Source organism: Ranitomeya variabilis, chromosome 2 (genome assembly GCF_051348905.1).
Source record: "Ranitomeya variabilis isolate aRanVar5 chromosome 2, aRanVar5.hap1, whole genome shotgun sequence".
Taxonomy (NCBI): Eukaryota; Metazoa; Chordata; class Amphibia; order Anura; family Dendrobatidae; genus Ranitomeya; species Ranitomeya variabilis.
In genome coordinates, this window is record NC_135233.1 from 40,301,599 (window position 1) to 40,445,777 (window position 144,179).

At 44.9% G+C, this 144,179-nt stretch overlaps 3 protein-coding genes across 6 annotated transcripts; 1 reads left to right on the forward strand and 2 right to left on the reverse strand.

The window, feature by feature from the left end:
- Positions 1-3,281: 3,281 nt before the first annotated feature.
- On the reverse strand, positions 3,282-18,907 carry NENF (neudesin neurotrophic factor). Its single transcript, XM_077282302.1, has 4 exons — positions 18,714-18,907; positions 15,938-15,998; positions 15,491-15,594; positions 3,282-5,554 (listed from the first exon to the last, which is right to left on the reverse strand). The coding sequence occupies exons 1-4, from the start codon at positions 18,873-18,875 to the stop codon at positions 5,378-5,380; spliced, it is 504 nt and encodes a 167-aa protein (XP_077138417.1). The 5' UTR covers positions 18,876-18,907; the 3' UTR covers positions 3,282-5,377.
- Positions 18,908-22,308: 3,401 nt separating this feature from the next.
- On the forward strand, positions 22,309-46,979 carry PACC1 (proton activated chloride channel 1). Of its 4 annotated transcripts, none has more exons than XR_013221010.1 (8): positions 22,309-22,465; positions 29,635-29,737; positions 32,428-32,640; positions 35,833-35,987; positions 40,201-40,343; positions 44,674-44,818; positions 44,960-45,184; positions 46,349-46,979. XR_013221010.1 is itself a non-coding variant. In XM_077282303.1 (8 exons), exons 1-8 carry the CDS (start codon positions 22,430-22,432, stop codon positions 46,508-46,510), a joined length of 1,065 nt encoding a protein of 354 aa, XP_077138418.1. In that variant the 5' UTR covers positions 22,309-22,429; the 3' UTR covers positions 46,511-46,979. The 4 variants fall into 4 exon arrangements, 2 of the variants coding, with proteins under 2 accessions (XP_077138418.1, XP_077138419.1); XR_013221011.1 differs by having other exon boundaries at positions 32,431-32,640; XM_077282303.1 differs by having other exon boundaries at positions 45,077-45,184.
- Positions 46,980-55,838: 8,859 nt separating this feature from the next.
- PPP2R5A (protein phosphatase 2 regulatory subunit B'alpha) lies at positions 55,839-118,204 on the reverse strand. Its single transcript, XM_077282306.1, has 13 exons — positions 117,761-118,204; positions 81,478-81,674; positions 78,875-78,976; positions 71,190-71,282; positions 69,228-69,358; positions 64,582-64,641; positions 63,960-64,068; positions 62,887-62,940; positions 61,563-61,613; positions 61,133-61,252; positions 60,007-60,134; positions 59,299-59,400; positions 55,839-56,964 (listed from the first exon to the last, which is right to left on the reverse strand). Exons 1-13 carry the CDS (start codon positions 117,906-117,908, stop codon positions 56,838-56,840), a joined length of 1,422 nt encoding a protein of 473 aa, XP_077138421.1. The 5' UTR covers positions 117,909-118,204; the 3' UTR covers positions 55,839-56,837.
- Positions 118,205-144,179: the final 25,975 nt, after the last annotated feature.

Sequence of the window (144,179 nt, forward strand, 5' to 3'; positions counted from 1 at the left end):
TTAATGCTGTAAATTTTCAAAAAGCAGCATCTTTTCAGAGAACTCTAGAGTAATCTAAATAAGACTAGTATGTCATACACAAGTTTTGGATCAAAACTGTGATACAGTAAGGTGCACAAAAAATATTTGGAGATGTATGCATCTTACGGTCATTCATTATTGTGTATCTGTCATGCAGCTGTTGGTCCCATCCCCGATTTCTAGCTTCTGTCGAGTTTTTTTATGTTATGAAGTAGAGAAAAATAAATGAAAAGATCCCTTGCATCAAATTTTATGACACCAGAAAACTTCCATAGAGGGAATGTTAAATTCCACCCTATGTTTTGAGCCGCTCCTCTGTTATTCTGTCTGAGATTTTATTATTGAGTGACATCAGCATTACCGTTATCAAAAACATGTTCCTAATAAAATCTAAATGTCATTACTGTATTGGACAATATGTAAGGATCCAAACCGAAAATAAGGAGAATGGTACCACCAAATTGCCCAGTGTTCATGAATTTCTATGAGGAATATCAGAGGGAAGGTACAAGGCAGATTTCTAAGATACAAGCATTTGCTAAAGCAGACATGTAAGGAGAGATGACATGTATGGGTTAAAGAGAACATGCCTAAAAACCATACATATTTCTGGGTTCAAAACGCTTAGGGCTTTTTAGAAGGATGTCCTGCTTTTAAACTTTGGGGGGGGGGGGGGGGGTGTATGTTTTAATGGATCAGTAAAGCTCTTTTTTTTAACTTGAAAAAACAAAAAGGTTACTTACCAGTTGCCAGTTTCAGAATGGATGACAGCACAGCTGAGAGAGGGATCCACCCACCAAGGAAAGGAAACCTACTGAAATAAAAGGGTGGCACCTCTCCTCCCATAAGTTGGATTACAGAGCATGAGAGGACCTCCAAAAAAAATTATGTACATAACGGACACCAACATCAACTCACACAAATCTATAGTGAACACCATCATAATGAAAAAAAGGGGGGGGAAATATACGGGTGCCGTCATGGGTTCCGGAAAAACTGGTTACCAGTAAGTAACCTTGGTGTTTTCCCTTCACCCATGACAGCACACCTGAGAGATTTATGGGGAAACGAAACAACTTAGGGAGGGACCACCGCTTGCAGCATCCTTCTGCCTAAGGGTAAGTCAGCGGAGGAGGATAGATCCAGTCTGTAATGCTTAAAAAAAAAGTAGAGGGTGAGGATCAGGTAGGGGCCTTACAAATCTGATCAATAGATATCTCCACTTTCTCTGCCCAGGAGGTCGTCACGGCTCTGGTAGAGTGAACTTTGATGCCCTCAGGAACTGGAGTACTGCTAGCTGAGTAGGCTAAACTAATAGCATCCCTGATCCACCTTGCAATGGTAATTTTTGATACCTTATACCCCTTTCTGGTACTTTGAAAGGCTACAAACAAGGAGCTGCTTCTCCTCCTCCTCTGACTAGCTATAGACATGTATTCTATCAATGATCATCTAACATTGAGATTATGGCACTGTTCTTCTCCTGAATTTTTAGGATTATTACAGAAGGAGGGCAGGACAAGCTCTTGACTCCTATGAAATTATAAGGCTACCTTGGGAAGGTAGGCCGGGTCCAGTCTTAACACAATCATATCCTCATATATTTGCATATAAAGCAGGTTTATTGACAGGGACTGAATATCCCTCACTCTGTGGACTGAGGTTTGTGCTACCAAAATTACCGTTTGTAAGGCAAGATACTTAACCGATAGATCTTGTAACAGTTAGAATGGCTCTTTGGTTAACGCCTCTAGAACTAAAATTTAGATCCCATGGGCAACCCTTGGAATTGGGACTGGTCTGGGTCTATCTCAGGACTTTATAAATCTCGATATCCATTTATCAGCTGCGAGATTATGATTGTACAATGCACCCAAGGCTGAGACATGATATTGACCAAAGAAAGAAGAAAGGAAGCCTTTTAGAGCCCTTTCTACTGCCCACAATTCCTTCAGGTTTGACGATTAAACCCTCTCGTAGAGTGACCAAAAACCCCAAATTGTCTGATCTCTCAGATGTTCCCCCCCCAACCTGATCTGCTCACATCGAGATAATGTCGCTTCCTTGCTTCATCCATTGAACACCTGACGCTAGGTTTGTCCTGTCTGGCCACCACCAGAGGGCATTTCTGGTTTCCCAAGAAAGTCCAACCTTTCCTTCTAAATGCCCTCTTTGCGACCTCTGTGCGGACAATATTTCCCACTGAAGCTGGCTCATATGTAGCAGGGCCCACATCATAGCTGGGATGAAGGATGTTAGAGTTCCCAATAAGGACACTGCTTTCCGCAAGGTCAATTTCTAAACATCTATTGCTGCCGAGGTAAGGGCTACTACTATCTTGTCCTTTTTCTCCTTGGGTAAAAAGCATGTTTGAAGCTCGGAGTTTAGAATGAGGCTCTGGAATGACTGTATTCTTACTGGATTTAACTTTGACAGTTGTGTAGCATACACTATCAGGAAGTCATCTAAGTAAGGAATAATGATGGTGTTCTGGACTCGAAGGTCGGCAGTCATCTTGGCTATTACCTTGGTGAAGATTCTAGGAGCCACAGACAAAACAAACGGAAGAGCACTGAACTGATAATATAATATCTCTCCTTTCATGTACAAGGCGACCGTGCCTCTTTCCTGATCCGCCTCCTTCTGGTCTCCATTGCCAGCTGCCCCCTGAGTGAGCCTACCAGGTCGCGCCATTTTACCTGCATGCCCCGGTCAGCAATCCAATGTAGGGCACCGCCATGTTTCCTGGCATGACCCCTCTGATGCCACTTGGGCATGCCCATCCGCGTGCCTTGCGCCTGTGAGGTCAGTGGAGTGCACCGTCACTTCCTGTGCACCCCTGCCACGAGCATGATCACACAGACCTGTGTGGCACTCCCTCCCGCACATATGATGGAGCCCACCTTGAACCTTGTGTCCGTCCATATCTTGGGAGTTCAAAGCTTTTATTGCCCCATCAGATGAGCTGAACATTTCTTTTTTGTGAATAGCAGTAAACCTGCATCTTTTCCTTTTTATTGTTTTTAAAGAAACATTCAATGACAGTGACAATCATGGATTAAGAAGAAGAAAAAAAAAACAACAACATTGGTAGAAAATAAAAGATATTTATAAAGCAGTGTGTTTGGTCTGAGTATAAAATCAACCACTACAGTGCGCAAGCACAACACGGATTAATGGAGGTGTAATATACTTGTGTTCAGTGAGCGCCCCCTATGGTGGTTGCAGGCATCCAAAATTTAACTTTTTTTTTTTTTTTCAGAGAAGAAATAAATTTGATTAGTACAGAATATTGAACAACCAATATAGTCAAAGACCAATTTATTAACATGCCCAAGGTTAATCAATTCACTCAAATGCCTCCCACTGTTGGAAGAAAAAAATAAAAATACACAAAACCCAAATATTAGAAATAAATAGTTTCCAGTGCGGAAATGATTGCACTAATCTGTTAACCTGCTGCATGTTATAACAGACTATGACTCCGAAAATAATCCACTCTTACATAATGAGGTATATGAGTCTGTAGACGGCGTCTCTTCTACTGCCACACTGGGTGAAATAATGATGGATCATAGGTACAGGAATGCTGCACGTTTGTACCACCTGGATCTTATCAATGGGAAATTAAAGGGGCATTCTCAAGTTTGGACGTTATACCCTATCTGCGGGATAAGGGGATAACTTCTCGACTTCCTCCGGGACCCCCACAGATCCCGAGAGACAATATGAATGGAGCGGTAGCTGATATGCGCACTGCCGCCCCATTAATGAGACCGATCAGCTATCTCCGGCGGTCCTAATAAGAATGACCACTGCTGTATTTACAAGGCTTTAGAGCCCCGGTTCCTAGGATCAGTGGGGGTCCCAGTGGTCAGACCGCCAGCTATCAGGAAGTTATCCTCTGGAGGAGTGTTGCTGTTTTAGGAAGAAAGCAGAATTGCTTTTCTAATCCTAGAGCAACTCTTTAAGAGAAAGTTGGACTTTCAACAAACTTTTCATAAACCAATAGTGTAAGCGAATATAGGAAACTTTGTAATTTGTCCGATTATAGAAATCTGCTTCTTTCTCCACTTATGAGCCACTTCTTTTCCTTTCCTGCTTCCTGCACTTAGTCATTCTATGGAGACCAGAGGGGAAGACATATATTTGCACAGTACAGTTGGAGAAAAACAAAAAAGGAAAAATGTCAAACAAGATCAACCAAGGGAGTGGACGAGAGGAAGGATTATAGGTGCGACCACAAAACATGATGCAGACTGCTTTGAAAGAGAAAATCTTTTCCTCCTGATCCCAGGTGCAATCAACCGGATCGACATTTGGAACAAGAATTTTGCACACTTACATAAGTATTTGTTATTTTCTTCTCAAAAACCATCTGAGCCTCATTTAAAAAAAACATTCACAGCTCCCGTTGTGACCAGCACTATTCCACAGATTAATAGCGCTTTTTTAGAGTAAAGATCTCTCTCCTCTGAAGATTGAACCATTTTTTCCTCCAGAGTGTCCTCTTGTCTTTTGATGGGGTTTTACATTAAAATCATGTCCCCCCGTCACAGACTAAATAAATATTTAGAATTGAGAGTCCTCAGTGGTTGATACCTTTTAATGGCTAACTGAAAAGATGGTAACAAATTGCAAGCTTTCGAGACTACATACGTCTCTTCATCAGGCAAAGACTAAAACAAATTCTGAAGAATCACATATTTATGCACAACATAGTTCCTGAGACTAAATAAATGTAATTCTTGTAATCTCTCCTTATAAGTAAGATCCTGCATGCCTCTTATCAGTTTTGCGGTGCAAAAGTTACAAGCAAAAACAGAGGGGAATGTAAAAATGTCTCCAAAGCACAACTGTGTAATCCAAAGATTGTGACTTCAGCACTTTTCATGGGAGAGAGTAGAACATCCCTTTCCTGTAGACATTTAGCACTACTACACAGGGTGCTTTGTGTAAGTACCCTCCCCTATGGAAACACAGCCATTGCTTCCCATTCCTCGGGACCAGAAGAACTTAGAATAGTTCCTAAACGCAACAAATGTAAACTCTACAGTAAATCCCTCCCAAGATACAACTATCAGGCCAATAGAAAAAGTTTTAGAGCCAAAAAATGTTCCCATATTTAAAAGTTGTCCAGAACTAGAAAAAAAAAAAAAAAAAAGTGGTCAGCGCCATACCTGTCCAGAGGCTTCATCTGGTATTGCATTATTCAAGTGAATGGTGCCGAGCTGCAATACCACACACAACCACTTGACAGGAGAGGTGCCGTTTCAGGAACAGAAGTAGAACACTTTTTTTTTCTAATTTTGCAAACCTCTTTAGGGAAATCATTATACTATGTCAATGACAACCTTTAAAATTCATCTTTGATCTTAAAGTGTGGTTGATCCTCAGGTTTAAAGCTTGAGTTGGGGCTGCCATCTTTATTCAAGATCCTCTGAGCAGTATACCCGACAATCGGGTATTTTTTCTTATAAACGCTTTCAAAAATGTCATCAAGAGACTTCAACTGTTCCCCAGTGAGGCCGGTCTGAAGAAAACAAGAGAAAGTACAAGATTACATTACATTACTGATCCTGAGTTACATCCTGTATTATACCCCAGAGCTGCACTCACTATTCTGCTGGTGCAGTCACTGTGTACATACATTACATTACTGATCCTGAGTTACATCCTGTATTATACCCCAGAGCTGCACTCACTATTCTGCTGGTGCAGTCACTGTGTACATACATTACATTACTGATCCGGAGCTACATCCTGTATTATACCCCAGAGCTGCACTCACTATTCTGTTGGTGCAGTCACTGTGTACATACATTACATATCCTGAGTTATATCCGGTATTATACTCCAGGGCTGCACTCACTACTCTGCTGGTGCAGTCACTGTGTACATACATTACTGTTGTGAATTTGCTTTTTGCTCCCTCTAGTGGTTACTAGTTTTTTGACTCTGGTTTTTCTGTCATTCCTTTTATCCGCACCTGGGTCGTTAGTTAGGGGTGTTGCTATATAAGCTCCCTGGACCTTCAGTTCAATGCCTGGCAACGTAGTTATCAGAGCTAGTCTGCTGTGCTCTTGTCTACTGATCCTGGTTCCAGTTATATCAGCTAAGTCTGCCTTTTGCTTTTTGCTATTTGTTTTGGTTTTGTATTTTTGTCCAGCTTGTTCCAAATCTATATCCTGACCTTTGCTGGAAGCTCTAGGGGGCTGGTGTTCTCCCCCCGGACCGTTAGACGGTTCGGGGGTTCTTGAATTTCCAGTGTGGATTTTGATAGGGTTTTTGTTGACCATATAAGTTACCTTTCTTTATTCTGCTATCAGTAAGCGGGCCTCTCTGTGCTAAACCTGGTTCATTTCTGTGTTTGTCATTTCCTCTTACCTCACCGTCATTATTTGTGGGGGGCTTCTATCCAGCTTTGGGGTCCCCTTCTCTGGAGGCAAGAAAGGTCTTTGTTTTCCTCTACTAGGGGTAGTTAGATTCTCCGGCTGGCGCGTGTCATCTAGAATCAACGTAGGAATGATCCCCGGCTACTTCTAGTGTTGGCGTTAGGAGTAGATATATGGTCAACCCAGTTACCACTGCCCTATGAGCTGGATTTTTGTATTCTGCAGACTTCCACGTTCCTCTGAGACCCTCGCCATTGGGGTCATAACAGTTTGCCAGGCCAATATTAAATGTTTAATGCATTGCAGAAGAGGGATTATAAGAGAAGATTCTGAGTTTTTTTTTTTTTTTCTTCTTCCCCTTTATCTCAGAGTGGCTATGCTTGCTGCAGACATGAATGTCCAGACCTTGATTACAAGTGTGGACCAGCTGGCTACTCGTGTGCAGGGCATACAAGACTATGTTATCAGAAATCCTAGGTCAGAACCTAAAATACCGATTCCTGAACTGTTTTCCGGAGACAGGTTTAAGTTTAGGAATTTCGTGAATAATTGTAAATTGTTTTTGTCCCTGAGACCCTGTTCATCTGGAGATTCTGCTCAGCAAGTAAAAATTGTTATTTCGTTCTTACGGGGCGACCCTCAGGATTGGGCTTTTTCGCTGGCGCCAGGAGATCCGGCATTGGCTGATATTAATGCGTTTTTTCTGGCGCTCGGTTTACTTTATGAGGAACCCAATCTTGAGATTCAGGCAGAAAAGGCCTTGCTGGCTATGTCTCAGGGGCAGGACGAGGCTGAAGTGTATTGCCAAAAATTTCGGAAATGGTCCGTGCTGACACATTGGAACGAGTGTGCACTGGCCGCTAATTTTAGAAATGGCCTTTCTGAAGCCATTAAGAATGTTATGGTGGGTTTTCCCATTCCCACAGGTCTGAATGATACTATGGCACTGGCTATTCAAATTGACCGGCGGTTGCGGGAGCGCAAAACCGCAAATTCCCTCATGGTGTTGTCTGAACAGACACCTAATTCGGTGCAATGTGATAGAAAAACCGCAAATTCCCTCATGGTGTTGTCTGAACAGACACCTGATTTAATGCAATGTGATAGAATCCTGACTAGAAATGAGCGGAAAATTCATAGACGCCGGAATGGCTTGTGCTACTACTGTGGTGATTCTACACGTTATCTCAGCATGCTCTAAACGTATAGCTAAGGTTGTTAGTCCTGTCACCGTTGGTAATTTGCAACCTAAATTTATTCTGTCTGTAACTTTGATTTGCTCACTGTCATCTTATCCTGTCATGGCGTTTGTAGATTCAGGTGCTGCCCTGAGTCTCATGGATCTCTCATTTGCTAAGCACTGTGGATTTACTCTTGAACCATTAGAAAATCCTATACCTCTTAGGGGTATTGATGCTACACCATTGGCAGCAAATAAACCGCAGTATTGGACACAGGTTACCATGTGCATGACTCCTGAACACCGCGAGGTGATACGTTTCCTGGTTTTACATAAAATGCATGATTTGGTTGTTTTAGGGCTGCCATGGTTACAGACCCATAATCCATACCTCCCAACTTTTGAAGATGGGAAAGAGGGACAAAGTTTGCGGCGCGCGAAGCGCGCGCTGCGGCAAATTTTAGGCCACGCCTCTGACCACACCCATTCATAATTAGTCACACCCATATCCACGTCCCAAGCACACCCATTTAGCACTGCTGATCACACTGTTTCATATACAATAGTTATAAACAAAAAAATATGGCCACACAGTGCTCCATACTGTATAATGACCACACATGATGCCCCATACTGTATAATGGCCACACATGACGCTCCATACTGTATAATGAACACACATGACGCTCCATACTGTATAATGACCGCATGCATACTGTATAATGGCTGCACATGATGCTCCATACTGTATAATGACCGCACATGATGCTCCATACTGTATAATGACCGCACATGATGCTCCATACTGTATAATGGCCGCACATGATGCTCCATACTGTATAATGACCGCATGCATACTGTATAATGGCCGCACATGATGCTCCATACTGTATAATGAACGCACATGATGCTCCATACTGTATAATGACCGCACATGATGCTCCATACTGTATAATGACCGCACATGATGCCCCATATTGTATAATGACCGCACATGATGCTCCATACTGTATACTGGCTGCACATGATGCTCCATATTGTATAATGACCGCACATGATGCTCCATACTGTATACTGGCTGCATATGATGCTCCATACTGTATAATGAACACACATGATGCTTCATACTGTATAATGGCCACACATGATGCTCCATATTGTATAATGACCGCACATGATGCTCCATACTGTATAATGACCGCACATGATGCTCCATACTGTATACTGGGCGCACATGATGCTCCATACTGTATAATGACCGCACATGATGCTCCATACTGTATAATGACCGCACATGATGCTCCATACTGTATACTGGCTGCACATGATGCTCCATACTGTATAATGACTGCACATGATGCTCCATATTGTATAATGACCGCACATGATGCTCCATACTGTATACTGGCTGCACATGATGCTCCATACTGTATAATGAACACACATGATGCTCCATACTGTATAATGGCCACACATGATGCTCCATATTGTATAATGACCGCACATGATGCTCCATACTGTATACTGGCTGCACATGATGCTCCATACTGTATAATGACCGCACATGATGCTCCATACTGTATAATGACTGCACATGATGCTCCATACTGTATAATGGCCGCACATGATGCTCCATACTGTATAATGACCGCACATGATGCTCCATACTGTATAATGACCACACATGATGCTCCATATTGTATAATGACCGCACATGATGCTCCATACTGTATACTGGCTGCACATGATGCTCCTTACTGTATAATGACTGCACATGATGCTCCATATTGTATAATGACCACACATGATGCTCCATACTGTATACTGGCTGCACATGATGCTCCATATTGTATAATGACCGCACATGATGCTCCATACTGTATAATGACTGCACATGATGCTCCATACTGTATAATGACCCCACATGATGCTCCATACTGTATTATGGCCACAGTTCTCCATACTGTATAATGACATACAGGCACGCAGCTCACACACATGCAGCATCACACACACACAGTATCACACATACACACGCAGCATCACAAACGCAGCTCACAAACACATGCAGCTTTGACACAAATGCATCACACATGCAGCCATCACACACACACACAGCCATCACACACACACACCCAGCCATCACACACACACACCCAGCCATCACACACACCCAGCCATCACACACACCCAGCCATCACACACACCAGATACCTCATACACACATGACACACACACAAATGCAGCATCACACATCTCACACACACACACACACACACACACACACAATCTCCTCTGTGGTGCAGGGGCGGCTGATCTGTCCATGTGCAGCTCTTCAGTTTCTCCGGCTGCTCACAGCTCTGCACTGTCCCGGCACCTCCCCCGTCTCTCCTTCTCTGCCGGGATAGCAGCTAAGAGCAGGAGACGCCAGAGCTCTGTGCACACACCTCAGGTAGTGAGTCGCTGACCTCTCATCTTGATCGCTGCTGGCTCTCTTCCTCAGCGTGGCAGCGCCGCACACACAGGGGGCGGGGGCGGGGGCGGGGGAGGGATCGGTCGGGAGGAGACCCAGCATGTATAAGAAAAAAAAAACAGCCACAAACCTAATCGGGCTCTCTCTACGTCCCGGAAGTGGGCGGGGCTTCACCGGCGGCCGCAAATTCGGGATTTTAAATGCCCGAAGCGGGACAGCGGGACCCCGGTGCCAAAGCGGGACTGTCACGCTGAAATCGGGACGGTTGGGAGGTATGCATAATCCAGTCCTGGACTGGAAGGCTATGTCAGTCTCAAGTTGGGGCTGTCGTGGTATTCATGGGGATTCCCTGCCTGTGTCTATTGCTTCTTCTACGCCTTCGGAAGTTCCGGAGTATTTGTCTGATTATCAGGATGTCTTCAGTGAGTCTGAGTCCAGTGCACTGCCTCCTCATAGGGACTGTGACTGTGCTATAGATTTGATCCCAGGCAGTAAATTTCCTAAGGGAAGACTGTTTAATCTGTCGGTACCTGAACATACCGCTATGCGTTCATATATCAAGGAGTCTCTGGTGAAAGGACATATTCGTCCGTCTTCTTCCCCTCTTGGTGCGGGATTCTTTTTTGTGGCAAAAAAGGACGGATCTTTGAGACCTTGTATTGATTATCGGCTTTTAAATAAGATCACTGTCAAATTTCAGTATCCTTTACCGCTGTTGTCTGACTTGTTTGCCCGGATTAAGGGTGCCAAGTGGTTCACCAAGATAGACCTTCGTGGTGCGTACAACCTTGTGCGCATTAAGCAAGGTGATGAATGGAAAACCGCATTCAATACGCCCGAAGGTCATTTTGAGTACTTGGTGATGCCTTTTGGGCTCTCCAATGCGCCTTCAGTTTTTCAGTCCTTTATGCATGACATTTTCCGGAAGTATCTGGATAAATTTTTGATTGTTTATCTGGATGATATTTTGGTTTTTTCTGATAATTGGGATTCGCATGTGGAGCAGGTCAGGTTGGTCTTTAAAATTTTGCGTGAAAATTCTTTGTTTGTCAAGGGCTCAAAGTGTCTCTTTGGTGTACAGAAGGTTCCCTTTTTGGGATTCATTTTTTCCCCTTCTGCTGTGGAGATGGACCCAGTCAAGGTCCGAGCTATTCTTGATTGGACTCAGCCCTCGTCAGTTAAGAGTCTTCAGAAGTTCTTGGGCTTCGCTAACTTCTACCGTCGTTTTATCGCTAATTTTTCTAGCATTGTGAAACCTTTGACGGATATGACCAAGAAGGGCTCCGATGTAGGTAACTGGGCTCCTGCTGCCGTGGAGGCTTTCCAGGAGTTGAAACGCCGGTTTACTTCGGCGCCTGTTTTGTGCCAGCCTGACGTCTCACTTCCCTTTCAGGTTGAGGTGGATGCTTCGGAGATTGGGGCAGGGGCCGTTTTGTCGCAGAGAGGCCCTGGTTGCTCTGTTATGAAACCTTGTGCCTTTTTCTCTAGGAAGTTTTCGCCTGCCGAGCGAAATTATGATGTGGGCAATCGGGAGTTGTTGGCCATGAAATGGGCATTTGAGGAGTGGCGTCATTGGCTCGAGGGTGCTAAGCATCGTGTGGTGGTCTTGACTGATCACAAAAATCTGATGTATCTCGAGTCTGCTAAACGCCTTAATCCGAGACAGGCCCGCTGGTCATTGTTTTTCTCCCGCTTTGATTTTGTTGTCTCGTATTTACCAGGTTCAAAGAATGTGAAGGCCGATGCTCTTTCTAGGAGCTTTGTGCCTGATGCTCCTGGAGTCGCTGATCCTGTTGGTATTCTTAAAGATGGAGTTATCTTGTCAGCTATTTCTCCGGATCTGCGACGTGTGTTGCAGAGATTTCAGGCTGATAGGCCTGAGTCTTGTCCACCTGACAGACTGTTTGTCCCGGATAAGTGGACCAGCAGAGTCATTTCCGAGGTTCATTCCTCGGTGTTGGCAGGTCACCCGGGAATTTTTGGCACCAGAGATCTGGTGGCCAGGTCCTTTTGGTGGCCTTCCTTGTCAAGGGATGTGCGGTCATTTGTGCAGTCCTGTGGGACTTGTGCTCGAGCTAAGCCTTGCTGTTCTCGTGCCAGCGGTTTGCTCTTGCCCTTGCCTGTCCCGAAGAGACCTTGGACACATATCTCCATGGATTTCATTTCTGATCTTCCGCTATCTCAGGGCATGTCCGTTATCTGGGTGATATGTGATCGCTTCTCCAAGATGGTCCATTTGGTTCCTTTGCCTAAGCTGCCTTCCTCTTCCGATCTGGTTCCTGTGTTTTTCCAGAACGTGGTTCGTTTGCACGGCATCCCTGAGAATATTGTGTCAGACAGAGGATCCCAGTTCGTTTCCAGGTTCTGGCGATCCTTTTGTAGTAGGATGGGCATTGATTTGTCGTTTTCGTCTGCTTTCCATCCTCAGACTAATGGACAGACGGAGCGAACCAATCAGACTTTGGAGGCTTATTTGAGGTGTTTTGTCTCTGCTGATCAGGACGATTGGGTGACATTCTTGCCGTTGGCTGAGTTTGCCCTTAATAATCGGGCTAGTTCCGCCACCTTGGTTTCGCCTTTTTTCTGCAACTCTGGTTTCCATCCTCGCTTTTCTTCGGGTCATGTGGAGCCTTCTGACTGTCCTGGGGTGGATTCTGTGGTGGATAGGTTGCAGCAGATCTGGAATCATGTGGTGGACAACTTGAAGTTGTCACAGGAGAAGGCTCAGCGCTTTGCCAACCGCCGCCGCGGTGTGGGTCCCCGACTACGCGTTGGGGATTTGGTATGGCTTTCTTCCCGCTTTGTTCCTATGAAGGTCTCCTCTCCCAAATTTAAACCTCGTTTTATTGGGCCTTACAAGATATTGGAAATCCTTAATCCTGTATCTTTTCGTCTGGATCTTCCTGTGTCGTTTGCTATTCACAATGTATTTCATAGGTCCTTGTTGCGGCGGTACATTGTGCCTGTAGTTCCTTCTGCTGAGCCTCCTGCTCCGGTGTTGGTTGAGGGCGAGTTGGAGTACGTGGTGGAGAAGATCTTGGATTCTCGCCTCTCCAGGCGGAGGCTTCAGTACCTGGTCAAGTGGAAGGGCTATGGTCAGGAGGATAATTCCTGGGTGGTCGCCTCTGATGTTCATGCGGCCGATTTAGTTCGTGCCTTTCATGCCGCTCATCCTGATCGCCCTGGTGGTCGTGGTGAGGGTTCGGTGACCCCTCACTAAGGGGGGGGTACTGTTGTGAATTTGCTTTTTGCTCCCTCTAGTGGTTACTAGTTTTTTGACTCTGGTTTTTCTGTCATTCCTTTTATCCGCACCTGGGTCGTTAGTTAGGGGTGTTGCTATATAAGCTCCCTGGACCTTCAGTTCAATGCCTGGCAACGTAGTTATCAGAGCTAGTCTGCTGTGCTCTTGTCTACTGATCCTGGTTCCAGTTATATCAGCTAAGTCTGCCTTTTGCTTTTTGCTATTTGTTTTGGTTTTGTATTTTTGTCCAGCTTGTTCCAAATCTATATCCTGACCTTTGCTGGAAGCTCTAGGGGGCTGGTGTTCTCCCCCCGGACCGTTAGACGGTTCGGGGGTTCTTGAATTTCCAGTGTGGATTTTGATAGGGTTTTTGTTGACCATATAAGTTACCTTTCTTTATTCTGCTATCAGTAAGCGGGCCTCTCTGTGCTAAACCTGGTTCATTTCTGTGTTTGTCATTTCCTCTTACCTCACCGTCATTATTTGTGGGGGGCTTCTATCCAGCTTTGGGGTCCCCTTCTCTGGAGGCAAGAAAGGTCTTTGTTTTCCTCTACTAGGGGTAGTTAGATTCTCCGGCTGGCGCGTGTCATCTAGAATCAACGTAGGAATGATCCCCGGCTACTTCTAGTGTTGGCGTTAGGAGTAGATATATGGTCAACCCAGTTACCACTACCCTATGAGCTGGATTTTTGTATTCTGCAGACTTCCACGTTCCTCTGAGACCCTCGCCATTGGGGTCATAACACATTACATTACTGATCCAGAGTTACATGCTGTATAAGGGTATGTGTCCACGGTCAGTAAACGCTGCTTGTTTGACGCTGCGCAGAGCTGCAGGGTCAAACACGCAGCGTCCAGATGTTCCAGCATAGTGGAGGGGATTTTATGAAATCCCGTGTCCACTATGCGTGGAAACACGCATCCGACTTCCCTGCGACTCCGGACATGCTGCGCATCTTTTCAGATCGCAGCATGTCCGTGCTACCTGCGGCGACGCTGCGTCGCCGCAAGTAACATCACAGGGCGCTATGCGAGGGTGCGATGATCCCGGATGTGTACAGTTAACACATCCGGCATCATCGCGTCCCAGAAAGGGGGCGGGGCTTAGCGCCGCGCAGCTTCGCCGCTCCGGCGATACCGCCGGCCATCCTGACCGTGGACACGTACCCTTATACTGCAGAGCTGCACTCACTATTCTGCTGGTGCAGTCACTGTGTACATACATTACATTACATTACTGATCCTGAGTTACATCCAGTATTATACTCCAGAGCTGCACTCACTATTCTGCTGGTGCAGTCACTGTGTACATTACATTACTGATCCTGAGTTACATCCAGTATTATACTCCAGAGCTGCACTCACTGTTCTGCTGGTGCAGTCACTGTGTACATACATTACATTACTGATCCTGAGTTACATCCTGTATTATACCCCAGAGCTGCACTCACTATTCTGCTGGTGCAGTCACTGTGTACATACATTACATTACTGATCCTGAGTTACATCCTGTATTATACCCCAGAGCTGCACTCACTATTCTGCTGGTGCAGTCACTGTGTGCATACATTACATTACTGATCCTGAGTTACATCCTGTATTATACCCCAGAGCTGCACTCATAATTCTGCTGGTGCAGTCACTGTGTACATACATTACATTACTGATCCTGAGTTACCACCTGTATTATACCCCAGAGCTGCACTCACTATTCTGCTGGTGGAGTCACTGTCTACATGCATTACATTAATGATCCTGTACTGATCCTGAGTTACATGCTGTATTATACCCCAGAGCTGCACTCACTGTTCTGCTATTGTACAAATAATGTAATGCTATGTATATAGATACATAGCATTATTTGTACTTGTCTGGAGAGAAGGCCTCCAGAGGTGTCTGACAGCCCCAAACTCCACTCTCCCCATTGAAAATACATGAATGCTCCGCTGAGAGTTGGCATTAATCTCCTGATTTTATGTTATGCTTATCCCCAGTGGCGTAACTTGAAACTCATGGGCCCCGATGCGAAAGCTCCAACGAGACCCCAAATATTTTAAATCTTTAATAGTAATAGTCTTTTTCTATAGGCCAAAGGGACTTTTACGGCCCCCTAGGCTCCAGGGCCCGGGGGCGATTGCAACCCCTGCTTATCCCTCACATTACTTAGGTGATGACCTTACCGTGTCAGCAATAAGATCTTCTGGTTCCAGAGACATCTTGGCCACAGCCCGTGTAGAGTCTTTTCCTGCGAGTGCATTATAAGGGGCTCCCTTCCCGTAGAACTCTGTAAAACATATGTCACCATTAATCACCAAGATTGGACCACAATACACGGACTGAAGTTATCACACCCGGGTCAGGAGACCCTCCGGCCAGTCCGATCTCCATCCGGTTTATATGATCATATGACTCAGCCCTAAAAAGAGTTTTAAGAAATATAATTGCTTTCTTCCTTCAAGAAAGAGCGCCTCTCTCGTCCATGGTTGGTACTGCAACTCAACTCAATTCCCTTAAAAACAGCCCAATGGACAAGGTTAGGGTTTCTTTTGGAAGGAAGTCTGCATACGTTGCATTAATCCAAGGATGCAAAGAGAATAGAAAAAATTTCATAAAATAATAAACGTCACCTTTTCCAGCTGAAACATCAAAGACGGCTCCTTTTACTGCCATATATATGGGCTGATCCTCCTGTGGAGAAGATGATAAATATGTCAGAATGGTAACAAAGATCCAGACAATACAAGTGGATCTGACAATAAAATCAATTAAATATAGGGACAGTTCAAGGTGAGCGAGTATCACACAGGTTAACCTTTGCTTAAAGGGAATCTCATGTCCCCCAAAGATGGCTTCTGGTCATGCGCAATGCGCCCCTCTGAAGCCATGAGTGGCGCATGTGCGCACATTTACATGAGCGGCGATGAGGCCGGATCATGAAAATTATGTTATCACGTCCACAGAAGCAGTCTTGAGCCATGGCAACATGATGGATGAACGCTCTGTAGGAAGATCGATCTTGTACAAGCCTAGATAGGTCCACCAGGGTCTTCTCCGCCGTTATCTTGATAGTATCAAGTCATCGATTTGCTGGTCTTCCTCATCACCTTGTTCTTTCTATTCTTCCAACCATGATGTCCATCTTCAGTGATTGCTCTCTTCGTATGACGTGTCCACAATAGGCAAGTCGTAGCTTGGTGATCCTTGCTTCCAGTGATAAGTCTGGATTCATTTGTTTGTTCTTCTTGCCATCCATGGTATTGATAACATCCTTCTCCAGCACCACATTTCGATGGCGTCAATTCTTCTTCTGTCTTGTTCCTTTATCGTCCAGGTTTCGCATCTGTATGTTACCACAGAAAAGATCAAACTAGGTATTTTCTTCATCGCCAGGGAAATGTTCCTCCATTTGAAGACCTTGTCCAATGACTTCATTGTTGATTTGCCCATAACTATTCTCCTATTGTCTTCAGGTGTTGTCGCTGCATCTTGAGCGATCATTGATCCAAGTAGGTTGAAGTCCCTTACAACTTACAGTTCGTCATCACCGATCTCGAGTCTCGGTTGTACTTGGCAATAGTCAATATCTTTGTCTTCTTTGTGTTGAGTAGCAGTCTAATGTTCGACCTTTCCATCTTCACTCCGTAATAAGTCCTTCATTCCATCTACGCTTGTTATCAATGTTGTATCATCTGCATATTTAAGATTATTGATTGGTCCAGCAATTTTTATTCCTTCTTCATTTTCGGCAAATCTTGCCTTCCTGAATGTATGGAGCGTTTATTTGGACACCATATGTTGGTATTACTTTGATTAGGTGGCAATCGAACCAGAGGACTTTGGAATATGGATGCCAAATTTCCAATGCTTTCCTCAAAATACCATGGCTACAGAGAGAGACAACTACATTAATGCCATTATGGACGGACCTGGCTGTAGAGAGGAATGTAGCAGGAAGATAGGAGGCAGAGTGGGGTTGGAAGCTGATGCTACATGAGCTGTGGCAGCGATCTCCATGGGTGGGTGGAGGAAAGAAGATTCCCTTCCACAAGCTGCTGTCTGGTCCTGAAGGGTTTGCACCCAGGGATTGTCAGTCATCCCCTGGAGACAGAGCTGCAGAAAAGAATGCCATTCTTTACCGTGTCTGATTGTTTTCTGATAAGTTTTTAGGTTGTTGCAGATTTCAAGTCTAATAACTCCGACTGCCATTATTTCTCTCCAGACCCAACAGCCTCCAACTTGTCTGTCTTACAGTGTATCATGTCAGGAGAAGGTTACTATCCTTTATAACTAGGAAATATTTGTCAATATTAGTTTAGAATATAAATATATAAAAAAAATGATTAAAAAAAATGATAAAAAAAATAGCTTCAAGAAGGACTGAGACCAGGCTTGGAAGAGTAAATCGCCATCTAGGGTGGATTTACAGCTTCAGTAAGGGAGATGTCACTTATTATTTGGAAACTGCACCCTTCAGAACAATGGGAACTGCTTTGTAGCCTTTTTTTGACTCACATTCTGTTCCAAAATCTGCATTGAAAGTTTAAGCATACCGGAAATCAGATGAAATTCCAACAACTCTTATATACAGGTTGCTTAAAATATGTTCAGAAATTACCTTGTGGTGCTCATTATAAAGTTCTGCAGCATGTCTTTGCGCAGATTCATAGTGTATTACCTTTTTTTGCATTGAAAAAGAGTTAAATCTGAACCGAACATGTAACACTCATGGATTTTGCTGAAGATTGTGCTCCAGGTACGCTGCGGAGATCCATAACAAATACACGAAGTGTGAGCTTAGTCTTGATGCATGTGATGAAAAAAAAAAAAAATAGGGCAGATTCTGTCACTGATTTTGATGCAGAATCTGCAGCAAAATCCAAATGTATTTTTTGCAGATTTGCTGTGGATTTCACCCTAGCCGTAATCTGCAGGCTAAATCTATAGAAGAAAATTCTGTAGCATGAAAATTTCAAAAGGAACGTTTTTCACACCTTTTGTGAGATTTCGTAGCATCTCAACCACTTTGCTTCGACTGTAATTGGCTGTGCATTTTATGTTGGAAATGATTTGTAACATTTGTATGAGTTTTATATATTAGTTTAGGTTAGGTTCGCGCTAGCGTTCGACATTCTGTTGTTGCTTTATAAAAAGAGATCGGAACACCTGAAAAACACATCCGTCCTACGACAGATACAAATAATGTCAGACGGACTCTGTTCACTATGATGTTATCATTTGGGAGGACGTCTCCAAAGTCAATGTGAACCTAGCTGTACCGTCCAATAATCCAAAATATCTGATCATTCAGCTCCTGATGCCATAGTGCAGGAATGGAAACATATAGTAAACCATCGATGCATGTATGTAATGCACTTGTTAAACCGGCAAGAGGAGGATAGTTACCTGTTCCCCATTATACCTGGCCAAGTCCTCGTCCGTGAAGAGTCTGACCGGCTTACGTGGAGGACTCGTGCCGCGTCCATCAGGGTCCCCATTCGCACAGCAGAGAACGACAGCACCCAGGAACAGCACAGAGTGACACACAGCTCTGCTGCATGGCGACATATTGAGCACAACTTCCTAGAGAGGGCGGGGAGCAAGAACAAACTACAAAGCTCGGCCCACGGTTAACCCTTACCCTGCCAGAGCTGGAGTTCCACTTTTCTGAACCCTAATCACACATGCAGGTTTTGACGCAGCTTTCGCGAAAGCGTGTGTGCAAATGGAACAGGAAGCAACTTTATGTTAGTAGACAAATTCACTTCTGTTAGGGTATGTTCACATGTGGCATATTGGGGAGAAGAAAAATTGATCATGATTAAGGGAGCTTAGTCTCCAGAAACGCGTTGAGATTCTTACCCATCTGGTTTGTGCTGAAGTCTGTATCCTCCATGTTTAAAGTTTGTGAATAAAGAAAACTCTTTTTTACGGATTCGGTGAAGCTGGACATTCTCTTCTTTTTTAGAAGAAAAAATGCACGGTCTTCCAGTACCAGCAAAGTGAATGACATTTATGACATTTCTGAAATCTCATGCACACGCTGCTTATTTTTTTCCTGGCGGATTTGAACCATCAAAGTGTTTTTTTCAAATATTCTTATAGCGTTTTTTTTTTTTTTTTAACCCTTTCTAATGAATGGGGTAAAAACACAGATAAAAGCGCATGCAAAAACGCCCATGTGAACATACCATGTCGTTTCAGGGGAATTTGCAGAAGAATGTTTGTGTCTGCCTCTAGAAACTCCTTCCTTCTCCATCTACCCTTCTCCATAAGCCACATTCACATGTTCAGTATTTTACATCAGTATTTGTAAGCCAAAACCAGGAGTGGGTGAAAAATCCAGAAGTGGTGACGTGTTTCTATTATACTTCTCCTCTGATTGTTCCAAATGTAAAATACTGACTAAATACTGAACGTGTGAACGTGACCATAGAATTTGCAGTACTATCATCTCTAGGGCCTCATTCAGAAGTCCGTGATTTTTCACGAATGCAAAAAAACGGTCCGAGTGTCATCAGTGTTTTGGATCTGTGATTCAGCAGTGTTAGGTAAGTGATTTTATATATTGATAAATAATTTACAAATCTTCTGCTATACTTTGCAATGGTAATCACGGACAGCACATGAACTGTACACTGATGCCGTCCATATGTTGTTGGCCATGATTTTCAATGACCCATAGACTTATATTGGTATTTTTCATCTGTGATGAATAGACATGTCACTTTGATTTTTGCAGCGGACACACGGTCCAAAAAAAAATATGGACCATGCACGGCCCCATAGACTAGAATGGGTACTTGTTAAAACCGTGAAAATGTGATTCCAGCCTTCCAAGAACATTCCTGCGTAATTTTTGCACTGCACGAGATTCCTGAAAATCTCCCACACAGCACTGCTATGGTATTACGCCGTGGATATTCCACAGGCAAATCCACAGCAGAATACGTCCCATGGGAACTTTTCCTTAGACAAGGTTTACATCGAGTTTTGTAGTCAAAAACTAGTAGATTTGAAAAATTTCAGAAGAATTATTTTTTATTTTCATCGCAGCTTTTTGACTAGAGAGTGCCTAATTTGGACCGGAGTCCTTCATGATCCACTTCAAAGTACTGACACACACTTTTTTTCCACCAGGCGAGTTAAAAAAATTAAAATAAATTAAAAAAACACCCAAAACTCATCACATGAACAGCAAAGTAGATTTTCCAAAGATATTCATAGGAATAGTTTTCAAAACATTTTTATGTAGTTATTGGAGCAAAACCACTCCAAAAAATCCCCCCCAAAACCCTCTGGCTTTGATCTCACATACTTCATTTAGAAGTTTTTTTTGGAGCAGATCCCATTTAAAATGCCCCTAAAAACCATTTATATTCATTTCTATGGGAATTCCACTTTGCTGCTCATATTATATGTTTCTGAGTGTTTTTTTTTTTCCTGAAGAAGTTTTGAAAAACGCCCGGTGGAAAAAAGAAAGCGAATGTCACTTTTTTGAAGCAGATCCTAATGGAATCTGCTCTAAACTAGGCACTAAAGAAAAACTCTTCAGAACCGACTCAGGACCAGAAAAACGCCCCAAAAGCCTACATGCACCCAGCGTCTTTTTTGAGGTGGATTCTGTCTGAAATCTGACAGAAAAAGCACTGAAAAACCACTGTAAAAAATGGACCCAATTCTCAGCAATTTTAAAAAAGACGACATTGCTGTGCATGGGTTCAGTATCTTGTTACTTCTTGAAAAACGTGCGATTATTAAACACCTCAAAAAATCTCCATGTGAATATAACCTGAAAACTTTTTTCCCCACGGTGAGGTTTTAAAAATGTTTAAAAAAAAGCCTCTCAAAATCCTCGCCACATAAACAGCAAAGTGAATTTTCCTATTAAATAAAAAAAACTATTTGAAGAATATTTGAAGTTATTCATTACGGGTTTATTTGTTCTTTTAATGGGGATTTTCACACAGATTCGCTACAAAACTCTCCTCACAAAACCCTGTGTGAACATCGGCGCACAGTATTTTGACAACAAAAAAAACGCCAGTTAAAAAAAAAATGGTGTTTTCACAATATGGCTGTGTGCACACAATGCGGAATTTGTGCGGATCTGCAGCGGATTTTTCCGCGCAGAAACGCTGCAGTTCCGCACAGTGATTTACAGTACAATGTAAATCAATAGGGAAAAAAAAAAACTGTGCTAATGGTGCAGAAAAATCCGCTGCGGACTGAAAAGAAGTGTGTGTCACTTCTTTTGTGCGGAACTGCAGCGTTTCTGCACCCTTCCATTATAGAAATCCGCAGGGGTAAAAAACGCAGAAAATCCACACAAAATCCGCATTAATTCCGCATCAAAACCACACAAAATCCGCGGCAAATCCGCACCTGCGGTTTCTGCCAGGAGATGCAGATTTTGTGTGGAAAATTCTGCACCCCAATCAGCAACGTGTGCACATAGCCTATTGCAGCGCAAAAACAACCCGGTAACGTGTTTGGTGTATATTTACACCTTTACTATGCACAAAAAAATCCCCACGGGTGACTCTCCTCAGGGTCACACCGCTTTTCTAGTGGGTGGGCATAAAAAAACCCCAACAAAACATGGCCGCTTTATTACAACCAAGAGAGATACGTTGTCCATAGCAACCAATCACAACGCTGCTTTCTTTTCTTCCAGATGTGTGGAAAAATGTAAGCTGTGCAGTGATTGGTTGGTTTTGATAAAAGATCCCATTTGATTGGTCAGTCACTACCCGCTTTCGGAGGCTTAATTACATTTGCCGCCATGTTTGACAACTTGCAATAAAGTGTTCTCATTTTTGGCACAGTTCTCTGATGGCTACTACTAGAGTTCAACTGAGTGGGAATATCACAGACTACAATTCGAGAGGTCAAAATGTCACACGGCAATGGCGTATCTGCCGACAAACTACAGATCCCAGAATTCCGCGCTGCTTGTACGGAAGACTACGGACTACATTTCCCAGCAGCCACCTGGGCAAAGCGTACTGCGCATGCCTGCAGTCTGTCTAGGCGGGGGACAGAACACGGGACTGTAGTGACTGAGAGACGAGGCAGCGTCCTGTGCCCGCACCGTCACCCTGGATTCCCTGCCCAGTGCCATGCTCAGGAAGGAGATCTCCAGATCCTACCAGGAGGTAATCTACTGATCCCCTTATGTAACTTGTGTGATCTCATCAGCCACTTCACATCCCCCTGCACAGCTGTGAAACTACAACTCCCAGCATGTTTTGACACAATGGTTGTGAAACTACAACTCTCAGCATGCCCTTGCACTCAGCTGTTCTACATCTCCAATTTTAGCCGTCGGGACACAGGATGTATGCAAAGGGCTGTAAATTCAGGGCATGCTGGGAGTTGTAGTTCCACATCATCATGATGTCATATGTGTACGGTTTTCTCTCCAGTGCACACAATGGCCCAGATTCATTATTGCATTTGCTCTTTTTTTTATGGTTTCATATACCCCAATTTATTTATTTTTATCTCGTTTTTCATTTGCGCCATTTTTTTTATGCCCAATTTTTGTTTCCCGTTTTTGATTTGCCCATTTTTTAAGTCCGTTTTATATCTCCACTTGTTTGTTTTTTTGCTGTTGTTCAGCATCGTGTGCGGAGTTTGGGGGTTTCCAGACGTTTTCCGCTGATTCACCAATTTCAACTTTTTAAAAAGTCGCCAAATATTTGCATAAAGCAACTCCAGTCTGGTCCTAAAGTGACTTCATGTAATAATTTAGCGGAATATTCAACTTTTTTTGTGCCAGAAAGTCTGCAAATTTTTTTAAAAAGAAATGTATTTATTTATTTTTTATTATTATTTTGCTCAAAATTCATGAACGGCTCGGTAATAGCGAGTCCTCTGCAACATGTGACAAAAAGGAAAAATTACCCCAAATTTTGGTCATGTGACTTTCCCAGGTCAGGAGTGAGCTCTGTCTGTCACCCTTCACTAGTCCATGGGGTTAATACATTATTTATTGCTAAATCCCCAGGGTCATACAACTGGTGGGGCTTGTGTATTAACCCATTCCTTGCTGACGTCTGTTTCTAGGATAGTTGGGTAATAGCCAATATGGCAGGAATTACATCTCCCGCAGGGGTCGGCACCCAAATACGGACATTTCGGAAGAGGAAGACTCCAGGATTTCTGTAGATCAGTGTCACCGGGATGGAAGGAAGGATGTGGGAACAGGATATGTCCAATATGAGAAAATGCGGATTCAGCTGGTAAAGGGTTACTCCAGCCTTCAGAGATGGTTATTGCATAAACAAGGAGACAATCCGAATTTAAAACCCATGCGAAGTAAAAACCAATATTTTATTTAATAATTCACAAACATAAAAATACGGTGCAGATGGGGACAAAAACACAGGGGAAAAAAAGGATGCAAACCGCTAGGCACCAGCTTACAAATGAATTGTTGATACAATGGCAACAAAGATGTTTGTACACAATGAAAGTAAAAAAGTGGTAATAAATAGTAGCAAAAATATATATATATATATATATATATATATATATATATATATATATATATATATATATATATATATATATATATATATATATACATACATATACCAAAAAAGCTAATAATCAGTGCAGAATATGCAGGAAAATAATAAAAAATTACAGCAAAATCACAAAAATTATGTATACTCACATAAAAACACATGAAAAACAGGTAGGGAGGTGATGATTAGTCACAATGAATATAATGAATGGGTGTGTAATAAAGAGGTAAATATTCACCTCAATAAGGTGGCAGTGCATGTAGAACAATCATGTTAAATAATCACATAGTGTGTGCCCAATAACCAAACACTGAACTAATAAAACGTATCAAAATGATGCCATGAGGCTATGCCATGAAATACTTGTTATGTGGGGGATGGAAGGAAATGAGATGTCCCGAGGATGCCTCCACCCCGACGCACGTTTCGGCAGTTGCCTTCGTCAGGTAGATGGTTATTGTCAGATTGAGCTTGTAAAAAACGAGAACTTTTCCAATTTACTGCTTGTTAAAATTTGCAGCCATTTTTGAGATATTAACACATCTCTTTTGTTTGAAGCTCGTTACCTAGGGGACCGACCACCGCTGCTGTCTGGCTTGTAAGCACTGAGCTGAGACTGGCCGGGATTAGGAGGTAGCCACATATACCAGCCATTCTGGTCAGCTTCAAAACAATAGAAATAGAGTAGCGCTAAGAAGCACTGCTATCTAGCAGAGGTGTTCGGTCTCCAAGGCAACATACTGTAACCAAAAGTGTTAATATCTTAAGAACGGCTGCAAATTTTATCAAACCGTAAATTGCCAAAGTGCTTTTTTTTTTTTGTTTCTAGCGCTATCCAATATCCATCTGTGAAGATGAGAATAACTCTTTACAGGGTTTTTGTCAGGCTGTTCGTATGCTCGACCTCTGCTCCATTCCTGGGGTAGATGGGAGTTCCAACAATTGAGAAATGATCCCCGACTCTTTCTGGGGGTAGTGTTCTAACTTGGCATAGACCATATAAGTCTTCTAAACACTTTGGACGCCTGTCAAAAAAGTCTCCTTCAGTCTCTCCTGACCACATACAAGTGCGCGACCGGGGAATTAGCTGCTGCCACTGTTCTTTTGGTGCTGGATTATCATCCAGACTAAGGCTAGGCTCTCGCAACCGTATTTTCTCATTCGAGAAAATCCGTCTGATTATGCTAGTCACATAGTGATCAGGATGGGTTTCTCGGATGAGAAGACTGGGAAAAAGTTTCTATCTTCTTCATTGTGTCAGTCTGTCAAAATCTGACTGCACTTGGATGTCATCCGAGTGCAGTTAATTTTTATTTATTTTTTTTTCCAAGGACTCATTGACTTGCATGGCTGAGCGCAATCCGAATATTGGATGTAAATCATGCATGCAACGATTTTTTTTTTTCCCTTGGACAGACTCCGTCCAAGGAAAATATTTGACATGTGCACGGCCCCATAGAATAACATTGGTCTGAATGCAATCCATGTTTTGACGGATCGCTTTCTGACCGAAAATACGCTCTTCTGCACGAGCCCTAATAATGGGCATCTTGTGAGAGATTCTTGAATATTGTCTCAGATGCTTTAGATGTCTGTTTCTTCTAAAACAATAGCGCCTCAGTTCCCTGCTGGTGGTTAGAGGTATTGCAGCTCTCTTGAACAGAGCTATGCTGTTATTGCAGACTCCACTCATAGATAGGCGTAGTGTCTCAGCAAGACTGTTACTTCCCATATTACATACAGGAGATCAGTGGCGCCATTATCTCCACCGCTGATCACTTTCCACCGTCATCTGTGAGGCTCCAGTGCAGATCTCGCTGTACAGTGAAGTGATACATGATCTCGGGATATGGCAGCTTCTGACACTATGAAATTTCATCCGCCGCTGCAGCGCCCCTTTATGCCACTTACTTGTCCTGCAGAGAAACTTTCCATGATTCTTACAGAGCTGCGTTTGACCAATATTGTATGGAGAATCTACATTTTTTAAAATCTGGAGATTTAGTAACTGAGCAAATTGATGTCCTAGTTAGTCCGAGTCCAGAGTCTCCACCACCTGGAGGACATTGCAGAACAGTATATTAATAGTTAATTGTCACCCATCCATTTCACTGGACGTTGGGTCATTTCCTCTTTGGAAACTTTTGGTTTCCATTGGGCTCGTCAGCCGGCTTTAATGGAGTCCCAGATGGCTAATGTCGTTAGTTACCAAGTGATGTCCACCGTCGGCGAGTTATATATTCCTCAACATTAAAAGTGCAGCACAAAGAAGAAAAAATCTTGGAGTAATGAAAATCACAGGATGGAGACAAGTTACCGATGTGGAAAAATGGAAACCGTATTTCGGCACCTCTCGATGTCTGGAGTATGATCCTTGTGAAGAAATCCCGGCACTTCCAGTCTCGGCTGCCATCAATGAGGTTATTAATGGTCGTCTGTGCAAGGTTCTGCCATTGAATGCACTTGAGTAAATCATCAAAATCCTCTGCTGGCAGCTCCTGTGTAATCGCTGACCAATGAGGTCCCAGATGTGCTGGATGGGAGACATGTAGCATGTTTGGGCCGCTCACAGTAGCACGAGCAACATGGTGACTGGTGGTGTTGAGTTAAAAAACGGCTCCTGGGACCCTTTGGAGAAATGGCCGCACCACTGGTTCTGCCACCAAATTAATGTAACGCCAAGATGTTAGTGTACCTGGAATAAACAGTTGAGGGGTCCGTCTACCATACATTATTGATCCCCACACCATAACCCCGGAAGTAGGACTGGTGTGACGTTCCCTTGTGAAGCCAATGAGGTTTCCAGACCAATCTTGAGCTATCGCTGCATCCAAGTCAAAAGCGGAACTCATCACTGAAGAGGACCGACCTGCCATCTTGCTTTCTGCACCGTGATGGCCTTTGAGTGTCCAGGTATGAGATAATGAAGAGGCCTTCACGAGAGAACATCACATCGGTCCTACACCTGGGATTATGGTGTGAGGTGGCCTAATATATGCTGGCTGGACCCCTCTAGACTTCAGTCCAGGTGCACTAATAGCTCTGTGTCACATTGGTGGTGAAACTTGTGGTGCGGCCATTTCTCCAGAGCGTCTCAGGAGCTGGTTTTCAATAGTACAACACCAGGCGGCATGTTGCTCGTGCTAATGTGAGCAGCCTGTGTGGCCTAAATATGCTATCATATGCTGCAGCTTCTCCGGACTTGTACCCAACAAGCACATCTGGGACTTCATTAGTCGGTAATTGTAAATGAGCTGCCAGCAGAGGATCTTGATGATTTGCCTAAGTGCATTTAGCGGCAGAACCTTCCTCAGACGACCATTAATCACCTCACTGATAGCAACCGAGGATGGAAATGCCAGGATTTCTGCACGTGGCGCTTGTCCTCAAGACTGAATAAATCCCGATATTTCGAAAATTTTGTTTCCATTTTTTTCAGTATTTGCCGATCACTAACCTGTCTATGATCCGGTGAATTCCATCATTCCACAACTTTTCCTTCTTGGTGTTACATGTCCATAGTTGAGTGTAACATACTGGTATCCTGTTGTTAGGTCTGTGTCATCCTGAAGTCTTGTGGGGGGAGGAAGGAAACATTTCAGGAATTTTTGTTTTCTCTCCCTCCCTTTGTAAAACTTTCCTCTAGGTGGTTGATGTGCGGCAGATCTCGGTAGGAAGTGTCCAGTATTGTGTAACTCAGATGTCAGTGGTGCTGCTAAAAGCTGCGACATGTACAGTGGGGAAATAAGTATTTGATACGCTGCCGATTCTGCACGTTTTCCCACCTACAAAGAATCGAGAGGGCTGTGATTTTTATCATAGGTACACTTCACCTGTAAAAATAAAAATCAAGATAATTGCATTGTATGATTTTTACCAGGGCTATGGAATCAGTAAGCCAAACCTCCGACTCCTCAATTACTCCAACTCCACAGCACTGTTCACTGAGCATGTGCATAAAGTGCAGCACAGATTCATCACTACAACCCAACAGCACTGGTCACTACTGAGCATGTGCATAAAGTGCAGCACAGATTCATCGCTACAACCCAACAGCACTAGTCACTACTGAGCATGTGCATAAAGTGCAGCACAGATTCATCGCTACAACCCAACAGCACTGGTCACTACTGAGCATGTGCATAAAGTGCAGCACAGATTCATCGCTACAACCCAACAGCACTGGTCACTACTGAGCATGTGCATAAAGTGCAGCACAGATTCATCGCTACAACCAAACAGCACTGGTCACTACTGAGCATGTGCATAAAGTGCAGCACAGATTCATCGCTACAACCCAACAGCACTGGTCACTACTGAGCATGTGCATAAAGTGCAGCACAGATTCATCGCTACAACCCAACAGCACTGGTCACTACTGAGCATGTGCATAAAGTGCAGCACAGATTCATCGCTACAACCAAACAGCACTGGTCACTACTGAGCATGTGCATAAAGTGCAGCACAGATTCATCGCTACAACCCAACAGCACTGGTCACTACTGAGCATGTGCATAAAGTGCAGCACAGATTCATCGCTGCAACCCAACAGAACTTAATATTTGGTACAGAAACCTTTGTTTGCAGTTAGAGGTCAGACGTTTCCTGTAGTTCTTGACCAAGTTTGCACACACCGCAGCAGGGATTTTGATCCACTCCTCCATTCAGATCTTCTCCAGATCTTTCAGGTTTTGGGGCTGTCGCTGAGCAACATTGAGTTTCAGCTCCCAGATCAAGGAAGATTGACAGTCATCTTGTGTTTCTTCCAATTTCTAATAATTGCACCAACAGTTGTTGCCTTCTCACCAAGCTGCTTGCCTATTGTCTTGTAGCCCATCAAAGCCTTGTGCAGGTCTACAATTTGGTCCCTGGTGTCCTTAGCTCTTTGGTCTTGGCCCTGTTGGAGAGGTTGGAGTGTGATTGATTGTGTGGACAGGTGTCTTTTATACAGATAACGAGGTCAAACATCTGTAATTAATACAGGTAATGAGTGCAGAGTAGGAGGACGTCTTAAAAACTAACGAGTGCAGAGTAGGAGGGCTTCTTAAAGAAAAACTAACAGGTCTTTGAGAGCTAGAATTCTTGCTGGTTGGTCGGTGATCAAATACTTATTTCATGCAATAAAATGCAATTTAATTATTGAAAACTCATACAATGTGATTTCTGGATTATTTTTAGATTCTGTCTCTCACAGGTGAAGGGTACCTACGATAAAAATTACAGACCTCTCCATTCTTTGTAGGTGGGAAAACTTGCAAAATTGGCAGTTTATCAAATACTTATTTTCCCCACAGTACATGCTGGGAAGGATTAAAAGGGGTTGTAAAGTCAAAAAAAAAGTGCATATTTTTTTATCCGTATTATGGATCTGTATAAATGGGTTTAAAAAAAGATCTTGGGTCTTTACTGTACTTTCTCCCAGCTATTCCCAATAATCACATCGGTGATCCTGCCTATCCAGTCTCCAGCAATTTAATATGTGACATGAGTCATTATAACTTGGGTAATGCTTGTGACCCTTCTATTCTTAAGGGGTATTTACCAAAGTGTAAAGTTATACTTCGATTTCTGGGGGTCCGATCACTCAGATCTTAACTGATCCTGAGCACTGGAGAGACAGAGCAGCCAAGATAAGTGTAGGTGATAGCTTGCATTCTTGGTGAGTGAGAGAGTTGCGGTTGGCTTCTTCTGGTTTGTGTATCTGGTCGTTGTAGAAGCCTCACTACTTCATATTGTGTTTATATGGGTTGTCACTATAGCATGTTATTTTTGTTTTGGTTTTTTTTTCTCAGTTAAGTGAAGAGTTAGAGCAACCTCCTGAAGATGTGGAGATCCTGGAGGACATGGATGAAGAAGAGGATGACCAGGAGGAACCTATCTCCGATACCCTGCCAGGTGATCATCTAGCTCACCACTAGAATACCCATTAGACAGCCTAGTCAGATACATGGGAATATAACGGTGGAGTTAAAGGGTTACTCCATATCAGGAGGTGAGTGGAGTCGGTGACGTAAAAACAGAAGTGTAAACACCATCGTAGACCAATTATTTGCACATGTAGAAGAAACACTTAACTAATTGGAATATACACAGTTTAAATCCTTTAATCCGACATCGAATAATCCAGAGTCTCATACGCCGACGCTTCTTTTCAGCACGACGCTGCAATATAAGACATTTCCAAAGACTCTTCCAATTTCAAGGCTCTGATCTTTCCCCAATGTTGTTCAGCATTTTTATAAATGATCTGGATAAGGAGGGACAGCTAACACTAGAGAAGACAGAGAAAGGATTCACGAGGATCTAGATAAACTTGAGCAAAGTGCCACAACTAATAGAATGGTATTGAACAGGAGAAACTACATCTTGGCAAGGAAAAGGAAAATTACATCTACAGAATGGGAAGAATAGAACTAAGCAACAGCATGTGTGAAAAAGACTTGGGGTACTAATAGATCACAGACTGCACGTGAGTCAACAGTGTGATGCAGCAACAAAAAATGCAAACATAGTTTTAGGATGTATTAAGAGAAGCATAGAGTCTAGATCACGTGAAGTCATTATCCTCCTCTGCTCCTCCTTGGTCAGGCATCATCTGGAATACTGTGTTCGGTTCTGGGCACCACATTTAAAAAAAAAAAAAAGACATTGAAATACTGGAGCAAGTTCAGAGAAGATAGACCAGGATGGTGAGAGGACTGCAATGTACGTCCTACAAGAAACGGTTAAAGGATCTGGGAACGTTTAGCTTGCAAAAAAGGAGGCTAAGAGGAGACTTAATAGCTGTCTACAAATATCTGAAGGGCTGTCACAGTGTAGAAGGATCATCTTTATTCTCATTTGCACATGGAAACACGAGAAGCAATGGAATGAAACAAAGGGAGAAGATACAGATTAGATATTAGAAAACACTTTTTGACAGTGAGGATGATTAATGAGTGGAACAGGCTGCCAGGAGAGGTGGTGAGTTCTCCTCCAATGGAAGTCTTCATGCAGGGGCTGGACAGACATCTGTCCGAGATGGTTTAGTGACTCCTGCGTTGAGCAGGGGGTTGGACACCAAGGACCTGGAGGTCCCTTCCAACTCTAACATTCTATGACTGAGAAAACGGTTCCTCTGAAAAACTTTAAACAGTAAGCGCCGTTTTACAGCGTTTTCATGAATCAATAATACACGTGACAATAAGAACTTTCTATGGAGAACGTTAACTGTCTTTTTAGGAGAACCTGAAGAAAGTCTGTGTCGGCCTCTGGCTCCTCCCTCTCTTCATAGAACTTTATGAGCACCAACTGTCATCAGTCCAGGAGGAGAAAGAATCCGATTTCTCTCATAAGATAAATTACAGAGTTGCTTATTTTGATGTGAACTATTGATTTAAGAAATAAAAATTAAAACGACGGTTACTGTCTGAGAAAGTTCAGAATTGACGAATATTTTATGATTATACTTTTCTGTCTCTAATCCTGAATGTGTCATTGGCCGGTAACTAATAAAACAATACCAGATGAAAGAATGTTCGAGAATTGTCTGCAGCATTGACTTCACATCAGCACCGCTGCAACCAATCGCTGAGCTCAGCGGCTCTGCCCAAGCTGCTCTGAGTTGCTGAGCTCATTGATGTGAAGTCAACGCAGCAGAGGCTCAGTGCTGGACCTGTGGAGCGTGAGTTAGGCACATATTTACCAGGGGAGCGTGAGTTTTGTTTTTCCGAAACCACCTATTAAAGAGATATATGTATATATTTACTGTAACAAGTTTAAAATTTCCCGTCCAAATATTAATTTGTACAAATCCGGATGCACAAATTTAGACTATTTTAATCTGATGATTTTTACCATGGAAACAATGAAACCACAGTAATAACATTAATACATAGTGTGTGTGTGACATACAGGAGCGGCCATTCACGTACACACAGAATCTCTCTGTTGTCAGTTCATGGACAGATTATTAGAGTCATACGCCAGTATGTCACGGCCACACAGCAGACCCCAGTACACACCAGTCACACCAGTTTATTCCATTGGTCTGTGTTCAGTATTATGCAGACGCTGATAATTACATAAGAGAAATACTTTACCTTCAGGCGTCAAAAAACTCCATTTTCAAAGGGAATTTCACAATAAAATTGTAGAATTATCCGTCAGTCGGAGGAGGCTCAGAGATGTCCCCCTTTGGTACCATCAGGCCATGTTCCCACTTTTGTTCTGTTTGTTTTGCATTTCATGATGGCTTCTGCCCACTGTGCATTTTTCGGTGTGATTTCCTCCCCCCCCATATGGTCCTATTGTAAACAACACCATTCCATAAAGTGCACAATTCCTGTGCGTCTGCATAAAAGCTCATTAAAATCTGCACCAGAAAATGCATAAACATTTCTCTAGTTGCCTCCCTTAAAGGGGTTTACCCTGACTTGTAATATACTGACCTATCATCAGTATTACATCCATGGGGGTCTGACACCTGTCACCCCACCTAGCGCCTCCTACAAGCTCCACTGCCAAAACCTGCCGCTCTGCTCCTGTTTTTTTGCATTAAATTATTAAGCATTTTCTGACGCCTTTTTGTTTTGATTTGCATTCAGCAGAGCGGGATCTGGACAGGAGCAGCCCCTCCGTGCGGTTCAGCAGGACGTGTCTGAAGAACGTCTTCTCCGTGCTGCTGATCTTCGTCTATCTGCTGCTGATGGCCGTGGCCGTCTTCCTCGTCTATCAGACCATAACGGACTTCAGGGACAAGCTAAAGCACCCGGTGATGTCTGTGTCCTACAAAGAGGTCGATGTGTACGAGGCTCCAGGTGAGTGTGCCCCCCATGGTGTATGGATCTGGTGAGTGTGCCCCCGTTGTATGGATCTGGTGAGTGTGCCCCCCATGGTGTATGGATCTGGTGAGTGTGCCCCCCATGGTGTATGGATCTGGTGAGTGTGCCCCCCATGGTGTATGGATCTGGTGAGTGTGCCCCCCATGGTGTATGGATCTGGTGAGTGTGCCCCCCATGGTGTATGGATCTGGTGAGTGTGCCCCCCATGGTGTATGGATCTGGTGAGTGTGCCCCCCCATGGTGTATGGATCTGGTGAGTGTGCCCCCCATGGTGTATGGATCTGGTGAGTGTGCCCCCCATGGTGTATGGATCTGGTGAGTGTGCCCCCCATGGTGTATGGATCTGGTGAGTGTGCCCCCCATGGTGTATGGATCTGGTGAGTGTGCCCCCCATGGTGTATGGATCTGGTGTGTGTCCCCCATGGTGTATGGGTCTGGTGAGTGTGCCCCCCCCCCCCCCGTTGTATAGATCTAGTGAGTGTGCCCCCCATGGTGTATGGATCTAGTGAGTGTGCCCCCCATGGTGTATGGATCTGGTGAGTGTGCCCCCCATGGTGTATGGATCTGGTGAGTGTGCCCCCCATGGTGTATAGATCTGGTGAGTGTGCCCCCCATGGTGTATGGGTCTGGTGAGTGTGCCCCCCCCCCCGTTGTATAGATCTGGTGAGTGTGCCCCCCATGGTGTATGGATCTGGTGAGTGTGCCCCCCATGGTGTATGGATCTAGTGAGTGTGCCCCCCATGGTGTATGGATCTGGTGAGTGTGCCCCCCATGGTGTATGGATCTGGTGAGTGTGCCCCCATTGTATGGATCTGGTGAGTGTGCCCCCCTGTTGTATGGATCTGGTGAGTGTGCCCCCCGGTGTATGGATCTGGAGAGTGTGCCCCCCGGTGTATAGAACTGGTGAGTCAGCACCCCCATGGTGTATGGATTTAGTAAGTGTGCCCCCCGTGGTGTATGGGTCTGGTGAGTGTGCCCCCCCCGTTGTATAGATCTAGTGAGTGTGCCCCCCATGGTGTATGGGTCTGGTGAGTGTGCCCCCCCCGTTGTATAGATCTAGTGAGTGTGCCCCCCATGGTGTATGGATCTGGTGAGTCAGCACCCCCATGGTGTATGGATTTAGTAAGTGTGCCCCCCGTGGTGTATGGATCTGGTGAGTGTGCCTCCCGTTGTATGGATCTGGTGAGTGTGCCTCCCGTTGTATGGATCTGGAGAGTGTGTCCCCCATGGTGTATGGATCTGCACAACCTGGGATCCCCATAGCAGGAAAAAAAGGGGTTAAAGGGGCTTTCCAGCCTCGTACATTTAGGGCACGTCCATGGTATAAGCCTTAGCTGTAGCACACGCTGACATCAGTGGAGAGGGTGATGGAATGGCACACAAGTGAATACTAATTCCCAGCACTTCACTGATGGCGGCACATGTCGGGGGCCCATCCTCAGGGCACATGGAGGTCCTGTTAGCGGGAACCATAGCTTTACCTATATCCAAATCTTGTGGATATGCCATAAATGTTTCCCTTGAGAATACTCCTTAAATACTGGCGCTTGTAGACTCTTATGGAAGGATTGTTTTTAAAGATGATGCTCCCTAGTGGAGGTGTATATTATGAGATTCAGTGGCAGCTGAGGTGTATATGATGATGTTCTGCGGCAGCTCGGGTGTGTATTATGATGTTCTGCAGCAGCTCGGGTGTGTATTATGAAGTTCTGCGGCAGCTCGGGTGTGTATTATGATGTTCTGCGGCAGCACGGGTGTGTATTATGATGTTCTGCGGCAGCTGGGGTGTGTATTATGAAGTTCTGCGGCAGCTGGGGTGTGTATTATGAGGTTCTGCGGCAGCTGGGGTGTGTATTATGAAGTTCTGCGGCAGCTGAGGTGTGTATTATGAAGTTCTGCGGCAGCACGGGTGTGTATTATGAGGTTCTGCGGCAGCTGAGGTGTGTATTATGAAGTTCTGCGGCAGCTCGGGTGTGTATTATGAGGTTCTGCGGCAGCACGGGTGTGTATTATGATGTTCTGCGGCAACTGGGGTGTGTATTATGAGGTTCTGCGGCAGCTGGGGTGTGTATTATGAAGTTCTGCGGCAGCTCGGGTGTGTATTATGAAGTTCTGCGGCAGCACGGGTGTGTATTATGATGTTCTGCGGCAGCTCGGGTGTGTATTATGATGTTCTGCGGCAGCTGGGGTGTGTATTATGATGTTCTGCGGCAGCTGGGGTGTATATGATGATGTTTTGCGGCAGCTCAGGTGTGTATTATGAAGTTCTGTGGCAGCAGGGGTGTGTATTATGAAGTTCTGCGGCAGCAGGAGTGTGTATTATGAAGTTCTGCGGCAGCACGGATGTGTATTATGAAGTTCTGCGGCAGCACGGGTGTGTATTATGAAGTTCTGCGGCAACACGCGTCTGTATTATAAAGTTCTGCGGCAGCAGAGGTGTGTATTATGAGGTTCTGCGGCAGCACAGGTGTGTATTATGAGGTTCTGCGGCAGCACGGGTGTGTGTTATGAAGTTCTGCGGCAGCACGGGTGTGTGTTATGAAGTTCTGCGGCAGCTCGGGTGTGTATTATGAAGTTCTGCGGCAGCAGAGGAGTGTGTTGATGCCTACGATGACTTATTTTCTTGCTTTCATTCTTCCTTTTCCTTTCTTTGGTACTTTTGCAGATTTGGGGGGTCACGTGGTGCTCGGCTCCGCTGCTTTCTCTGCGGGTTTGCAGACGTGCAGATATTGTGGAGTATAGTGGGAACCATAATTGCCTCTTCTGTTAGAGATGGCGGCTCCGCAGATGAGAAGGCTGCGGGTTTCCTCCGAATCATTTTCCACATCTTGGTATTGTGTGGTTCCTCTGTTGTTCCTCCTGGAAATGTATGAATAAATTGACAAGTATTCCTCTTTGTCAGAGGGCTGTTATCCCTGCACAGTCTGGTGCCGGCAGCACCGATCAGACAGCCAACTGGTAACGCCCACTTGTCAGTTTATTTACGGAGGAACGGCACAACTCAGATCTGTAGGGACCTAATGAAACGGATTATTAGAAAAGTTACTGCGACTTTCGTGATTGCAGCCGGGATGACGACCGCACTGGGAATCCTCGCAGCGGACGACATGGCGTCAGTGACGGTGGTGTGAACGAGGCCTCTTATCTCTCCAGGGTTGTGTGTTGCAGGCATAGCCATCTATCCGGGGAAGGCTCGGCTCCTGAGCTGCGACCATCACCTGTACGACCACATCCCGCCACTGAAGAGTCCGGGGCAGCCGGGGAAGAACCAGTGCGTCACCCAGACCATGAACTACACCGACCCCTTCACCAACCAGACAGTGGTAAGGGCGCTGCTTTATCCCCTACCATAAACCGTTACATTTCTAAACTGTTCTGCTCCTAAGTGGACGTCCTCTCTGATGGATAACTGAAGGCTGCAGCCGATCATCCGTCCCCGATCGACTGCAGTGGTCACGTGACATAACAATGTAACAGCACCAACATCGGGATCAGTCCTGGTCCAGGAGGGAAGTATAGCATTTTCTATTTTATGATGCACCTTGGGGAGGTTGTCCAGTAGTGGACAATCCCTTTAAGTTTTCTTCTCCATTCATATACAATCTAGAAATCCGTTTTTGTTTTTGTCTGACAACACATATAACTAAATGGACTTGTCTGGGTTAAATACAATTTTCACAGGTTGAAACCATTCTTAGGCTAGGTTCACATTGCGTTAGGGCAATCCGTTAAGCGCATAGCGCTAGCGAATTGCGCTAACGCAATGCTTCTCTAGGGTCCGCGTTCGGCGTCCCCGCTAGCGCAGATCCCCGATCTGCACTAGCGAGGAACGGACCTCGGGCGCGCCGCGGACGCTGCAAGCAGCGTCCGAGGTCCGTCACTCAAATGACGGCACATCGCTAGCGCACGCCCAATGTGGGCGGGCGCTAGCGACGCGTTCATCATTACAGGCTATGGCGGCGTTAACGGACTACGTTAACACCGCGTTATGCCGCGGTGTAACGTAGTCCGTTAAACGCGGTCACATAACGCAATGTGACCCTAGCCTTACCCCGGGGATCTTGTGCTGTGCTGGCGCCATGAGTGATGACGTCACAGGACCACTGCAGCTTGCGATTGGTTGCAGCAGTCAGGTGACTGGAACAGCGGGTGATCGGATGATGCACTGTTCAAGTCATCTGATAGCTGCAGCCAATCACAGGTCGCAGCGGTCCTATGACAGGCGAACAGTGACGTCATCACTTCTGGTCCCGGCTCAGAGCGGCTTGCTTCTCTGGAGGCAGATTCTTGGGGAGATCTATGTCCGGCCCATAGATCTTAACAGCTCATTTACATATTAAGAAAAACGTTGATTTCTCTGGAATAAAAGATCGGATGACAGATATCGAGGTATCATTTTATTCAGCTTCCTATGACCTACATGTCCATATGGATGGGTTACGAGGGCTGAACCTACTGACAGACGCCTTTTCAGCTGTATATTTGATATTTGTTTGAGCCTTTATTTCCCAGACAAAGGCCTTGGTATCAGTGTCAGTTGATTCTTTTTACCTCCTGCTGCGTATAATGTGCACAGCCCGGTGTAATTGTGTACGATGCCTCATTAAGAATACAAAGCGACCGAGCGCGGAGTATTCTTCTGAATTAAAGGACTGTAATACCGGGTGAGTGATGTGCAAGAAATCTACGACAGAACTCAACATTGTACGTTAAGGCCGGCGTCACACATGCGAGTTTTACGGACGTAAGAGCGCAGAAAATACATCCGTAAAACTCGCCAAACAAACGGCACATTTATTCTCAATGGGGCTGCTCCTATCAGCCGTATATTACGGTTCAGTATTATACGGCTTTCTACGGCCGTACAAAATCGCAGCATGCTGCGTTTGTCAGCGTATCGCGCAAAAAAACGCCAATGAAAGTCTATGGGGGCGAGAAAAATACAGATTACACACGGACCAGCAGTGTGACTTGCGAGAAATACGCACCGGTGTTAGTGAAAAGCCAGTAATTCAATTGCCGGCTTTTCATTTCTCCTTCACAAACCCGACAGGATATGAGACATGATTACATACAGTAAACCATCTCATATCCCCATTTTTTTTGCATATTCCACACTACTAATGTTAGTAGTGTGTATGTGCAAAATTTGGGCGCTGTAGCTGCTAAAATAAGGGGTTAAATCGCGGAAAAAATTGGCGTGGGCTCCCGCGCAATTTTCTCCGCCAGAGTGGTAAAGCCAGTGACTGACGGCAGATATTAATAGCCTAGAGAGGGTCCATGGTTATTGCCCCCCCCCCTGGCTACAAACATCTGCCCCCAGCCGCCCCAGAAGAGGCACATCTGGAAGATGCGCCTTGTTGTGAACTCTGTTTTCGGGCTCCCTCTTGTGGTCACAGATGGTATTGTGTGAGTTTTGTTTTTGGGCTCCCCCTGGTGGCTTTGTTTGTTATCCTGCGGGTCTTGGCTGGATCAGCTGCCTCGTTATTCTCTAGGGAGGTCCCTATTTAGCTCTGCTACACCTTCACTTGTTGCCGGCTGTCGATGTATTCAGTGCTATTCTGATTACTCCTGACTATCTTCGTTTTCAGTCTCTTCATGAGAAGCTAAGTTTCTGTTTGATTATTTTTTGCTCATCAGTCTGCAATATGATTTCTGTGTATGATGAGTTTAGTCCAGCTTGCTAATATGTGATTTCTTTCTGCTGGTAAGCTCTGGGGTACGGAGTTGCTTCCCCCGCACCGTTAGTTGGTGCGGGGGCTCGAGCAATCTCTGCATGGATATTTTGTATAGGGTTTTCTATTGACCGCACAGCTCCCTTCCTATTTTCTGCTATCTAGTGTTAGCGGGCCTCATTTGCTAAATCTATTTCATCTCTGCGTTTGTGCCTTCCCCTTGGCTCACCATTAATATTTGTGGGGGGCTTTTCTATATCTTTGGGGTCATTTCTCTGAGGCAAGTGAGGACTTTACTTTCCCTCTAGGAATAGTCAGTTTCTCAGGCCTTGAAGAGACGTCTAGGATTTCCAGGTAACGTTCCACGGCTACCTTTAGTTGTGTGCGGATAGGCTCAGGTTGCGGTCAATCTAGTTACCACTTCCCCAGAGCTAGTTGTCTGTTTAGTTACTTAGCTAGTCAGATTTGCGATCCTTGCCACTAGGATCATAACAGCGCCTATTCTGGCACTTGGCCACTCTCTTCCCACTCCCTGTAGCGGTGGGATATGGGGTAATTAAGGGTTTAGTATTTTATTGCTCTCTCAATCCAGCTGCAGACCCTCGCTTGGCAAAATAATAAACCCACAATATACCTACCCTCTGATGAACCGTCACGTCCCACGAGGTAATCCATCTGGAGGGGTTAAAATATTTTACAAGCAGGAGCCCTGCTAATGCAGCTGTGCTCGTGCTTGTAAGCCCCTGCGAATGAAGGAAATGTAGGTCAATGACCTATAGTTACCTTCAGTCGCGGTGAGGCGCCCCCTCATATGAGCTCGAGCGTGGGAAAAAGTTCCCAGGCTGCAGTTCATGAGGACATCCAGCAGGTGGCGACTCACCGCGACTGAAGGTAACTATAGGTCATTGACCTACATTTCCTTCATTCGCAGGGGCTTACAAGCACGAGCACAGCTGCATTAGCAGGGCTCCTGCTTGTAAAATATTTTAACCCCTTCAGATGGATTACCTCGTGGGACGTGACGGTTCATCAGAGGGTATGTATATTGTGGGTTTATTATTTTGCCAAGCGAGGGTCTGCAGCTGGATTGAGACAGCAATAAAATATTAAAACAACCTGTGTGTTTATTTCATTAAAATACTTTTTAATCGTGTGTGTGTGTGTTTTTAACCCTTTCAGACAATTGGATTAATAATGGATAGGTGTCATAATTGACGCTTCTCCATTATTAATCTGGCTTAATGTCACCTTACATACAGTGACATACACTGTTATAGAAACTTAATGCCAGCTCATCCACCTGGGGCTCAGACACCGGCCTCACATCAAGGAAAATAGAAAAAATCGGAGTCTGGCTCAACAGGACTGGATTTTACTTTTCCTTTTTCAAAAGAAAATATATTGCATACAGAAGAAAAATTTACATGGTCGACGCGTTTCGACTGCACTAGGCAGTCATATCGACCATTTTTCTTAAAATGTTAATATTTTCTTTTGAAAAGTAAAAAGAAAAGGAAAATCCAGTCCTGTTGAGCTGGACTCCAATTTCTTCTATTTTCCTTAACATACACTGTACAGTATCTGTCCTTGTCAATAACAATCGACAACCACTAGAGGGCAGCACTGACACAGAATGTTTCATGTCACTTATGATGGAAGCTTTACCTCCGGTGTCGGTGCAGCGCCTCTTTTTTGTTTTTTACTGTTCATTGTATTTATTTCCCAACGACTGGATTTTACTTAGTTTTCACTATGAAGGGCAACTCATTGAACAGGAAAAAAAGAATCCACAGTAAGGGTGGGGTGTAATTCCTTTTTATTTTAAGGTTTCTTCATAACCTTTGACATGTTGTTTTTGCAGAAGCACGCTCTCATAGTTAAGGGGCCGTGTGAAGTAAGGAAGCGAGAGCTGGTTTTCCTGCAGTTCCATCTCAACGAGACAGAACAAGACTTCAGCGCCATCGACTATCTGCTCTTCGCCTCTTACAAGAACTTCCTCGCCAGGTGTGTGTGTCCCTCTGATAAACACTACGGTCACAGCCAGTGTAATCCACCAGTATGCCAGCCTAACCCTCTGCAGACCTATGGGAGAGACAGGGAGCCCCCTTCTGCTTTCATGATCACAATTTGCATGTAAAGGTTTAAATGGCCGTGATCGGAGCCATCTCTGATCTGTGACGTCACACGGCGAGTGCAGCTCCATGGGTGATCTGAGTGCAGTCAGGTAGGACATATGGACACCACAAAGGGAGGCCCCCTAGCTCAGGACCCCCCACTAGGACACATCGACCCCTTGATATTGCGGCCGGTTATACATTCGGAGCTGCAGATATTTCACAACCCGCCGTCCCCCTATCAGGATAACGATCCGGCGGAGACAATGTCGCCTTATGAGGAACGTCGTCTCAATGAGTCCTTTGTTCGGAGGTCTCGCAGGTTCTCTGTCGGAGGCATTAGGTCATTGACATGATGAGCAGGATAACAGAGCGGGACTATTGTCCCCGAATATTTGCCGATGTCTTTGTAAACATTTCCACGTGCGTGAACAGCTCATGTCCTCCGACAGCGGAAAAGTCTGAGAACATTGCGGCAAATAAAGGGGAATCATCCGGTTAGGAGAACCTCATATGGACGGGACCCTCGTCTGGTACCGAAGCGAGAGAGCGGACGCTAAGGCCACCGTGAAAGTAGGGAAAGGTGTAGTGCTTCATTTCTCCTGTGGTGGCGCTGCAGGGCAATGTAACACTTGCCTTTGTCTAACAACAGCCAGATGTAAATGCATGGAGCGGAAGATCAGCTCTTATTGAGGTGAGGGCCGGTGTGTGAGCTGCGGTGCGCCGGTGTGTGAGCTGCGGTGCGCCGGTGTGTGAGCTGCGGTGCGCCGGTGTGTGAGCTGCGGTGCGCCGGTGTGTGAGCTGCGGTGCGCCGGTGTGTGAGCTGCGGTGCGCCGCTGTCTGAGCTGCGGTGCACGGAGCAACCACCAAACGTTATATGGAGGTATTGCTCTTCTGGCTCCGTACTTTTGCTTACATTTGGCCACCATCGGAGCAGATATCCGCTGATCGGTGGAGATCCCGGGCTTCGTACCCCCATTAATCCAATACTGATGACATACCCTATATAAATAGTTCCTCAGCATGCGAGTCTCGGACAACCCCTTTAAGATGCCCATACACCCTTAATAACTAACCAGAACGTTATCTCTCCACCACAAACACATGCACGCTCAGTTTAGCAGAGCAAGCAGTTGTTGGGGAGAGGGGTAGACGTTTTTTCCACACTTCTGGCGACGACTCATAATCCAGGAGAAGAAAAGGATCAGCTGGTAAAATGTCATCGCTTCTGATTCTTTGAGATTTGGGAAGCAGGTACTACTGAACACAGCGGGTCGGGCTGACTTTCCTTTAGAGGGTACGTCGGTCTTTATTGGACAGTGTGAATGGAAATCTCTGAGCGCAGCTGACGGACTTTGGGTAACATAAAGTTATAAGAAGCAGAGATCCAAGCACACGAGATTCCCTGCGGTGATCTTCAGGTGTATTAATGGGACGGGCAAGGAGGTAAAGTTTTCACCTTTAAAGAACCTTTTTAAAGGGGGTTATCTAGTATAAATCCGATACCCTACAGCTGATCATACGTTGTGTGTGTATATATGTATATATATATATATATATATATATATATATGTGTGTGTACATATATGTATACACACACATACATATATATACACACACACACAATTATAGAGGGGAGTCAGCAGCTGCTGGATATCCCATCTGGGGAAACAGATATTGTCCACTCCACACCAGAGGCATGCCAATTGGAGGAAGGTGGAGGTTTTTGTACGCGCCTCATGGTCTATTATAGAGGCCGTATTAAGGTTCTGTACATAATACTGTCTTGTGCGATGAGCCCTTAATCTGGATTTTTTTTTCATGAACCAGATAGTCCTGGATGTGCACAGCCCCTGTCGATCCTGTATGTGGAATCCATTGTGGCCATCTACTGGAGCACTGTAATATATGTCAGAATTTACGGCTGACTAATATCACAGGTCTGCGACTAAAAAGCTGTTTGATTATTTTCATCTAATTTCCATGTATTTTGGTGTGCTGAAAACGAAAAAAATATTGAAAAAAAATCTTGGACGTCAGGATTTGCCACAAAATGCAAAATTCTCTTCAAATTTGGTATGTTTTTCTCAATTTTTGGTATTTTTTTTATCTTACGTTTTGAAAGTCAAAATTACTATTAATTAATTCACATCAATGCATTGAAGATATACAATGCCAAAAAAATACAACTTTCAAAGAAAAGAACTTTCAGAGTGAGCTAATGAAGCCAGAATCAACATGTTGCAAGCTGAACGAGCGGCTCTGACAAGCCCGGGCATGATTCAATTGTTTTATCTTGGTTCTCGCCTGTTCACACTTTTTCATCTCAGATCGTGTTAGCTCGTCATATTCAAGTTGAAGGAAGGTGTGTTCGTCGGACCAGACATTAGAAGGCTTATAGCTGATCAAGAGTTTATCAATACCATGATGCATCCTCAAAAAGAAGGGTGGTTTGCATTTAAAGAGGTCGTAGAGAAATTTTTAGGCAATAACAAAGACCCTGACTACAAAAAAATCGTCAGACGAATGCTGAAAGCATTTCAAGCTTTAGGTTGCCTGATGAGTTTGAAAGTGCATTTCCTCCAATCCCACCTTGACAACTTTCCTGAAAATGTGGGAAGTGTGAGTGAAGAGCAAGGTGAACGATTCCACCAGGACATTAAGAGATGGAAAGAAGATACCAGGGAAGATGGAGCATTACAATGACGGCAGACTACTGTTGGACGCTTCAGAGAGACATTCCAGATGCTCCTCACAAGCGGAAATGGACCAAGAGAAGCCGCACAGGGAAGAAGAATCCATTTTAGTGTGTGTTAGTGAGCTCATTGCAGTTAAAAAATGATTTTCATGAAACATTTGTAATAAAAAATTAATTTTACGAGTCTATTTTCATTTATTTTGAGGTATTGTCTTATTTAACATAGTTACTTAAATTGTCAGAAAACGTGATGTCCTATGACAAAACGGAGGTCATTTTCGGATTCAGCGCACTTAAAAACATAAAGATTACGTGGAATAACCAAAACAGCTCTTGAAAAAAATTTTTTTGCAGACCTGTGTATTTATAGAACCCTGACAAAAGAGATATATTATATACAGTCGCTCTTGCCAATCAGAAGTTCAATAATTATCGCGTTCCAGAGCTCAGAACAGATAGTTTCCATTATCCCCCAAACCAGAGACAGTGAAGCCCGAAATAGTGAATGAGTCACCTCTTAAAAAAACCAATTAGGCAAGTGCCGAGCTGCTCCCATCTGCTGCACCTGCTCTAATTACAGTCCTTGTACGAGATGCCGTCCAGAACTTCATCACTTTCTTCAAATAGATAGAAACCAGAGAGAGACGCATGAAGTCACTGGTGTGTGACGTCCCATTATCTGCGTCTGCTCGGCCATCCGTCTGAATACCGGGGGAGTAACCAGTGCAGCTGCTGGAAATGGTCTCCCTAAATTGTCACCTATCCACTTGATAAAGGATACTTGCTGGATTGGTTTGGGTCTCGTCAATTAATGTGTTCTCGTTGTTACACTAGTTCTTTCCGCGAGACAGGAGGAGTGTGAATGAGGCTTCAGGTCACATTTTCCTCCTGCTGCATTGTAGTTCTATGCTTCAGGTCGCACTTGCATCCTGCTGCTGCATTGTAATTCTATGCTTCAGGTCGCACTTGCATCCTGCTGCTGCATTGTAGCTCTATGCTTCAGGTCGCACTTGCATCCTGTTGCTGCATTGTAGTTCTATGCTTCAGGTCGCACTTGCATCCTGCTGCTGCATTGTAGTTCTATGCTTCAGGTCGCACTTGCATCCTGTTGCTGCGTTGTAGTTCTGTGCTTCAGGTCGCACTTGCATCCTGCTGCTGCATTGTAGTTCTATGCTTCAGGTCGCACTTGCATCCTGCTGCTGCATTGTAGTTCTGTGCTCAGGTCGCACTTGCATCCTGTTGCTGCGTTGTAGTTCTATGCTTCAGGTCGCACTTTCATCCTGCTGCTGCATTGTAATTCTATGCTCAGGTCGCACTTGCATCCTGTTGCTGCGTTGTAGTTCTATGCTTCAGGTCGCACTTTCATCCTGCTGCTGCATTGTAATTCTATGCTCAGGTCGCACTTGCATCCTGTTGCTGCGTTGTAGTTCTATGCTTCCGGTCGCACTTTCATCCTTCTGCTGCATTGTAATTCTATGCTTCAGGTCAGTTGAGCTTTTTCATTTTTTTTTTTTTTTTTCAGTGACGACAAGACTAAATTCATGCAGGAATGTGAAAGCTCCTTCTCCAGCTGGAAATTTTCTGGGGGGTTTCGGACTTGGGTGAAAATGTCCTTAGTGAAGACGACTGGGGAAGACGGGAGACAATACGTGGAGTTCAAACAAGAGGTTGGTTGGGGAGAGGATACACAAAAAAAGCAAATTAGAGCGACTTCATTGTTACCCTATGGGAAAAAAAAAGTTGTGGCAAGGCCGCGTCTGCGCAGTGGTCACAAAGTCAAAGAACTTTTTTTTTTTTTTTTCCAATAGGGAAACACTAAAGATGCGGTGGCGGCCATTCCCATTATCCCCCAAAATCCAAATGGATCCATGACCCAATGACTAAAAATTCCCAATTCATGGTACTGACGTCCGTTCTCATCACAGACCAGCGTCGTCAACTACATCGATCGGCGGCAGGCGACCGAGAAGGGAGACCAGTTATTCTTTGTGGTTTTTGAATGGAAGGACCCGTACATCCAAGAGATTCAGGACGTGAGTATCCGGAGGAGAACATTAGGCTTTTATGTAAGGGGATCGCGTGGTGCAACAATAACCTGACAGATCGTACTAATGGCATGCTCCTGGTGCTGAGATCTGCGGGTCTTTCACAATGAAGGTTGTGTCTTTTTTGTAATCCAATATCAACAAGGAAGAAACACCAGACCGAATAATGGCGCCATCCCACAATGTACATGATAATCCCGCGCTGCTGGCACATGTTGTCCCCGGCACGTGTCAGCGCTCTGGTGTCAGTAGAGGAATGTGGAATGTGAGACATAATCATTAATATTCTATGATCGAGCAACTACATCCTAACATCGCAGATGTCAGTGATCAGAAATTTACTTTAACCTGTTCAAGACCGGGGCGTTTACCCCCATTTCTGACCCGGCAAATTTTCAGGGGGCATTTGTACATCTAGTTTAAAGAGCTGTAAAAAAAAATACAATTTTTGATCAGCTATTCAAGTAATTTTTTTTCTTTTTTGTGATACATGGGGTTTCATTTTTGTGTCACTGTCCTTTTTTTTTTTTTTGTTTTTGTTTCCCAGGTGGGAGGCAGAGCTAGTAACAGCGGAAAGGATTGATAGTTGCTTTTTTATTCATTTGTTTTTCACTTGATAACTTATTTTTCATTTATATTACACATTGTTCCCTCCTATAAGGTCATAAAATACCTTTGGGAGAATTTAAATATTTTAACTTTCATCTTATTTCCCTTGTAACTGTGGCTGGTATAGTGGCCCCGAGTTACAGGGGAAGAAACCCAGCCTACTGGCTGCACAGCAGCGCTGTCGTAGTGCCCTGCTCCCTCCTTCTTCACAGCGATGGCATAATGCTCCGTATGGAGGAGGAGATGCCGTCAGCGCTTCCTATTACTGTCTATACAGCGCTTGTATACAGTGATGGAGAAGGCAGAGATGGTAATAAACCGTCTCTGCCTTCTCTATGGCTGACAGCTGGATCCCCGCTCGCTGAGCTACACGATCACATGGAACTGCGATGCTCTGCAGTGACGTTTTAGAATGTCACTGCAGAGTAGGAGCCGGACCGCCCAGATTTGTAAAGTTTATGGGTGGTCCGAAAGTAAATAAAACTCTGCGTTATTGACATCTCCATAGTAAATACCATAAATCTATGTTTTGTCGGCCCACAGATCATCACTGCCAACCCCTGGAGCATGATCGCGCTGCTCTGCGGAGTGTTCCTGGTTTTATTCAAAGCCGCAGACTTCGCCAAACTCAGCGTGAAGTGGATGATCAAAATCCGCAAGCGGCATCTGAAGAAGCGGGCGCGGGAGCTGAACCACATAAGCTGAAGCAGGACATCTCACCCCCTGGTTACAACCCTGACCTATCACTTGGGCATTAGTGGAGCTGCTGGAACAGCGCCAGGACAGGACCCAAAACTTTTTTTCGTCTTAGTCTTAACATAGGAGTAGCACCGGGGTGGCCTGTGCCCCCAATAATCCATGACTGTGAACTATAGGACTGTTTTATACATTTACTTCCAGCGTCGGACCGCCACAGAGGGAGACTATGAAGATGTGGACGTACAAAGGTCTATGATTAATTTACTGCCAGAGAGTATTTAAGGGGGCTGACCTTATCAGGACAACCACTGTTAGTATGCCTATATGAGCATCTTAGAGGGGGTTCCTGATCCAACGTATGAGAAGTTTTGGCTGCTGCTCTGAAGGATGTGCCACAGGGCTACCACGTAGTACTTGTCTGCATAAGTGGCATGTAATCCTGTAATATCCGATCATTACCACTTTGGTTGACTTCTTTTCATAAAAACTCTCATATTTTGGGGAATTCCTTAATCAGCCCCCCTCCTCATATAAACCACTTATAATAATTTAGTTATTTGCAGACATCTAGATTTTGGTAGTGGAGGAAAAGATAATTTTAGGTTTTTTTATAGGAGTCAAAGCTCAAAATTCTGCCATTCTGCAGCCACCACAAGGGGGAGCTCACTGAAGGTTTTTGAACTGTATACATGTCTACTACAGAGAGCTCCCCCTAGTGGCTGGCTTCAGAAGCATTATTGGAATTATTACTTCTTACCAGAACTTTAACCTATTTTTCCCAGTGTCTGTCGCTCTCCGCAGCACCATTTCTTACCTTGTGAGCGTTCACTACCACCACAGACAGTATTGTATTTAAGCATCGTATACATATATATTTTATAGATATTTGTGGATTTACTGTTAAATCTATTCGCGGGACTGATAACACTGGAATTTTACAGGGAAAGACCAATAAAAGGGAATTTTAAAAGGGATCGAAAGTAAAAGGGGAAATTTGTTTTAAGCTTTATTTCCAATTAAATGCAAAATCATCAAACGAATTATGGATAGAAAGTCTCAAGCTGGTCATAGACCTAACAATTCGCTCCCAGTCCCACCGGTAAGTTACGTACTAATCTAAGGGACATCCGACTGTTACAACCTTTTTACGCATCAATGATTTATGGTCCAAGTACGGACCCCAATTTTACAGTATTTATTGTATATTGGTTGTTGCCTAGGTTACCGGCCACTGTTTCAATGTATCAGCGGTGGTCTGTATTCTAGGCAAGCAGCTCATTGCTTACAAGCTCTTATTATGGAGGTTGAAAGGGCTTTTCTGATCACTAGATCGGCCAAGGAAGCCTGAAGGCAGATGAGCAATTTGGTATAAAAAAATGAGACCTAAGGGGTAAGGTTTCTTCTTGTGGAGAGTGACATAACAGTATGTGGAGACTTAAAGGCCTTGCATGATCTTCTGGGAAATTAAATATGCAAATTGTTTCTTCAGAGAGGAAGATGACTAGAACTCTATATAGCGCCACCTGTTGGAAGCAGTAAGCCTACAAGTCAATATCGACCCTTTAACGAGCCTTGCAATATACCTTAGGATAAAAGAGACATCGGAATCCCAATTTGCAGACACGGTGTTTCAGGGTATCGCCCCCTCATCAGCGCAAGGTATGAGATCTGATCGGGCTAGATGAGACAAGTCCTCTTTTTAGAGACACCTTACATAGAAAATTAGAATAACCCTTGAAGTGAAAAATTAGTGCACAGATAAGAGAACATGAATTTCCCTGGGGGAAAAAATCACTAAAAAATATAACTTTTCACATTGTGGGTCTAAAGGGAATTATACCCAATTACTCAGATTTTCACCCCACAATTTCTGAATATTTTGGGACTATATTTTTGAGTGCTGGAGAATCTACTAATCTTGTACAAGTATTTTGTTGTAATTGTACATAAAGGTCAAAATTTCCAGTGCTGCCCTCTGCTGGTTAAAAGTGGTGTTACACAAACATATAGAAGCCAAATCTACAAATTCTCTTTTTCTCCACCCAAAAAGAAAATATAAGCATATTCAGTATTGCTACGTCCGTAAAAGTCCAATCTAACAATATAAAATATTGAATCCATGAGATAAATTGAAATGTCAGAATTGCTGTACTAAGAAATGCAGTAAGCAATCGAAAAAAAACGGCTTTATTGATATCAGAAATCTGTATAAAATACTCATGATTGTCAGGAGAAAGGAAATATTTTCTGTTTGCTGAAAGTGTCGTGCGAGGTCACGTCAGGTGCGGCCCACGTGATATTGACCATGTCAGACTCTGCCCTCAGGATACAATAGAGGCATTGTTACTGTACCCGCTGTTTAATGGTACAATGATCCTCATCATATTCAGACTCTGAGGAACAGCCACGGGGTAAAGCAACTTTATACAAAAAAGAAAAAATTATATATATATATATACTTTTTGTTATACTACCCAGACTATACAGTCCTCAACATAGAAGGAAAAGTTATGGAATCATGGGAATTACAGGAGGGATAGACAGGTTACTGATCTGTAAATTATAACATTTTCAAAACATCTGGATTTATTCAGTCTGGAGTTATCAATGGCCGTCTGAGGAAGGTTCTGCCATTGATTGCACTTGGGCACAGAAATCATCAAGATCCACTGCTGGCAGCTCCTGTGTAATCACCGACCAATGATGTCCCAGATGTGCTCGATGGGAGACAAGTCTGGAGACCCTGCAGCCATGGCGGAATGTACAGACCACACAGGCTGCTCACAGTAGCACAAGAACCATGCAGTCTGGCAGTGTTGAAAAACAGATCCTGGGCTGCTCTTGAGAAAAGGCCGCACCACTGCCTCCCAGATGGATCCATTGTGATATTAGACGTCACATACTGAGCCTGAAGCGTCAGTGTCTACACAAACCTTTAGACATTGTGGTACGAGCCAGATGTTCAGCTAAAGGTGTAGCCTTGACCTTACTCCACCAGTCTCAAAAAACTATCGTGGTGCAGCGGAAGACCTCAATCAAGGCTGGGGTGGTCTACCCTCCAGAGATCAGTCTTGCTTTTGCCTTGGATGCAGTGACAGCAGGCGATGGGTCTGTAGACCACGTGGGCAACACCATGAAGATGCCTTCAAGATGGAACATCCCTCGGCTCCTACTCCCGGGATTATGATGTGACATAATGTATGGAGGCTGGACCCTCTAGTCTTCATTCCAGATGCACCAAAAGCTCAGTATTATATGAATTTGCTGGTGAAACCAGCAGTGCGGCCATTTCTCCAAAAGATCCCATGTTTTCCACCATGACAATACTAGACCACATGTTGCTCGTGCTACTGTGAGCAGCCTGAGTGGCCTCAATATGCGACCATGGCTGCAGCGTCTCCGGACTTGTCTCCCATCAACCACATCTGAGACGTCATTGGTCGGTGATTACACAGGAGCTGCCAGCAGAGGATCTTGATGATTTCTCCTTGGAGGACCATTAATAATCTCATTGATAGAAGCCGGTGATTTCCACAACTACTTCTTGGTGTTACAATTTCAATGTAGGAGTGTAACATAAGGTATAAGAAAAAGCTGCAGTGCTTTATTCTACAATGGAATAATACAGCCTCAGATGCTGTAGAACCTCTTTTGGGAATGATGTTCAATAACAGAGAGCAGTTTTAATCCGGGCTTTATGTTAGGAAGGTCCAGTGTAACTTACAGTAGCAAAACTATGAATGAGTTTAGAAAATTGCACACAAACCCAATGAAGCAAAGTCTTTGCAATTTGACCAGCGCGGTGGATTTGGAACCCAAAACATCCATTTGTGCTGCAAACCCACAAATTTCACCCTTTTAAGACCGGGTTCAGATGGGACGTATGTCAAGGTCCGTATACAGACCGTAAAAACCCAGACTGACCACAGGTCTCCCAACCTGGACAACTTACAGCCCCGTGTGTTCAGGGGCGACGTAGAACCCAGAAGTCGCAAAATTTCAAAACGGTTTTACTGCAGAATTCCGGTAATTAATGTTTGATGAATCGGGGCCAGTGTTTGTTTTTATGATTACAGACGTTTCTATGATTAAAAACCTGTATTACAGGGTGTAGAGAGGTCTGCAGAGTTATAGACTGCCGATTCATGAGGAATTTTGGCATTTAAAGCGTTTTATTCAACTAAGGCCTCGTTCAGACAACTGGATATTACACGGACAGTAGTGACGAGCGAGCATGTTTGGTTAAGGTGTTATCTGAGAAAGCTCGTGCCCTAGACGAGTATTTTCAGCGAGCTAAAAAAAAATGCTTGAGTCCCCGCGGCTTCATGTCTGTTTGATAGCTGCAACACTTATGATTACCTGTTTGTTAGACAATCCCTGCATGTGTTGCAGCTGTCGAACATCCACGAGACATGAAGCCATGGGGACTCGAGCATTTTTTTTTCAAGTACGCCGAAGATACTCGTTTAGGACGCGAACTTTCTCAGCTAGGACCTTATCCCAGCAGGTTCACTCATCACAAACGGACAGCACAGAGACCAATGGAAGGGAAAAGGATAACTTCAGATGAGAACTTTTTTTTTCTTTTTTAAAGGACCAGTTCCAGATAAAAATAAAATTACAGTAATTCCTTCCAGATGCGAGGAAAAAAAAAATCTGCTTTAAAAAGATCTTTTATTATTATTTATTTATGGTATTTATATAGCACCATTAATTCCATGGTGCTGTACATGCTATATTGTGTACAAACTGCTTGGACATTTTCTGCATTTTTTTAATGGTATCGAAAATGTATATATGGGTGTGAAAAGCTGACAAACCACACAGATGGAAAAATTGGTATTTTTTTTCTGGATGAAATACAATTTTCTCACCCTCGTCTGATTCCCAATGAAGTGATCCCGGGACGTGTACTGCAGATTTGAGGTGGAGAGCGATCAGCCCCGTTTTCTCCTCCATTTTCCCGTCATCATGCTCCAGGGCTGCCAATCTGATTGGGAAACCTCTAAAGGTTTGTGCAAACTTTTTTTTTTGTTTTCTACTTATAAACAACCCGTGGTTCCCATGTTCAGTCTTTTGAGAGTCTTTTCACCGCTTCTAGTTACCAAAGATGGATTATATACGCTGATGTGAGGGGGCCTGAAATGTGCACCAATTTCAGTGCCCTCCTGCCCGGCAGCTCCTCTTTAGCGTTGGTCCTATCACCACTGCTTGTACGTAAAGGGGGCTGGCTGAATCAATAGTTATGTCTGCCCCCTCCTGTCTGTACCAGCAGTGCCAAAGATCTGGGCTGGTTTAGCTACTGTAGTAAGCCAATCAAATGACTAGTCCACTCCCACTACAGACAAGGCAGAGGGGAGAGGCTCCTGCTGCAGCTGCTCTTACACAGTCAGGAAGAGATGGGGGAGAAGTGAATCTGGCTGATCTCCTGGGACTATTGAGAAGATTAATACATTTTTCTGTTTTAATTGTAGTATGTAATAAAAAAAAAAAAGAATCAGATGAAAGCAGGAAATTAAAGGAAGTTCTGTCTTTTGTGTGGGGGAGAATTTTATGGGAATTGGTTGCACTTAACCAGCCATGTTCCATCCTTGGGAAAATAATCAGATGTAGATCACCAAGGCACGGACACTCGCATTTTCAGTAAAGGTGGTTGAGTGAGTCGATCAACATCTGGACTCATTGCCCCCTGGTGTATAGCCTCCGGCCCCCCACCATGCCATCTGCCTTTACTAACATGTGACAGACCCACCGGTGGTGCAGAGCTCAGTGACACCAGCGCGGTCCTGTAGTAGGAGCCACTGGGGAAACAAGTCCGTCCATGACATTTCTTCCTCCATTAACTGTGAGTGATATCACTGAGAAATGGAAGCAACCACAGCAAGCGGGGTCACCACTTACCGAGGAGCAGAGGACAGAAGAGTCACCAATGTTCTGCTGCCACCATAACTTCATAACATCAGCACAAACACTGCGCCCCCACCAGGAGCTTCATGGCCGAGCAGCTGCATGCAGCCTTATGTCACCAAGCACAACGCCAAGGGTCGGATGAAGTGGTGTAAAGCCGTCACTACTGGAAAATTGTAGCTTCGTGAGAACGGTTTCGGGAAAGCCTTTTTCCGTTCCTCATGACTGTGTCCAGGGCAAAAGGTCAATACAGACAAGGTTGGAGAAATTTGGTAGCCGTACAGAGCCCGGTCCTCAACCCCATCCAACACCTTTGGGATGAACTAGATCAGAGATTGTGGGACCAACATCAGGGTTTGACCTCACAAATGCTCTTTTCGACGAAGGGGCAAAAAATATATATATATATATATTTTTATTACATTACTATATACACAGCACTTTCACAATTTTGTAGAAGATTGTTGTCCCTGAAAAGACTCCATAGTAATGTGTACGGATGTAGAATGGGGGGCGAGAAAAGCTCCTGTCGGTGTAATGTGGAGGGGGCACATAGAGAATATGATGGAGAACACACCGCACTATTTACAAACATAGAGAGTTTATTAAATGATGTTCCCCCCGGGTGACGGCCTTTAAAATTTACAAAACAGAATTCCACATAACCGCGAGTGATTGGAATGGAACTTCTAGAGAAATACAGGAGAAGGTCGTTCAATGCATTCAGTTTTATACTTGAGAAATACTGCGTTTCTGTTACATAATACAAGGCATCGTCATTATCTAAAGCCTACAAGATGGAGGACAGACAGTAATCACTGATTCACATTCCAACACCTCATCACGAGACCCCGCACGTTGCCTCAACGCGTTTCGGTCCAAAAGTTAAGAAACGGCAAACAATCCGGTTCTGCTGCCATCACAGGGAATCCGGCTGGGTACGATCGGAGACGCTTTCTCTAATATAAATTCTGGTTTGTTTTGTTGTTTTTTTTTTTATTTATCAGGAAAACGTTACATGAAGATTTAAAAAATAGAAATATATAATATACTGTATTCGTCATTGAATATATCATTCTAGTATGAAAATAGTCATCCAGAGACAAAAACCTGGGGAAATGGATGGAATCCTTCATTTCTGGATCTTAAGAGCTCTTTAAAATAAGATAAATACAATTTTATTTATTAAAAAGAAAAAAAAAATTGAATTAAAAAAAAAAAAAACTAATCCAAAAACTACAAATACCCCTGTATTAGTCCGATGAAACGTCCTCTTAGGCATAATTTTTTTATATTCTTTTTATTTTCTTACATTAAAAGTAGCCGTAACCTGAAAATAAATCTCCCTGAATTAAGGTTTTAGTTATTGCAGGTCCCTGGTTGGGAGAAATCTGTATTTTTGTAGAGGTGTATACAGCAGTCATGGCTGGGGTTCAGTATACGGCCATGGGGGGTAAGCCTGGCCTTAGTTCATCTATGGGGGGGATCAGATACTCTAGAGAATCCGGGATGGAAGGGAGTGGACAGAGTTGGACTTTTTGCGAAAACTTTGGTCTGGGGATATGTCAGGCGCTCACCCGTTTAGCCGCAACTGAGTAAACATCCGTTCACATGGACACATAAGCACTCTATGCCTCACCATCGGTAGCCATGAACACTCGATCATCTGCATGATTGATCTTCACATTCTAGTGAATGAGCGAGCGATCACAAAATAATATGCTGTTGATCAAGCGAGCGATGACATTAGTATACGGATGAGCGAGCGATCACACATTAGTATGCAGAAGATCGAGCGAGCGATCACACATTAGTATGCGGATGATCAAGTGATCACACATTAGTATGCGGATGAGCGAGCGATCACACATTAGTATGCGGATGATCAAGTGATCACACATTAGCATGCAGAAGATCGAGCGAGTGATCACACATTAGTATGCGGATGAGCGAGCGATCACACATTAGTATGCGGATGAGCGAGCGAGCGATCACACATTAGTATGCGGATGATCAAGTGATCACACATTAGTATGCGGATGAGCGAGCGATCACACATTAGTATGCGGATGATCAAGTGATCACACATTAGTATGCAGAAGATCGAGCGAGTGATCACACATTAGTATGCGGATGATCGAGCGAGCAATCACACGTGATGCGGATGATCAAGTGAGTGATCATAATTATGCAGATGATCGAGTAAGTGATCATACATTATACAAATGATCACGTGAGCAATTACATATTAGTATGCGAATGATCGAGCAATCACATACGGATGAATGAGTGATCACATATTGTACGGATGATCAAGTGAGTGATCATAATTATGCAGAAGATCGAGCGAGCGATCACACATTACTAGGCGGATGATCGAGCGAGCGATCACACATTACTAGGCGGATGATCGAGTGATCACACATTAGTATGCAGAAGATCGCGCAAGCGATCACACATTATTAAGCGGATGATCGATTGAGTGATCACACATTGCTATACAGATGATCAAGTGAGCGATCATACATTATACGAATGATCGAGTGTGATCACACATTATTAAACGTCTGATCGATCGAGTGATCACGCATTATACAGATGATCAAGTGAGCAATCAAACATTATACGAATGATCAAGTGAGTGATCACACATTATTATGTGGATGATTGAGCGTGGATCACACATTATTATTATACGGATGATCAAGTGAGTGATCAGTTTCATCATTATCGGCAGCATGTGCTATTGACAACCACAATCTCTCCAAGCACAAGCTGTGATCTACTGACAAGTATTCGCTCGTGTGATCGTCTGACTTTTCTTTCTCTCCCACAGGACAATGACTGTGCAGATTACTGCATGGTGTACATGGGCCCTTAGCCAATAGTCATAGCGATAGGGAAGGGTTTCCTCGCTTTTCCCCTTGCGTAGACCGTGCATGGTTTGGCCTGACTAGTCCCTGTAAATGATCACTGATCCCTACACATGCCGGACACAGCATTGCTCCCGTCTGGCACACAGGTAGTAGCGTTTAATGGACCCCGAGCTTCGGAAAGAACAGAACAGAGCACAGAAATAAGAGTCATGGTAACATGGACCGCGCTCAGCAGGGCGGCGTTCACATTGTAATCCAGATGACGGAATGTAGCTCTCCCTCTCTCTCTACATTGTAGAATAGTGGTAGATCTCAGCAGGGCGGACATGCTTTAAAAAAAAAATAAAAAAATGGCTGCCGTCTTCCATAAACAGCTCCACACCTGTCCATAGGTTGCAGGTGAGATTGCAATAAAATTTCATTCACTTCAATGGAGTTAAACTGCAAAACCAGACACAGGCGGAGGCGCCTTTTTATGAAGAAAGTGGCCATGTTGTTCAAGTCCAGGACAACTACTTTAGAAGTTTAAAAAAAAAAAAAAAAAAAAAAAAAAAAAAAGGTAGTCCTTAGTAGGTCCTCAGATGATAGGACATTTTAGGCCCCAGGCTTGGGAGCTTTTCTTGTGATTCATGAGATCTGAAGCTTTGCACGGCTGATGTCCGGCTCACACAGACATTCTCATTATGGGAACACTGGGAAGACGTGGTCAGCGCCACAACAGACATCCACGTCACTAATACTTTCCTGCCACTCACTCAACATTGTCTAATACTCATTGGAATGATTTGCATAGGTGACAACTACAACGTAGATGCATGGCAACGCTCCTCCATGTCCATCTCTTAACCCTGGGAGGAGACGGCAAGGAAGCGACCATTTAAAAAAAAAATAATAATTTGCTTTTGATGGGTCGCTTAGTGAAGAAAGTAACTGCAGTAGTGCCAAGAGCTATAGTGACAATGACGTGCACCAGGCATGGGGGTAAATGGCATCTATGATGGGTTCTGCAAACCATAAATGAAGTCACGGCACCAATTCCCAGCTGCATTATTCATGAATACCGGTTCTGTCCATACATTAGCGACGGGTGCGCTTTAAGAACCTCCAAACAGAGATAGACACATGTAAAAATGCCAAGAAGAAAAAAAAAATGTACATAGCAGACTAATACAACCTATGTGCAACACAATCAAAAAATATATATATATATAATATTAAAGAATTCAAGTCATAATTCTCACCACCCCCAGAATTACCGCACTCAGATGTAAAGGTTATAAAAAGAAAAAAAAAATAATATTCTCCTCCCCCGTAATCATTGCTATAATCCTGTACCAGAGCTGGTAAGGCGCCCGCTGTCCGAGAGCTCAGCAACAAGTTGCCCCGCAATGTATCGCTGGCCCCCCGAGCAATTCTCAGGATTGGGAGAAAAAAAAAAAATATTGGCTTTTATTTTACAATTTAGAGGGGAAAACAAACAAAGAAAAAAAAACAGAAAAAAAAAAATATACAAAAGTATGCCTATGGGGCAGAGGTGGACATCATGTGGTCTATTTGGCACTTTTATTATTCTGTACATTGAAAGCACTGTTCTGCTGCTCTGCCAGGGCCTTCTTCAGCTGCAGGTCATCCAGCCGTCTCCACAACTCCTCCCGCTCCAGCTCCTTCTTCTTCTCCCTGCACAACGAGGAATACATTTTATAATTATTTTCATTGCAACTTATCTATTCCTAGGACACAGAGCCCCCCCGTATTCATCGCCAGGACACAGAGCCCCCCGTATCCATCGCCAGGACACAGAGCCCCCCGTATCCATCGCCAGGACACAGAGCCCCCTGTATCCATCGCCAGGACACAGAGCCCCCCGTATCCATCGCCAGGACACAGAGCCCCCCGTATCCATCGTCAGGACAAAGAGCCCCCCGTATCCATCGCCAGGACACAGAGCCCCCTGTATCCATCGCCAGGACACAGAGCCCCCTGTATCCATCGCCAGGACACAGAGCCCCCCCGTATCCATCGCCAGGACACACAGCCCCCCCGTATCCATCGCTAGAACACAGAGCCCCCGTTATCTATCGCCAAGACACAGAGCCCCCCATATTCATCGCCAGGACACAGAGCCCCCCGTATCCATCACCAGGACACAGAGCTCCCCGCCCTGTATCCATCGCCAGGACACCGAGCCCCCGCATCCATCGCCAGGACACAGAGCCCCCGCATCCATCACCAGGACACAGAGCCCCCCCCCGTATCCATCGCCAGGACAGAGAGCCCCCCTTATCCATCGCCAGGACACAGAGCCCCCGCATCCATCACCAGGACACAGAGCCCCCGCATCCATCACCAGTACACAGAGGCCCCGCGCATCCATCGCCAGGACACAGAGCCCCCCCCGTATCCATCGCCAGGACAGAGAGCCCCCCTTATCCATCACCAGGACACAGAGACCCCCGCATCCATCACCAGGACACAGAGACCCCCGCATCCATCACCAGTACACAGAGCCCCCGCATCCATCACCAGGACACAGAGACCCCTGTATCCATCACCAGGACACAGAGCCCCCGCATCCATCGCCAGGACATGTACAAACACATGGACAAAACTGTTGGCACCTTTTGGTTCCTTTAGCTTCATATTTTGTTGCACGACCTTTTTTTAGATAATCGATGTAAACAAACGATTCCTGTAACTCTCAGTGAAACATCCGCACCGTCCACAGGTATTTTGGCCGACTCCTTGTGAGCAAACTGCTCCTTGTGCCTCAGGAATGAAGACGCCTTCACCAGACGGCAGGTCTCCGCTCCTTCCACAGATGCTCAGTAGGATTTAGATCTAGAGCTCTCAGCCATTCTTGGACGTTGCTGTGTTTTGGGTCCTCATCCTATTGGAGGATCTGAGACCTGCGACTCAGTCCGAGATTTCCGACACTTGGCAGCACATTTGGCTCCAGAATGCCTCGATAGTCCTGAGATTTCATTGCACCCTGCACAGATACAAGACCCCATGTGCAAAATGCAGGAAAGCAGCCCCCAAACATCCCGAGCCTCCTCCATGTTCACAATAGGTACAAGGTTCTTTCCTTTGTAGGATTCATTTTTGCGTCTGGGAACATAGAGCTGATGTGATGCCAAAAAGCTCCAGTGTCGTCTCCTCCTTCCAAAGGACGTTCTCCCAGCTTTGTGGCTTGTCAATATGCATTTTGGCAAATTCCAGTCTGGCTTTTTGTGATTTGCTTTCAACAACGGTTTCCTCCTCGATTGTCATGCATGATGTCCACTTTGGCCAAGACAGCGATAGACGGTGCGATCGGACACTGATGGACCTTGCTCTTGGAGGTCACCGCTGATCTCTCTGGAAGTTGTTCTGGACTCTTTGGTTATCAACTGTATTATCCGTCTCTTCATTTTGTCATCAGTCTTACCGAGTCCTGGGAAGTCGGTTACAGTCCCATATACGTGCAACTATAGTAACAGGAACGTCAGGCTGTTCGGAGATTTTCTTATGGCCTTTACCTTTAACATGTCTGTCTATAATTTTCTTTATAATCTCCAGAGAACACTCTCGCCTTGGCTTTCTTCAGTCCGTGTTCAGTGTAATACACACCATGATCCCAAACAGCACAGTGACTACTTTTCACCTTTCAAATACGCGATTTACAGGACACACCTTAGTTTAACATGTTCTTACGGTACAAATTATTTTCAGTCTTCTCTAGGGAAACCATTTTTGTTTAGGCCATTGTCATTATTTTGTTTTAATTTTTTTTGTAGCATAACAATTCACAAGCAAAGTCGGATTTTTATTAGTTGATATTCAGTAACTCAGTATTCGTGGGTTTTACTTACTTTACCAAAAGGTACCAACAATGTTATCCACATGTGAGTAAATAGTTGTACTATTGTGTTCAGGTACGCAATGTAAAGTGGATTATTAGCGGGTAACTAAAAATAATAAATTGGGCATGTCACAAAGAGAAGCTGCGGAACATTAACGTATAAGTTGTACCTTTGACGTTCTGCTTTATAGGAGCCTGTGAGCTCATCGAAGAGTTTCCCATTCATTTCCATTAATGTTTTCAGCACGTTGTATACCAGGGCGACAATTGTCCTGCAGGGGATAGGAAATAAGAGGCAGAGCCGTCAGCTTCTCCCCCCATCAGACGGCGATAAAGAAGATCACATTTCACAGTCTGGCTTGGTGGTTACTATTCTGGATGTTGGATATTTAGTGAATTGATGTAAAAAGTCCCCTATAGAGAATAGGCATGAAGGTGTGATAGATCTGGGCCAAAACTCAGCACCAAACTGGAAAACGGGGACAAGCAGACTCCATGACTCCCATAGTAGTGTATGGAGACGTGTGCACCCACCTCTGCGGTAGTTCTCCACTTGGATGTGGTTATGAGGGACAGGTGGGACCCTCATCCATCAGACATTTGTGGATATGATCGAATACCCCTAATATCAGAGACTATGTGTCACTTACCCTGACTTATAAGCAGTACTAAACCTCAGAGCTGAACTCGCAATTCTGCCGGTAGCTATAGGAAACAGTCATTAATTTGTCCCCACACCTCCCCTTATCCACAGTGATGGGCATTAGATCACGTTCTTCTTCTTCTGCAGATCATGTCTCAGTCTTTGCTTTTTTTACACTGACCCATCCGGCTACCCTTACAAGATGGGGCGCTACGCGACATTTCTCTATACTCACGGGTTCCAGTGTTCTTTGGAGATTTTGTACAAGCTACCAAACATGATGGGCAGAACCTTCTCAATGTTCTCCTCGATCAGGCTGAGGATATACTCGTTGTTCCAGAAGTAGAGGGCCCGCTCCGCCACCTGCGCGAGAAGCCGGGTGTAACGGTCAGCACGTAACACCAAGACAGTCCGCATCCTGAGCTCTACCACCGAAACTACAACCCTGTTATGGACCTGGTGGTTAGGAGAACCTGGACTGACCTGATAGGTAAACCAGAAATATAGGACAAGCTCTGGGGACATGGAAACTTTACTGACCGCAACCCTGATCCTATCACACACACTATAGGCAGCCGTGGAGCGTACCTAACTCTCCCTAGACGCCTCTTCACAGCCTGAGAGCTAGCTACCCCTAGAGAGAAACAAAAGCCTCACTTGCCTCAGAGAAATTTCCCCAAAGTAAAGTCAGCCCCCCACAAATAATGACGGTGAGTTAAGAGGAAAATACAAACATAGGAATGAAAACAGGTTTTTAGCAAAGGAGGCCCACTAGTACTAAATAGTAAGAAGATAGCAAGGGAACTGTGCGGTCAGTATAAAATACTACAAAAATATCCACGCAGAGAATACAAAAGACCCTCACACCGACTCACGATGTGAGGGGAGCAACTCTGCTCCCCAGAGCTTCCAGCTAGCAAGGAAATAGCATATAAGCAAGCTGGACTGAACTCATCATATACTGAGAAACATTTTCCAAAAGCAATAAGCAAAAATGAACTAGCATGAACTTAGCTTCTCCAGGAGGAGACAGGTCACCAGGGAAGTCCCAGAGAGATCTGAACCAATACTGAATACAACGACAGCTGGCAACAAGTAAAGATCTAGGTGGAGTTAAATAGGCAGCCAGCATAGCAGAAAACGAGGCAGCTGGGAGCCCAGCTAAAGACCAGCAGTATCACTCAAAGCCACCAGAGGGAGCCCACGAACAGAACTCAACAAAGCACCATTCACGACCACAGCAGGGAGCCCGAGAACGGAATTCACAACACAACCCCAATCAATGATCGCTATCCGTCACCTGATCCATGGGATGTGACTGCGCAACACAACAGTAAATATGGGGACGCCGAATTGCCCACCTGAAAATGAGAACTGGACACGCATCTCGATATTTGCTTAAATAAAGGTTCTTGAATTTTTTTAAACTGCGTCGGCTCGATGACGTCCAGGATTTCCTCTATTTCACCCAAGTACATCACCTGTAATAAAGCACAAAGCACAGCTGCTAAATAAAGGAGGCATCTTCCTCACCTAAAATGGTACCAAATGTTACACAAAAAAAATAAAAATACAACAGTATCCAAATGTCAAAATGATTTTACAGTATTGACGGCTCACACTTCGGGTAGGTCCTACAGATGACATGACATTCCCTTTAAGAAGGCCCAATGAAGGCCAGCAGCCTGCTCTTCTCAGGTCTCCCGTTTAAGGGAGTATCTTGCTAGATATGTAAGACATTGGTTTGTTTTTTTTATCTTTGTCAATTAAGAACAGAAAACTGATGCTTACCTCTTTCTGGCTACAGGTTTTGGGCCAAAACTTCAACAATCCCCTAATAACCTGCAAGTAAAACAAGCAGAAATAGAAATGGTCGTCACAAGCCCATCATGACCTGTGCTCCTGGGCCGTCCTGCCTTGTGCATAATAGCCGTGCGTTACCTGATCCAAGATGGCGATCGCCCCCCCATTGCATCCCATTATTTTATCAGCCTTTACAGCAGCTGCCTGGCACTGGTCGCTGAAGGTAAGGCTTGTGTGTCTACCAGTATCGCCACGATTTTATCAACGATGTAACCATTAAATGGTCCTGCATTTCTCTCGGGGGTCAGGCATGTGAGCCACATCTACCAGACACTGAATGTCTAATTTGGGAATTCTATGTTTTAAAGATCCATTACTTAACACCTTACTGTTCAGAACTGTCTGATTAATCTCTGAATACACCATTACTGCGGACGGATTTCACATACGCTGTTCATCCATGTCAGGGATGTTATGATGATATACTACAGCAGAATTTTTTATTATTCTTTTTTACTTTTTACCCTTAAAAGTAGCAAAAATGATTTATAAGTATAATAGAAATATTTTTTTCTACTGTGTAAAATTCTCTATTTTGAGGAATTTGGTGCAAAAGAAAGAAGAAGAAAAAAAGTCTAGGCATTCCATAAGAAAATAAAAAAAGACACAAAAACCTGCAAATGATGAATCGCGCTCTTTAGAAGTGTCTGCCAAAATGACAAAAGACACCGTCCGCCATTATTACTATTAGTGCATCTCATACAACAGACAGATTACTTCCAGATTTCGCTGCTCGCTACTTGCAGCCATTGGGTGCAACTTATTGTCCCAAAGACTTAATTAAAAATAAAAATTTTTTACATCCATTGAGACCAATGTTAAAATAGTGCACTGCTCGGTGCCCAGGGTATTTATCGGTCATTGGTGCAATCAAGGACCGTAGAGTTTACAAGCTCTTTGCTATGGAGCTTGTAAGCGCAGCTCTGGATCAGAGGCCCTTTGCTCCTTAGACACTGCACAAGTTGACTTTGCTCGCAGCATTGGAGAGCGCGCAGTTTGGGCAAGCGGCGTTACCATGCTGCTCGTACCAACAGTCAATGATCAGTAGCACACAGCTCCCCCTCCAAGCAGGAAGCCCAGAGGCAGGGGAGCCGTGTGCTCCTGAAGATGGAAAAGAATAAGCCTTTACAGCAGCCATGATGGTCATCCACAAGCCTTCTAATAAAGCAGAAATAATGACAAAGCTGGAGGGTCTGACAATGGCCAAAAAGGAGGACCCCGGCACAAAGGAGGGGTATAAAGCAATACTTACAGGCTCGGTCAGGGTGGTATCCTTTTCCAAAAACTGGACAACACAATAAGCCAGCTGTAGAGACATTAATAAAAGGTAATATTATAAGCAATGTTTCATTTAAAGGGGCGATCCTCCCATAAACATGTCTATCAATTGTGGAATAATAATAATTATAATTGGTTCTGCTGGAATCAGACGGTTTCATTGACTTTCCCTAACACACTTGGAGGCCAAGAGTCACTCACAATGTTTGTACATCAGATGGAAAGCCCTGTGGAGGCGCTGGAGAGAAGCAGTTTGAACATTTTCTGCAATATTTTTCCCCTGGCGGTTTTTTTTCCCCTGGCGGTGGTTTTCTAACAAAAATATATTTTATTTTTCAAAAAGGTTGGACACTTTAAGAGGATTGTTCCAACCCCATTCATCTCTGTTTCAGAAGTGATGTGACTTCTATATATACCTGCCAGGACATGAGAAGACGTGACTTCACTGGCCAGCGCTCGCCTCCAAGTGTGGAAGTGGACGAACCCAAAAGCTTTGCTTGGCAAAAAAGATCCCACTTGAATAACCTGATTCTAAGAAGCCGGCTCCTCGGGGGCGGGTCTTATCAGATGATGGCAGTGCAGGAAGGGATGATTGGCTGCAGTGATGCTATAGGGCCGGGATCAGCAACTTCCAACACTCCGGATGTTGTAAAACTACATTTCCCAGCAGTCATTGATGCTGGAGGTTGTAGCTTAACAGTTGGAGTGATAAAAGTTGCAAACCCCTGCTATAGGGCAAATTAAACGATAAGGCGTTACTGATCGATGGGGGTCTGATTACTGGGACCTCTTGAATGAAGAGGAGGTGCGAGTGCCCATTCACTCTCTATGGGACTGACAAAGAAAGCAGAATAAAATGATGGCTATTTCCATCAGACGATGATTGGAGCGGAAGCCGAGAATGAACACCTCCTCTGCAGAGCTCAGTACACTAGAAGTCCCAGCGATCGATAGGTTGCCCCCTGCCCTATGGATTTTTGAAACAACCCTTTAAAAGGTGCAAAACACACAGTGAGTGATGCGATCGCAGCAGCGCCCGTGTGTCACCTGTGCGTGGAATAACGCCAGGCCTCTCGCCGTGTGCATGGGAATCAGGACTTTCATCAGGAACTGTTTATGTTCAGCTTTTAACGGTAATGCGAAACCATTGATGATGCTGTAAAAAAGGGAAAAGAAAGAAAAAGCCGAGGGTTAAAAAAGCCACCAAAATGTCTGACTAATAATGATACAAATCAGCATCTTTAGCAAATAAAGTCACCTTCTAATCTGACGTAAGAATGGAAAGTCATGGAGGGAAGGATTAATAAATCGCCTGGTCCCGGAGTTTTCTTTCACTGTGTCACTAAGCTGCTTCATTTCCAACCTCCCCATGCTGAAACATGGCCACAGCGCTACGTCCCCAGCTGCGCTACGTCCCCAGCTGCGCTACGTCCCCAGCTGCGCTACGTCCCCAGCTGCGCTACGTCCCCAGCTGCGCTACGTCCCCAGCTGCGCTACGTCCCCAGCTGCGCTACGTCCCCAGCTGCGCTACGTCCCCAGCTGCACACCGCAGATGCACCAAGAGCTTCAGCTACATCTTTTCAGCGAATATTTTATTTATTTTTATTTACTGCCCAGATGTTTTAAAAAGTGTCGGTGTGACCAAAAAAGTGTGATATAATTTAATTACCTGCCCAATATTTCAAGCAATTCTGCGACACCATTAAAATGTTCAGTTTCATAGATAAACCTAAAAAAGAAGAAATTACTGGAAAATAAAATAAATACAAGTACAGTACATACATTTCTAAAGAAGAGGCCTTGTATTATTGTAAATGTGTTTCTCTCTTTAGATGTTGTAATGGAACCATCGTGAGTTTACAAAGCATTCAAAGAAGATCTGTCACCACCAGATGAGGCTGATGAACTTACTTAGAAAAAATAAATTCTGCAATGAAATCAGCTATGAGAACTAAACGGAAAAGGAGGAGGAGCAAAAAACAGGAGGAGCGAAAGAGGGAAAGAGGGAAAGAGGGAAAGAGGGAAAGAGGGAAAGAGGGAAAGAGGGAAAGAGGGAAAGAGGGAAAGAGGGAAAGAGGGAAAGAGGGAAAGAGGGAAAGAGGGAAAGAGGGAAAGAGGGAAAGAGGGAAAGAGGGAAAGAGGGAAAGAGGGAAAGAGGGAAAGAGGGAAAGAGGGAAAGAGGGAAAGAGGGAAAGAGGGAAAGAGGGAAAGAGGGAGAGAGGGAAAGAGGGAGAGAGGGAAAGAGGGAGAGAGGGAAAGAGGGAGAGAGGGAAAGAGGGAGAGAGGGAGAGAGGGAGAGAGGGAGAGAGGGAGAGAGGGAGAGAGGGAGAGAGGGAGAGAGGGAAAGAGGGAGAGAGGGAAAGAGGGAGAGAGGGAAAGAGGGAGAGAGGGAAAGAGGGAGAGAGGGAGAGAGGGAGAGAGGGAGAGAGGGAAAGAGGGAGAGAGGGAAAGAGGGAGAGAGGGAAAGAGGGAGAGAGGGAAAGAGGGAGAGAGGGAAAGAGGGAGAGAGGGAAAGAGGGAGAGAGGGAAAGAGGGAGAGAGGGAAAGAGGGAGAGAGGGAAAGAGGGAGAGAGGGAAAGAGGGAGAGAGGGAAAGAGGGAGAGAGGGAAAGAGGGAGAGAGGGAAAGAGGGAGAGAGGGAAAGAGGGAGAGAGGGAAAGAGGGAGAGAGGGAAAGAGGGAGAGAGGGAAAGAGGGAGAGAGGGAAAGAGGGAGAGAGGGAAAGAGGGAGAGAGGGAAAGAGGGAGAGAGGGAAAGAGGGAGAGAGGGAAAGAGGGAGAGAGGGAGAGAGGGAGAGAGGGAAAGAGGGAGAGAGGGAAAGAGGGAGAGAGGGAAAGAGGGAGAGAGGGAAAGAGGGAGAGAGGGAAAGAGGGAGAGAGGGAAAGAGGGAGAGAGGGAAAGAGGGAGAGAGGGAAAGAGGGAGAGAGGGAAAGAGGGAGAGGGAAAGAGGGAGAGGGAAAGAGGGAGAGGGAAAGAGGGAGAGGGAAAGAGGGAGAGGGAAAGAGGGAGAGGGAAAGAGGAGAGGGAAAGAGGAGAGGGAAAGAGGAGAGGGAAAGAGGAGAGGGAAAGAGGAGAGGGAAAGAGGAGAGGGAAAGAGGAGAGGGAAAGAGGAGAGGGAAAGAGGAGAGGGAAAGAGGAGAGGGAAAGAGGAGAGGGAAAGAGGAGAGGGAAAGAGGAGAGGGAAAGAGGAGAGGGAAAGAGGAGAGGGAAAGAGGAGAGGGAAAGAGGAGAGGGAAAGAGGAGAGGGAAAGAGGAGAGGGAAAGAGGAGAGGGAAAGAGGCGATGGAAAGAGGCGATGGAAAGAGGCGATGGAAAGAGGAGATGGAAAGAGGAGATGGAAAGAGGAGATGGAAAGAGGAGATGGAAAGAGGAGATGGAAAGAGGAGATGGAAAGAGGAGATGGAAAGAGGAGATGGAAAGAGGAGATGGAAAGAGGAGATGGAAAGAGGAGATGGAAAGAGGAGGAGGAAAATAGACGAACGAGGAGGAGAAGGAGGAGGGGCAGAAAAGAAGAGGAATAAAGAGAACGAAAAGAGGAATAAAGAGGAGGAAAGAAGAGGAATAAAGAGAACGAAAAGAGGAATAAAGAGGAGGAAAGAAGAGGAATAAAGAGAAGGAAAGACAAGGAATAAAGAGGAGGGAGGTAGAGGAATAAAGAGGAAAAATGTTCTGGTACCAAACACCTGACATCCTCCACAGATTGAACCCTCAACTCTCAAACCTGTGTTGGCTCAGCAGTTTCAACGTGAGCACTTAATACCATATTTTTTGGTCTTGTCCTGAGATCACCAGGTTTTGGGATGAAGTGAGTTCTAATCAGCAGCGTTCTTTATGGGACTTGATTCGGTTATATATTTGTTAAATGTCTCCCTTAAGAGGATGGGGGGACAAAAAAAAAAAAAAAAAAAATCAGCCAAGCTCTTGTTACATATCCTTACAGCAGCAAGGTGTTTGATAGCCTTCACTGGAAGCAGACCTCTCCTCCTTCCCTCAGCAGACCTCTCCTCCTTCCCTCAGCAGACCTCTCCTCCTTCCCTCACCACCTACTGAATAGAATAGCCTACATTCGTAGGATGGAGTATAGGACGGCTCTTATGAGGACGAGAGTGGATGGATTCGACTCTGTTTGGGCCCTTGAGACTATTATTGGGCTCAAGAGAAATGAGTACGCTTTTCGTACTCCATTCTGCCTCTTTTGGAACCTGTATCCTTCCCTACCCTCAGTGAGTGAGTCTTGTCCTTTTGTCTTTTTACAACAGGGACATTTATATTTTATCTAATATAATTTTCTTCTGTTACTTTTCTGACTACTGATTGCTGGAATTAGCTAACTGAGGAGCTGTGAGTAATTGTTCATATGTATATTTGAAAACTAGTAGTCAAGGCTTCATTTTACAATTGGGTGTTCCACCACTAGAGGGAGCATTTCACTGTTTCACCTCACATTATTTTGTCCTTGCAGCTTCTCTAATTCTTTCTCTATTATTTTCTGTTTGTCGTTATTGAATGTTTGATGGGACGTCCACTTGTTAAATTACAAAACTTTAATAAAAATTTACAGTTAAAAAAAAATGGAAAGACGAGGCATACAGAGGAGGAAAGACGAGGCATACAGAGGAAGAAAGACGAGGCGGAAAGACGAGGCGGAAAGACGAGGCGGAAAGACGAGGCGGAAAGACGAGGCGGAAAGACGAGGCGGAAAGACGAGGCGGAAAGACGAGGCGGAAAGACGAGGCGGAAAGACGAGGCGGAAAGACGAGGCGGAAAGACGAGGCGGAAAGACGAGGCGGAAAGACGAGGCGGAAAGACGAGGCGGAAAGACGAGGAGGAAAGACGAGGAGGAAAGACGAGGAGGAAAGACGAGGAGGAAAGACGACGAGGAATGAAGAGGAGGAATACAGAGGAGGAAAGAAGAGGAATACAGAGGAGGAAAGAAGAGGAATAAAGAAGAGGAATAAAGAAGAGGAATAAAGAAGAGGAATAAAGAAGAGGAATAAAGAAGAGGAATAAAGAAGAGGAATAAAGAAGAGGAATAAAGAAGAGGAATAAAGAAGAGGAATAAAGAAGAGGAATAAAGAAGAGGAATAAAGAAGAGGAATAAAGAAGAGGAATAAAGAAGAGGAATAAAGAAGAGGAATAAAGAAGAGGAATAAAGAAGAGGAATAAAGAAGAGGAATAAAGAAGAGGAATAAAGAAGAGGAATAAAGAAGAGGAATAAAGAAGAGGAATAAAGAAGAGGAATAAAGAAGAGGAATAAAGAAGAGGAATAAAGAAGAGGAATAAAGAAGAGGAATAAAGAAGAGGAATAAAGAAGAGGAATAAAGAAGAGGAATACAGAGGAGGAATACAGAGGAGGAATACAGAGGAGGAATAAAGAGGAGGAATAAAGAGGAGGAATAAAGAGGAGGAATAAAGAGGAGGAATAAAGAGGAGGAAAGAAGAGGAATACAGAGGAGGAAAGAAGAGGAATACAGAGGAGGAAAGAAGAGGAATACAGAGGAGGAAAGAAGAGGAATAATGAAGGAGAAGAAATAGAACAGCAGGAGGCGACTATGGCCAATCTTGAAAGACACACTGAAGATTTCTTTATATTATTTAGCTGTAATATGAGAAAATAGAATAAACTGAATAGAATAAATAGAATTAAAATAGAAGATTAAACAAAAAGGACACCTTTGGGGTTTTTTTTTAATGCACACATTTCTATGCTAAAAATATTTTTTTTGCAAGTGGGTTTCATTAAAATTTCCACAGTTTTGCTGCAGAATGAGCTTGGTGTTGATAGAAAGTTTGTAAAGCTTACTATTTTCTGTGAAGATTCTGTGTTATGACCACAGACCACATGAATGTTAAGCTGAACTTTGATGCATTGGTAAGTCAGCAGAGAGGAGCTCATACAGTCAAAGGACTTACAAACTCCCTGTCAGAACAAGCTGACAGATTCTCAGTAAACTTTTTCTGCAACCAACGTGTAGGGAAATAGAAAGCCTGTAAAAGCCAAATTGTGCCATTTCTTTTTTAATGAGACCTAATAGCAAAATTGATTTCCTGGAGGAAAAAAAAAAAAAGAATTATCCAATAAAGGGGTCCATAGTCTTTAAAAGTTGAAAGTACTAGGATTTTTGTTATTACTTTTTGTACATTTTCCATCCCTTCTGATCCTTTAAACCAGTAAAAACGTACTCGACTTCGCACTGATTGATTTTTGCACAACGTGCTATTTCTATACCGCGGTTCCTACATACACCGCACCCATCGCCTCGGCGCGCGTTACATTTTCTGCTCTCGGTATATATTCACATCAAGGATCAAAATACCTGAGAAAAATGTTGTTGATTTGCTTTCTGATGAATGCTCTTAGGCCGAGGAACTTGCCGTAAATCCGGTGTAATACAGTCTTTAGGAAATCTCGCTCCCGAGGATCTTCGCTGTCAAACAGCTCCAGGAGCTGAAATGTGACAAAGGCGCAAACGTCATAGAAATTCTGCTTTGAGCAACTACATGAGACAAAGTTTTCATTTTCTTAGGACGGCGCTGCAATAACAGACAACTCATCTGCAAGAATCACGCTTTTGGGGACCGACATTACATAAAGAAACGTCCATCAAGCTCAACGGAGAGGAGGTGGCACACGCACAACCGCAATGCACGATCCAGTCCTTGACGTATCTAGTTCCATATGCTTAGATGACATTGATTTTTGGCAAGTAGTTCCTCCTCCTGTAGCTTTCTAGACACAACTATAACTCCCATCATAATGAGAAAGAACAACAATTTGGAAACTACTGTTCTAGTCACGTGTCACTCGTCTGACATTGACGCTGCAAACACAGACCATGATTTCCAGATTGTGTCAGGAGACTTTATGGCCAAGCTCAGGAGTGCCATTGGCATTTATCAGGTCAGGAACGTCGTGGTCGTTTCAGACATTACTGTTTGTACTGGGACCATTAAGAGAAGTCTTAATCTTATGTGAAATGCTTAATAAAAAGAGATTTTGCATAAAATAGCGGCGCTCGTGGGATGGGTATAGATAGCTGCGGGTATCGCTCCTTACCACACAAAAGGAGAAAAGGAAAAAATAGGATATAAAAATATTGTAACAATATTTCTACCTGCGCTAAGCTTAAGGTGCATTGATCGGCATTCACAATAGGAAATTTACCTGTTTGGTGAGCGTGTGTAGCAAGTCAGATTTTGATCGTAGAAAGGGACTGTTTGGTGAGCATGTATAACGAATCAGGTTCTGATCGTAAGAAGGGACTAGAATGGGAAGCAATAGGAAATTTAATGATAGAGTCACAAGTATTTGGTCACTCATACATCACCTGATTAGTTCATAAGTAACGATCTGTCATGTAAGATATAATATATATGTGCTCTAGATATGACTGGTATCAATCCGTGTGTGCTAGATCATAAAACTTAAAAACTTAAAAACTGACACCCTGCAAGTGCGTTACTCAAATTATAAGGTATGTGCTTCTCCACCTGATAGGCTAAAAAGCGGAGCCCAATACCTGTGGTGTGGACGTCTATGGAAGGAAAAGAGAGACAGTGTCCATATGTCCTTAGCGATACTGAAAGATCTTTCAAGCACAGGCCGCGCAAGCGCTTGTCACCGGCCGGGACGGCGCCTGCATAAGCCGCCTGAGAAGTATTAAGAACAGCATCAATCCAGCTAAGTAAAAACTGTTTCACCCACTTAAACCACTATCGCTAAGGACATATGGACACTGTCTCTCTTCTCCTTCCATAGACGTCCACACCACAGGTATTGGGCTCCGCTTTTTAGCCTATCAGGTGGAGAAGCACATACCTTATAATTTGAGTAACGCACTTGCAGGGTGTCAGTTTTTAAGTTTTCAAGTTTTATGATCTAGCACACACGGATTGATACCAGTCATATCTAGAGCACATATATATTATATCTTACATGACAGATCGTTACCTATGAACTAATCAGGTGATGTATGAGTGACCAAATACTTGTGACTCTATCTTTAAATTTCCTATTGCTTCCCATTCTAGTCCCTTCTTACGATCAGAACCTGATTCGTTATACATGCTCACCAAACAGTCCCTTTCTACGATCATAATCTGACGCTACACACGCTCACCAAACAGGTAAATTTCCTATTGTGAATGCCGATCAATGCACCTTAAGCTTAGCGCAGGTAGAAATATTGTTACAATATTTTTATATCCTGCTTAATAAAAAGATTTTAAAAAAACAAACAAAACAAAAAAAAAAAAACACATGAGAAGATGAGAATTACCTGTTGCACAAATTTCTGGTCCACAAACCTCTTTGCAATACTTGGCTGAAAATCTGGACTCTCCAGGAACCTCAGGAAGAACTCGTATACTAGCTGTAAAAGTATAGAAAAAACAATATTTTTACACACAAATAGGCCAGTGTTATATATATATATATATATATATATATATATATATATATATATATATATATATATATATATATATATATATATATATATATATATATATGTAAAAAAAAAACAACACATCAGATCCTTCTACATGGATGTAGATTAGAACATAGACTGGAAAATATTATGTCAGGGTTTCCCACCTGAGCGTTAACAGAAAATCAGCAGGAGGTTGAATGAATCACTTAACATGCAAATAAAAGCAAAAAAAACCTAGATGGATATGAGAAAAGCAAAAGTTTTAAGAGTCAATCAGCTTAAATCAAGTGACTGACACCAAAGCCTCCACCAGATCACAAGATTTACATAAAAGGACGTTCCTCTGTACAATCGAGACTTTGTCCTCCATGATACAAGATGCCATAAATCTCGCATCACATTCCCCAGGACGGCGGCGGCTTCTCGTATACGCTCTGTAACATTACTGATGATTCAAGAATTATTCTGCCTGGTGTAGGCGCGAAGCGTGAAACAGGGTGTCAGGGGAACAGCCGGGGAAAGCCTGCGAATATCCCCACCCGCTGTTACCAAGTTCAAGGGTGCGGTTTACAGAGCAAGAGGAATAGAGCCATTACATTTTAAGCTATGTGCACACATTGCGGTTTTTACCGCGGAACCGCAGCGATTTTGATGCTGCGGGTCCGCAGCAGTTTCCATAGCGTTTATAGTAAACATGTAAACCAATGGGAAACCGCAAGCCGCTGTGCACATGCTGCAGGAAAAACCGCGCAGAAACGCAGCGGTTTACAACCCGCGGCGCAGCATGTCACTTCTTTGTGCAGAATCGCAGCGATTCTGCACACATAGAAATGCATTGATCCGCTAACTTCCCGCATGTGGCTGTGCCCACGATGCGGGAAGTAAGCGGATAATATGCAGTTGCTACCCGGGGTGGAGGAGAGGAGACTCTCCTCCAGGCCCTGGGAACCAGATTTGTGGTAAAAAAATAGAATTATTCTTACCGTTAATTCGGTTTCTAGGAACCTTCCACGACAGCCACTTCGGAGGTTGTCTTCCCCGCCCTAATAGGGGACAGGAACACAAAGAGGTTAAATACCCCTCCCCTTCCTGCACCGCCAGTGTTTTCCTGGACACCGTAGCATGTATAATTACCACAAAAGTGCAGGAATCATCCAATAAGAATATCAGATAGGGAGGGAAATTAGTGCTGTCGTGGAAGGTTCCTAGAAACCGAATTAACGGTAAGAATAATTCTATTTTCTCTAGTCACCTTCCACGACAGCCACTTCGGAGTAGTACCAACAGCTAATTTCTCTAGGGAGGGTCCACGGCCTGCAGAACGCGTCTGCCAAATGTTAAATCCCTATTGAAATTTAGCCGGTAATATCTGGTGAACGTATGGATGGACCACCAGGTGGCGGCTCTACATATCTGCTCTGCTGAGGCATTCCCCCTCTCTGCCCATGATGTTGCCATCGCTCGGGTAGAGTGTGCTTTCAGAGAGGCAGGTGGATCCAGTCCCTGTGATGAATAGGCCAGACAAATAGACTGTTTGATCCATCTTGCAATAGTGTTTTTTGCCGCCTTCTTTCCCTTGTTTCGTCCCGCGAACTGGATGAATACATTTTGGTCAGTTCGCCAGGCTTCAGTCTGTTGTAAGTAAGATAAGACCACCCTGCGAACATCCAAGGTGTGGAAGGCCTGTTCTTTAGGGTTGGAGGGGTTCGGGCAAAATGAAGGTAGTAGAATGTCCTGATCTCTGTGGAAATTCGAGACCACTTTAGGTAAAAAGGACCGGTCTAGTTTTAGTATAATGCTATCCTCAGTCACCGTTAGATAAGGCTCCTGTATCGACAGGGCCTGTAACTCACCAATCCGTCTAGCCGTAGTGATTGCAACCAGAAAGACTGTTTTCAAAGTTAAGTTCTTTATGGTTATAGCATCCAGGGGTTCAAATGGACTCTGGGTTAGTGCGTTAAGTCCTGTATTGAGGTCCCAGGAAGGCACCTTACTACGGAGCGTAGGACGAATTCTGGATGCTGCTGTCATGAATCGTTTGATCCAGCGGTGATTGGCTAAGCTGTAATCAAAAAAGCTACTAAGGGCCGATACTTGCACTTTGAGTGTGCTAGGGGTAAGGCCCATTTCCAAGCCCTTCTGTAAAAATTGCAGGATTTTTGCTATATCAGGATTGAAGGGGTCTGGAACTTCTGGGGAGCACCAGGACGTAATTTTTTTCCAGACCTTAGTATAGATGGCGTTGGTTACCGCTTTCCTGCTTTTTTGAAGGGTCTGAATTACGTCATCCGAGAGACCTTTAGCTTTTAAGATTGTGGCTTCAGTAGCCATGCCGCCAAGTTCAACCTGTTTAGGTCTGGATGTAGTAGGGGACCCTGGTGTAGGAGATCGGGCTTTTGAGGTAGAAGGTAGGGACCTTCCAGGGCCATATCTAACAGGGCGCCTGTTAGGCGCCCATGGTAATGGGAGGAAAAGCATATGCAAGGTTGAACTTCCACCGCTGTGAGAAGGCATCTATTCCCTGTGCCTTGTCTTTGTGATGAAGGGAGAAAAATGTTTCTACCTTCGCATTTTGCCTGTTGGCGAATAGATCCACCTCTGGAGTACCCCATTTTGAGGTTAGGGATTGAAACACTGTTTGGTCTAGGGACCACTCTCCTGGATGAACGTCTTTCATGCTGAGGAAATCCGCCTGAGTGTTGTCTAACCCCCTCAGATGTACCGCTGTGACTGATAGAAGGTTTTTCTCTGCCCAGAAAAATATTCTTGCAGCTACTTCCTTCAGAGAGGCATACTTCGTTCCTCCCTGGTGTCGTAGATAGGCTACCGTGGTCATATTGTCCGAGTAAATACGAACGTGATGATTCTTGATCAGCGAAGATGACGCTTTTAGGGCTTCCTCTACAGCTTTTAGTTCCCTTAGATTCGAGGAGCTGCTGCTGATATTCGATGCCCATTGTCCCTGAAAGTGGAAACCCTCTACCACTGCACCCCGGCCTCTTTTGCTGGCATCTGAGCGGAGTGTTTTTAGGGGAAGGTGATCCCAGCTTACTCCTCTCTGGAGATTTTGGTAATCTAGCCACCATTTTAGAGATGCTTTTACATGGCCAGGGAGAGGAACCTTTTGACTCAATGGAATCTGTCGTCTCCTGGAATGTAGGAGTACGTAAGTCTGGAGAGCTCGTGTGTGAGCCTGGGCCCAGGACACTGATTGTATACATGCGGTCAGGGACCCTAGTACCGACATTGATTCTCTGAGGGTCGGTGCACGCTGGCCCCTGAATTTGGCCACTTTGCGGACAAGGTTGATTTGATGATCTTTGGGCAGAAAAGATGTTCTTACTTCCGAGTCCAGTAGCACCCCCAGAAATTTTCTCCTTGTGGAGGGACGGATCTCTGACTTCTCCAGATTTGGGATCCAACCCAGAGTTTGTAATATCTCTAGGGTCTTTGATACGTCTGTTTCCAGACGGGGGGCAGGTGGGGCCATAATCAGGAAGTCGTCTAAATACGGGACGATGCATATTCCTTGTTGACGGATGAAGATTATTGCTTCTGCCATAATTTTTGTGAAAACCCGTGGGGCTGACGAGATGCCGAAGGGGAGGACATTGAACTGGAAATGTTCGATCTGGTGACCCTTGGAGACTGCGAATCTGAGGAATTTCCTGTGCTCTGGGTGGATTGGCACATGGTAATACGCATCCCTCAGATCCACAGTCGCCGTCATCCAATTTTGAGGGGGATTCTGATTTGACTGTCTCCATTTTGAATCTCCTGTACCGGACTGATTCGTTCAAGGGTTTCAAATTTATGATAATTCTGTTCTTCCCCGATGGCTTGGTTATCAGAAAAAGGCGTGAATAATGACCACGTCCTTCCTCCAATTTCGGTACCTGCGAGATCACATTTGACCGCAGTAATTTTTGTAGATCTTGTAACAAGGAGTTTTGGAGGTCTGGGTTTTGAAGGGAGGTTATCCTTAGGCATTGAGGGGGTGGTCTCACGAATTCTATTTTTAGTCCCTCTTGAACTGTACGAAGGACCCACTGATTTGTGGAGATGTTCTGCCACTTGGTGAAAAAACGTGAGAGTCGACCCCGACCGGAGCACAGTCATTGCTTATCTGGGGTCTGTTGGGCCTGAGGGGCCAGGATATTTTTTCCCCTGCCTCCCTTGGGATAGCTCCATCTTCCCGTTTTGCCTTTTCCTCTCTGTGAAGATTGGTCACGGGAGGGACGAAAAAAGCGTTTTTTAGGAATCTTCTGCTCAGGGAGAGATTTCTTTTTATCTGCCGCCTTATCCAAAATGTCATCCAGAATGGGTCCAAACACATTATGACCCCGAAAGGGTATGCTACATAATTTGGACTTGGAGACAAAATCGCCTCCCCAGGATTTTATCCAAAGTGCTCTTCTGGATGAGTTGGAAAGGACGGCAGCTTTTGCGGCTACACGGACCGATTCAGCAGAAGCGTCAGCTAGGAATCCCGTTGCCTTCTGTAGCAAGGGCAGAGAGTCTAACATTTCCTCCCTTGGGGTACCCTGTGTCAAGTGATCCTCAAGCTTGCGTAACCAGGCAAATAGAGATCTGGCCACGCAAGTGGAGGCAATATTGGACTTTAGTAAATTTGTGGAGGTGTCCCAGGACTTTAACAAACTCTCTATTTTACGATCCATCGGATCCTTGAGTTGCGAAGAGTCCTCAAATGGAAGGGCTGTCTTCTTAGTTACCCTGGACACCTGTACATCCACTTTCGGGGTCTCCCATAGAGAGTTATCCCCGTCCAATGGACACCGGTTTTTTAGCTCTGATGGCACAGTCAAACCTTTTTCAGGGAGGTTCCATTCATGAAGAATTAGATCTCGTAAATTCTTATGTACCGGAAACCCTTTTTGATCTTTGGGCTTCAGACCCTCAAACATCTCATCTTGTACTGTGAGTGTAACTTCTTCATCCTCTACCCCCATGGTGCCTCTTACTAAATTGATTAGGTCACTCATGTCCTCAGAATTAAAATAGTATTTTTTGTTTTCTGATTTAAGGGTGGGGGTAGAAGTGGAGCCTTCATTTTCCCAGTCATCTTCCGAACCCGAGGACTGGATTTCTCCTGAGTCCGGGTCGGATTCTACTGGGGCTTTTTTCCTCTTCTTTGGAGGGGGTGGCTGAGGCACCGACATTTGTGAGAAGGTAGCCATAGAAGAACGGACCTCATCCTTAATGAGGGATCTAATGCTATCCAGCAGCGAGGGCTGTTCAGCGCGTAGGACCTCATCCGTACAGGATTGGCAGAGCTTTTTCCCGTACGTCAATGGGAGTTTGGTCGCACACACTTTACATCTGCGGCTTGACTTTCTAGGATCAGAAACCTTTTCTCCCTATTAAAAGAGAGAAAGAGGGTTTGCTAAGCCACTAAGGGTATATGACTATATATGCATATATGCATACACGTATATACGGGATAGCTGGGCCCAATCCCTGCTACGTACTTGGGTAGGAGGGGGAACGCTGGCATCTGCAGCTGCAGTGCAAGGGGGTCTATCACCGTCCATGTCCGTCACGTAGTGAACAGTCAGACAGCTTACCTTGCTACCTGGATCTCTTATATAGGATCGAAGGCCCAGCGTCATGGTGCTCCCCCCACCCACCATCGCCCGATTGGGGTAGGTCCTGGGACGCCCCCGAAACGCTGCTGTATGGCGTGTTCTTGCTGCTTGGATGCCATTGCCGGCCGGCGCGTGCTTCTTGGAACGCACCTGAGTGAACCGGAAGTGACGTGCGTAAACCCGGAAGTGACCCAGCCGTCAGCCGGCCACAGACTCCGGGACGCGCGCCACATCCAGCGCTTGCAGCAGGGAGGAGGAAACCGGGGGGCTGCAAGAGGCCCCCGGTACGCACGTCACCACCCCGCATTACTCCGCAAAGGGAACGCAGGAGGGGCGGGAAGGTCCCGAGTCCCTCCGAAGAAAGGAGACGGGAGCAGCAATCTTTGAGGAGGGACGCCCGACCTCATGCTGCCCGGCTTCTGGTAAGTGGAGCTCCGGTCGCCGGCCACGGCAGCCCCTTAGAATCTCCTCATGCCCCATAGGGGACAGGAAAACACTGGCGGTGCAGGAAGGGGAGGGGTATTTAACCTCTTTGTGTTCCTGTCCTTTATTAGGGCGGGGAAGACAACCTCCGAAGTGGCTGTCGTGGAAGGTGACTAGAGAAAAAAGAATTAAAATAAAAAATAATGATATACTCACCTCTCAGCGCTGCACGCGGCCGTCCAGTCTCAGGTTTGCTATGCGAGCAGGACCTGCGGTGACGTCGCGGTCACATGACCGTGACGTCACGAAGGTCCTTCTCGCACAGCATCTTTGGAACCGGACCGCCGTGTGCAGCGCCGAGGAGATCGGGACGTCAGAGGGTGAGTATATAACCATGTTTTATTATTTTTAACATTACTATTGATGCTGCATATTGCTGCATATGCAGCATCAATAGTACAGGCGTGAACCCGCAGCGGAAACCGCAAGACAAAACGTGATAAATCTGCAGGGATAACCGCAGCGGTTTTGCCCTGCAGATTTATCGAACCCGCAGGGACCCGAACCTACGTGTGCACATGTCCTTATATGTTTAATCCAAAAAGTAGACAGTGTTTATTTAAAAAAAAAAATATACAAATATGATACAAAAGCAGACAAAACTGTAATAAAGAGGGATAACCAAACGAAAAAAAAAACTAAATCTCATGTCATAGAAATGGTGCAGATTTTAGTGTAGAAAAGCACTCCTTTTGGGAAAATGGTACAGCACCACAGCAAACTGTGATTTCCAGGACTGACAATGATTATAATAGAAAATCTGTATTTATCAGATAAAGGTCATGCTCAAATACCTCCCCTAGTTGACCTCCGATTGGGGCTGATTAATGGGATGAAGCTAGAAATAAAAAAAGTATGGGATTTCAGGATCTCTCCCAACCTGGAGGTCCCAGGCGGGAGATATTAATGCCATATTTCCGATCAGGATTTTAGCTTTCCATGGATAGGAAACATGGCATATATATCGTTATTGCCTCTGTCCAATATTATTTTGGAGCTAATGTGGCGACCAATCAGGGATGTAGGTAAATGCGTTACGTTTGCCACGACCCCAAAAATAAAATGTCTTCCATAACTGTAGGACCTATGCCGTTGACAAAAAAAAAAAAAAAAAAAGTCCCATCCTAAATGTATCGGAGGCGTGCTTAAACTCTATACATTGTCTATCGGACTGCTAAGCATAGCGCTCGGATATTTCCAACAGTCCGATAGACAATGAATGGAGCGGAGGTTGAGAATGCTCCTATGGAGAGGGGACAACTTATTCTTTTTTCACCCGTGTGAGCAGAGCCGGGGCCTTATTTGACCAAGGGAGACCATATATGATGGAGAGCGGAGAGACGGTGTCCATGACAGAAGATAACAACAAGACATGACACTTGAGTTACTTAATAATAAAGCTACCCCCCCCCCCATGAAAAAATAAATTGGGGGGCACTGTACCTGTATGTGAGGCCATGAGGCTTCTAATGTCGGCTCATCCTCTTCCGGATCAAAGTCTGGATTGTCGCTAGGAGGGAGCGTCCTAAAGATATTGGAACTAATCTGTAAAAAATAAAAAAATAAAAATACGCAAAAAAAAACAAAAAACCATAGTGACTGATGTATATGTGATGTGCAGCCGCTGACTTACAGATTTCTCCGCCATTACTGTGCATGTTATCCAGGGCCTCTCGCTTCTATAGGTAGCGTGCACCTAACCTGCCAGGCATGGCCGCCGATACCTGGCCTGCAGCCCGAGGCCACGTACGCAGCCCCTCTTGCCTCCCGGTGCAGACGTGACAGGCTCAGGTTAGCCCCTTTACACTTGCTCAAATGACCCCATATCCTAAATCCTACACTGGGGAAGATTTACCAAATTTTGACACATTAGACTAATGTCAACCAGAAGTGCCAATATCGGCAGCAGGGCACAACAGCTGCGCCATGATATACCGGCACCCCAACAAGGACATGCCGGCCGGGCACTTCTTACTGCATTGTCCCTTTAAAGAACTTAAAAAAAAATCGGCTGCATAATACAATCCGGGCAGAATGAGGGCGACAATACAGCAGGACATCATGGAGAAAGCTCCAAACAAGGAAGGAATGGGACCATTAGCTGCAGCCTGATTAGTGGAAAACAACTAAAACCATCATCGAAAACATCCACCTCCTAATAAAACAGGAGGAAAGAAATGGTAAAGAATAAGAAAATCTTATGCAGACTGAAAGCGCGAAAGTGGAAAATACGTCCTGTACAGCAGCGAGGAACACCAGGCGGGGACAGCAGCGAGGAGTGCCAGGCGGGGACAGCTGCGAAGAGCGCCAGGCGGGGACAGCTGCGAAGAGCGCCAGGCGGGGACAGCAGCGAGGAGCGCCAGGCGGGGACAGCAGCGAGGAGCGCCAGGCGGGGACAGCAGCGAGGAGCGCCAGGCGGGGACAGCAGCGAGGAGTGCCAGGCGGGGACAGCAGCGAGGAGCGCCAGACGGGCACAAGGACAGCAGCGAGGAGCGCCAGATGGGCACAGAGACAGCAGCGAGGAGCACCAGACGGGCACGGGGACAGCAACAAGCCACAAATTCCTACTTTTGTCATCTCGTTCAAAAGAGGAGATCAGAAAATGTCCCCTGGTGGGCTATCATTCAGTTCCCCATCACACACACATGGACCCCCACTAGTGACAATTTACAGGATGCAATTGTGCTTCTTGGAGCGTGAGCAGAAAGCTGAGACCTGAAGAAAACTAATCCAGCATAAGAGGAAACACATCCACAATATCTCAGGCATTATCCGCTAGTAACAACCAGGAGCCGGCGAGAGGGGGTTGCTGGGGGTCAGACCCCAGCTAATCAGAAATTGATGACCTTTCCTAAAGGTAGGTCACCAAGGTGCGGGTTTTTTTTTTTTTTTTAAAAGGCTGCATCCCCTACAAAGCGATGTGCTTCGCTTGCACTGTCACTTCGTGCTGACAAACCCCCTTTAAAACATGCACGATGTCCCTGTAAGTGTTGGATGTTCCGTCCATCAGCCGCTCATCAGTACAAGGCCTTGTGGATGTTTACAAGGTGGCCATAGAGACTGTCAGCGAGACGGGATGCTTGGATACGATTAATAGAACCTGCAATTCTTCCACTTCCTAAGATTTGCAAATATTATGATCATATACTCAAAAAAGTCTGCACAAATATCAAATAATGTGCAGGTAATGTGAAACATCAGTGGAAGTGGCAGGGTAAAGCATGGTGGACAACTGTCTTATATTTCGGTTGGAAATCCAATGTGCATCAGTTCCATCTGGTCTCTACCTCCTGAAAGGAAAAGCCCACCGAGCCAACCACTGACCAAGAAGGTAAGAGCTTCATGTACTTCATGTTTTAGTGTCCATTGTGCAGTATAAAGCGAACCTGGCAACATCATTCTTCAAGGTCGGTACAATTATGGTGAGAATATAAAAATTATTTAGTTATTTTTATATTTTACTGCCAAAAATAACTATCTTGTTTTTTCTCTCCACTCCCAGAGACTTCTACATTTATTATTTTTCAGCCCGCAGCCTTACTTTTATTTATTTATTTGCATTAATTTTATGGTTATTATTTTGGGGTACGTACAACGTTTGTTTTTTCATTGCATTTTTGGGGTCACAAAAAACAAAAATATTCTGGCTATTTTGTATATTTTTCAGAAATTAAGAGCGGCATTTAAGGGGTTGAGCGGCAGCAACTGGAGCCAGCTCAGGTTGCTGCCAGCTATAACTGCAATACTATCCTATAAGAGGAGTCATAACGTGCACGGTGAAAAGGAGAGTAGCGGGCTGAAAAATGGGCGTCCGGACCAACCTGAAGACTTACTTTCCAGTACTGCAAGCAGAGGCGGCTTTTTACCTCTGCAGCACAGGAGAACGCTGGCAAAAAAAAACGAAGCAGAAACTTGTGACCGTCTCGTCATCCAGTGCTTTCATTTCTCAGAAACAGCGCCACCTCCTGTCCATGTCTGATATTGCATTACTCTGGCAGGTGTGAAGCTGCAGACAATCCCTCTGGATTTCCATTGGCGGCACTTACCATTCGTATGATATCGGTGTACGCGGGCTCTATGATCACCCCTCGATTCGTGGACACGTACTCCACCAGTTCGTTCAGGGTGGCTCTCTTGATTTCTTTGCTCTTCAGGTCCGATATAGAGTCCATAAAATCAAACAGTACGCAGCACTGCTGCAACTTCTGGCAGAAGAGATCCTGCTGATCCGTGGACGTAGCATCTAGAGGAGGGAGACAATGACATGTCAGTGCGGCAGGTGGGACCGGTTACACCTACGCTAGTAAAAATCACAGCTGGGATTCTGGGACGGATGCTACACGGAGAATTCTTACTGGTCGATAACACCAAGCATCCGACATTTAGACAAATCCGGAATCTGAATGAATACACGCAAGAGAAATGATAAAATACTGACATTTTAACATGAACCACTAGATGGCAGCATTACACTCCAGTCCTGCTTTACAGCCTGTAGTAAAAACGAATGGTAAAATTACCATCTGAAAGAAGCGTGACGTAGGGAATGAGTTCATGATTCCAGTGATTTATTACTTATTGCACATTCAATAAAACCAGTGATTTATCAGCAGAAGTGTCACTACAGGACTAGTTGCCTCGAGCCTCCTAGTCCAACCACACCCCCATCTCTGATTGGCCACTTTCTGTCCACATACAATCAGTTATGTGGGTGGAGTTACACAGGGCTCAGCATTCCAAGCTCTGCTACAATCACAGTTTTCTCTGCTGCAGATCTATCATAACAACTGCACCCAGTAAAGTAAGTGATACATTGCTGGAATCAGGGTCTCTCTCCCTACATCAGATTACATAGAGAAAACCTGCTAAGATACCCTTTAAAAAGCGACAGCCCAATATAGTCAATAATCAATTATGTTGTCTTTCGAAATGCTTAATTCTAGAGATCGGAGGGGGTCCGCCATGGCAAAACCTGTGGCTCCTTACCTCCGAAGCAAAATATGTAAAGGCCGCCCCCCTCGACCCATTTATAGTAGGTGTCTTGCCTACCATTTCGGATTACTCCAGTCTCTAGAGTGTCACCTCTTAGGTCAGCTGTATACCATCACTATCAGTCCTGAGACAACCACCGTTTATAGTAAAAGATCTAATGCACTGCCTGAGCCAAGATAAGCAGCTTTCATACTACAAATAGCAAAAGAACAGATTGACATGGGGGAACACAGCAGAATAAGGCCACAATAAAGGGGTTGTCCAGGTTTGCGATGCAAGTTTTCAGTCATTTCTTGTGAATGCAAACTTCTGAATCCTCTGATGCTGTGTGCTCAGGGGGGGGGAGTGCTGCACAGGATCCTCGGGGGCGTGTCTTTAGGCTGCTCCGCATTATTACTCTGTAAGCCATGCCCACAAGGACCAAGTTATTTTGTTTTTTTCCCCCCTCTATTTCTATTATCCATTTTTTTTTTGTCGGTGTCATTTTATGAGGGCTTCATTTTTTCAAAATGAGATGCATGTGCTAGAGTCACCATTTATGGGAAAGAAATGGGGTGAGGGTAATTCTGTTTTCTTTACTTTTATTTGCAAAATGTTATAATACGGGTCAAATTTTCGGTCGTCCCATAAAGAAAGAATAGAGCGGCAGTGTGTGACCGTTCAGATGTCCCCCTTATGGCAATCATGGGGGGCTCAGAGGTCAGATGCAGAAGTTAGAGACTATCTTACTATTATTGGATAACTATTTGTTGTTACAGGAATACCCTTTTAATGTACCGTATACTTGAGTTTACTGCATGAATTTAATACATACAACTGAAGAATAAAACCACTTCCATTCACCGTTCTAAATGATCAGTTCTACTTCCGACTCCGGAAAGTCAATAACGGAGACCTGTGAGCTGTAGATGATCCGGTCATTAATCCATACGTCCATAGAGCGCACGTCCACCACCGGTCAATACCTGCCGGCTTAATTAAAAGGATTGACAGGTGGCTAAATATACGCCGAATAGCCATAACCCAAAACCACCCACTGGTGAAGTGAAGAACAAGGAGGGCAAAATATCAGGGAGCAAGTGAGCCGTCAGGGATAGAAATAGATGTTTTGAAAGCAGGAAGATTGGGCAAATGTAGGGATCTGAGCAAAGGTGAAAAGGGCTAAATTGTGATGGCCGGACAAGGATTCGGAGCATCTCCAAAAAAGCAGGTCAAATGAGATGTTCCTGATACATGGCAGGTCTTGTAGGGCTTGTGGGGTGTTTCTGATATGTAGTGGAGCAGTGGCAAATACCTATTAAAAATAATTCCAGGATGGGCAACAAGTGGCCATGCAACAGGGTTATGGGTAATGAGTGAAGGCTGGCCTGTCTGATCAAAGCCCAAAGAAGAGCTAGTGCAGCAAAAAAATAAAAAAAATACTGAAAGTTTTCTGCTGACACAGAGCATCACAGCTATGATAGATGGAAGAGACAAAACGCAGAGCATCGCAGCTATGATAGATGGGAGAGACAAAACGCAGAGCATCGCAGCTATGATAGATGGGAGACAAAACGCAGAGCATTGCAGCTATGATCGATGGGAGAGAAAAAGCAGAGCATTGCAGCTATGATAGATGGGAGAGACAAAACGCAGAGCATCGCAGCTATGATAGATGGGAGACAAAACGCAGAGCATTGCAGCTATGATAGATGGGAGACAAAACGCAGAGCATTGCAGCTATGATAGATGGGAGAGACAAAACGCAGAGCATCGCAGCTATGATAGATGGGAGACAAAACGCAGAGCATTGCAGCTATGATAGATGGGAGAGAAAAAGCAGAGCATTGCAGCTATGATAGATGGGAGAAAAAACAGAGCATCGCGGCTATGATAGATGGGAGAGAAAACGCAGAGCATCACAGATATGATATATGGGAGAGAAAATGCAGAGCATCGCAGCTATGATAGATGGGAGACAAAACGCAGAGCATCGCAGCTATGATAGATGGGAGAGACAAAACGCAGAGCATTGCAGCTATGATAGATGGGAGAGACAAAACGCAGAGCATCGCAGCTATGAAAGATGGGAGAGACAAAACGCAGAGCATCACAGATATGATACATGGGAGAGAAAACGCAGAGCATCGCAGCTATGATAAATGGGAGAGAAAACGCAGAGCATCACAGATATGAAAGATGGGAGACAAAACGCAGAGCATCGCAGCTATGATAGATGGGAGAGACAAAACGCAGAGCATCGCAGCTATGAAAGATGGGAGAGACAAAACGCAGAGCATCACAGATATGATAAATGGGAGAGAAAACGCAGAGCATCACAGATATGATAGATGGAAGAGACAAAACGCAGAGCATCGCAACTATGATAAATGGGAGAGAAAACGCAGAGCATCACAGATATGATACATGGGAGAGAAAACGCAGAGCATTGCAGCTATGATACATGGGAGAGAAAACGCAGAGCATCACAGCTATGATAAATGGGAGAGAAAACACAGAGCATTGCAGCTATGATAAATGGGAGAGAAAACGCAGAGCATCACAGCTATGAAAGATGGGAGAGAAAACGCAGAGCATTGCAGCTATGATAGATGGGAGAGACAAAACGCAGAGCATCGCAACTATGATAGATGGGAAAGAAAATACAGAGCATCACGGCTATGATAATTGGATGTTCAATGGCATCACAGTCTGTTTGGGATCATCCACGTATGGAAAAAAGGACTTTGTCTATTTTTTGTTTTTTTATTTTATCGGGTTTTTTTATTAACTATGCAAACATGAGACACGCATGTTTCCATTCAATCCATTGACTTCTATGGGCACAGCAGAACTGTTTTGCGCTGTGTCAGATATTTACATTAGATGGAAGAGACAAAACGCAGAGCATCACAGCTATGATACATGAGAGAGAAAACGCAGAGCATCGCAACTATGATAGATGGTAGAGAAAATGCAGAGCATCGCAGCTATGAAAGATGGGAGAGAAAATGCAGAGCATCGCAGCTATGATAATTGGATGTTCAATGGCATCACAGTCTGTTTGGGATCATCCACGTATGGAAAAAAGGACTTTGTCTATTTTTTGTTTTTTTATTTTATCGGTTTTTTTTTATTAACTATGCAAACATGAGACACGCATGTTTCCATTCAATCCATTGACTTCTATGGGCACAGAACGGTTTTGTGCTGCGTCAGATATTTACATTTGTTTTGTTTTGTGTTTTTTTTTTTTTTTTAAGAACAATATGTGAAAATTCTGTTTGTAATCCAACTGGGCGTTTCTTCAGAATCTGGGGGAGCGTGCTTTCACATCCTCCCTCCCATATCCCGCCAATCACAGCTCGGCAGAGTCTGGGTGGGAGGGGTGAAAGCACACACCCCCAGAGAAGACTCTGAAGAATGAATCATCTGGTTGTGCTACGAGCAGAGATTTCACATACTGTGCTCCAAAGGCAAAAAATGTAATATCTCCGCAATGGAGCGACGCAGCACAAAACGAAAAAAAGCGACAAGATGTGACCGCTGGGACCCACACAGATCAGCAGAATGGGGTAGGAGTGCGCATGCTGACACCAGCAGTTCCCATAAAGAGTGAGCGGAGTGGCGCTCGACCATGTGCCCTGCTGCTCCATTCTAAAGGGGCAATCAGATGGTTCCTGTGAATAGGCGGTCACTTCTCACTGTTCTCCTTGGTCTAAAAAAGACTTCCTAATATTTCTTTTTTTAATTTTAATTTTACAAAGAAAGCTGAAATGGAAAGGAAAACATCAGCAGGACGTGGACTTTAAAAGGGACCAGTAATCACAAATCTGTCTATTTTTTTTATACATTTACATTTGTCTGACAAATATTTTTGATATTGCAGAAAATGTAAAAAAAAAAAAAAAAAAATGTTTATTTTTTTTTACAAAACATACCGTACATACCCTTTAAATCATGCATGTGAACCAAACAAGTTCACAGCAGAGTTGGCTATAAAAAGAACATATATTTGCGTGGTTTGGCCCTTTAAACATTTGCTAGCCTGCGGATACAAGAATCCGGCGATTATTAACACATCTTGTCCCATGGCGGTCGCCATGCCCATCGCCCCCTGTATCTTATGACAGCTTCCCAAGTTAGAATCAATGAATTGCTTTTTCAGCGTGTCACCAAGCGGCGATGTCCCGCAACAGCCCCCCCCCCTCCAATCCTGAAAACACCAAAAATAACCCCCTGAGTCTCCAGAGGTAAGAGATAATAATATCACGTTACACATGTAATACGAGGAGCGCAGGAACTCGAGAACATCCCGGACATTTATTCTTCATCAGTCTCTGACGAGGAAAGAATAATCGTAGACAGAGGGATGAAGGCTCCAAGCTCAGCTCATAAAGAGGCACGCAGCGACGGATAAATACTCGCAGGTCTCCGCCAGGAGGACATGTGGCCGCTTTGGAGGGCTGATGCACTTAGAATGGTATTTTTGTATTTTATATTCCAGTAGAAACTTCAAAAAGATTCTATTTGTGGTTACCATGGAGACGCAGAAGTCTGCATAAGAGCTTTAAATTTAAAATGGAACTTTCATTTTAAAATTTAAAAAAAAAAAAAAAAAAAAAAAAAAAACCTTGGAAACGAGCCACCTGGGAGACAGCAGAGGTGGCCGGTAACTTAGGCAACGAGTGCTAAACAAGAAAATTAACAATTTAATTTTTTCTCGATAGTGGAGATGATTTTATGATTAGAGCAATTTTACCAATTTATAATGAGACAATCCCTCTTAAAGGGGCGGTGCAGCGCCTAACTGATCTGTACTGTGCATGGTCGGTGGGAAAAGTGTCAGACAACCATCGTGCTTGTGTCAATGTGAAAAAACATGCTCCTCCGGAAACTCTGTCTTTTAGTGTCAAGTATAAGACGTTAGAAAATAGTTCAAGTCGTATGCAAGTTACTAGAGAAGAGCTCCGCAAAAAAGAAAAAAAGAAAAGAAAAAAAGTTGCATTAAAAGAATGATGAGAATTCCCTGGTAATGAAGCCCCTGCATTGCCCCCATCACCCTTGTGTCACTCAGGGACCCCCAGGTCGGCACGTACACGTGACCTCCACTGCCCTCTCGGGATCTTTAGTAGAAGGGACGGGATGTGACAGTCCGGAGACCGTTCCCTGCACCTATCAATTACTGTGTATTATCACAACAGCTCGTTATGTACAGTCATAACAGAGGAACAGGCCATTAACTGCAGGCAAGAGAAGGACCATGACCGCAGCGGCGTCACACAAAGACGGGCCCCAAAAGAAGGATCTCCAGACAAACAGCAACATATCCCTGACGAGCCCCAAAACACAGGGAAGACACTCAGAGAGAAAAGACAACTCCAGTGTCTCCAACAACTGGAAATCTGACCCTAGAGATTGGTCAGTGCAGCCACTGGGGCGATCGGCTGATTTCTCAGTCCTGTTCAGATGGATGACCGCCCACATAATATAGAACAGCAGCTCTGACAGGGTTACATTTGCCTTCTATGACACCTTCTGATGGCGCCCCCTGCTGTTCTTTTCATTCCCTCTCAGAATGTCTACCTAAGGTATTCAGTGGATTCTCTTTTTGATGGCTGCCTAGCAGCGGGAATCCCTCCACCGACCTATGTGTGATCAGCAGCGCTGGGCACAACCGAGCAACCCCTTTTAATTCTTGATAAAAAACCCTTTAAGCACCAACCACAAATGTGAGATTTATTATTATGCTTTGCTCTATCATATTCCACAGCACTTTACAGACATTATCATTGCTGTCCCCATTGGGGCTCACAATCTAGATTCCCTATCAGTATGTCTTTGGAGTGTGGGAGGAAACCGGAGAACCTGCAGGAAACCCACACACACACACAAACAGGGGGAGAATGTACTGCACTTATCTTCAGCAAATTGCTAATCTAGGTGACTACACTGTAAATGGTGGAGCCATACTCATGCTGCACCTGCATGACCGCATGAAATAACGCAACCCAGCATGCAACACCGCTGTGTAGATTCACTTATTCAAGGGCAGAGGTAGCTCAGGACGGTAACGAGGTCGCCTTCATTACCCATCTGTAAATTACTGGTAAAAGCAGCCAAACACTGCAACCACCTGCAGTTTTACCATGAAACTATAAGGCTATGTGCACACGTTGCGGATTAGGCTTAGGAATTTCTGGTGCGGATTCTGCCTCTCCTGGCAGAAAACGCACCTGCGGATTTGTCGTGTTTTTTGTGCGGTTCCGCAGCATTTTTTGTGCGTTTTTGCTGCATTTTTCACCCCTGCGGTTTTCTATAATGGAATGGGTACAAAAATGCTGCAGATTCACAAAAAAGAAGTGACATGCTACTGCTTTAAAACCGCATTTCCGCAGCGGATTTTCTGTAAAGTGTGCACAGCATTTTTTTTTTCTTATTGATTTACATTGTACTGTAAGTCAATTGTGGATCTGCAGCATTTCTGCACCGCAAAAAACGCTGCGGATCTGCAGAGAATCCGCAACGTGTGCACATACCCTTTTAAAAAAAAAAAAAAAAAAGTGCACAATATGGCAGTGTAACTGCACCGAGCTCTCCGTATGTAAAGTAACCTGGACACACAGGAAGGAAACTGGTGACGGTGACTGTTATTAACCACCGTGCCATAGTGTGACCCCGTACTATAAATATGTGCCCTGGGGATCGGGTGCAGGAACCAGACACCGGATTAGGTTGATCCATTTCCACATTACAGCAGCACCAAGCTGGTAACGTCTCATCACTGTACAGATGCCGGGAAATATTTTCTCGCACGACCACGGATGCGTTATACCTGGCAGAAGAGAGTCTGCGTTATCTGTGTGCACAGCTGGGAAACATGCTAGTAATTCCTAGTATTCTACATTTATTCTTCTCCAGTCCTGGGGGGTAATCCCCCTCAATGCTCCTTTTACAAGGTTTCAGTGGTGCAGCTTCCCAGAAACTTCAATACAAACTTGGGACTGTGCAGTTTTCAGTTTTGGAACTGATTTTCCAGTGGCTCCCCGTATGGCAACCACGGCACCACCACTCCCCATAGGGTAACCACGGCACCGTCCCTCCCCGTAGGGTAACCACGGCACCGCCCCTCCCCGTAGGGTAACCACGGCACCGCCTCTCCCCGTAGGGTAATCCTGACACCGCCACTCCCTGTAGGGTAATCCTGACACCGCCGCTCTCCGTAGAGTAACCACGGCACCATCCCTCCCCGTAGGGTAACCACGGCACCGCCCCTCCCTGTAGAGTAATGCTGACACCGCCACTCTCCGTAGGGTAACCATGGCACCGCCCCTCCCTGTAGGGTAACCACAGCACCGCCTGTCCCCGTAGGGTAATCCTGACACCGCCACTCCCTGTAGGGTAATCCTGACACCGCCGCTCTCTGTAGAGTAACCACGGCACCGCCCCTCCCCGTAGGGTAATCCTGGCATCACTGCTCCCTGTAGGGTAACCACGGCACCACCGCTCCCCGTAGGGTAACCACGGCACCACCACTCTCCGTAGGGTAACCATTGCACCGCCGCTCCCCATATGGTAACCACGGCACCGCTGCTCCCCGTAGGGTAACCATGGCACCACCACTCTCCGTAGGGTAACCCCGGCACCGCCACTCTCCGCAGGGTAACAACGGCACCGCCACTCTCCGTAGCGTAAGCAAGGCACCGTTGCTCCCCGTAGGGTAACCCCGGCACCGCCGCTCCCCGTAGAGTAACCTCGGCACCACCACTCTCCGTAGGGTAACCATGGCACCGCAACAAGATCTGCAACAAATTGTGACCATTTCTTTGTTGACATGCTGCAACCAATAGATCAGCGCTGCCTCTCCGCTGCTGCCACCAGTATTTGCTGACATGCCGCAGCCAAGTTCTGGAACTCAGAAGTCTCATGCAGACTATGCGGCCTCACCGCCAGACTTGTGGTGGAGTTCGAGAAAATCTTAGTTTATTAATTTTTACAATGGGCAAGCAAAATGAAGGACGGTAAATTAAAACCCCTTTAAACATGGTAGAGGTCACTCCTTTACACTGGAAATATGATTTTAAGTCTAATCGCTGGCTTGGAAGGGGGAGGGGGTCTTGAATTTGGCCATAGGATGAAGTTCAGGGGTCCAGAAGGGCAAAGGAAAAGGTGTACTGTACATCAGACGAGCCTCGCTGTCACTCCGTAGAAAACACAGCTAGTAGGAGACATCACATTCGCGTCCAGTCCGGCCAAAAGGGACTTCTAAATAAGGAGCTTAGGAGGGTGCGTGCCGATGTAATATCAGGTTCAGCTTTTTCCATCCCAAAAGCAAATCTGTTCCCATTAAAGTTCTGGAGTGACCGCAGACAAATCTGTATTACGATGCAAAAAATAAAAAATAAAAAAAATATCGAGACTCACTTTTAGATCTTGTGACAATTCTATAATTTCTGCTCCGCTGGCAAAGAATGTCCGTATGCAGCAGGGAGAACGGAAGCTGTGATCTGAGGATGTCCATGATGGCCCCCGATGGTCCGCAAACGGAGCGTGTGGATATCAGACTTTATTCAAAGATCTTCAATAAGAGGAGTTTGGTTTTTTTTTGGGGGGGGGTTGCAGTAACATTACAGTCAAAACTCATGGATTTTGGACACATTGCAGTTTTTGGATGAAATAGACAGCAAAGAAAAAAAAAAACAACACCTGTGAACATACCCGTCAGGTCACGCTACTTATTGAAGAATTTTCCGACTCCACATAAAGTACATCTGAGTCCAAATATACATCGAAAACGGCTTTTGGATCAGTTTTACATAAAAAAAAGGAGAAAGTGTCGCATTGCTCCACACATACTGCAACTTGTAGGAAGGAATATGGCGCAGAAAAGTCTGTGACCAGACACCAAATTCCATATAACAGAGATACTGTATATCACTGAGGGAAAACAGATCATCGCCTCCCTGAAAAATCACTGAAAAGTGACGGCCACTTGGTGTCTCCCTTCTGCAGGACTTTGCTGTCCACTCCCTGTTCTCATGTGGGACCCTCCAGGACACGGCGGGGGGGACGGGGACCCTCCAGGACACGGCGGGGGGGACGGGGACCCTCCAGGACACGGCGGGGGGGACGGGGACCCTCCAGGACACGGCGGGGGGGACGGGGACCCTCCAGGACACGGCGGGGGGGGGGAAGGGGACCCTCCAGGACACGGCGGGGGGGGGACGGGGACCCTCCAGGACACGGCGGGGGGGGGGACGGGGACCCTCCAGGACACGGCGGGGGGGGACGGGGACCCTCCAGGACACGGCGGGGGGGGGACGGGGACCCTACAGGACACGGCGGGGGGGACGGGGACCCTCCAGGACACGGCAGGGGGGGGGACGGGGACCCTCCAGGACACGGCGGGGGGGGGGGGGGGGACGGGGACCCTCCAGGACACGGCGGGGGGGGGGGGGGGGACGGGGACCCTCCAGGACACGGCGGGGGGGCGGGGGGGGGGGGACCCTCCAGGACACACAGCTTGGAGTGAAGGGCCAGTTGCCCCCAGGAAACACAGCTTGGGGGGCGTCCCACTCCCGGGCAGTGCGTTACCAAGACAAACTATGTATGAGGTGGGTTTTCAGCTCAGAGCAGAAACATCAAACAGGCAATAACTATAGAAATGCATGCTGGGTAAGGAAAGGAAGTACCAGCTCTGAAGAAAGAAAAAAAAAAATAAGACAAAATGCACTCTTACCTTAAATATTCAGGTTTATTAACCTTTTCCGTTTAGCAGCACTGATACAAGTGCACAATGTCCAACCGCTGAGAGCACTACGCCAAACCGCTGAGCGCACTACGCCCGACCGCACTACGCCCGACCACTGTGCGCCCTAACCCCGACTGATGAGAGCACACCGCCCGACCGCTGAGCGCCCCACCCCCGACCGCACTACGCCCGACCACTGTGCGCCCTAACCCCGACTGATGAGAGCACACCGCCCGACCGCTGAGCGCACTACGCCCGACCGCTGAGCGCACTACCCCCGACCGCACTACACCCGACCACTGTGCGCCCTAACCCCGACCGCTGAGAGCACTACCCCCGACCGCACTACGTCCGACCGCTGAGCGCACTACGCCCGACCGCTGAGCGCCCCACCCCCGACCGCACTACGCCCGACCACTGTGCGCCCTAACCCCGACCGATGAGAGCACACCGCCCGACCGATCAGCGCACTACGCCCGACCGCATGCCGCCATACACAACCACCCACAATACAGGTCATTCTTCACTGCAGTGGTAATATCTCAGGCAGACGTAGGAATGAGAGTTTTACCTCCAGACTCCATTAGCAGTGGCTTATTTCCCAGATAATAATAAGTTGAAATCGGTGGTTGATAAACCAATCAGCTCTTTCCTTCCCCTGACATCAGGAGGGAAAAAAAAGTAACCATATTTTTCATTTTACACATTTTTTATTAATCATTTGCAAGAATTCCCCTCCCCCCACCATATTTTATAATCTGTATATAAAAAAAAAAAAAGTTTACCGTACCTATTTTTACTTGTACTTCCAGTTTAAGAAACTGCTGTTAACTGTTCTTGCATTATCATCAGAGGCAGCATTAGCAGGATAGGCAATACCTCTATACACAACTGATAACACGGGATCTAGCAATCACCACAGGCGATGTCACAGATCACCTACTCCCCCCTCCATTCACAACTACCTTTGCACACGCTCATTAAATGCTTCAATTCACAAGAGTTTGTTCATTGTGTCTAATGTACATGTGAAGCTCCTGAAAGAACAAGTAGATTCTTATAAAAAAAATAATAAACATTATTTAACATTATTTTATTTTTTGCAAAGAAGCAACATGTCCTTGCTACATTGTTATTCCCCAAAACCTAATAAAAAGCATTTTCATGTATTTACACTACACACAGATTTTGCAGTGACGAGGGAATAAGAACGGAGCTTGGAGCTTCATGAAGAACTGTATCTGTAGCAGATGCACTGACAGTAAGCAGAGTTCTAGAGGAGTCCTGCTCCAATATGCACACGTATCCCCCTGCACCTGCCGGCCTGGGAACGGCTCCCTCCTCTATGAGGGGAGACATATTAGCTTTCTGTTTATAGCAACTACATCAGGCAACCAAGGAGTAAGCAAAGAGCAGAATGTCCGGCCGCCGCTGATTTGTGGGAAAGCAGTAACCTCTGTGGCTGCGGCCACTCACCAGCAATGCAGGAAAGTAGTCACTGACTGCTAGCACAGAGGAAGAGCTGCGCCATCCCGGAGGGCAGCTTTAGTTTACCAGTGACCAGCGACTATGCTCCAATGTGGTGCCGAGCACATCTGTGTGCAATCATGAGCCAGACGTCATAGACGGAAACATTCCTGCGACTACCAAGCGCAAGCAGGAGCACGCAGGGAACACTACCTGTCCCGCCGCGACAACGCACATAAAGATGAACGCTGGCTGCAGCTGCGACAGGGCATGCGCGGACGTCACATCGCAATGACGTTTCATGGCCGCCGGCCTGTCAGAGGCCGCAAGCTGATGTCTGCAGTCTTTGATAGGCCGGCGGCCCAGGATCAGGACCTTATTAAATAAAGGGGTCCAGGATGGGGACCTTATTAAAGTGGACATAGGGGGTCCATGATGAAGGCATCTAGGATGGGGACATTAAACGTCACGAGGGTGTCATGTCCCCCTGGAGTTAGACGGTCATGTCAGGCAATGTATCGCAGGTCTTCTTTAGAGATGGTGTGTGTGATTTGTGTCCCATATCAAATGAATTTGGTTTCCTTTGGTGCTTAAGAGGTTAACAACCCTTTCTATGCTGGTCAGAAACATGCAGCTGCATCTCAGCAACTTTGAGTCTGGTCATTACTTCTTTCTATAAAAACCGGCCAGACCTTGTCCCTGCCAGTGAAAGATTAGTCTTCCTGTGCTAAAGCCAAGTGGTTGGAGTTGTTGGAGTAGTGTTCTGTGGTTTGCTGTGTACACACGTGTGTTTACCTCTTGGGTCCCTGTTCCCATTTAGTTTATGCCTCCCTGTCCCTATCCTCCTCTATTGTTGATTAAGTGCTTTTGCATGATAGAGGTTTTCGGTTATCCCTGTTTTGTCTTTGTGTCTTGTTTACTTTACATGCCTCATGGGGTGAGTGAGGGGACAGATCAGGGTTTAACAGGAGCATAGTAAGGTCAGAGACTCAGGCCTCTCTACCTTCAAGAGTACCCCCGGGACAGGGATTAGGGTCCCAGTTCCAGGGACAGTTTGAGGCCCACCTTCCTTGCTAAAAACAGACACAACTTGACAATAAAGAAGCCCAGTATCAGGGATCTTTTTAAATAAAGGGGTGGCAATTACTGTATGGGGGTCAGGATGAGGAACATAAATTATTGGTTTATGGTAGCAAATGGGGGACATCATTAATGTAGGGCCAATTGGGGGACATTGCTGTAATTTACTTTACTTTTGAGAATACTGTCTTGTACTATCCCCTTGCATCTTCTCATCCTACTACCTGCACAAGTGACCCTATTCCCCCACACCTCCTTCAGTCCCTTTCCCAGGCTGTCTCTCATCTGGTATCTTTCCCTCCATCACCTCTGCATTACTACACAACACCAGTCATTGTCTCTCACATTAAGTCCTCCCTCTATCTAAAAACTGAATGTCAAAAACAGAACTCCTTGTGTTTCCTCCCTCCACTAACCTACCTATGCCTGATATTACCATTTCTGTGTGGTTCCACCATTACTCTTCAGCAACATGTCCTCTGTCTTGGGGACATATTTGACTCAGATCTTTCCTTCACCCCCTACATTCGATCACTTGCTCATGACCCCTTCACCTCAAAAACATCTCTAGAATTCAACCTTTTCATACCTTTCACAATGCAAAAAATGCTTACTGTTGCTCGGATTCATTCTCGCCTGGACTATTGCAACTCTATTAATTGGTCTCCTAACCAAACCATCCTGAATGCAGCATCCAGGATCATATTCCTGTCCAACCACTACACTGATGCCTCCACCCTGTGCCAGTCATTGCACTGGTTGCCCATCCAAAATAGAGTTCAATATAAAACTTCTCTCTCTCACCCACAAAACTCTCCACAGTTCTGCACCGCCCTACATCTCCTCCCTCGTCTATCTACCATCCTACCCGTGTTCTCCATTCTGCTAATGACCTAAAACCAACATCCTCAATAATCTGAAACTCCCGCCTCCAACACGTCTTACGTGCTGCACCAATTCTCTAGAATGCACTACCCCAGACAATTAGATTACTTCCCAATACCCCCAGTTTTAAGCGTGGCCTAAAAACACATCTTTAGACAGGCCTATCACCTCACCTCACGTATGTAACTATCCCTATTTTATACTTCCAATATTTTCCTCCAAATCAGATTCCTTGTAGCATCTGTTTACACAGCCTCCATGCACTTACTAGCACTCTGTATCTGTACTTGTACTGGCTGGTGACCGATTCACGCAGAATTATTTGAGTACCTAAATTTATTATATTGATGTGCTTAATGTGCAGACCCTCAGCTTTAATTCGAGGGGATTCACATTCTAATTGGAATAAGGGTTTAGGAATTACAGCGTTCTAACCCCTTCACCCCCAAGACAGTTTTCACCTTCCTGACCAGGCCAATTTTTTCAATTCTCACCATTGTCACTTTATGAGGTTAAATCTCTGGAAAGTTTCAATTCTGAGATTGTTTTCTCGTGACATTGTACTTCATGTTAGTGGTCACTTTGAATCAATATGGACTTTATTAACAAAAATGGAAATTTGGCAAAAATTTAGAAAATTTTACAAACTTTTGTTTAATTTTTATGCCCTTAAATCAGAGTCACATCAAATAGTTAATAACTAACATTTCCCATGTTTACTTTGCAGCAGCACAATTTTTGAAACAATTTTACATTTTGTTAGGAAGTTGTAAGGGTTAAAAGTTGACCAGCAATTTCTCATTTTTCCATCAAAATCATTATTTATTTTTAATTCAAGGACCACATCACACTTGAAGTGACTTTGAGGGGTCTATATCACAGAAAATACCCAAAAAGTAACACCAATCTAAAAACTGCACCAATCAAGGTGCTCAAAAACACAGTCAAGAAGTTTATTAACTCTTCAGGTGCTTCACAGGAATTAATGGAATGTAGAAGAAATTCACATTTTACTTTTTTTTTTTTTACAAAAAGTTTTCTTTAGACTTATTTATTGGGGGGATTTTTCACAAGGGTAACAGGAGAAAAATGGACAGTAGAACTTGTTTGCAATTTCTCCTTGGTACGCTTATGCCCCATAAGAGGGGAAAAACTACTGTTTGGACGCACGGCAAAGCTCCGAAGGAAAGAAGTGCCGCTTGACTTTTTGAACGTAAAAATGGCTGGAATCGAGACAGAGCGCCATTTGTCTCTTGGAGCGCAGGTTTTACTAGAATAACAGAGCCCCCAAGTGCTAGAAAAGCAGAATCCCCCCTCATGTGACCACATTTTGGAAATTATACCCTATTGGGAATTTATCTACAGGGGTGGTGACGATTTTGACTCCATGGGTGTTTTCCAAAAACAAGCAGCAGTCAATGTTACTAAGTGAAAATTGCAAATCTGCCATTATAGTGACCAGCACGTTGTAGTGACCAGCACGTTGTAGTGACCAGCACGTTGCAGTGACCAGTACATGCACCCATTTATCCTGTGCTCTACGCTGAGCACTCACATCGGGGGTTTCCATCTAAATCTGTGAGTGACAAACTGTGGTGGAGCACGCCTTTATTACTCCCTAATAAGACAGACACCGCCGGATCACAAGCCAGATACTGTCCACAGTGCCTCCATCTGACTCATTATAGGGAATCTTCTGCCTGGGGTTATGTCAGAGTCAAATATTTCAGTGATTTACACAGAAACCCCGGTGTTAGCGCTCAGCTCAGGCTAAATATGCGACAAGACGTACTGCGATCTTTGGGAGGCAAAATGAACAAAATCAACAGCAGGTGAAGAATAGGTTTTATTTTTTATGCCGTTACTCGTGCACTATAAGTGATTAGGCGACTTTATTCTTCGGGTCGGTGCGATTACCAGATTTATAATCGGGTTTTTATGTTCGGCTGCTGTCACACACTAAAAAATGCTTTTTATTGCAAAAAATAGTTTTTGCATCGCCATATTTTGAGAGCTATCATTTTTCCATATTTCGGCCTACAGAGTCATGTGAGGTCTTTCTTTTTGCACGGCGAGCTGACGTTTTTATTGGTACCATTTGCAGAGACGTGACATTTTTTGAGGCAGAATAAACAAAAACCAGAAATTCAGGAATTGTGGTCTTTTTTTTTTTTTTTTTTTTTTTTAGGGGGGGGGGGTTGTTATATCATTTTGTTTTAGCTTTTACACACACACACACACACACACACACACACACACACTCTATTTCATAGAAAAATAATTTTTGCATCGCTGTACTCAGAGAGCTCTAACTTTTTTATTTTTTGGCTGATAAGCCACTCTGCAGCTCTGTTTTTACGAGACAAGATGACGTTTTCAGAGATACCATATTTAGTTACATTCGTCTTTTTATGGCATTTTATTCTACTTTTGTTCAGCTGTATGATAAAGCATCTTTGTTTTTTTTGCCTAATTTCCTTTTCATTTTTTATGGTTTTCACTGACGGGGTTAACACTAGTGGGACAGTTTGAATGGTGGGATCGGCGATACCAAATTTGTACTTTGTTTTTTTTCATAAAATAGTATTTCTGGGGTACAATATATTTTTTATTTTTTATTATTATTTTACTTAGTGCCATAGTGGGAATTTCACTTTCAGCAGTCTGATCGCAGTTATTTTGCATATGGATACGTCTAAGGTCACCAAAGGGTTAATATGTAGCTGCCTCTTTTACAAAGGACCAAGAGGAATTGGACATTTCTCAAAAGCTCTTTAGCGGCCTGCATTGGCTTTTCCCTCATCAAGGCATCATCAATGAAGCAGGTAAAAGGTCTGTAAATGATTCCAGGTGTGACATTTGTATTTAGAAGCTGTTGCTGTGAACCCACAACATGCAGTCAAAGGAGCTCTCAATGGACAAGAAACAGATCATAATTAATTAGGATTAAAAAAAACAATCCATCAGAGAGACCAGAAATGTTAGAAGGGGCCAAATCAACAGTTTGGTACCTTCTGCAAAAAAAACAGAACAAAACAAATGCGCACCAGTGAGCTTGGAAACTCAACAAGGCCTGGACATCCACAGAAGACAACAGTGGTGGATGATCGCAGAATCCTTTCCATGGTGAAGGAAAACCCCTTCATAACATCCACCCAAGTAAAGAACACTCTCCAGGAAGTCGGTGTCTCAGTATCTAGGTCCACCATAAAGAGAAGACTTCACGAGAGCAAATACAGATGGTTCACCACACGGTGCAAACCATTAATCAGCATTAAACATAGAAAGGACGGATTAGACTTTACAAAAAAATTTAAAAAATCTAAAGTAGACACCCAGGTCTGGAAAATCATTTTTTAGATAGAGGAAACTAAGATGAACCTGTACCAGAATGACGGGAAGAAGAAAATATGGAGAAGGCTTAGAACGGCTCATGAGACAAAGTGCACCACATCCTCTGTAACACACACTGAAGGTGGTGTGATGGCGCGGGCATGCATGGCTTCCAATGCCACCGAGTCACTAGTGTTTATTGATATTTGATTGTCTAAGAAAATGTCAGAGAAACGCTTTCCTGAATTTCCACTTAAACCACATTGGTATTATATTCCTAAAGAACACAAAGACGCAAAGCTACCACCAGGTCGCCCGATAGTATCCGGGATTGGAACAATAACAGAATCCTTATCTAAAAAGTCTGAAACCATTACAGAACATAGTACCTGCTTACACCAAGGATACTGGAGATTTTTTAAGAATTGTGTCCGATATAGGTTGGCATGAGGATTTTAAATTGGCTTTGATTGACGTCGAGAGCTTGTACACACGAATTCCACTTATCGCTGAACAGGAAGTGATAAAAAAAATTTCTTGGGAAAAAAAAAAACTGCCGAAACAGATGACTATATTGAATTCATCATTGAAAGCCTGAGTTTTATATTATTCCATAATTCCTTCTCTTTTAGTAGCAGCTGGTACACCCAGATCATTGGGACAGCGATGGGGTCTACCATACAGCCAGTCCACCCAGATCATTGGGACAGCGATGGGGTCTACCACACAGCCAGTATCTTAGGCTGAGAAAAATGAATAGTAGTGAAGAAGATTTCATAAAACAAGCGAACGAACCAACAGATGACTTATTAAAAAGAGGTTATCCGCCATCATTAAACATAATCCCAATAGGAATTTAATAAAATAAGTAATAAAAAGGAATTGGAAGGAGATAAAGATTTAGCCGTAGTAGCCAAGAACAAACCTTTGATCACTTATAGCAGGGGCTGTAACTCAGATGACTTGTTGGTACATAAAGGATTTCAGGATAATAAAAATAGTCCAAGAGGCTATTTCCGTTGTGGGAATTGCTCCTTCTGTCATCTCCAAATTCTGAGGATAGGTGCGATTACGCATTGTCTGTCTGTAAGGCTATGATCTGTGTTATATTTCTTTTCATTTTTTTGTATTATTGTCACTTTATATGTTTTTGCACTGCTTAGCTTACCACTCCCTTATCCTTGTTAAAAGGAAGAGGTGTAACACCCCGACAAGCGTGGAAGCGCTAAGCAAGCGCGAAACGGCCGTAGTCCGCCAGGCTCCCTCATCTGCAGAGCTCCCCTGCTACCTGCACTCCACTATGGCTTGATGTCTTGTTTTACTATGGAATAAAATTGCACATCAAGAAGGATCTGGGCGAGTGGTGCTTCAATTATTTCAATTTCTTAGGTGTTTATTGAAGACAGAAGAAGCCGGATGAATTGTGTGTACAGGGTGAGACTTTGTGCTCAGATTCTACCAAATGCAGCAGGGATCGATGAATGGACGGCGCTTCACAGTAAGATGGAGTATGACCCAAAACATACTGACAAAGCAAAGAAGTGGAATATTCTGCAACGGCCGAGTCACCACCAGATCTCAGCCCCATCGAGCAGTATTTCACATGCCGAAGACAAAACTGAAGGCAGAAAGACCCACAAACGAGCAACAACTGAAGTCAGCTGCAGTAAAGGCCGGCAAAGCATCACAGAAAGGAGGAAACCAGCGATGATGATGTCCAAGGCCTCCAGACCTCAGAGGGTAGACCATCAATATCAGCCCGGAGAAGCCACGATGCTACGAGCCAGGCTAATTTCCATACACCTCGCTTATAAGACAGCGCAACATGTATGGCCGTGGCTATAACTGGTATTACAGCTCAGTTCCAATTACCTGAATGGGCAGTCCTCTTAATCAGCTAAAGATCTGATGTTCATGGATTTTTCTCTATTCCCAGAAAATACCACTTTACCCATATAATATACAAGTGATTCTCACTAATTTAGAATATCATCAAAAAGTTAATTTATTTCAGTTCTTCAATACAAAAAATGAAACTCATTATATAGTCATTACAAACAGGGTGATGTATTTCAAGTGTTTATTTCCGTTCATGTTGATGATTATGGCTTACAGCCAATGAAAACCCAAAAGTTATTATCTCAGTAAATTAGAATTAACAAAAAACACCTGCAAAGGCTTCCTAAGCGTTTAATAAGTTCCCTAACGTTCACATTTGCGGTCTGCGCCGCAGCGTCGCCGCATGCGTCATGTGCCCCTATATTTAACATGGGGGCACATGGACATGCGTCGCACTTGCGTTTTGCGCCGCATGCGTCACTGCGGCGCACGCGTCCGGGCGCAGAGGACGCAGCAAGTTGCATTTTTGCTGCGTCCAAAATCAATCAAAAAAAGGACGCATGCGGCGCAAAACGCAGCGTTGTGCATGCGTTTTGCTGCGTTGTTTGCATTGCGGCGCCGACGCTGCGGCGCACAACGCAAATGTGAACGTAGCCTAAGTCTGTTTCAGTAGCTCCACAATCATGGGGAAGACTGCTGACCTGACAGATGTCCAGAAGGCAGTCATTGACACACTCCACAAGGAGGGGAAGCCACAAAATGTATTTGCTAAAGAAGCTGGCTGTTCACACAGTGCTGTATCCAAGCATATTAATGGAAAGCTGAGTGGAAGGAAAAAGTGTGGTAGAGAAAGGTGCACAAGCAACCGGGATAACCACAGCCTTGAAAGGATTGTTAAGAAAAGGCCATTCAGAAATGTGGGGGAGATTCACAAGGAGTGGACTGCTGCTGGACTCATTGCTTCAAGAGCCACCACACACAGACGTATCCAGGACATGGGCTACAAGCGTCACATTCCTTGTGTCAGCCACTCATGACCAATAGACAACGCCAGAAGCGTCTTACCTGGGCCAAGGAGGAAAAGAACTGGACTGTTGCTCAGTCGTCCAAGATGTTGTTTTCAGATGAAAGTAAATTTTGCATTTCATTTGGAAATCAAGGTCCCAGAGTCTGGAGCAAGAGTGGAGAGGCCACAATCCAAGCTGCTGGAGGTCTAGTGTGAAGTTTCCACAATCAGTGATGGTTTGGGGAGCCATGTCATCTGCTGGTGCAGGTCCACTGTGTTTTATCAAGACCAAAGTCAGCGCAGCCGTCTACCAGGACATTGTAGAGCACTTCATGCTTCCCTCTGCCGACAAGCTTTTTGGAGCTGGTAATTTCATTCTCCAGCAGGACTTGGCCCCTGTCCACACTGCCAAAAGTACCAATACCTGGTTTACACACAACAGTATCACTGTGCCTGATTGGCAGCAAACTCGCCTGACCTTAATCCCACAGAAAATATATGGAGTATTGTCAGGAGGAAGATGAGACACCAAACCCAACAATGCAGACGAGCTGAAGGCTGCTATCAAAGCAACCTGGGCTTCCATAACCCCTCAGCAGTGCCACAGGCTGATCGCCTCCATGCCACGCCGCATTGATGCAGTAATTGATGCAAAAGGAGCCCCGACCAAGTATTGAGTGCAATTGCTGAACATACATTTTGGTAGGACAACATTTCGGATTTTAAAATCATTTTTCAAGCTGGTGTTCTAAAGTATTCTAATTTACTGAGATAATGACTTTTGGGTTTTCATTGGCTGTAAGCGATAATCATCAACATTAACAGAAATAAACACATGAAATAGATCACTCTGTAATGACTCTATAGAATATGTGAGATTCACTTTTTGTATTGAAGAACAGAAATAAGTTAACTTTTTGATGATATTCTAATTTTGTGAGAAGCACCTGTAGGTCCAGAGAATGTATTTACGATATGCAAGCGGCTGACAAGTGCACGGAATGCTATTTTAACCTATTTAATCCTCCTGTAATTTATTCGTAATGCAGCCTCATTAGCATATCGTAACCCAGAAAACCTACGCATCGTCATCACTTGTGTTTCCCAGCCAGGAGAACGCACCTCCAGGCCGGGCAAGTTCCAGCTGGCTCCCAGTGTACGCAAGGGCATTGAATCATGCATCCATTACCGAGGCTTCTGGCATTTCCTTCATTTGGCCAAAATAACCTCACAATTTACTATAACATATTCCTAATCTCAAGTCCTAATTTATTCGTGACTACATCATCTCTAATGAATTACGGTGTGTGTGTGTGTGTGTGTGTGTGTGTGTGTGTGTGTGTGTGTGTGTGTGTGTGTGTGTGTGTGTGTGTGTGTGTGTGTGTGTGTGTGTGTATGTATATATATAAATAAATATATATATACACCGTATATCTATATACATCTATATAGATAGATCTATATATCTATCTATCTATCTATCTATCTATCTATCTATCTATCTATCTATCTATCTATCTATCTATCTATCTATCTATATATATATATATCTATCCGCCGACGAAGGAGTCTGCACCCCCATGATGACAGTTATTGGGAGGGTGCCGGAGTGAGGGGCCGAACCCGATCCATACACAGCGGGACCATCCTGTAATCGCAGCCATCGGAGCAGCTCACTGTTGTCTGCCCGCAGCATTCCTGTGGTGCCACTGACGATGGGTTGGCGCTGCAGTCCGTAGAGGGGGCCGCTACTGCCATCCTGGTACTGTGACCGTGGCGAGATTGTTAGGGCACAGTCAGACAGCAATATAACACATAGAACGTTCGTATGTATCCACAAAGTGGGTAACAAACCATCATTTTTTTTTCAATCGGCAGGAAAAAATTTATATATATATATATATATATATATATATATATATATATATATATATATATATATATATATATATATATATATATATATATATATATATATATATATATATATATATACACACACACATATCTATATATATAATTGTCTAAGGGTTTTTCCGTCTGTCTGTCTGTCTGTCTGTCTGTCTGTCCTGGAAATCACTCCATATAAGGTATGGTCTACAAACAGGATACCTTATATGGAGTGGTCGGCGGTTTGTAGACCATACCTTATATGGAGTGGTTGGCGGTTTGTAGACCATACCTTATATGGAGTGGTCGACGGTTTGTCGGGCGGCCTCGACCAATCAGAGATGGGCACAGCATGGCGACGATGATGTCATAATGGTTGCCATGGCGACGATGATGTCATAAAGGTTGCCTCGACCAATCAGCGACGGGCACAGTCTGCCGCGAATCACATACTACGGGGACATGCATATTCTAGAATACCCGATGCATTAGAATCGGGCCACAGTCTAGTATATATATATATATATATACATACACTCACCGGCCACTTTATTAGGTACACCATGCTAGTAACGGGTTGGACCCCCTTTTGCCTTCAGAACTGCCTCAATTCTTCGTGGCATAGATTCAACAAGGTGCTGGAAGCATTCCTCAGAGATTTTGGTCCATATTGACATGATGGCATCACACAGTTGCCGCAGATTTGTCGGCTGCACATCCCAAAGATGCTCCATACAAGGCAGGATGGATCCATGCTTTCATGTTGTTTACGCCAAATTCTGACCCTACCATCCGAATGTCGCAGCAGAAATCGAGACTCATCAGACCAAGCAACGTTTTTCCAATCTTCTACCGTCCAATTTCGATGAGCTTGTACAAATTGTAGCCTCAGTTTCCTGTTCTTAGCTGAAAGGAGTGGTACCCGGTGTGGTCTTCTGCTGCTGTAGCCCATCTGCCTCAAAGTTCGACGCACTGTGCGTTCAGAGATGCTCTTAGGCCTACCTTGGTTGTAACGGGTGGCGATTTGAGTCACTGTTGCCTTTCTATCAGCTCGAACCAGTCTGCCCATTCTCCTCTGACCTCTGGCATCAACAAGGCATTTCCGCCCACAGAACTGCCGCTCACTGGATTTTTTTTCTTTTTCGGACCATTCTCTGTAAACCCTAGAGATGGTTGTGCGTGAAAATCCCAGTAGATCAGCAGTTTCTGAAATACTCAGACCAGCCCTTCTGGCACCAACAACCATGCCACGTTCAAAGGCACTCAAATCACCTTTCTTCCCCATACTGATGCTCGGTTTGAACTGCAGGAGATTGTCTTGACCATGTCTACATGCCTAAATGCACTGAGTTGCCGCCATGTGATTGGCTGATTAGAAATTAAGTGTTAACAAGAAGTTGGACAGGTGTACCTAATAAAGTGGCCGGCGAGTGTATATGTGTATGTGTATGTATATATATATATATATATATATATATATATATATATATATATATATATATATATATATATATATATATATATATATATATATATATATATATATATATATATATATATATATATATATAGTATTTTTTGGACTGTAAGACGCATTTTTTTTCCTCCAAAATGTGGGGGAAAGTGAGGGTGTATCTTATAGTCCGGATGCATCGGCTCTAGCTGTTGTGGGGAGGTGGGGGAACGGCATCAATGGAGCAGTGGGTCACAGAGGCAGGAGCCGGCTGCTGCAGCTAAAGAGAAATTAATATTCACTGCATTCCACGCCCTTGGACATGGAGGGCAATGAATATTCTTTTCTCTTTAGCATCCCTATCTCGGTATGATTGGCCCCCCCATCATGGCCCCATCAGAAAAAAAAAAAAAACACCTTACACTTACCTTCCTTGCACTCCCTCGCAGCATCTTGTTCCGATGCAAGCAGCTGCTTTAGGCTTGTAAGCAGCACATGGCAGGGACATCACACGCTGCTTGCAAGCCGAAGGGCAGCTGCTGAAATACTCAGTGCTCTGCACGCCAGGACTGGGTTTTTTTATGTTTTCTGATGGGGACCATTTCTACCAGGATAGGGATGAGATGGGGACCATTCCTACCAGGACAGGGATGAGGTGGGGACCATTCCTACCAGGACAGGGATGAGGTGGGGACCATTCCTACCAGGACAGGGATGAGATGGGGACCATTCCTACCAGGACAGGGATGAGATGGGGACCATTCCTACCAGGACAGGGATGAGATGGGGACCATTCCTACCAGGACAGGGATGAGATGGGGACCATTCCTACCAGGACAGGGATGAGATGGGGACCATTCCTACCAGGACAGGGATGAGATGGGGACCATTCCTACCAGGACAGGGATGAGATGGGGACCATTCCTACCAGGACAGGGATGAGGTGGGGACCATTCCTACCAGGACAGGGATGAGATGGGGACCATTCCTACCAGGACAGGGATGAGATGGGGACCATTCCTACCAGGACAGGGATGAGATGGGGACCATTCCTACCAGGACAGGGATGAGATGAGGACCATTCCTACCAGGACAGGGATGAGATGGGGACCATTCCTACCAGGACAGGGATGAGATGGGGACCATTCCTACCAGGACAGGGATGAGGTGGGGACCATTCCTACCAGGACAGGGATGAGATGGGGACCATTCCTACCAGGACAGGGATGAGATGGGGACCATTCCTACCAGGACAGGGATGAGATGGGGACCATTCCTACCAGGACAGGGATGAGATGAGGACCATTCCTACCAGGACAGGGATGAGATGGGGACCATTCCTACCAGGACAGGGATGAGATGGGGACCATTCCTACCAGGAAAGGGATGAGATGGGGACCATTCCTACCAGGAAAGGGATAAGATGGGGACCATTCCTACCAGGACAGGGATGAGATGGGGACCATTCCTACTAGGACAGGGATGAGATGGGGACCATTCCTACCAGGAAAGGGATGAGATGGGGACCATTCCTACCAGGAAAGGGATAAGATGGGGACCATTCCTACTAGGACAGGGATGAGATGGGGACCATTCCTACTAGGACAGGGATGAGATGGGGACCATTCCTACCAGGAAAGGGATGAGATGGGGACCATTCCTACCAGGAAAGGGATGAGATGGGGACCATTCCTACCAGGACAGGGATGAGATGGGGACCATTCCTACCAGGAAAGGGATAAGATGGGGACCATTCCTACCAGGACAGGGATGAGATGGGGACCATTCCTACCAGGACAGGGATGAGATGGGGACCATTCCTACCAGGAAAGGGATGAGATGGGGACCATTCCTACCAGGAAAGGGATAAGATGGGGACCATTCCTACCAGGACAGGGATGAGATGGGGACCATTCCTACTAGGACAGGGATGAGATGGGGACCATTCCTACCAGGAAAGGGATGAGATGGGGACCATTCCTACCAGGACAGGGATGAGGAGGTCATGTGTATCAGGATGGGGATGAGGGGACCATATTTACCAGGATAGGGGATATTAAGTACAGAATTGACCACTTTTTTTTTTTTGCTTCAAATTTTTTTTTATATAGCTCGAAAAATACAGTATAAAAATAATTTTCGGGGTTTTGTTTGTTTGTTTTTTCCCCCCAACTCTTCACTATGCTGCGGATTATCACATAATTTAATTTATTGCAATGCAGTGATGGAAATCCAGTGCTCGATTTGCTCTAAAATAAGTGTGTAAAACACGCGAATTTCATTGAGGATTTTTATATCCGTTACACAGCAGAAAACTATGCAACTGTTGATCAAACGCAATAGAAATGTGCACTTCTACGTCCTCCTGCAGAAAGTCCAATACATCGGAAGAAAAAAGTATTTTCCAACACGGAAAGTTAAGAAACTTTACAAATCACTTGACTACGGAATCTGTCATCACTCTCGCGGCTTTTCGACAGCCCCAACACATGCAGGGATTGACTGCTTAATATCCAATCCCTGCATGTGTTGGGGGTGTCCAACAGCCACGAGACATGGAGCCTCGGGGACTAGAACATATTTTTCGAGTACTTCGAAGACACTCGGTTAGCACCCAAGCATGCTCAGATAACACCTTACAGCACATTCGCTCATCACCAATTTCTATACATTGGGAACAGCAAAAAAAGCTGCTAACGCCATCCAGCACCACTTATCGGAGCAAGCAATGGACGAGCAGAAAGCCAATCTATCCGTTTCCAGTTTCCCCAATGTTGTAAAAGCCTCGCAAGCTGAGCACCATATATTATCACCAGGGCTGGTCAGCTTTATGGCCTCCCGCACCGCACGCAGTCAGCTTTATGGCCTCCCGCACCGCTCGCTCTCTCACTGCACGCGGTCAGCTTTATGGCCTCCCGCACCGCTCGCTCTCTCACTGCACGCGGTCACCTTTATGGCCTCCCGCACCGCTCGCTCTCTCACTGCACGCGGTCAGCTTTATGGCCTCTCGCACCGCTCTCTCACTGCACGCGGTCAGCTTTATGGCCTCCCGCACCGCTCGCTCTCTCACTGCACGCGGTCACCTTTATGGCCTCCCGCACCGCTCGCTCTCTTACTGCACGCGGTCACCTTTATGGCCTCCCGCACCGCTCGCTCTCTCACTGCATGCGGTCAGCTTTATGGCCTCCCGCACCGCTCGCTCTCACACTGCACGCGGTCACCTTTATGGCCTCCCGCACCGCTCGCTCTCTCACTGCATGCGGTCAGCTTTATGGCCTCTCGCACCGCTCTCTCACTGCATGCGGTCAGCTTTATGGCCTCCCGCACCGCTCGCTCTCTCACTGCACGCGGTCAGCTTTATGGCCTCCCGCACCGCTCGCTCTCTCACTGCACGCGGTCACCTTTATGGCCTCCCGCACCGCTCTCTCACTGCACGCGGTCACCTTTATGGCCTCCCGCACCGCTCTCTCACTGCACGCGGTCAGCTTTATGGCCTCTCGCACCGCTCTCTCACTGCACGCGGTCAGCTTTATGGCCTCTCGCACCGCTCTCTCACTGCATGCGGTCAGCTTTATGGCCTCCCGCATCGCTCGCTCTCACACTGCACGCGGTCACCTTTATGGCCTCCCGCACCGCTCTCTCACTGCACGCGGTCACCTTTATGGCCTCCCGCACCGCTCTCTCACTGCACGCGGTCACCTTTATGGCCTCCCGCACCGCTCGCTCTCTCACTGCACGCGGTCAGCTTTATGGCCTCCCGCACCGCTCGCTCTCTCACTGCACGCGGTCAGCTTTATGTTCTCGCACCGCTCGCTCTATCACTGCTCGCGGTCAGCTTTAGGGTATGTGCACACGTTGCGGATTTACTGCGGAACCGCAGCGTTTTTTGAGGTGCAGAAACGCTGCAGATGCGCAATTGATTTACAGTACAATGTAAATCAATGAAAAAAAAAAAAAAAATGCTGTGCACACTTTGCGGAAAATCCACTGCGGAAACGCTGCTGTTTTAAAGAAATAGCATGTCACTTCTTTTTTGTGAATCTGCAGCGTTTTTGTACCCATTCCATTATAGAAAACCGCAGGGGTAAAAACAGCAGCAAAACCGCACATAAAAACGCTGCGGAAACTCACAAAAAAACGCAGGTGCGTTTTCTGCCAGGAGAGACAGAATCCGCACCAGAAATTCCTAAGCCTAATCCGCAACGTGTGCACATAGCCTTATGGCCTCTCGCTCCCTCACCGCGAGCAATCATTTATGTAGATTTGTGATCATTATCGTGAACGCTGCACGTCTTCATTTACAGAACTTCTGAGCCTTATCTGATGAAACCAGAAACAAGTTTTACAGGTTGCACTTTATAGACTTTCTTCTTCAATTCTTCCCGAGTAACTACAGAACAGAATGGTAATTACCGTGGAGCTGCACTTCTGGACACGTCTGACATAGGAGGAGATGGAAAGTTCAGTAACTTTACAAGCGCTGAGCTTCACGTATCACCGATCACATTTCTGATAGTTGCTGCTTGGTGTCACTCAGCGTAAGGCCTCATGCACACGTCTGATGGTCGCATACGACTACCATCTGTGGTTTTCATGGATATCCGTGATATTCTATAGGTCCTTTTTTTTTCTTCTTTTTTTAGGGACCACATCACATTTGGAGTGAATTTGGAGGTGTGTACATGAAAGAAAATGCAATTTCTCCTGAGTACGACAATACTCCATATGTGGGGGAAATCGACTGTTTGGGTGAACGGCAGGGCTTGGAAGGGAAGGAGCACAATTTGACTTTTTGAATGCAAAATTTGCTGGAATCATTAGCAGACGCCGTGTAGCATCTGGAGAGTCCCTGATGTGCCTAAACCGTGGAAACCCCCCACAAGTCAACAATTTTGGAAACTAGACCCCTCAAGAAATGTATCTAGATGTGTGGTGAGCACCTTGAACACCCAAGTGCTTTGCAGAAGTTTATAACGATAGAGGGGGAATTTCACACAAAATGTTCTTTTAGCCCCAAATTTTGTATTTTCACAATGGTAACAGGAAAAAAAAAAAAAAGAAACGTACGCCAAAATTTGTTGTGCAATTTCTCCTGAGTACACAGATACCCCACATGTGGGGGAAAACTGCTGTTTGGGCGTACGGCAGAGCTCAAAGAAAGGAGTGACGTTTTGGAATGCAGATTTTGATGGAATGCTCTGCGAGTGTCATGTTGCGTTTGAATAGACCCTGATGTACCTAAACAGTGGGGGAAAAAAAAATTACATTTTTACTACCAAAATGTAGTTTTAGCCCCAGATTTTACATTTTCACACTGGAAAATGTGGACGATCAATGTGATTTAGGCTCACTGGGGCTCAGAAGGGAGGGAATATTTGGATTTGGGAGTGCAGAATTCACTGGATTTCTTTTGAGGAGCCACAGCGCTTTTCCAGAGTCTTTATTGGGAACATTTTACATAACGTTTGGGATCACATTTATCAGTCAATCTACGCTGAGCAGTTACATCGGGGTTTCCCTATAAATCTCCGAGTGACTTAATTCGGATGAAACCATGAGAAATCCATTCACTAATGATGCAGATTTACTCTGGACTCCGTCTGGCCTCTGTTCAGCGTTGTCCTTTTCTAAAGTGCACAAAACGCCTAAAAACCACAGACACCACTGGATCACAGGTCAGACGCCATCCACAGTACCTCCATCTGCCACATTATAGAGAATCTTCCGTCACAGGTTCCGTCTGAGTCATAAATGTCATAGATTTACATGGAAACCCCAGGGCAAGAGCTCAGCGCAGAGCGCAGGATAAATAGGAGCCGAACCTTACTGCGACCTTTGGGAGGCAGAATGAACAAAACAGAAGGTGAAGAGTTGGTTTTATTTCCTTTTTACGCCATTCCTTGTGCGGTATAAGGGATTAGATGACTTTATTCTTTGGGTTGGTGCAATTACGGCAATACCAGATTTATCGGGTTTTTATGTTTGGCTGCTGTCACACACTGAAAGACGCTTTTTGCACCCCCATATTTTGAGAGCTATAATTATTTTCCATATTTCGGCCCACAGAGTCATGTTATGGCTTGTTTTCTTTTGTAGGACGAGTTGACGTTTTTATTGGTACCATTTTCGGATCGCTTTCTATTCTGATTTTTGGGAGGCAGAATGACCGAAAACCAGCAATTCAGGAATTGGTTTTTTTTTGGGGGGAGGAGGGGGTTTATACCATTCCGTGTGTGGTCAAATTGATAAGGCAGCTTCATTCTTCTGGCCAGTATGATTACAGCGATAACAAAATTATATATATTTTTTTATGTTTTGGCGCTTTTACACAGTAACAACTTTTATAGAATAATTATTTTTGCACCACTTTCTTCTGAGAGCTATAACTTATTTTTTCGCTGATGGAGCTGCATGGCGGCTCGTTTTTTGCAGGACAAGATGACGTTTTCAGCAGTACCATTTTTATTTACATTTGCCTTTTTGATCGTGTTTTATTCCACTTTTTGTTTAGGGGTATGATGATAAAGCATCTCGTTTACTTATTGACTTTTTTCTTTAACACTGTTCACTGAAGGGGTTAAATATTAGGACTGTTTTAGGTCGGGTCGTTCAGGATGCGGCGATACCAAATATGTGGACTTTTTTGTTTTACATAAATGTATTTATTGGATTCTTTTTTGTTCTTTATTCTGTATTTTTTGTACTCCGCACCCCCCCCCCCCCCTACTTTTTTTCATTGTCCCTGATTGGGACATCAACATTCCACTGACAGATCGCTGATCATTATAATACTCTGCAATTCTTTTGCATTGCACGATGTCAAATCAGCAAGCGTCTTGCAGGCAGGGAGGAGGCGGCTGATCAGGTGCTGCTCTGAGCACGAGCTTACAAGCCACAGTCAGAGGGAGTTCCCTCCCTTTGCGATGCCCGTTCAATGTCACTGATGCTATGGACAGCGACATCGGGGGGGGGGGGGGGGGGGGGGGGAGGGTTAAACGCCGGCGTTCGGTGCTACCACCAATTGTGGGTGTTGCTGCAGGGTACTGGCTCTCGTACAGCAGACACCCGCATTTGATCTAGGCGTCACTCAGCGTGAGCCCGCGCCATCGCCAGGAAGTATACAGCAGTTTGGGGGTACGCAGCTCATGCGGTGCCGGGCGGATGTTGGGAAGGGGTTAAAGATAATTAAATAAAAAAAAGAAATATATATAGAATTACAAAAAGAACACAAGTTCCCTTTCTGTTCACACTGATTGCAATGTGATAAGAGCGGAGCAGCTTATTGTTCCTAATTGTTTGTCTTTCTGCTCCTGCTCTCTAGATAGATAGATAGATCATCAGTTCAGGGTTGGACAATGACTGGTGCAATGCATGCTGAGAAGTGAACGGAAAGGAAGTCCTAGCACCTACAGTGCTGGCAGAGTGATTTGCTTATTAACTCTCCTCTGCTCCAGCTTATAAATAGAGGTCCTGAATGATAAATTCTCTCCATTATGACTCTAAAAAGACAGATAGGAGTGTTGAATGCTGGAAACAAGGCATAAAGCAAGAAATAAAATCCCTTTAGTACTTTGTAATGACTAGAGACTGTCAGAAACAGCAGCAATTTGTCAGCCGGCAAAGCAAAATCCTAAAAATATAGAGTATTGACAGCAAATGGTGCAAACACCTGAGTATCTACGCTCCCATCCAGAGGGACTACACGTACAATGGAAGAGGCAGCTCCAGATAATTATGTCACCACGGGTCAGGCGATATCCAGGAGACCAGCACAACACAGGAGTCGGGGAGGGGACGGGATGGAGGAGTCGCAGGGCCCAAGCAAAGAAGTTTACTCAAAACTTTTCATCTGTTCACAGACTTCAGCGGAGGGAGAACATTCCAGCAATGTATTTCTATTAGTGGGATCTGTAATACTAGAGGCCGATCACCAGCAGGATGAATAGCAGAGCGCTTGTAAAAGCGAGCAACTCCGCAAATTACCTCTTATTAAAAATCCTCTCTGATCTCAAGACCGGGGGGGGGGGGGGGGGGGGATATTATTGTTTATTGCTTATTTCTTAAATTATTGGCGACTCTGCAGCCCGTCAGATGTTCCTTGGCCTCCTCGGTAAGCTGGTAGCATCGGGATACCCCCCCCTGCGTGCACCGTCCGAGGGACCCCTCCACCCTCTGCGTGCACCGTCCGAGGGACCCCTCCACCCTCTGCGTGCACCGTCCGAGGGACCCCTCCACCCTCTGCGTGCACCGTCCGAGGGACCCCTCCACCCTCTGCGTGCACCGTCAGAGGGACCCCTCCACCCTCTGCGTGCACCGTCAGAGGGACCCCTCCACCCTCTGCGTGCACCGTCAGAGGGACCCCCTGCGTGCACCCTGAGGGACCCCCTCCCCACTGCGTGCACCCTCCGAGGGACCCCCTGTCCTCGGCGTGCATTGTCCGAGGGAACCCCTCCCCACTGCGTGCACCCTCCGATGGACCCCCCACTGCGTGCACCCTCCAAGGGCGTACAGTTCTGGCCAGCGGTGCAACAACGATCAGCGCGGTACCATCAGGAGCACAACTCCCCCCAGCAAGCGAGAAGACTGGAGTCTAGGAGCAGTGCGCTACTGAAGATTTGACAACCCCCCCCACCCCTTACATTAACAAAACACTGCAGGAACAGGGGTCCGCATCCTTTGATTGCTGGGAATTGTAGTTTTGCAGTTGGAGAGCCACAAGTTAAAGATCCCAGTTGTAAACCTTAAAGGGGTGTTCTAGAATTAGGATATTGATGACCCTTCCTTAGGATGGTAAAATCAGATCAGTGGTGGTCCGACACACGGCCCCCCACCGATCAGCTGTATTCAGGTGGATGCAAAGAGTACACAGAGCTGGAATAGCAGAGAGCCGTAGGTTTTGCAGGGATAAGTCTCCGCGCTCCCCATTGAAAACCAAGGATGCTCGGCCAAACAGAGCGTGCACGCTAATGTCTGGTGGAATCAGGACCGATAACCTAAGAAGTTGGGCACAATTACTTTACAAGCAAGATGGCTCCTGCGATCTCTGACCCTGGGCAGGGAGATGATTGACAGCAGTGACACCTCCGCCCGACATGGAGCTGCATGTACGGACACATAATACATGCCAGAGATAGCAGCGCGCAGGGCGGCCGCGGAGAGCCGGGATCCATAGAGAAAGGAAGATGCTTCAGGCAATGCCACCAATTATTTTTTGCAGGGGTTATTTCCTGAGCACGCCTTGACACTAGACTACTGGCAGGATTTTTTTTTTTTTTTTTTACGCTGTTCAATAATGAAGAAACTGCTAGAGGCTTTGGAGCTGACAAAAAGCTTAAAAAGACGCCTGAAGAATCGTCTTACTCACTTTTAATCCATTGGAGTCTTTGGCAACCTAAGAGTTACAATACTGAACATGTGTACAGAAAGTCATTTTTGGGGGGCTTTATTTTATTTACATAGAAATGCGTATGTTTATTCTTTTGAATGCTTCGCTATCGGCTTACGGGGCAGAATACACCAGAAAATAAAAAGTGATAAAATATGAGCAGCTGTAGGGGGCAGGCCAATGTGTATATTAGTTCACAAAATATGGACCTGTGTGATAAAGTGCAGGCTGCAGCCGAAGAACACATATGTAACCATAGATATATGGAGAGTAAGAATAGTAACAAATACCAAACTGGGATATTCGCTGGTTTACAACTTCTCAGTAATCAAAAAGGATAAAGAGTTCATTGTCGTAAAACCACAGTGTAAATAGTAAGCGTATATGTGACACATAGGTTAAATGCTCTGGAGCAAATGTGTGCTGCATGGCCCAGGAGGCTGTGCTGTGTGTAGGATTGCGGCACCAAACCCCGACGCGCGTTTCTAACCTTACCAGACCTTCATCGGGTAACATATAAAATTTTTGGTGTCTTTTAATCCTTGTACATTTATATGTAACCAGTCAAAATTAAGTACAGAATTTGTCTGATATAATTGGTGGTGTGCACGGACCCTTAGAGATAAGCGGTGGTGTGCACGGACCCTTAGCTGTAAGCACAGGGGTCTATATAATGCTGCTCTTCTGCCAGTCTCGGGCCGTGGCAGCAGGACGTGGGAAGTTCCCTTGTAAGTAACATCCTGTTCTAGGAGTTATCAATCACCAGACTAAATAAATATTAAAAAAAAAATAAAAATAGATAACCCGCACAGATCACCTGACTACTAACACATCGGCAAGCACCCGCCTCGGGCCGCCAAACAGACTCCAATTTGTACCAGCTAATTAACTCTTTACGGAATGATTGTCATAAAGATAGCAGAAGACTGGATGGTAAAACACTTGTTACTCCACACCGCCATTAGCAGACAGCGCGAGTCCCCCAGGGCTATGACCCCATATCACAGGGTCAAGCTCAGGCCTGGTAAAAGCAAAGCATGAGGAGAGGGACCTAAGCAGCCGATGAACACCTATGGTGCCCGGCGCTGAAAGTAAAACATGCCCGAGACTTCTTTACTAGGGGAAATGTTTCCAGCTTCCAGAGGGGGAAGGAGACCGATTTTGTCCATAAACGAGATTAGCAGCAGCAAGTACAGTTACACATTGAGACAAAACATGAAGAATAGGGCGTTTTGTATGATAGAAATAATAGAAGAGGATAGACACTTTAAAAAAGAGACTGGTGTTCTGCAATGATGGAAGAAATTAGTTGGATGGATTCCAATTAAAAAAAAATAAATAAAAAAAATAAAATAAAAAAAAAAGCAATGAAATGGAAAATGGTGCATCTGGGCACCAGGTAAATTCTCAGAAACGGTGTGAGCCGGGTCGCACCGGACTGAAGAGAACATTTTACTCTCTCCATCAACCATCAAAGCGTTTTGTCAAATTTACAACGCGGCAATTCTTTCAGCATTTATCACCCGCTGATGAACAGGAAAAAATGAAAATAAAAAATACCTGCAAGAAAAACTTTCTTGTCGACATTCCCTTTATGAGAATTGGAAATAAAATTCCAAGTGTTGGGAAAAAAAAAATAGTTTTGTTTTTTTTTTGCAAACATTGACCCGGCATAAATTTTACAAGCCAATACGATTATAACCATATCAAAAAATTTGTATATATTATTATTTTTTATTTTCATTTTTTTTTGTAAAGGAGAGCTGTCACTAGATCAAGGGCGGCCAGGTTTGGGTCTTACTTTATTCCCACTGCTCCCAGAGATTTCCATTCCTTGTTTTTTCGTAAATCCGCAGTACGGTTCCAGGGATACAGGGTTTTTTTTTTTTTAATCTATTACTAAACAATTCCGGTGTCTACTAATGGGGCGTGGCTTACAGGGTAATTATGCGCCACAGCGCAGTCACGCCCCCAGATCGTCAGGTGAGCCACGCCCCCTTGTAAAGCATTACTCGGGCCACGTTAGGGCACATACCGGGTGTTATCACTTTTATTGTATTTTTATTTTGGAGGTCTTACACTGGAAAACAACAATACTGTAATGGTTTGTTTTATTTAGCGTTCACTTTGGGCCCTAAATAAGTGTAGATTTCGATGGATCAGAGTCTCACGTCTGCAGCGATTACAAATGTTTGGTTTTTATGTCTTAAATGAACAAAATAGGAGGAGAGTGATTCAAGTTTTTTCCCTTTTTTTTTTAATTTTCCAATGTATTTTTCAGTCCCTCTAAGGCTTCTTTCACACTAGCGTCAGGCCGACGTTCCCGACGCTAGCGTTGTCTCCGCCGCACAACGGGGGCAGCGGATGCATTTTTCCAGCGCATCCACTGCCCCATTGTGAGGTGCGGGGAGGTGGGGGCGGAGTTCCGGCCGCGCATGCGCGGTCGGAAAAAGCGGACCGTCGTGAGCAAAAAACGTTACATGTAACGTTTTTTGCTCCCGACGGTCCGCCACAGCACGGCGCAACCGTCGCACGACGGTTGCGACGTGTCAATCCGTCGCAAAACGTCGCTTAATGTTAGTCTATGGGTAAAAAACGCATCCTGCAAGCACTTTTGCAGGATGCGTTTTTTCTGCAAAACGACGCATTGTGACGGATTGCAGTTAACGCTAGTGTGAAAGTAGCCTAAGGGATTTGTGATGGTCTGATCGCCTGTGCTTTATACTACAGGATATGGTGACAGTCACGGTCTCTTATGAAGCTCAGCTTGTGGCCGGTCATCACAGGACCACCAACATGGCAGTGATGGGGGGCATTAGATTAAGCAGGCTCCCCCGCCGGCTGCCACCCTGAGGGCACGGCACAAGGGTGGGTGACTGATGCACACTGGATCACATGATATATGAATGGTTAATCAGCAGCAAAAGGAAGCAGCTCAGGTCACTGCTGGTACCTGCTGCAAGTTACGATTTGGTGACTCCTGAAAATGTCAAGTTATTATAAGGACCTTGATGGCTCGCCTGCAGGTCACCAAGTCCCCACATTGACCCCCCAGGTGTCACATCTGGCCTGCACTTCCCACACACACCACCAGAGGGCTCCTTGCACTCCACACTGCCTGCACTTCCTCCACCGGGGCAGCAGGGGGCGCAGTGTTCGGGCCCCTGACACCAGCGCCTGCACCAGCAGGGGGCGCTCTCCGGCTCTGCCCCTATAGACCCGCCCGGCCGGGGCAGACGTGGCCGCCGCACACACGGGGACGACGTTACCTTTGAGCGGGGGAAGCGGGGACAGCTCCACTAGCGCCCCCTGTCCACGGAACTGGGACGAGCCCTGCGACCTTTTCTGCCTCTGCGCCTTCCGGACGGACTTCCGCGTAAAACCGTCCACTTTCTCCGCGGCGGAGATCGCCGACATTTCGGAAGCGCCCAAGTAATCCGGGTGTGCGCTGCCCGCGGGCGGGTAGGTAACTCCTCCGGCTCCCCCTCCGTTCTAGCTCCTCTCGGTCGGACTTTTCTCCGTCATCTTCTCCCCCGGGGGGTAAGAAGTTTCACTTGGCAGCAGGGACTCTGCCGGAAGAAGCCGGAGAGAAACCTGTGGCGGTAAGTCGGTAACTGCTGCCTGCACCGAGCGCTGGAAGGTGACTGACAACCCGATCAGCCAATAGGAACGCGGGAAGAGCCGTGACGTGTACAAGGAAGGTTCCTTTTTCTACCAGCAGGGGGCAGCCGAGGGCAGTGAATGGTCGGGGGGCGGGACGTTCGGATTGACGTCGTAGTGGAACGAAACTATGGAAGAAATCTATCGTTGTCATGGAGATATGGACGGAGCGTGATTGACAGTGGCGGCGGCCAATGAATGACCAGTTTGTGAGCTTATTGACCAATCAGATGCGTGGATGAGAGATCAATGAATGGAGAAAATCTTGACAGGGAAAACCACGTGTGTTCCTGACTCCTGCAGCTGTCAGCAAATTTACTGACACATCAGAGACTTGTGCGGAAGGACATATCACACTGGAGGAGGTTTCGCCTTTGAAAAACATTTTGTGCATATTATATCATTAAATCAGTTTTAAATCAGTTTTGTGTTATCGTTTTTTCAGAAATTTAAAAAAAAATCTAGAAATAAATTTGATCTGTGGCGTCATTGTCGGAGATCCGAGACGTTTCCGTATTTCACGGAGCTGTGCGTGGGGGTTTATGTACGGTGAGATGTCGGTTTTATTATTGGGATCATTTTATTGGATTGTTGGGGGAGGGGTGCAGGTCGCAAAATTCTTTATGGCATCACTCATTTTCTATTGTCGGCAGATCGGACTTTTACTGATGAGACAATATCACATTTGCATATTTTATTTATTTGTTTTAAACTTTATTTTGTTTTCCCCACAGGGGACCCGAATCTGCGGTTGTTTGCTCAGTATTGCAGTATGTGGTGACCTTCACGTTCTACTATGAAGACCAGTCCTAGGATAAGCATCATAGGAGGATCAAGATGGCGGCAATGAGGGCCTTCAGAAGGCTATTGCTACCCATTGGTGGGGGTACACCAGCGCCACGGCAACCAAGCTAATCGGGGTACACCGGCGCCACGGCAACAAAGCTAATTAAAGAGATTCTCAACTACCTAAACTACTTAATCAATTCCGATTCCTACAGATAACAACATTAGGGGTAGGCTATGTAGGCACCTGCCTAGGGCGCTACCTGTTACATCCCAAGGGAGGTGGGGGTGCACAGTTTAATAAAATATGATCGCTGGTAGCCCTGTGCCTGCAACGTCCTCCAGCATTCAGCGCAGGCACAGGTGAGTCACTGACGCCGCTCTCTGCTGCGCCCAGGTCGCCATACCTTCCCTACCCTCAATTGTATTAGTGTCTTTAAGACAGAAAAATAATGTGGCGCCAGGACAGGAGCAGAGGAGCTCTAGTCAGCTCCGCCGGTAACGCCAGCAAGACACACACCCTGTTGGAGGGCGGCAGCAGCGCCACGCAGGGGACGTCGGGTGGCGTGATGACTGCACTAGATCGCGCCGCCATGCGCCCACTGTTAATATACAAGAGGGTACAGAGGCTGCGGTGGACGGGGAGCCTGGATTAGGAGAGTAGAAGGCTTTTTTTAATTATATTATTTGGCCACTGAATGGGGAGCTGGGGTGGATATTATACTGGGGGGAGGTGGGGACATTATTGTGCGGGGGTCTGTGGTAGACATGGTGGGGACATTATGTGGAGACATTACACTGGTGGTTATGGGGACATATTTATGAGGGTCTGTGGTAGACTATACTGAGGCCGGTGGGGACATCATATTGTGTGGCGGTCTGTGGCAGACATACTATTATTATTATTATTATTTATTGTTATAGCGCCATTTATTCCATGGCGCTTTACATGTGAGGAGGGGTATACATAATAAAAACAAGTACAATAATCTTGAACAATACAAGTCATAACTGGTACAGTAGGAGAGAGGACCCTGCCCGCGAAGGCTCACAATCTACAATCATCATACTGGTGGGATACATATGTGGGGTCTGTGGTAGACATACTGGGGGCCGTGGGGACATCATTATGTGGAGACATTACACTGGTGGTTATGGGGACATATTATATGATTATATGGGGGACTGGTAGACATAGTGGGGACATCATATTATGTGGCGGTCTGTGGTAGACATACTGGGGGCTGCTGGGATAAAATATATGAGGGTGTGGGTGACAAATTATATTGAGGGTGTGGGGACATTATACTGGGGGCTGTGGGGATATTATATATGGGGGTCTGTAGTAGACGTACTGGGGGCCTTGGGGATATCATTATTTTGGGGCGGGGAGGACATCATATTATTTGGAGACAATACTCTGGGGGCTGTGGGGATAAAATATATGAGTGGATGTGAAATTATATTGAGGGTTTGGGGACATTATACTGGGGGCTGTGGGGACATTATGATGTGATGACTATATTGTATTGAGGGCTATTAGGGACTTTATATTACGGGGCCATTTTATTGTATGGGGGACTGTGGGGATATCGCAGTGAGTGGATGGCTATGGTGGCCATACTGTAAGGGGGTCAGTGATGGATGTCATGCCGAGGGGCGGACATCATACTGCATATGGGGGCTGTGGTGACCATCATACTATGTAGGATGACAGTATGAGGGGCTTCTTTACAGAATTTGCATTGGGCCCCAGAAGCTTCTCACTCCTTTGCTTGTGCAGTATTTTAATGAAAGGGAAGAAGGAAGGTTGCAATAATCACATTGCATGAAGGAAGCAGGAAACTGGGGTCTGTGCTATGTATGAAAAGCTGCTATAGGGCGTTCTCTTTCTGGCTTGGTTACCAAACGTCTAAAAATGTATGGACTGTCTGCAAATAAAATAAACATTTTTTTTTCTGCCACCTGTAATGTCTATCAGAAAAAAAAAACAGATTTTTTTTTTTCTTTAATTTTGATATTTTGCGCTGCGCGTGCGCTCAAACGTGACGTGTAGTAGAATCAGGAGGACTTAACTTGAAAGGAGGAGGTGATGGATTTTAGCGTGATCCCTGTGACTTGCAGACTCCTTTCTATCTCCATTCTGCAGAGGCAGCAACCCAGCGAGTGATATGTCGCGTAGAGTAAATTTCGGGATGTGGCCTGTATAATCGGGTGGGGCAGGTATCCGCAATAAAATTGACCAGTCTGTGAATTTTTGCCTTTATTGTCCAGAAAAATGGGGGAAAAGTTGAATGAGTTCCTACTTTCGATGTTTTTCCGTTTGAATGTTTCAAAGTTTTAAAAATGTAACTGTCATTTCAGGAGCATGTGCAGCGGAATGTCAGCTCCTCCCCCTCCATAGAACTTCATGAGAACCAACTGTCATCTCTTATCACAGTAATGGTAAAATCTGTGTCTAATGAAGAAACATTTATCCTGAGAATTGAGAATTTTGAGAATGAATGATCAATCCAGGAGGAAAAATATTTATCTGATAAGGTACTGTATATTACAAAGTTTCTTATTTTCACATGTACTATTGATTAAAAAAAAAACTAAACGATGGTTACTCAGAGTTCATTAACACGCCCACAATGTAAATCTGCATGTGGATCCAAAGCTTGATTTCTCGCACTGGCCATCAGATTTTTTTATCATCTTAATATATTGCAGTCATCATATTATACAGCACTGTTTACAATTGCTCATTTTGCCTTTCTACCCAGCTAATTCTTCTCTTTTCCACTTTCACTATGGCATCACATAATTAAAAACTGACTAGCTTAATCCTCCTAAGCTCTATGTAAAATCAGGAGGTCAATTTTCCCTGCACAAGTCATGAGTCACTGCAAACTCTATGGCAAAGGGGAGGAGGGAGCGACTGGGTCAGGAGTTGAAGAGGGGAATGATAAATGCAGGGACAAGAGACTTCCAGTTTGTACAGAGAAAAGAGAAGAAGTGGCTGGGTAGAAAGGCAAAATGAGCAATTGTTAAGTACACAGAGCTATATAATATGATGTCTGCAATATATTAAAGAGGTTAAAATGTTTGATGGTAGCGCTTCTCTAAGATCATCCTGAGAGGTTCCTTTAAAGTGCAGGCATATAGCTAGGACATGTCATCACTTAATATTTGCTGCAGGGAGGAGTGTGGGGGTCCATCTCCTACAGCTATAGCTCCATGGCTCCCGGCCTTACCCACTGTCTGCTCCTTTTCCCAGGATCCAGAATATTCTGGCCGTATTAGAATGTAGGCTGCCTATTTATCCAGTACAGGGCTTTCTACCCCAAAATATATCTTCCTTGCACAAACACCATGACAATGCAACTCACTCCTCCTCCCGAATCACTCAGTGACTCATCAGGAATCCTTCCTTTTTATTCGCTAAAAGTCCTCCCATCTACGGAGCTGGTCAACTGTGATCACTTCTGTGCCCTACATCTACACTAGACCCTCACTTACCCAACACAAGTGAATTAATCATACTCTTGCAGAGCATAATAATACCATGAACAATGGCAGAATGCAGCAATATAGCACAATAAAGTAGTCATAATATCTTAAGGGGGTGTTTCTAGTAGGCGCAACCCTCCTAAGCCGTCGGTATGGGCATGTAGATCACAGGAATGTGAACAAAATTATATCTGAGATACGATGTTTAATTCCAGAAAAATCCACATTTTCGTACTATGTAAATCAGCTGTTAAGATCTATGGGCCGGACATAGATCTCTGATCTTATCAACTCATTTACATATTAAAAAAACTCAGATTTCTCTGGAAAGACACCTTGAATCGTAGATATCAAGGTACCATTTTATCCATCTTTCAACGACCTACATGCCCATGTAGATAGCTTAGGAGGGTTAATCCTACTGACAGATTCTCTTTAAGCCTTCACCCACTCATCCTTCATGATTAATGTTTCTTGATTCTTTCCTAGAATATATTTTTTAGGGTAACAAGTATAATGAAATACGTAGGGGTGAACCTCTTAGGTAAGTGAGATGAGATATCTATTATCTATAGCCCCCATCGCCCTATGATTGTAATGATCGATGAGGGGGATCTCAATGCGATCGATGAGGGGGATCTCAATGCGATCGATGAGGGGGATCTCAATGCCACTAATGTGATCTCCCGAGAGGCCTCTAGTTAGAAGATGGGATTTTGTGCACACAGGCGATACTTCATTCATTAAAGGGAACCTGTCACCCCCAAAATCGAAAGTGAGCTAAGCCCTCCGGCATCAGAGGCTTATCTACAGCATTCTGTAATGCTGTAGATAAGCCCCCGATGTAACTTGAAAAAGACGTTAGATTATACTCACCTGGGCGGGCGGTCCGATCCAATGGGCGTCGCGGTCCGGGGCCTCATCGTATGAAGATGGGAGGCCCCGGACCGCGACGCCAATCGTACCAGAACCGGACCGGGACGACCCCTCGGTGAGTATAATCTAACCTCTCTTTCTCATCTTTCAGGATACATCGGGGGCTTATCTACAGCATTACAGAATGCATTACAGAATGCTGTAGATAAGCCCCTGATGCCGGTGGGCTTAGCTCACCTTCCATTTTGGGGGTGACAGCTTCCCTTTAAAATAAGCATTAAGAAGAGGCACCGGACAGGCATAGTCGCTGCAGGCTGCACAGAAAAACATTGTGGGTCATGGACAAAACTCATTAAAATTTGATTAAATGCCGTGATCAAATGTAGCAAAGGACAATTCACATATCCTCTTATTTATTTATGCACCATTATGTTTTTTTATTACCTTCGCATTAATGTTTAGCTAATTACCCAAGGTTATTCTTGTTATTATGTGTGAACTCCGATGCTGAATTTGTAATTCCCCCCAAAAAAGACCACTATAGTATTGTCCGTGCGCATATATATATACTGTATATATGCACACACACACACCGCAGCATAAATGAGTACACCCCTTTGAAAAGTAAGATTTTAATCAACATTTTTCTGGACTCGAGAACATTTTCCAAAATTATGATAATACTCCGTTTCATAGAACTTTTTTTTAGATGATGGATGGAGAGTGAAGACATCTTGTCTCCTCAGAATCCCCCATAGGTGTCCGGTTGGGCTCAGATCAGGAGATTCTTGGCCACTGAATCACTTTCATCCTGTTCTTCTTTAGAAATGCAGCAGTTGTCTTATATGTGTGGTTTGGATTATTGCCATGTTGGGAAAAGTGCACGTTTACCAAGGGCACAGAGTGAAGGCGGCATCTTCTCTTTCCATGTAGAGCAGTACATCTGTAAATTCACAAGAGAGAAAAGACTGGACCAATAATGGTATGCACACCCATAGAATTTACAAAAAATATATCAAACTTTAATTGCACCTCAAAAAAGACAAACACATAATAAAACCACTTAAAACAAGGCCTGAATACAGGACCAAATGACCATCACCCCTATATATAATGTATATGGAACAGCATAATTAACATATAAAGTGCTTGATCAAATAACAATAATGTACCAATATACAGTGTCTCCTATATATATATATATATATATATATATATATATATATATATATATATATATATATATATATATATATATGTGTGTGTGTGTATATACGTTTCTTCACATAGCCTTCCTCTTGGCCTCTTTTCTAATGACCCCCATCCGTATTTTTTACTTCATATGTTTCTGTTTTCATCTCTTAGGGCCTCTTTGCATTTCATTACGTACTTGAGGACTCTTTTACCTGTGTCTGGAGATAAAATGTGGAGTTCCCGACAAAGACTAGCAACATTTTTGTTGACGGCCTTGCGCACTCTTGGTGACCCTGGAGGCATATGGGCTTGGTTCTTGGATTGTTACGATTATATTCCACCTGAGCATCCTGAATCTTGTGATATGCCCAGAAGATTTTCCATTCACCTAAAGGCCTAGGCTGCATGTTCTGGAGGCCTTAATTGACATCTACAACACTCTAATATTTGGGCTCGTATGTCTCCAGCGTGTGACTGGGATTTCGGACACATATGGAACTATCATTTTGTCTATCTAGAAAACTATGCATCTTGTGGTGTGTTCTAAGGACACTGGTCGAGTTCTATAACCTTGAGGTCCTCTGGATATCTGCAATATCCCAGGCGCTTGGGTCCACATGTATTCCCCTCATGACCTACTTGGACCTTGGAGGAATATGGATCCAGACAATGGAACATCATGAATATGTACACCTCGGAATATTTTGTTCCTTGTAATGCATCCCAGGGGTTCTACCATCTACCTGGATTGGCCTACTGTGGTCCCTTGGCTCTCTGTGTAATTATTCCCATTCTGTGTTTTTGTTTTTCCAGGTCCTCTTGTTATGGCTTTGCGTGAGCTCATGAGTATATTGGTGTAACCATCATTTGTGCGTTTTTTCACCTTTACTATTTTCTATAATAAACTTCCTTATGGAGCTTTGCTGCCTCATAATAGGTTATTGCTGCGCCTCTGATTTTCTCTTGCCTTGGTTCATATGTAATGTACCACCCTTAGCCCACCCTCACATGTGTGCCGCTTATCTCCTCAGCCTTTTTTTTTTTTTTATATGATGTTTATGACCGGGCAATTGTCTCGGTACATACGCATTGTATTCTGCCTATTTTCCATATATATTTACGCCGTTCCTCCTTTGTTATGATGCTTATGATCCGGCATACACTGGGTATACATGTGGTTCCTTTTACACCATAGGAACCTATGGGCACATTGGTATGATTACTATTTTTGCGTGTGCTCCCCTTCTATCATTATCTCTAATGAAATACCTCATGGATTTTCTCCACCTTATAAAATGACATTGTTTTGTCTTATGTTTTATCTATATATTATGTTATTATGTAAACTTGTTCATTATGTTGGCGCCGTTCCTTCATGCACTATATATATGACTTGACTTGTATATAACCTCAGACAGGATGTACGACCTCACTTCCCCTGACGAAGCTGTGCCTACAGCGATACGCGGGGACTCTTACCTCACCCCTTGGCTGGTCTCCTATCTTCTCTAAGCATCTCTACCCATGGTATATGGTTCCTTAGCACCGGTGCTTTGCCTTTGGCAATTTTCTTTAGAAATTCCTTTCCCATGCTTTGCTTTGAGCTTGTGAATCTATTGCTTTTTACCTTGCAGCATATTCCACAGATTACTGTGGGCAGGCTCGGTTCACACTTGGTTGGGACTTTGGGCGAATAGCCCAAGTCAATATCATGAGAGAACTATTGGTACCATTATTGTTGGGGTATTGAGCATGCTAAGATAATACTGCAGTTTACTATATCTATTATATGGGGTTATATCAACATATACATATGACTACAGGTTAATGTGTGTTATTATTTTGGTTCTTTTCTTTTATTTGTAATATTAAGCCTGTCTATCATTCTGTTATTGGGGTTATTGTAACTGTGGATAGGAGACACTGTATATTGGTACATTATTGTTATTTGATCAAGCACTTTATATGTTAATTATGCTGTTCCATATACATTATATATAGGGGTGATGGTCATTTGGTCCTGTATTCAGGCCTTGTTTTAAGTGGTTTTATTATGTGTTTGTCTTTTTTGAGGTGCAATTAAAGTTTGATATATTTTTTGTAAATTCTATGGCTGTGCATACCATTATTGGTCCAGTCTTTTCTCTCTTGTGGTTCTATTATTCATTACAGACCAGGTTTTTGCACCGTTTTCATGACCTATACAGGGGTGCGCCCCTTATATATATAATTATACATCTGTAAATTCATGATCCCATCAATGAAATATAGCCCCCCCCCCCCCGACACCAGCAGTGCTCATGCAGCCCCAGATAAGGACGCTGCCTCCACCATGTGTCACTGTAGGCACCATGGATTTAGAAAAATTTTAAAAAAGTAGTTGTCATTATGAGATTATGACTTTGTGGGTTGCAGGTGGTTACTCATATGTTTTCCAATGCTCCGTTCCTCTATGACTGCAGCCCTTTATTGTGGGCCATGCCTGGTTTCTCAAATTGTCAAGAAAACCCCTGTGACATCATCGCTTTCGGCTTTTTTTAAGACATCTGTTTATGTCTGACTGTTCAGTAAGCTTTGTGTTCAGTTACCATGATCTTTATTAGAGTTGCCTTACCGTCAGATGTCAATAATTTCTTTGTAAACTCCTGTTTGTTTCTCTACTATCTGCAATTACTTCTTGACTCAGACCTGCTGATTAATCCTTTTTTGCTGCTGTAAGGATAACAAACTCTTCTCTGATGTTGTTCACACTGCAAACTCTGCTGCAACGGTGTGTATCTTTTCTACAAAGCAAATATTCTGTTTGCCTATTTACTGCTGCCTTCCTCTATGCCAAGAACCATGTGTCTGCAGATAGCATACGACTCTGTCTTTAACCATTTGTTTGCTGCAAGTCCTGGTGGGACTATACACCATTATTAGTATTGGGCCACTGTTCCCCTTTTCCTATGTGCTAGTTGTAATAATTTCCCCCTCTGCCTTTTACAGTTATGACCATAAAATACTCACAGACCTCTTGAGACAAGTGCAGCAATTCAGTCCTCACATTAATAATCCTCAGCGCGGTGACCAAGTGCAATGATGAAATGTGTGAAAAGCATTAAAGCCGCAAATTCCTCTAGTTCCGATATAATATGAGCAGTCGTTTGTCTTTAAAATAGGTCACACTACTAAAAATATATATATATTAAAAACTGCGCTGTCTGCACTATGCTGCCTTGTACTGAGATGGCATTGGGTTTGAGAATCTTTATTTCTTTGCACTGAGTATGCGACTACATAAACGCCAACAGTTCCAGGACTGTTCCGAATTTTAAAAAAACAATCCAGTCATGTTTGATTCAAAAAGGGGTGCAGGTACGTTGGTGCCACCCAAAATCAGGCACCACAATTCCCAGGGTGGGCTTAGGCATCCTTCTTTTACCAATATAGATGATGGCAAGTAGGTAACTAGTATGTCCAAAAATATCTAGTAGCAGTTCTATAGTAAATAGATGGGTATGGAATAAATACGTAGATATGGCATAGATGAATAAATACAGAGGCGTAAATATCGCTGTCACAGAGGTCATGACCGGGCATGTGCGGGTGAGGGACCCGCAGACGTCAGCGCAAACTTTAACTGGATGTGCGTCCACAGATGAACGTTCAGCTGAAGTGTATTGCAGCACAGTCCTACAATACACTCTGATGGCCAATCAGAGGCCAGCAGCTGATGTTGGCGTGCATGCGACTGGGGGCACATGGCAGTGACGTCATGCGTTCCCGTCGCTTGCATGCTGCAGTCAGCTGTCGGCTTCAGAAGAGGACTCTGTACGGGGGGAAGGTGAGTAGCATCATTTGTTTTCTATGTATTAAAAAAACAGTGGCAGAATGGGGGACATATACCCGGATGAGGGGCATATATACCAGGATGGAGACATATATACCAGGATGGAGGAGATATATACCAGGATGGGGGAGATATATACCAGGATGGGGACATATATACCAGGATGAGGGGCATATATACCAGGGTGGGAGACATATATACCAGGGTGGGAGACATATATACCAGGATGGGGACATATATACCAGGATGGAGGAGATATATACCAGGATGGGGGAGATATATACCAGGATGGGGACATATATACCAGGATGAGGGGCATATATACCAGGGTGGGAGACATATATACCAGGATGGGGGACATATATACCAGGATGGGGACATATATACCAGGATGGGGGGCATATATACCAGGATGAGGGGCATATATACCAGGATGAGGAACATACATACCAGGGTGGGAGACATATATACCAGGATGGGGGGCATATATACCAGGATGAGGGGCATATATACCAGGATGAGGGGCATATATACCAGGATGAGGGGCATATATACCAGGATGAGGAGCATACCAGGATGGGGGACATATATACCAGGATGAGGAACATACATACCAGGATGGGGGACATATATACCAGGGTGGGAGACATATATACCAGGGTGGGAGACATATATACCAGGATGGGGACATATATACCAGGATGAGGAACATATATACCAGGATGAGGAGCATACCAGGATGGGGGACACATATACCAGGATGAGGGGCATATATACCAGGATGAGGAACATACATACCAGGATGGGGGGCATATATACCAGGATGAGGAGCATACCAGGATGGGGGACATATATACCAGGATGGGGGGCATATATACCAGGATGAGGAGCATACCAGGATGAAGAACATATATACCAGGATAAGGAACATACATACCAGGATTAAGAACATACATACCAGGATGGGGACATATATACCAAGATGCGGGGCATATATACCAGGATGGGGACATATATACCAGGATGGAGAACATATATACCAAGATGGGGGACATATACCAAGATGGGGGGCATATATACCAGGATGGAGAACATACACACCAGGATGGGGGACATATACCAAGATGGGGGGCATATATACCAGGATGGAGAACATACACACCAGGATGGGGGACATATACCAAGATGGGGGGCATATATACCAGGATGGAGAACATACACACCAGGATGGAGGATATACATACCAAGTTGGAGAACATGCATACCAGGATGGTGGATATATATACCAGGATAAAGGAGATATATATATATATATATATACCAGGATGGAGGACATACATGCTAAGATGGGCCCAGGATGAGGGGCATAGATACTAGGAAGGAGCCCGAGTTGGAGGACATTACTACATAATGGGGGAGGAGGTACAACTTGTATGTCCTTATAGGATTTAGAATGCTAATGCGGAGGGGGGGGCTCGGTCCAAATCTTGCACTGTGGCCCTCCGAACTCTAGTTACGCCACTTGACAGAGAGAGACCATAATTACATAGATATTAGATACAGTTAGTTATATGTGAAATTGATATATGAAAAGAGACATAGGGTGAATATAAGACACCGATACGAGAGACATTTAATTCGCCCTAATATATATTATTAATTGCAGGTTTGTGAATGTTCCTCTTTCTCCAGCTCAGAGATATTTTCCCGGGATCACACTTCATCCCTGTGTTTGTAAGAAAAGTATTTGTTGGCTGGATTCTGAGGGCTTTTGTAAAACAAATAATAAAAAAAATGGCAGAGATACAGCATCTCCCCTGGCTATCTTCCATGTACCCTCTTCAAGACCATAATATTTAAAGGGAATGTGTAATCAGAAAACATCATATCTAAGTAGGAATCTTTTTATTCTATTTTTTTCATTTTGTGATTATCCTCCCCTTACATCACACAGTTCTCCCCACGACATCATACAGAAGCTCCTTTCACGGACCCATAGACTTGTATGGATGTTTTTTTTATCCTTTGCCCGGGTAAATAAGGGGTACGTGTTCCATTCGGTGCACCAATGGCTTAGCCACTACGCCCCATCAATTTTAATTTTGGGGGATGCAATAGCGTGTGATGATTGGCGCTCACTCCTACAGCGCACACAAGGCAGGTGGTGGTCACTCTAGGAGTTAGCGCTGTCCATCACAAGCGAGGGTAGCCCCCAAGACATAAATTACAGGGGTGTAACGGTGCACCCCGTTAATGGCCACAAAGGGGGTGCACCTAAGCCCCTTTTTTTGGATATGGATTAAATGTTATTTTAACAGGTGGGATTTTTATAGGTGTGAAGACCCCAATACCATTGTATAGTCAGTATAAAAAGGCATATTGTTTGGGGGGTGATAGACTAATCTAGGATTATCCAGGATACATATCAGAATTATTTTTTATTACCAAGACTGGATATTGATTGGACATAGAAAAAAAAGGTTTTGTTTTTTTTTTCTAATTCTTAAAGAAATTTTAAAAAAGTTTATTCCCACTTCCCCCAGAAACAACTCTTTTTTATGCCTGCGCCTGTAATTGCATCTCATTCAATTTCAGGCAAATATGTGCAGTACCCGACCCAGCCTACGGACAGCAGTGGCGCTGTTTCTAAAAAAGTAAACCCCACCTATTTTTATTTTTTTTTACCCTGTACAACTCCTTGTCGTAAAATGCACAGTAGTTTAACTTTTCATTCCAGATATTCTATCCCATATCACAATTCTACATCTTTATTACTGAATGATATCAACATTTAAAAAGGGGTTTTGTGTTTTACGCAAATTGGAACAGAACAGTTTCGATAGATCTTGTTACGTTTTATTTTAGGAGATAAAGATTTATCCTCCGTTTTATATTTTCTAAATTAGTCCGCTGGTACACTACAAAGGAATCCGCCGGTCAGGTCGAGGAGATGGAAAGCGGTGATTAGGAGCGTTATAAGAAGCAGATGTCTGAATTATTTACAGGATGGATTTAATATTACAAATTCCACAGTTCAAATGATAGAAAAGGTCATCACACTGAGTGCTGGTAGATTGCCATTAATATAGAGCATTTTCATCACTAAACCTAAAGTCTGCAAGTAGACGTACAATCCCCATTACGATTCAACAGAAAATATCACTCTTACTGACTCCTGCAGTCTCAGAATTATGCACCCCTCCATGACCAGCGATTTTAGTACTTAGTAGAGCTCCTCTGGCTGTTATGACCTGCTACACCTCTGGCTGTTATGACCTGCTACACCTCTGGCTGTTATAACCTGCTACACCTCTGGCTGTTATGACCTGCTACACCTCTGGCTGTTATGACCTGCTGCCGATGTGATTAATTGCCAGACACCAGCTTCTGGCAGCATTCCTGAGGAATCTTAGCCCATTCCTTATGGGCAATGGCCTAGAGTTCATTCATATTTTTGTTTTGTTTGGTGCAGCCACCTTCTTCATATCCCACCAAGGATTCTCCATGGGTCTCAAGTCAGGCAAAAGTGACAATCATTCCAGAATCTTCCAGGATGTTCCTCTGAAACCAAGTTTTTGTGAACTTTGAAGTTTGCTTTAGATCATTGTCCTGTTGGAAGGTCCAATGACCTCCAAGCTTCATCTTCCTCACAGTAGACATGGCATTTTCTTCTAGGACATCCTGATTCTTGATTTAATCCATCTTACCCTCTTACATTCTGCAGGTTTCCAGTGCTAGAGAAAACAAAAGCTGCTCCAGAGCATCACCGAGCCACTGCTATGTGTCACTGTAGGCATCCCTGAGTCACTACCATGCTTTAGTATAAGTATTATCGAGCCACTGCTATGCTTTACTGTAGGCAACACTAAGCCACTGTCATGCTTCACTGTGGGCATCACTGAACCACTACAGTGCTTCACGGTAGGCATCAATGAGCCGCTGCCATGCTTCATAGACATCACCAAACCACCGCCATGCATCACTGTAGACGTCCTCAAATCAAAGCCACACTTCACTGTAGGCATCACCAAACCACCACCATGCTTCACCAGTGGCGGATTATAATGAGGTCAATCTGGGCGGTAGCCCAGGGCCCAGTGGTGTGTGGGGGGCCCTGGGCAACCGCTCAGATTGACCGCCGCCATCAGGGCATTACGTCTCATCTGCTCACTGGGCCCCTACCGGCGCTGCAGCAGTTTAACGCTATTGACGTGCGGGCGCACGCCCGCACGTCAATAGTTAACAGCCGCCAGCCAATTGGAGGCTCGCAGCTGAAGTCAGCCACAGCGCGCACGTCGCCGGCGTCTGATGTCATTGTCAGTCACTGGCGAGTGTGCGCTGCTGAAGGGAGCATCGCTGAAGGAGCGTGGACAGGTGAGGAGAACTCGGTTTTGTTTTTTTTGTAATTGCTAACGGCAATCCGGGGGGCCCGGGCCAGAATGCTGGACACACTGGGGGCAGAGTTGCTGGACACACTGGGGGCAATATGCTGGACACACTGGGGCAGAGATGCTGGACACACTGGGGGCAATATGCTGGACACACTGGGGACAATATGCTGGACACACTGGGGGCAATTGTTATGATCCTAGTGGCTTAGGATCACAAATCTAACCAGCTAAGTAGAAAATAATAGGACGAGCTCTGGGGATGTGGTAACTGGACTAACCGCAAACCTGATCCTAACCGCACACACTATAGGCAGCCGTGGAACGTTTCCTGAAATCCTAGACGTCTCTTCACGGCCTGAGAAACTGACTACCCCTAAAGAGAAAGTAAAGACCTCACTTGCCTCAGAGAAATCCCCCAGAGATATAGATGCCCCCCACAAATAATAACGGTGAGTTAAGAGGAAAAGACAAACGCAGAGATGAAACAGGTTAAGCAAATGAGGCCCGCTAATGCTAGATAGCAGAAAATAGCAAGGGATCTGTGCGGTCAGTAAAAAACCCTATGCAAAAATATCCACGCAGAGAATGCGAGAACCCCCACACAAACTAACGATGTGGGGGGAGCAACTCAGCACCCCAGAGCACCAGCAAGCAGGGAAATCACATATTAGCAAGCTGGACAAAAACTCATCATATACTAGGAAACATCTTGAACACAGATGAGCAAAAATAAGCAAACAGAACTTAGCTTCTCTTGGAGAGACTGATAACGGATGTAGACAGGAGCAATCAGAATAGCACTGAATACAACGGCAACAGGCAAGGAATGAAGGACCAGGTGGATTAAATAGGAAACCTAACTAGCAGATGACGAGACAGCTGATCCTGCCAGAAACCTGCAAAATGACAAAAAGAGCCACCAGGAGGAGCCCAAAGAGAGAACTCACACAGTACCACTCATGACCACAGGAGGGAGCCCGGAAACAGAGTTCACAACAGGCAATATGCTGGACACACTGGGGCAGAGATGCTGGACACACTGGGGGCAATATGCTGGACACATTGGGGACAATATGCTGGACACACTGGGGGCAATATGCTGGACACACTGGGGGCAGAGATGCTGGACACACTGGGGGCAATATGCTGGACACACTGGGGGCAATATGCTGGACACACTGGGGGCAATATGCTGGACACACTGGGGGCAATATGCTGGACACACTGGGGGCAATATGCTGGACATACTGGGGCAATATGCTGGACACACTGTGGGCAATATGTTGGACACACTGTGGGCAATATGTTGGACACACTGTGGGCAATATGCTGGACACACTGTGGGAAGTATGCTGGATATACGGGGGCAATATGCTGGACACACTGGGGGCAATATGCTGGACATACTCGGGGCAGAGATGCTGGACATACTGGGGGCAATATGCTGGACACACTGGGGGCAATATGCTGGACACACTGGGGGCAATATGCTGGACACACTGTGGGCAATATGCTGGACACACTGTGGGCAATATGCTGGACATACTGGGGCAGGATGCTGGACACACTGGGGGCAGGATGCTGGACACACTGGGGGCAGAGATGCTGGACATTGGGGGCAGAGATGCTGGACACACTGGGGCAGGATGCTGGACACACTGGGGGCAGGATGCTGGACACACTGGGGCAGAGATGCTGGACACACTGGGGCAGGATGCTGGACACACTGGGGCAGGATGCTGGACACACTGGGGGCAGGATGCTGGACACATTGGGGGCAGAGATGCTGGACACTGGGGGCAGAGATGCTGGACTCTGGGGGCAGAGATGCTGGACACTGGGGGCAGAGATGCTGGACATACTGGGGCAATATGCTGGACACACTGTGGGCAATATGTTGGACACACTGTGGGCAATATGCTGGACACACTGTGGGCAGTATGCTGGATATACGGGGGCAGGATGCTGGACACACTGGGGGCAATATGCTGGACACACTGGGGGCAGAGATGCTGGACACACTGGGGGCAATATGCTGGACACACTGGGGGCAATATGCTGGACACACTGTGGGCAATATGCTGGACACACTGTGGGCAATATGCTGGACACACTGTGGGCAATATGCTGGACATACTGGGGCAGGATGCTGGACACACTGGGGGCAGGATGCTGACACACTGGGGGCAGAGATGCTGGACATTGGGGGCAGAGATGCTGGACACACTGGGGGCAGGATGCTGGACACACTGGGGCAGAGACGCTGGACACACTGGGGCAGAGACGCTGGACACACTGGGGCAGGATGCTGGACACACTGGGGCAGGATGCTGGACACACTGGGGGCAGGATGCTGGACACATTGGGGGCAGAGATGCTGGACACTGGGGGCAGAGATGCTGGACTCTGGGGGCAGAGATGCTGGACACTGGGGGCAGAGATGCTGGACACTGGGGGCAGAGATGCTGGACATTGGGGGCAGAGATGCTGGACACACTGGGGGCAGGACTGGAGACAGATGAGGCAGGATTGGAGACATGGGCAGAATGTAGATACGGGGCATGATTGGAGACACGGGGCAGAATGAAAGACATGGGGCAGGATTGGAGACAGATCATGCAGCATCATGGGGCAGGATGGATACGATGGAGACTGATGGGGCAGGATGGGGAGATCATATGGGGCAGGATGGATACTCATGAGGGCAGGATGGGAGAACATATGGCTGGAGCCAGGAATGAGATACACGGGGCCAGGATGAAGGATATTATTATTACCATATGGGCTAATTAAGGGATATTATTACTGCAGTGATGTATTTATTTTATTTTTTGAGGACACTGTTTTAAATGGGGGGGCGTCCTGTTACTGTGCAGTGTGACACTATGTCGCCTCTTTTTCTTCATGTGGTGTAATGTAGAAGTTGTGAAAAATTAAGTAATGTGTTCTGCAAGCGGAGCTCGAGATAACTGTTATTTCCCGTAGAGACAAGTCCTGGCTGGATGAAGTGATGGTGGTCTGTGCTGGATGAAAGATGAAGGACTTCACCTAGAGACGTCACTGGTGAGTCAGTGTTACCTATACACTGACACTATACACTGTATACTATATACAGAGGTCCTGTGTATAATGTCACCAGTGATCTCTGTATTATCTGTACACAGACACTGCATACGAAGTACGGATCTCATGTGAATACTGGCACTTATGGTGATATTAGTATTGTGGGTTTTTTTCTTCCTAACTGAAGGGTAAATTGACTAGATCAATGGATGTTTGACAGGTTATAGTTTCACACAGCAACTATTTTTCTGGAATAATCTGGTTCAGGTATATGATGACCCCGTCACATGACCACATCACATGACCGGGGGGGCCCACAGTGTCTGAACAGCCCGGGGCCCTGGCTACCATTAATACACCCCTGCGCTTCACTGTATGTATCGGTGAACCACCACCATGCTTGACTACGTATCACCCGAATTATCTCCATGCTTCACTGTACACATCATTGAACTATCGCCATGCTTGACTGTACGTATCACTGAATCACTGCCATGCTTCATTGTAGGTATCACTGAACCATGTACATGCTTGACTGTACATATCACTGAACCATCACCATGCTTCACTGTAAGCATGGCGGTGCTTTTCATTTGCACACATATCAGAGTATGCTTCATTCTTCCTCCTCTAGACATACAGGTGAACCAAAAGTTCCACATTTGTTTCATCATTTCACTGAACAGAATCTTAAAACTTTTGTGGTTTATTAATAGAGTTTTCTACTTCTAGGAGCTGTCTTTTCTTGTGCCATAAACTTTGTTGCTGCGCCTCGTACTCCTGCAGCCAGGGGAAACCATGGGACAAATTATGACAATTAATGCGTCCCACACAGACCTCTCCAGTAGTTAGTTGATAACCTCATTTGACTGATACCTTTTTAATAAATGAGCAGGCTTAATCTGCAATTACCCTCACTGCTCTGACTAGTAGAGGGGTGAACCCTTTCTATGAGATCCGTGCACTCCAACAGGGAATTTGCACCAGGGTTTTCCTGATGACTCCCAATGATACATTATGATCAGAAAATATGAATTTTCCATTGTTTGCAAGGGCTGAAAAAGCAAAAAATGCATCACTGTCATCATCATCATCATCAAAGATCGTCATCTAGCTGTTAAGGGTGGATTCTGAAATGTTTCCTTTCTAAATGAATGATACATTATAGTGTATAGTTCTAATGGATTCCAAGATAAGTGTAAACATATGAGGACCCGTGTAGGGGACTTTCTTTCTTGTTGGAAGCTTTAAATATGAGTTATAACTAATATTTTTATTCCAGGTATCTGGATTATACATTATTGTCCTAGAACAGGAAACCCAGCTGTCAAAAGGAATTACGTCTGCATTTATTAATGTCACATAGGAGCTAATAGTAACTAAGTATTCCGGACATTGAACGCTACCCGCTGGCTATATATTATTTAGTTTGCATACAATGTATTAGTTTACATGTTACATATTGTTATCTGCCAGACACAATTCCATCCCACAGCAGAAACCTGCAGGACGGCAGCTGCCGCAGATCAGGCATGGCCTGGCCAGAAGTCAAGGGCCTGGTACAGGGTGTACGACCCTTGGGGGCCATTTATAGTATCTATATCCATATTACACTTCCCTACATTTTCTAAGACCTAAGCAAAAGCACAATATTTAATTATTTTCTTGAATGCAATAATGTCCTTATTACATTTTCTTCCTGGAGGCTTTAAAAAAAAAAAAAAAAAAAGATGCCCATAAAGACAGCACAAGCTGCTGAACCCAGTGATTGGCTGCAGCGGTCACCTGTGTTGTAGCTATGACTTTATTCTATTGCTGTAGCTTGTCAACAAAGGGCCAGGACAACGTGAGAGAGGCCATGCTAGATCTGGGGGTGGTGAATAATAGCCCAACTTTTATTATTTTCTATGTCTAACAGCAAATTAAATGTTTACACCCCTTTATAAGAGCGTTTAGAGAGGGTCCTTGAATTTGCCAGCCATTTTTAGATATTTGTGCCCACTTACTCTATGATAGCTGACTCTACGGTCGCTCTCCTGCTCCTATGTAAAAGTTGGAGTACCATGGGGTTAAAGTGGCATGGAGGTAGCATGTGGTTGAGAGTCTGTCTCTGCCTCTCTCTCACTCCTCATTAGAATTACAATTCTACATCACTGCAAAGTCCCTGACAGCCCATCTCTACCCTGGAGACTGTGCAGTGGTGTATAATTGTAGTTCTAATGATGACTCATGCAGGGACTTCCTGTTTCTATATGGGGCTTGGAAAGCTTCAGCTAGTTAGTTTTTAGGCGAGGAGAAAAACTTGGATGGGAGTGCTTCTGTAAGTAAATCAGATTTTAGATTTTTTTTTTTTTAGTGAACGATGACTTTAGAAGTGACTCATAAGTGATGAAAGACCTAGCTTTCTCTGATAAGATATTCTGTATTACAAAGCTTCTTATATTCCCATTGTTCTGTTGATTTATACAAAGTTTATTGTGGCCGTTTAACTTTCCGTCTGCTAAAGATTCCAAGATTGGAGTGAAGAAATGAGCCGGAACACGTTTTTTTACTTTTATTCTAGGTTATGATGTAGAAATACTTGGCACTCGTATAGGTGTGTTCAAGAACTCATTTATTGAGTGAAGAAATTCCAGAAATAAATGAGACGTTTTGGTCAATACCTGACCTTCATCAGTCATCTGGATAGAGGAGATCTGTGTGGCAGCGCGCTGTCTGGGAGTCTGCAGTGTTCACTGCTAAGACAGGAAGTGCTGGAATATATTCTAGGTTCTAACGGAGTTGAATTCAGTTGAAGTTTTTAATGTGAAAATGGCAATAAAATGATGACTAGACAAGGCTAAATCATAGAATGGTAGAGTTGGAAGGGACCTCCAGGGTCATCGTGTCCAACCGCCCCTGCTCAATGCAGGATTCACTAAAGCATCTCAGACAGATGTCTGTCCAGCCTCTGTTTGAAGACTTCCATTGAAGGAGAACTCACCACCTCTCGTGGCAGCCTGTTCCACTCATTGATCACCCTCACTGTCAAAAAGTTTTTTCTATTATCTAATGTGTCTCCTCCCATTCAGTTTCATCCCATTGCTTCTAGTCTTTCCTTGTTCAAATGAGAATAAAGATGATCCCTCTACACTGTGTCAGCCCTTGAGATATTTGTAGACAGCTATTAAGTCTTTTTTGCAAGCTAAACATTCTCAAATCCTGTAACCGTTCCTCATAGGACATGGTTTGCAGAAAGGTCACCATTCTGGTCGCTCTTCTCTGAACTTGCTCCAGTTTGTTGATGTCTTTTTTTCAACCCCTGCATGACCGGAGATTTTTTCATTTTTTGCGTTTTCGTTTTTCGTTCCCAGAGCCATAACTTTTTTATTTTTCCGTCAATATGGCCATGCGAGGGCTTATTTTTTGCGGGACGAGTTGTACTTTTGAGCAACACCATTGGTTTTAGCATGTCGTGTACTCAAAATCGGGAAAAAAATTCCAAGTGCGGTGAAATTGCAAAAAAAGTGCAATCCCACACTTGTTTTTTGATTGGCTTTTTTGTTAGGTTTACTAAATGCTAAAACTGACCTGCCATTATGATTCTCCAGGTCATTATGAGTTCATAGACGAAAAAAACATGTATATGTTCTTTTTTATCTAAGTGGTGAAAAAAAAAACTCCAAAGTTTGCTAAAAAAATGTTTAAAAAAATTGCACAATGTTCTGAGACCCGTAGCTTCTCAATTTTTTGTGATCTCAGGTTGGGTGAGGGCTTATATTTTGCGTGCCAAGCTGTCGTTTTTATTGATACCATTTTGGTGCAGATACGATCTTTTGATCGCCCGTTATTGCATTTTAATGCAATATCGCGGCAACCAATAAAACCTAATTCTGGAGTTTTGATTTTTTTTCTCACTACACCGTTTAGCAATCAGGTTTATACTTTTTTTTATTGATAGATTGGGCAATTCTGAACGCAGCGATACCAAATATGTCTATGTTTCATTTTATTTTTATCGTTTTATTTTGAATGGGGCGAAAGTGGGGTGATTTAAACTTTTTTTTTTTCATATTTTTAATCACATTTTTTTTTTACTTTTGCCATGCTTCAATAGTCTCCATGGGAAGCTCTGCTACATAGAAGCGATGATCAGATCGCCCCGACCACAGGGTGGCACTCATAGCAATCCGGCATCAACAACCATAGACCTCAATGAGACCTCTGGTTGAAATGCCAACACACCGCTGACCCCCGATCATGTGACGGGGGTCATCGGTGCACGTATTTCAGGCCCGATGGCCAGAAGGGCGCGTTAAATGCCGCTGTCAGAGTTTGATAGCGGCATTTAACTAGTTAATAGGTGCGGGCGGATCACGTGTTTTCAACAGCTGACATGTCGCAGCTTTGAGCCACCTCAAAGCGGGGCTTCTGACGTCGGACATACTATCCCTTCCGATGTCAGAAAGGGGTTAAAATCTGACACCCAAAACTGAACACAGTATTCCAGATGAGGTCTGACCAAAGAAGAGTAGAGGGCAATAATGACTTTGCGTGATCTAGACTGTATGCTTCTGTTAATACATCCCTGAATTGTGTTTGCCTTTTTTGCTGCTGCATCACACTGTTGACTGATGTTCAGTCTGTGATCTATTAGTATACCCAAGTCATTTTCACATGTGCTGTTGCTTAGCCCTATTCCTCGCATTCTGTTTATGCTTTTTCATTTTTATTGCCCAGATGTAGTACTTTGCATTTTTCCCTGTTAAAAACCATTCTGTTAGTTGCTGCCCACTGCTCCTGTTTATTTATATCTTTTTGAATCCTCTCTCTCTCTTCTCTAGTATTAGCTATTCCTCCTAGCTTTGTGTCATCAGCAAATTTAATCAGTTTACCCTCAATTCCTTCATCTAAATCATTGATAAAGATATTGAACAATACAGGGCCCAGGACAGAACTGTTGTGAATTTGGATTCTGGGCTCCCCCGGTGGCCGCTTGTGGAATTGGACTTGTCATCCTCTTTCCTGTTTCACCTGGTTCCATCAGTAGTGGGTGTCGCTATTTAAGCTCATTTCTCTGGTGGTTTCTTGCCGGTCAACAATGTTATCTGATGCCTCTCAGTGCTTGTTCCTGCTTCTAGACAACTACTAGATAAGTTGGACTTTTGTCCATGTTTTGTTTTGCCTATTTGTTCCAGTTCACAGCTGAAGTTTTGTTACTGTGTCTGGAAAGCTCTCGTTGATCAGGGATTGCTACTCTGGCGTTATGAGTTAATGCCAGAGTTTAAGGTAATCTCTGGATGGTGTTTTGTTAGTGTTTTTCTGCTGACCATGAAAGTATACTATCTGTCTTCTGCTATCTAGTAAGCGGACCTCAAATTTGCTAAGACTATTTTCCTGCTGCGTTTGTTGTTTCATCTGAACTCACCGTCATTATATGTGGGGGGCTACTGTCTTCTTTGGAATATTTCTCTAGAGGTGAGCCAGGTCTTATATTTCCCTCTGCTAGCTATTTAGGTCTTAGGCCAGAGCTGGGCATCTAGCGATAAATAGGAAATGCTACCTGGCTATTTCTAGTTGCGCGGCAGGCTTAGTTCATGGTCAGTATAGTTCCATCTTCCGAGAGCTTGTCCCTCTATAGGCTTGCTATGATCTCTGCCTGCAGAGATCATGATAGTTTGACCGGCCCATAAAGTGTTAAAGACCCAGGTTGAGAAAGGAGAGTTATAAGAAGTCTGCTGGAATTTTTTTTTTTTTTTTTTTTCCTCCAGTCTGCCTTGCTGCAGTCTTTTTTCTCTCTCTCCTCCTAATCTCTGTATGCTCTGTGTGCACCTGACAATAATGGATCTCCAGAGTGTAAATGCGGGTTTGAATAATCTCATCACGAAAGTACAAAATTTACAAGATTTTGTGGTACATGCTCCGGTATCTGAACCGAGAATTCCTTTGCCGGAGTTCTTCACAGGGAATAGAGCTAGCTTCCAGAATTTCCGAAATAATTGTAAGCTTTATTTGTCCCTGAAGTCTCGTTCAGCTGGAGACCCTGCTCAGCAGGTTAGGATTGTGATTTCCTTGCTCAGGGGTGACCCTCAAGATTGGGCCTTCTCATTGCCAGCAGGGGATCCTGCGTTACGCGATGTGGATGCGTTTTTTCTGGCCTTGGGCTTGCTTTATGAGGAACCTCATTTGGAACTTCAGGCAGAAAAAACTTTGATGGCACTATCTCAGGGGCAAGATGAAGCTGAAGTTTTCTGCCAAAAATTCCGTAAATGGTCTGTGCTTACTCAGTGGAATGAGTGCGCCTTGGCGGCAACTTTCAGAGAAGGTCTCTCTGATGCCGTTAAGGATGTTATGGTGGGGTTCCCTTTGCCTGCAGGTCTGAATGAGTCCATGACAATGGCTATTCAGATTGATAGGCGTCTGCGGGAGCGCAAACCGGTGCACCATCTGGCGGTGTCTATGGAAAAGACGCCAGAAAGTATGCAGTGTGATAGAATTCTGTCCAGGAGCGAGCGACAGAATTTTAGACGGAAGAATGGATTGTGTTTCTATTGTGGGGATTCTACTCATGTTATATCAGCATGCTCTAGGCGTACAAAGAAGCTTGATAAGTCTGTTTCCATTGGCACCATTCAGTCTAAGTTTATTTTGTCTGTAACCCTGATTTGCTCTTTGTCATCCATTGCCACGGACGCCTATGTTGACTCTGGCGCCGCTCTGAGTCTTATGGATTGGTCCTTTGCCAATCGTTGTGGTTTTGATTTAGAGCCTTTGGAGACTCTTATTCCTCTGAAGGGGATTGACTCCACCCCATTGGCTAATAATAAACCACAATACTGGACACAAGTAACCATGCGTATCAATCCGGATCACCAGGAGATTATTCGTTTCCTGGTGCTGTATAATTTACATGACGATTTGGTACTGGGATTGCCATGGTTGCAGTCTCACAACCCAGTCTTGGACTGGAGAGCAATGTCTGTGTTGAGCTGGGGATGTAAGGGTATTCATGGGGACGTACCTTTGGTTTCTATTTCGTCGTCCATTCCCTCTGAAGTCCCTGAGTTCCTCTCTGATTATCAAGACGTCTTTGACGAACCCAAGCTTGGGTCGTTACCTCCGCACCGTGAGTGCGATTGTGCCATAGATTTGATACCGGGTAGTAAATACCCAAAGGGTCGTTTATTTAATCTGTCTGTGCCTGAACATACTGCTATGCGAGAATATATAAAGGAGTCCTTGGAAAAGGGACATATTCGTCCATCTTCTTCTCCCTTGGGAGCTGGGTTTTTCTTTGTCTCAAAAAAGGACGGCTCTTTGAGACCATGTATTGATTATCGGCTTCTGAATAAGATCACTGTTAAGTATCAATACCCATTGCCATTGCTTACTGATTTGTTTGCTCGTATAGAGGGTGCTAAGTGGTTCTCTAAAATTGATCTTCGTGGGGCGTATAATTTGGTGCGGATCAGGCAGGGGGATGAGTGGAAGACCGCATTTAATACGCCCGAGGGCCACTTTGAGTATTTGGTCATGCCTTTTGGTCTTTCTAATGCCCCTTCAGTTTTCCAGTCTTTTATGCATGATCTTTTCCGCGATTTTCTGGATAAATTTATGATAATATATCTGGATGATATTCTGATTTTTTCTGATGACTGGGACTCTCATGTCCAGCAGGTCAGGAGAGTTTTTCAGGTTCTGCGGTCTAATTCTTTATGTGTGAAGGGGTCTAAGTGCGTTTTTGGGGTCCAGAAAATTTCCTTTTTGGGGTATATTTTTTCTCCCTCTTCCATTGAGATGGATCCCGTCAAGGTGCAAGCTATTTGTGACTGGACTCAGCCCTCCTCTCTTAAGGGTCTTCAGAGATTTTTGGGCTTTGCCAACTTTTACCGCCGATTTATTGCTGGTTTTTCGGATGTCGTTAAACCACTGACTGATTTGACCAGACAAGGCGCTGATGTTGCTAATTGGTCCCCTCATGCTGTAGAGGCCTTTCAGGAGCTTAAGCGCCGTTTTGCCTCTGCCCCTGTGTTGCGTCAGCCTGATGTGAATCTGCCTTTTCAGGTTGAGGTTGACGCTTCGGAGATCGGAGCTGGGGCAGTGTTGTCGCAGAAAGGTTCCGACTGCTCCGTCATTAGGCCTTGTGCTTTCTTTTCTCGCAAATTTTCGCCCGCAGAGCGGAATTATGATGTTGGGAATCGGGAGCTTTTGGCCATGAAGTGGGCGTTTGAGGAGTGGCGCCATTGGCTCGAGGGGGCTAGGCATCAGGTGGTGGTATTGACTGACCACAAAAATTTGATTTATCTTGAGACTGCCAGACGCCTGAATCCTAGACAGGCGCGCTGGTCTTTATTTTTTTCTCGCTTTAATTTTGTGGTGTCATACCTACCGGGTTCTAAGAATGTTAAGGCA

What these genes read in the sequence shown, in the direction of transcription:
- PPP2R5A (XM_077282306.1), bottom strand. Translation starts at nt 117,908, where the DNA reads ATGTCGGCGATCTCCGCCGCGGAGAAAGTGGACGGTTTTACGCGGAAG. An exon ending in CCCGCTTCCCCCGCTCAAAG is followed by an intron (nt 81,675 to 117,760) that starts GTAACGTCGTCC and finishes TCCCTCCTCTAG; the next exon opens with ATGCTACGTCCACGGATCAG. An exon ending in ATCAACAACATTTTTCTCAG is followed by an intron (nt 64,642 to 69,227) that starts GTATTTTGATCC and finishes CTTCTTTTTTAG; the next exon opens with GTTTATCTATGAAACTGAAC.
- NENF (XM_077282302.1), bottom strand. Translation starts at nt 18,875, where the DNA reads ATGTCGCCATGCAGCAGAGCTGTGTGTCACTCTGTGCTGTTCCTGGGT. An exon ending in TGATGTTTCAGCTGGAAAAG is followed by an intron (nt 15,595 to 15,937) that starts GTGACGTTTATT and finishes TATGTTTTACAG; the next exon opens with AGTTCTACGGGAAGGGAGCC. An exon ending in AAGATCTTATTGCTGACACG is followed by an intron (nt 5,555 to 15,490) that starts GTAAGGTCATCA and finishes TGTTTTCTTCAG; the next exon opens with ACCGGCCTCACTGGGGAACA.
- PACC1 (XM_077282303.1), top strand. Translation starts at nt 22,430, where the DNA reads ATGCTCAGGAAGGAGATCTCCAGATCCTACCAGGAG. An exon ending in TATCTCCGATACCCTGCCAG is followed by an intron (nt 29,738 to 32,427) that starts GTGATCATCTAG and finishes ATTTGCATTCAG; the next exon opens with CAGAGCGGGATCTGGACAGG. An exon ending in ACATCCAAGAGATTCAGGAC is followed by an intron (nt 45,185 to 46,348) that starts GTGAGTATCCGG and finishes GTCGGCCCACAG; the next exon opens with ATCATCACTGCCAACCCCTG.